This window comes from Macaca mulatta, chromosome 17, assembly GCF_049350105.2.
Source record: "Macaca mulatta isolate MMU2019108-1 chromosome 17, T2T-MMU8v2.0, whole genome shotgun sequence".
Taxonomy (NCBI): Eukaryota; Metazoa; Chordata; class Mammalia; order Primates; family Cercopithecidae; genus Macaca; species Macaca mulatta.
Window position 1 is genome coordinate 10,742,722 of NC_133422.1, and position 138,254 is coordinate 10,880,975.

At 44.2% G+C, this 138,254-nt stretch overlaps 2 protein-coding genes across 11 annotated transcripts; both read left to right on the forward strand.

Annotated features, from left to right (window-relative positions):
* The first annotated feature begins 3,379 nt into the window (after positions 1-3,379).
* Positions 3,380-22,988, forward strand: MEDAG (mesenteric estrogen dependent adipogenesis). 2 transcript variants are annotated; one of them, XM_077974161.1, is made up of 5 exons: positions 3,380-4,213; positions 14,811-14,920; positions 18,436-18,548; positions 18,983-19,293; positions 21,680-22,988. In XM_077974161.1, the coding sequence occupies exons 1-5, from the start codon at positions 3,936-3,938 to the stop codon at positions 21,834-21,836; spliced, it is 969 nt and encodes a 322-aa protein (XP_077830287.1). In that variant the 5' UTR covers positions 3,380-3,935; the 3' UTR covers positions 21,837-22,988. The 2 variants fall into 2 exon arrangements, with proteins under 2 accessions (XP_077830287.1, XP_014976313.2); XM_015120827.3 differs by having other exon boundaries at positions 18,983-19,268; positions 21,712-22,988.
* Positions 22,989-26,943: 3,955 nt separating this feature from the next.
* TEX26 (testis expressed 26) lies at positions 26,944-71,119 on the forward strand. Of its 9 annotated transcripts, XM_077973664.1 has the most exons (8): positions 26,944-29,664; positions 29,752-30,242; positions 37,088-37,172; positions 48,599-48,764; positions 52,505-52,661; positions 61,838-62,014; positions 64,503-64,664; positions 70,461-71,119. In XM_077973664.1, exons 2-8 carry the CDS (start codon positions 30,182-30,184, stop codon positions 70,520-70,522), a joined length of 870 nt encoding a protein of 289 aa, XP_077829790.1. In that variant the 5' UTR covers positions 26,944-29,664; positions 29,752-30,181; the 3' UTR covers positions 70,523-71,119.
* The last annotated feature ends 67,135 nt before the right edge of the window (positions 71,120-138,254 follow it).

Consider the following 138,254-nt stretch of genomic DNA (forward strand, 5'->3'; position numbering starts at 1 on the left):
ACTCCGTCTCAAAAAAAAAAAAAAAAAAAAAAAGAGAAAAGATCTCTCTAGCTCTCCGCTGATTAGCAATGGCTTACATTACATTGATTACTATTTTTTTCTGTTCACTTTTTCATATCTTTCTCTGGCATTTTGGTAATGCATAAATTACCCATAAAGAAATGCAGGTGTTTTGCTGAAAATGCATCAAATGAAACCTCTAGACAACATACCAAGAAAGCATCTTTAAAATATTTTTATTATGCTCAACATCATTTTTCTGTATAAAACAACACATAATTATTTGGAAAATACAGGAAAATTGTAAAATCACAGAACTGTGGAGAGGTAAAGAAAAATTTCATTTAATTCTTCTACTCAGATCTAAGTGTTGATACCTTATTGAGAAGGAAATGGAATTTTTTTTTTTTTTTTTTTTTTTGAGACGGAGTTTCGCTCTTGTCACCCAGGCTGGAGTGCAATGGTGTGATCTTGGCTCACTGCAACCTCTGCCTCTCAGGTTCAAGCGATTCTCCTTCCTCAGCCTCCCAAGTAGCTGGAATTACAGGCATTCACCACCATGCCCAGCTAATTTTTGTATTTTCAGTAGAGACAGGGTTTCACTATGTTGTCCAGGCTGGTCTGGAACTCCTGACCTCAGGCGATCCACCCACCTCGGCCTCCCAAAATACTGGGATTACAGGCATGAGCCACCTTGTCCGGCCAGGAAACGGATTTTGATGGGAGGGACTGGTATGTTTATCTTAAACAAATGCATATAATTCTGATATAAAACCCTAATGTAACATTTTACTCTTCAAGAAAGCCAAATCATTCATAGACAGTGTGGTGTTGGTTTAAGGGCAATCAAGAGTTGTTGACCTTGATCTATGCGAAGCTCACAGGGTGAGTAGTTGAGTTCGATCTATGTGGAATGGGGAGGGTAGGGGCTGGTGAGGGCTATGTAGTGGACCTGCCCTCATTGACTAACTAATTGAAAGCAACTTTTGCAGCTGTTACTGTTGTTGAGGGTGTATTCCACCAGCAGGTTGGAGACATAGGCAAAATATAACTAGATTTCAGCCACATGTTTGGACATGGTGCCGGAAGACTAGTTCATGCTGATTCCTGCATTTCTCCCTGTTATTTGAGGACAGGGGCCATCCTCTATTCAACTCTGTATCTCCAGCAAAGCACTGAACATAGCAGGTGCTCAATTAACATATGTTGAAGTAAACTAAAGCCTTGGATTCGAATTCCTACCCTATCAAGTATTAGGTAGATGCTCCCATCCACTTCTTTGGCTTCAAACCCATCTTTGATCTAGAGACTTTCAAATCTCAATCATTGACCTTGTCTTTCCAAAACGCCAGACCCAGCTAACTCCTTGCCTCCTGGACTTTTCTACCTTGATGTTCCATAAGTAGCTCAAAATCAGTATGTCCCCCTTGAACTCATCACTATCTCCCCCAAACCCCTACCCTTCCTCCTGTGAACCCTTGCTTTGTTAACAGTGTCACCATCTGTCTGGGTACCCAAGCAAGAGACTAAGTTCTCTTCCTGCTCTCTTTCATTTATTTACTCATGAGATCCTTCCTGCCGACTCTAACTCAAAAATGTTGAAACCTTATCTCCATTCCTACAGCTGCTTTTGTCCAGACTCTCACCATATTTATCTGGATTATTACCTCAATCTCCTAACCAGTTTCTCTGCCTCTGATCTTCCTGTTTCAAAACATCTTCTACATGGTCATAACCAAAGGTGTCTATCTGAACTCAGGCATAATTATGCCACTTCCTTTCTTTAAAACATGCCAAGGCTCCTCATTGCCTTAAGAACCCAAATTCCCAGACAACTCAGAGGGCCTGTCACAATCTGGCTCCAACAACCCTTTCTGGTCTCATCTCATATAGAACTCACCCCTCTCATCCCAAATAGGATGGTCTGCTCTAGCTGTTTTAAAAAATCCCCCCTCCCCCAGATGGAACCTAGCATCTCTCTTTGCATAGAAGGGCACAGAATCTTCTCTCCCATCTCCTTATTGCTGCTGCTCCTTCCCCTTGGAGCTTCCACTCTCTATTCGAAGTCTAGCCATGTGTCACCTCCTTTGAGCACCCTTCTTGGGGCAGAGCCACTTATTTCTCATAGTGCTTAGTCCATACATCTATGGTAGCACTTATTGGGTCCGTGTGTGCGTGTGTGTGTGTGATCTCAGAGCTTAAGATGGTCCCTGGTGCATAGTGATGACACTGTCAATGTTTGGGACAAGAGTGAAGTCCTAAATAGGGCATGACGGATTTAACTGCTGGCACCAAATCCCTCCCCTGTGAAAACAGCCCCAGCTTCTGAGTCCTGTCTATGGTCTCAGCCCACCCCCAGACCCATTCTGTATGCAGGGATCCTCAAACTTCCCTTTGCAAGAAGATCTTCTGGATGCTTTTTTTTTTTTTTTTTTTCCACAGGTAGAGCATCCTTCCTGTGCCACAAAAGATTGAGTCAACAGTGATCAATTCATGCTCAGTGAATTAGATTTGTTCAGAGAGGCCCAGAGAGGGGGTAATGATCCCATGGGTAAAAGATCCATGTCTGAAGAAATGATAGGTATGCACCTAGAAGAAGAGAAGAGAGTGGGGCTCATTTACATTCTGAGATTTAAATGAGATATGGCCAGAGGACTCTTCATTCCATCTGATTAAACCTACACAAGAGTTCATGTGGGGGCACACAAAGACAAACTAAAGATATTCTGTTAAGTTCTACTCAACTTTTAGGATGTACCTTAGAATCCTCAATCACAGTACTATGGAAAGCCTGGAACCTGGGCTAGGTTCACTTCCCATCCCATCCAGGCTTCTCTGCAGCAGAAATAGGTGTTCAATTAAATGGAATAATATAGTCCTCCTTTCACACCTCAGGACATCAATGAGCCCATAGCTAGCACTCACATATTTATAGACTGAACAAATGAACGTATTTTGGGGCTCGAGGAGATCACGACCTACTGGGGAGGCAGGGGAGGTGGGAGGATGCTAGGACCCTGCTATCCCCACTACACCGCGCACTGCAGTCTGGGGTTCACCTTGCAGTAGAAAGGAGAAGCACAGCGATGAAACCCACGTGGGATTCGTGAGGGCTTTGTGGAGAAGTGATGTGATCAGTGAGATTTCTAGGGGGAAGGGATCCAGGGCCAGGAACCAACTGAAGGAAAGGCCGAAAGGAGGGAAATGCAGGGTACGATCTGGATGGAGTTAAAATGGCAGAAAACTGAGGCTGAGTGAGAAGAGGTCTGGTACTGAGGTGGGGACCGGAGTTCTAGCACTGGCCTTTTGACAGCCTCTGGGTCCCAGGTGGAGTGGGTGGGGCGAGAGCCCTCGCATTCTTCTCCAATCAACACCAGGGGTGTGGTGTCTTAGGCAAGGGTGGGTGCTGTGCGCCCTGCCGCCCACCACAGGCAGGGCCTGGGAACCCGGGGAGGACTCTCCCCACCTCCAGCCTCCGGCAGTGTCCGCCAGGCAGGGCGGGGGCCAGCCCTGGTGTTGAGTAGCGGACCCCAGGGGGATGACTAAGCCTTGGCTGCGAACAGACAAGAGCATGCCAAGTTATGAGACGATGATAACTCGCCCGGAGCCTCTGGGGTCGTGGCCGTGGGCCGGCAGGGGCGAGGCGGGCGTCCGGAGGGCGGATAAAAGGGGCCGCGCTGCGCCGGGGCGGCTTTCTCCGCGCGGTGCCTGCAGGGCTCCCAGCGAGTGGCAGCTTGGCAGGGGCCGTCCGGGTGGGCGGATTGGCACCTGAGCGGCCACCGCGTCCCGGCCAGGCGGGCAGACCGACCCCCTCCGCACCCCGCGCGCGGCTGGCGCAGGCAGGGCGCCCTGCCCCTCCTGGGGACCATCAGGTGCTGGCTGGGGGAAGCAGGGACCGGACGGAAGCAGGCGGTGGGAGGACCGACGACGCAGGCATGGCTGGGGCGGCCTGCGAGCCGGTGGCCAGGCCGAGCCTGACCTCCATCTCGTCTGGGGAGCTGCGCAGCCTGTGGACCTGCGACTGCGAGCTGGCCCTGCTGCCACTGGCACAGCTGTTGCGCCTGCAGCCGGGTGCCTTCCAGCTGCGCGGCGACCAGCTAGTGGTGGCCGGGCCCGGGGAGCCGGCGGCGGCGCGGGGGGGCTTCAACGTCTTCGGCGACGGCCTCGTGCGCCTCGACGGGCAGCTCTACCGCCTCAGCAGCTACATCAAGAGGTGGGTGGCCTCGCCGCGCGCCCCAGCCCGTCACCTGGTACCCGCAGAAGCCTCCATCCGGCTGCGGTCTCTGGGAGCCTGGGCTCTCCTCGCCGCCTGCGTCCCCGCGTGGCCCACTACTCCCTGTGCTTCTAGACTTTCCTTCTGCTTCCATCACCGGGAGCCTGCATGTTCGCCCTGGTTCTTCTGCTTCTTGCACTGATATTTTGCAGCTGCTGCTTGAAGCCGCTCAGAAGGGCATCAGGCCCCGGGCGCGAGGGGGAGGGCAGGGGCCCCAAGTCAGAGCTCATGACTGGCGGATGCTTCTCCCATTCTGGCTCCTTAACTGGGTCAGATGAGCTCAAATTGGGGGCACACCCTTTAGGGGCTGTCTGCAGCGCTGCGAGACTCACATCCTGGCTTTGGAGCATGGGTGGCGGTGGGGACAGGGAGCATGCACCATTCTGAGCACGGCCAGCCCTCTCCAGTGAGGAGACCGAGTGGAGAAGCATGCAAAAGCTCAAAGTTTCCCACCTCTGGTCTCCCTTCGTGTTTCAAACATAAACAAAGAAACCGAACTGAGAAGGGAACAAAGGCCCTGGAAGTCCAGACTGGGGCCATGTGGGCTGTGGAAGGCACAGATAAGTTCTGGGGAAGTAAGTGTGAAACCTACGGGCCTTCATTGGAAGGAGGCCCCCAGGATGCTTGACTGTTGTGGCCAAAGTGCCCCCAAGCTCTTCCCGGCAGACATGAAGCTGGCAGGATGTGGTCCAGCCATCTGAAGCAGGCTTTGGTGCCACGGGGTAAAGGAGGGCACTTCAGGCCTGATTCCACATGGCCTCAGGCCTCCAGAGGTCACCCTTGGCAAGGGCCTGGAGTGCAAAGCCCTGTTATATTTGTGCCGAGAGCGCCGAGTGCCTGAAGAGGCAAGCATGGTCTAGAGTTTGACTCAGAAATGAATAGGATAGCCAGTATTGAGACACAGTGCCTTTGCTACTGGGAAAGACAGCGTGCTGTGGCACTCTGTGGGTAGCAGGGAGCCAAGAGAGGCAAGCAAACCAAATGAGATATTGAACGTGCAGTCTCCAAAACTTCTGGGGAAAAAAGCTTGCTTTTCCAGACAAAGATAGTGAGGGCTCTGAATGCCTGAAGAACCATTTCCCAGCAAGAATTTCTCCCTCTCTTAGTGAAATGAAAATTCCAATCCCAAACCATAAGCGGAGGACTGTGGGAGGAACTGAGTCAGAAATCAGATGTGCGCAGATTTACAAAGAAGATACTCATTGTATTTGAGAACAGGGTATGAAAAATAAAAATGTCCGGAATTAACTGAAGCCATAGGTTAGTCTTTTGACAGAACCAGTTCTCCTAATTGTAGCAAACAGTGCTGCAGAATCTGAAATGATTTTGAAGTCTGTCATCTAACTTTTGCTTTGAACACCTCCTACACAAAAGAAAATTAAACAGCGGTGATTCCGTGACAGCTTTGAATCTAGAATAAACAACTGGGTCACAATGACCAGGTAACACAGACCAGGGTGCAAATACAAACCAACAAATAATAGGCTATCGTTGTATAAGCAATACTGTGAGGGCTTTTGTACCTGGGAAATAGCAAGGAGCCTCCAAAAATAATTTGGGTGATGGAAGGAGCTATCTATTGTCCTCAGGCAGGGAAAGAGGCTTTTATAACTGAGTGTGCCGTCCTGAAGGATGGCCAGGAGGGAATCTGGTCTAAATGGAGACAGCCTTCTAGGCAGAGGGAGAGGACTGGGTTGTGGGCAGCAGTGAGAGGTTCTGCCCTTGTGAATCAGGAGGTGGGTGGCATGCTGAAGCCAGAACTGAGATATCTAAAGTTTCACTCCTGTGAGCTGCCAAATTTGCCCAGTTGTCTTGGCTTTAGGGATAGCATACAACCTCCCTCCCTTCCTCCCTCCCTCCCTTCCTTCCTTCTCTCCCTTTTTTTGAAAAATAAGCTCTGGCCAGTTTTATTAAAGATTTGCATGATTTTCTTTCACCAGTCTGTTCTGGCGTGCTTCTAAAGATCTCAGGGCTAGGTGCAGTGCCTTATGCCTGTAATCCCAGCACTTTGGGAGGCTGAGGCAGGTGAATTGCTTGAGTCCAGGACTTCGAGACCAGCTTGGGCAACATAGTGAGACCTCCTATCTACAAAAATTAGCTGGGTGTGGTGACATGCACCTGTGGTCCCAGCTGCTTAGGAGGCTGAGGTGGGAGGAGGATGACTTGAATCTTGGAGGTGGAGGTTGCAATGAGCCAAGATGGTACCACTGCACTCCAGCCTAGGCAACAGAGTGAGACCCTGTCTCAAAAAAAAAAAAAAAAAAAAAAAATCTCAGAATCCCCTGGATCAGTGACATCAGGGTGCCCTTCCTATGGTATTTTCCACCTGTTGTGCCCAATTTAATATTATGACGGCTGGAGTGGTAGATGGCAGCTTTGAGAGTATGTGGCTTAGTGCTGTATTTCAGATTTCCTCAAGACCAGGCAGTTGGTGGGGATGACCAGTTTCACTTTGCCTTGTCTGTCATCTTCAGAGCTGGCTTGCCCCAGCTTGTATTTTCCACCCTTCTTAATGGGTTGGAGCCTAAAGTGGATGGACTCCAGTGACTTTTCATCTTCTTTGTGGCCACCATATTCTGGCCTTGGGTGTGGGATGGCCTCTAAGCAAAGGCAGCCACCAAGATGGCCAGGGATCCCAAAAGGCAGAATGATTCCTGATCATTTTGGACCATAGAACTTTTGAGAATTGTATGTACATTCCCCAGAAATGTAGATATATACCCAATTTTTGGTGACCATCCAGGATGTTCATGAAATACTTGGACCCAGGTTAAGAGTCCTTGCTCTATTAATTATTTGGTTCTTTTTAACTCAACAAATATTTTCAGCATACGGGATAAGCCCCTGGTGTAATTAGAATTTCTTTCTGGGACCTCCTATGTGTGTGCTGTGGCTTTCATGAGGCCCTTTTCCAAGCAACCCCGAAAGGCTAAGAGCCACCAACCTTGACTTTCAGATGATTCACTTGCTAAGAGAGCAAGAGGATGATTTTAGCAGCACCACTTAGGTTCATTTTCTAATACTTGAACATTTTTATAAGTACATACCTACTAAGTAAACTAAGGAAATCTAGCATAGTGGGAAGGTTTAGTGATGGCCACCAGCCCTAAAGCTCCTTCCAGAACCTACTTGAAAATATTTGTCCTACTTTGTAGGATTTACGGCAAGATCTTTATTTTTATTTTTTTCTTTCAAGATCAGGGTTTTCACCCGTGTTGTAAACACAATGTGCTCAGGACACAAGATGTGGGTAATGGTCATTAAGGGAGCTATTCATTCAATACTTAAAAGTCAAAATTACCATTAACTGTGACACACACGCGTGCACACACATACACACACACCTTTTCTTTCTATAAAGCAGCCTCTTGGTGAAGTATAATGGCAAACGTTTGGCAAGGAAGACCTGGAGTCCCTTCTTTTTGGTGCTCCCCTAGCATGAAAGAAGCTGCTTGGGGAATAAAAATAAATACAATAGTAATGGTGGCTACTAACATTTACTTGAATGGTGCAAAGTATTTCTCAGCTATTATCTCATAACAGTTTACAAAGTTCACACTATTGCTCCTTTTTACAGATGTAAGCATTAGGACTCAGAGCTTAAGTCATTTACCTAGGTAAGATGCTGCTAAGTGGGAGGACCGGCAGAACCAGGAGAACCTATGCTTTCAGCAAATTACTTCGAACCTGAAATAATCTTGCTTTATCACTCATTTCCTGAATCTACAAATAAATAACTGGAATTATGTCAGCTAGTGCATATCTTGTACAATCAGCCTACAAAAGGAAGTAAGTGCAGTGATTTTAAAGGAGCCACTAAAAGCAGAGCTGTGACCTGCTCTGGGTGGGTGACAATCACACCTACTCAGGGCAGAGAATGCAGGTGAGGTGGAGCGGCACTCATGGGGTTAAAACGAGGACAGGCAGGCTGGAACACACTGGGAAGTTTACTGGGGGAAGCCTCACCTCCATCCCGCAGTGGGAAGTGCTGGGCTCTGTCTGCCAGCTCAGGCCCAGTTCTCAGAAGAGAGTTCAACTTGAGGCTGGGAGGTTGGAAAATGTGGTCTTAGATGTAGCAACCTGCTTAGGACAGCAGCCCCTTAGCAGGACACATAGTGATGTTGGTGGAATAGTAACCATGCATGCATTGAGCTGTGAGATTTTTAGGAGAGTCAGTCTAGAGGAAGGGCTCTGCTCTTCACTAGCTGAATGACCTTGGGAAATTTACTTCCTGTCCATGGGACTCCATTTCCTCAACTATAAAGTGGTAATAGTAGTAACACTGAAGCAGCACCAGAAGCCAAGAGCTTTACACACATTATTTAATCTCTTAGCCATTCATGGGGTACCTTTTGTTAGCCAGATTCTATAGGTGAGGAAAATGAATGTCTCCAAGGTTAAAACACTAGCTGAGGTCACAGAGACAAAAATCACACTCAGATCTGATGACTCCACAGCGATGTGCCTCCTGGTCTTCTCTCCTTCCTGCCTTCTTCAGAGCCAGGCTCTGGACTTGCAGCCACACTTGGGTCTCCTTTCTACTTTCAGCTCCCCTGGTCCTTGCCACCTACCTGCCTGCCTACCTGCGTGCAGCCATCCTGTAGTCCCCATGGATGAGCTAGACTGTGACTCTTCCTGGGGTGCCCCCTGCCCCTGCTCTTGTCCAACCCTTGTGGGTTGTTTGGCTTGACAGGACAATCTCTCCTACTACCCATCTCACCCCAATACATGGCTCTAACCCCTGCCCCTCCTGACTTGCTCCCTTTGGCTTAACAGACAGGGAGAGAACCCAGTGGAGCCTGGACACGTGAATACAGAGAACTATGCATTTCTTTGGCGTTAGTATGTTTGAATGATTTACCAGTTTGCAAGCCTATGAATAGAAGGGACCATGTCTTAGACCAGTGCTTCTCAAACTTTAAATAAGCATGCAAGTCTCCTGGAAACCTTGTTAAAATACAGATTCTGATTGATTCTCGGGGGAGCCCCAGATTCTTCATCATGGCAGGTGATTCCAGTGCTATTAGTCCAAGGATCACACTTTGAGCTAGAAGGTTATACGTTCATAATTTCATACCAAAATCGTGTGTTTTCTCATCTGTCTCCCTAGGAGATTGTATGCTTCTTAGAAGCAAGGCTATTCCCTTTCTCATCTCTGTGTCCCCAGTGCCCAGCACACAGTAGGTACTCAGTAATCATTCCTTGCATGCATAAATGAATGAATCATCCTCTGCCCCGGTCAGAGTTTCACACACACTAAGTGTCAACAATTCCTTAAGGAATGAATGCATGAACATGTGTACCCTTGAATCATGTCTGTGTGAGCCACAGACATTAGAGTGAGAAGTCTAAAAATTTTGCTTTGTTTCACTAGAACTAAGGCAGAAGGCAGAGGGAAGAAGGGAAAAGAGATTAGGGCGAGACTCTGTGTAAGGAGATCAAGCTAACACTGGAAAGTCATGGCAGGGGCATCCTGCTTCCCCCAAGAGTAAAATGGCTCTGCAAGTTTTTGCTTAGTGTCACAGCAAAGAATTATGAAGGTGACAAGCAGTTCCTGGGCCTCCTACACAGACTATTGCAGTGTGTGTTCCTCTTTGTCTCTGCTCAGCTGTCCATATATTTTTTTAATGAACACACACACACACACACACACACACACACACACACACGCACACTCCACCCTTCGATGGAGTTCATGGAGGATTTGAATTCCTATTTGTCATTGAGCAGAAATTGTTAGAGCCAAGGGAAATTTGGGGCAGCTTTGAAAGGTGGGTGTCTTAGAGGTGGGCCATCTTTCAGTGACTCCTGATTTGCTAGAAGCAAAACACAATGCTCTTTTTCAGTCCTCCTTTTTAGATGTTGCTGTCATTAAGTTGTTCCCTTCAGCCTCCTAAACTGAAAAAATGAGGAAAGAAATTGGAACAAGGAAAGAGCAACTCTTGCTCATTTATCAGATGCTGAAATTTTCCTAATTTCCTGGGAACTTAAATGAACACAGCCCTGGTTGGGAGTCAGAAGTTTACAGAACTTCATCCTATGGGTTTGCCAAGTTGGCCAGGATTAGAGACACTCATGATGTTTATTAAGCATCTACTATGGGTTCAAATTCATATGTCTACATTGCATGTACTGCATTTACTCCTCATGAGGGAAAAAAATACTGTTATGCCCTTTCCACCGATGAGTGAACAGGTGCAGAAGGTTAAGAAGCCCCTGAAGGTCACAGTGAGTTGTGGCTCTGGAATTGAATTCACATAGCCGGCAAATTAGGACATGAATTCAATCTTATTTTGAAATACTGTGCTTCCCATTACATTGTCCTGCTGGGGTTTTTTTTGTTTGTTTTTTGTTGGTTGCTTGCTTTGGGTTGTTTGTTTGTTTGTTGAGATAGGGTCTTGCTCTGTCGCCCAGGCTGGAGTGCAGTGGTGCAGTCATAGCTCACTGCAGCCTGAAATTCCTGGACTCCAGCAATCCTCCCGCCTCAGCCTCCTGAGTTGCTAGGAGTATAGGCATGCACCACCACACCTGGCTAATTTTAAAAATTTGTTGTAGAGGCAAGGTTTTCCTAGGCTGGTCTGGAACTCTGTTGCCCAGGCTGGTCTATAACTCCTTGCCTCAAGCAGTCCTCTGTCTTGACCTCCCAAAGTGCTGGGATTACAGATGTGAGCCACCACGCCCGGACTTGTCCTGCCTTTTAATCTTTGGATTGAAGCCAAGCTTAGAAACTTTCACCCCAGAAGCATTTTGGGGCCAGGATAAAGCAATGAAGAAATGAGAGTTTAAGAGCCTATCTTAAAGTGTTTGCTTTTCATTCCTAATGATAATTTCAGCAACCATCACATATATTCAATATGTAGAAGCAATATTTGCATTAGTAATTCTGAAATATCTATGATTAAAGGCACAGTGTGATGGCTCATGCCTGTAATCCCAGCACTTTGGGAGGCTGAGGCAGGCAGATCATTTGAGGTCAGGAGTTCGAGAGCAGCCTGGCCAATGTGGTGAAACCCTGTCTCTATTAAAAATACAAAAATTAGCTGGGCATGGTGGTGTTCACCTGTAATCCCAGCTACTTGGGAGGCTGAGGCAGGAGAATTGCTTGAACATGGGAGACAGAGGTTTCAGTGAGCCAAGATTGTGCCAGTGCACTCCAGCCTGGACGACAGAGTGAGATTCCATCTCAAAAAACAAACAACACACAAACAAACAAAGAATATCGAATATCTAGTCCCTAATATAATCTAGTAAGGATAGTCTTAAACTAAAACCAGTGATTACATGTCAGAAACTTAAATATCTGTGCCCCTTAACAACTAAATTCTCTGATCTTATTGTATTTTAGTGAATGCTCACATTTATTTATTTCAATGGAATTTCAAGGTGTTTAAAAATTGGACCATAACCGGGAGGCTGGGGATGGATGAATTAATGAGGTATTCCTTATCTGTGGTCTGGTTAGAGATAAGGAGCTTATTAAGTAGGGATCTTGCTACAATCTCTTGTCTGTCGGTTCTGGCATCAGAGATCTTCTATAAGCAGTGTTTTCACACATCTGTGGTATAGTGATAACTGGCATGCGCTGTGATGAGGTTTACAGCCTGTTAAGGAGCTGAAATCCAAGTACCCCTGAATCATCAAAGGCAGATTAAATTATGTTGCATGTAGTTTTATTATCCAAGGTGTTTTATGAAATTCAGGCTCAAAAATGGATAGCTCATGTGTAGGTCACAGATTACACTCAACATGTGGCTATCCAGCAAGTTTCCTTCTATGACCATGCCAAATACCTGCTCTTTGAGCCCAGTAGCATTCGAAAAAACCTTCCACCAAATTCCAGGGAAAACTGATTATTCTCTGAACCAGAGATCATTTGTAAATTGAGATTTTTATCTGTAGAACCACTGACCCATCAGCTATCAATCAATTTTGTATGCAGAGGGAAATATTGTACTGGCGTTTGTGTCATCAGAAAAGGCATCAAAACTGCAGATTTTCTGGATGCATTGTACACAAATGCCATGCGCTTTCCATTAAGAATGACAATTGGACTCCAGATATTGAGAGAATAGAGGAATCACCCTGAGGAATATACTAAAGGAGCTGAAATGACCATGACTGAACTCCATGTAACAGGGTGGTAGGAGAAAGGGGAACCTGCCTCGAGTGGGTCACAGGTGGAGCCTGCCCCTGCCCCTGCATCACCCAGCTATCTTTTTATGTTTATGTAAACCAGACTTGCCCTTTTCTTCCTCTTTTGCTACAGGGGCTTTCTTTCTCTTTTCTCCACCTATATCCTCACCCCACCGTGTAACCACAGACTTCACCTTCTCTTCACCCGCTTCCCAAGCCACTCTTGCCTGCCTGCCTAATGATAACTTCAGCAACTATGATAAATATTCAATATGTAGAAGCAATATTTGCATTAGTAATTCTGAAATATCTATATTTGTGCCGGGCGTTTGGCAGCTGAATAGATGGATGGCAAGAGGGATGGGTGAGCACAGGGGCACCCTGCACTGCCTCCTTCCACTGCCCCCTTCCTGGGCTCTGAGCCCCTCTAGCATGATGAGGCAATGAGACACATGTAAATGCTCACCTGGTGTCCGGCTCATCAGCGGGATTCAATGAAGCTGCTGAGTGAATGAATGAATGAGCCCAGCAAATGGTGGTTTTCTTTTTCCCGCCTTCTCCTTTGCTTTCTTTCTCTAGTAACTTTTGGCAGTTGGTCAACTGGGATAAAAAGGGCAGGAAAATTCTCTCCCAGCTGATGTGCAACACCAGCACCACTCCCCTCAGTCTGCTGAGGTTCCCCCATCTCAGCCCCTTTCTCCTGGTCTGCCCCGGTGAGGATGAGGGCAGGGGAGCGGTGAAGGAAGAACCATTACCAACGCCCTGTGTGGGTCTGCATTCTCTTACCTGGCCGTCCATTCCCTTGAAACACCCCAGCTCCTCCTCCCAGCGCCCCTCCTCCATTCCCATCATCCTCTCCTCTACTCCTGCCATCCTCACCCGCTCTGTGAGCGTCAACTTCCACACCGGTCTTTTTCTTCTCTGGAACACTGCAGCCCCATGTTCCCTCCCCACCCCAGGAACAGCCCCCAAGCAGCCACCACTACAGATGTGGCGGGAGGTGGAGACTGCTTTAAAATCTTGCTGAAATAGAAGGCAGGAAGCATTTTAGAGGCTCCATCAGGGGTCAGGTTTTAAATGCTCTCAAAATCAGGTCTGACAATCCCAGCAGAAAGATAATGACACAGATTTCTAAGAAACCAAGCTGGGAGACAGCCGAGTGGAAGCTGTGTTTTCCTGCCTCAGGGTAGATATTCTCTCGCGTGCTCTTGACACATGCCCTGGTCACTGTCTTGTGTGCTGGCCCCTCCAAGGGGCGTTGGGAAGGGACGCAGGGGAGGGATGCTGCGAGTACTGTGGCCACCACTCCCTGCAGCGGCTGTTTTCTCGCCAAGGCTGTGATTTTCATGTCAGGCACTGGAAAGACAACCAGCCAGAAAGAATTGCTTGGAGCTGTCTCTGCTGATGACTAGATATAAGAAACAAACATGCTGTGGTGTAGCAAAAGGCAGCCCGCGTGCTCAGCTCAGCCAGCCATTCGCTCCGTGCAGATGCTCGCAGCTGTGTCAATGGGGAACCAGCTCCGGGTTTCAGAGAGACTGCGGCAGACGCATCCTTCAGCCCGCTGGGGGCCATTCAGCTTGCCTACATCCACATGGCATCTGAGTTTGGGTTTAGTTAGAAAATCAGCCAGCTTCTTGAAGGAAGCTAATCTGCACTTGGACCTTTTTATCAACAATGCAGATAGGGACGTAGCTAGGCTGCTTGGAAGATGTGAAGGGCAGGGGAGAAAGCTAACATGCTGGATGACAGAGTCGGGATTCAGAAAGATCTTCCTAAATGAGAATAATGAATGAAAACCAAAAAGGCTAAATTTAACAAGGATGTAGTGAAAAGTCCAACATCAGTTGTTTTCGTTTTTTAATTACACAAGCTCAGCATAGGGGAGATGTGAATTCGTAATAGTTCATATGAATATTGGTTGATTCTATAATCTATGGAGGGGGCTGGTTTATCCTGGGATTAGTAGGGGAAGTGGGGAGAAGGAAAGGAAAATTCTAGGCCCACAAGTTAGACAGGATGACTCCCCTGGAGAAAATTCAGCTAATTCTACTTAAGTGGAATTCATTCTCAATTCAGAGGGACTTAGAGCTCTTATTGCTTCAAATGAACCCTTTTAGCCCAAATGACAGATGATACTGATGATGATCTGGTACAGTCTGAGAGCCAAACATCGATGCCAGGACACCCCCAGGATCATGGCTGCCTGTGGGCTGCACTCTGATCCTTCAGCCATTCAGCCACAACCAGAAAGATTCACTTATATAGTGACCTCTGTAAGGACGCATTTCAGGGAACTTCCCTCCAAGGTCTGTGGCTGTGGCAGACACCTGCCCAGTACATCCCCTTCCTAACTTAGATGAAACGGTATGTTACATTTGCAATGATCTCTGCTTTTTCATAGGTATGTGGAACTGACCAACTACTGTGATTATAAAGACTACAGGGAAACTATACTGAGCAAACCAATGTTGTTCTTTATTAATGTACAGACCAAAAAAGACACCTCAAAAGGTAAGTATCTATTTTAGTCCATTCTTACACTACTGTAAAGAAATACCTAAAACTGGGTAATTTATAAAGAAAAGAGGTTTAATTGGCTCACGGTTCTGCAGGCTGTACAGGCTTCTGCTTCTGGGGAGGCCTCAGGAAACTTATAATCATGTTGGAAGGTGAAGGGAAAGCAGGCACGTCTTACATGGAGCAAGAGGAAGAGAGCAGAAGGGCAGGTGTTGCACACTCTTAAATAACCAGATCTAGCAAAATCTCACCCACTATCATGAGAACAGCAAGGGGAAAATTTGCCCCCATGATCCAGTCACCTCTCACTAGGCCCCTCCTCCAACACTGGGAATTACAATTCAATGTGAGATTTGGGCAGGGACACAAATCCAAACCATATCAGTATCTAAATAGTTTTGGTTTGGTCCTTGCTGGGACCAAACTGGGCTGGGGTGTGGACTGAGGCATGCTGATGAGCAGGGCAGAAATCAGCTTGTGACGAGGTGGACAGCAAGGAGCCTGGTGTGTGAGGCCACCTGAAGCACAGCACAGGCCTGCAGAATAAACCCCTCAGTGATCCTAGGGCAGAAGCTACCTGTCTGGGTGGTTTCTTTTCTACTTCCTGCCTAGGCGGGAAGTGATCTGACATTCTGAGACTTTGGAGTTGCAGAAATGACTAGAGTGATGAGGATGATATATAACATGCTCTACCACATATCAAACACTATGTCTAAGAAGTGCTCTAATGTAATGGATCAGCACAACAACTTTGTAGGGCTTATCAACTGAGGACGTTATGAACATGAACATCGTTACTATCAATAATTATTCTGGGATGAAGATATAAACTGACCCGGGCAAACTAGGATGCATAATTATCCCACCTAGGAGGTACTTACACTATTCCCGTTTTATAGATGAGGAAACTAAGAAAATAAATAGCAGTTGTGGATGCTTTTCTGTTTCATGCTATGATGTTGGAATGTCGTGTTTAGACACATCTCTTTATTGTTTCTTCCAAGAAATCAGATTAGCTGGTAACAACTATATTAAACCAAATTTCAGTATGAAAATGTCTCCATTTTGCCTTCCTCCTCCTGCTCAGAATGATATGTGGGGGAAGTCATGGGCATAACGTTCTGTAATAGAAGTAGAATTTCTTAAACTTGCTTCTAACTAACATTCTTAAAATGAGTCCAAGGGACTAAGAAATGATCTACAAATTTCAAATAGATTTTCCCAAACATTCACTCTCATTCAGATTTGTGGAGCTCTCTCTGCTCATTTGACGATAAAAAGTCACGATGCTCTTTCTGCAGAAGAGGCCAGGAACAGAACGCCCAGTAGCAAGAAATGCTCATTAGAACATCTGAAGCCCACGTGTTCCTTGACTTGATTATAACCAGAAAGTCAGATAGTTCTTTAGGAATGTAATTCACAGCTGTATCAAGTACACCTCCTGCATCCATCACTCAGGAGGAATCTAAAAAAGGAGTAAGAGCCCTCTTCATTTTAACATTTTAATGAAAGTATAGGTAGTGGTACAAGGAGGAATTTGTAGGTAGCCTACAAAATGTATGAAGTTGTCGAACAACTATTATGGAAGGAGGCAGGTGTCTGAGGCATGCTATAATGTAATGAATCGCCACAGCAGGAATTCAGAAACCCAGTACTAGTTAATTGTGATAAAAGCTGTAAAATGAAGAGGCTCCATGACACAAAGCTTAAGATGATCAATTTTGAATTGCAAAATTGTGATTAAGGCAATATGTCCAGTCTTGCTGTTATTTTAAACTGCACTTTTGTGCAAATCAGAAAAGGCTACCATTTCCTCAAGATGATTACTAATGCTTCCCACAAGTTTGTCATAATATACAAATAATGTCTTTAAATGTGAATGACAGCCTCTAGAGTTAGGCAGTGTACAACCTCCCCCATCAGCACAACCATGAAGTGTGGTGGCCATGAGTATATAACGAGCCCAGAGGTGCTGGTTTGGTTTACGTGAGATTTAATTCAAGGTATCAAGCAGTTTGCTTACTTTGTCTGTCTATTGTGTTAAAGAGGATATAAGGCAGCTTATATCTAAAGCGCCCAAAAAATAATTTGGGAGAAAGTAAAACATGGGTAAGAAAAACAAGATAAATAAGGTTAGTTTAAAATGCCTTCCTCGAGGACGTAAACACTTGCTGTTGGTGGACCAAAGGTTTGTCTCTGAGATATCTCAAAGCCAGTATAAAACATTGAGTTCTAAAACTCACACAGTGGCTGGTCCCTGGCTGTTAAATGGAGGAGAACACAGATATCTATGTGTCTCCTTAGACCAAGGACTGAGTAATTAAGGCCACGGAGCTTGATGCTGGGGAGTGGAAAAGTTAAGAGGTTGCTGGTTACTAATATTTAATATTTTATATTTCCTAATGAGTAAACAACCTTCTTTTGGCTTAAATCATGTAGAATTGGACAAGAGGGGTTACAAAACCAAACTAATCAATCAACAACAAAAAAAATCTGTCTGCCAGGACAGACACATGGTATTATTTAAACAATGAGAGGGTGATGTTTTCCCACTTGGGATTGTGTTAGAGGTAGCGGCAGGGAGAAGAATCAACCTCCAGTTGTCTTGGTCCATAGAACCCTAGACTAGCCATTTGTCAGAAGCATGTCTGGTCCCTGGAGAGAATGGGGAGAGCAGGGCATGGGGTGGGGGTAGGGGTGGAGGTGGAAAGCATGGAGCAGCCCCATTTCCTGATCTTTGCAAATTTTCTTTTTCAAAGAAGAAAGTTTCTGTAAGAGCCAAGTTGTGATTTGAATACCTAGCAAGTCATGGTGACTCATGCCTATAATCCCAGCACTTTGGGAGGCCATGGCTGGCAGATTGCATGAGTTCAGGAGTTCAAAACCAGCCTGGGCAACATGATGAAACCCTGTCTCTGCAAAAAAATACAAAAATTAGCCAGGCGTGGTGTGAATGCCTGCGGTCCCAGCAACTCGGAAGGCTGAGGCAGGAGGATCACTTGAGCCCAGGAGGTTGAGGCTGCAATGAGCCGTGATTGCATCACTGTACTCCAGCCTGGGTGACAGAGACTCTATCTAAAAAAAAAAAAAAAGAAAAAGAAGAAGAAAAAATCCAGCACGGCAGGAACATGAAAACTGGCTATCTCGATCTTTCACTTTCCTTCCCCACACTGGATACATGCCGTGGAGGCACACTTCTCATCTGTGATAATTACAGAGTGGAATTTTTGATTTCTGAGACTCCAGTGACAAACTGCAGCCTTGTGGGAGCTGATTGTCTAGCCTGCCTTTATAGCGGCCCAGAACCTCCTTCAAATTTGCAAAATTCTCAGAAACACTTCTAGAAATCTGGCGAGGCTTTGTAGTAAGGATGTGAGGGAGCAGAGAGGAAGGTTATAAATGAATAAAATCTCCAAAGGAGGCGGGAACCACTGCTATAGCAAATTCTAAGAAGCATGCTTATGTCACATGGACATACTTGTTTCTGAATTCTGCTTGCTAATTTCTAGAAAGGACATATGCGTTTCTTGTGAACACAAGGCACCCCAAGATAAGAAGACAGATAGAGCAAGGGATGGACATGGTCATCTCCTCAGTGATTGGAGAAAGTTACCGGCTTCAGGTAAGCCTAGCCTGTCTGAATCCAGGAATGTCAACTACTTGGAAGGAGCTCATGCATTTCATGCAGGAACTGAAGCCCTATTGCCCTGACTTAGGCCAAGAGAATGGCCTTTAGAAAACAAAGTGCATCCGGACACTTTGTTCTCGAAGGTAGCATTATTGCTACCAATGAAGTGAGTTTAGTTCTTAGCGACTTATTAGAAATGGGGTAAAAATACATGTAATTTTGGCCAAGCAGTTCAGAATTTTTAGATGGAATACGATGCAAATGCAAAGTTTTGTTAGAAAAAATAAAGACAACAGTTTAAAAATATCTGTGAGAGTGAAAGGGAAATAAGAGGTATGATGTTTGGATATTTGGGCGGTTGTTAGTTCTACAATGTCAACAGGATACTTATGTCCAGGAAGTCAATGCAATGTTCCTCTCTCTTTCAGTTTGATTTTCAAGAGGCAGTGAAGAATTTCTTCCCCCCAGGAAATGAAGTGGTTCATGGAGAAAACTTAAGCTTTGCATATGAATTCAAAGCTGACGCATTATTTGATTTCTTCTATTGGTTTGGGCTCAGTAATTCCGTTGTAAAAGTAAATGGAAAAGTTCTGAATTTGTCAAGTACAAGTCCAGAAAAGAAGGAGACGATTAAGTTATTTCTGGAAAAAATGAGTGAGCCTTTAATCCGAAGGAGCAGTTTCTCTGACCGAAAGTTCAGTGTAACTTCCAGAGGTATGTTAAAAATTCCCAAGGACATGTGGAAAGTAGTTAAATAAAAGGGTAGAATAAAATAATGGAAGAGAGTCAATTGATTCAAAAGGCAAGACCTATTAATAAAAGGGAAACAGATCACAAAATTCAGAAAGTAAGAAGTGGGACATGTTTATTACCAAAAACAAATGTAGTGGCTTTTCCTTTTGGGCCCCTTTAAGTTTTCTGACATCAGGATTATATTATGTGGTATAATCCAAAATAACTTTAAAGATTATTATTAATTTAAATGAGTATTAATGATCATTTAAATATTATTGGCAATTATTTAAATATTAAGAAAGAACACTGCCTTCCAATTGTTCACATTCTGTACAACAGAATGTGAACAAAAATGGTGAGTTGGGAGGGGTCTACGTGGTCAAGATATCAATCTTTTTTTTTGAAACAGAGTTTCACTCTTGTTGCCCAGGCTGGAATTCAGTGGCAAGATCTTGGCTCTCTGCAACCTCCGCCTTCTGGGTTTAAGCCTCAGCTTCTCCTACCTCAGCCTCCCGAGTAGCTGGGATTCCAGGCACCTGCCACCACGCCTGGCTAATTTTTGTATTTTTAGTAGAGATGGGGTTTCACCATGTTGGCCAGGCTGGTCTGGAACTCCTGACCTTGTGATCTGCCCGCCTCAGCCTCCCAAAGTGCTGGGATTACAGGCGTGAGCCACCGTGCCCGGCCAAGATATCAGTCTTTCACTGTATTTGGAAGGGTTCTCCAGATTTGGACAGAGCACAAAAGAATAACTCTTGAGGTTTCATTTAACACACTCTTGATGACATATGGCAAGTTCTTGGTATTGACACCTTTGTGGCTGCAGGTGGCATGAATCACGGCTTGTCTGGATGTGTCTTCTGCAGAGCCCGTTCTGTCTGTCTTTTGCTAGCCTGGACTGTAGAGCAACTTCCCTGAGCCAGGACTCTTGCTGCTAATTGCAGAAAACCAGCAGTCTCTGTGAAGCTGTGGTGTTCTCAGAGTTCACCTGCAAAATACAGAGTCCTCATTCATTGTATTTACAGCCTGTGTTTTTTGCTTTTGTGTGTGTGTGTGTTTCATTTTTTGAGATGGAGTCTCACTCTGTCACCCAGGTTGGAGCGCAGTGGCGCCATCTCGGCTCACTGCAACCTCCTTCTCCTGGGCATAAGCAATTCTCGTGTCTCAGGCTCCCAAGTAGCTGGGACTACAGGTGTGTGCTACCATACCCAGATAATTTTGTGTTTTTAGTAGAGATGGTTTTTCACCTTGTTGGCCAGGCTGGTCTCGAACTCCTGACCTCAAGTGATCCAACTGCCTCAGCCTCCCAAAGTGCTGGAATTACAGGTGTGAGCCACCATGCCTGGCCACAGCTTGTGTTTCTTTCTTCAAATGTTTACAACAAAAATGCTTGCTACTAGCCATTTCTTATCCTAGACGTGGTCTCTCTCTTTCTCTCTTCCTCTCTCCCCTCCTTCCTCCTCTCTCTCTCCATCTCTTTCTCTTTCTCTCTGTGTGTTTTTCTCTCCTGCTCTTTCTCCATCTCTGTCTTCATTTCAGTCTCCATCTCTTCCATCTCCATTTCTGTCTCTGTTTCTCTCTCTTTCCCCTCTCTTTCTCTGTCTCTCTGTCTTTCTATTCTTCCCATGTTGTTTCAGCTTTCTCTGCCTGGGAGTTCCTCACAACGATGCCTTTGTGTTCTGCTCCATTGCAATCATGTGGAGGATTATACTCTGATCCTTTTGGAGGGGATGATTAACTGGCCCTTTTGCTGCAGTGCCATATGTGCCTGGGCCTTTCTCTGACACCCCTCAGTTCACCTATCAGCCCCAGAATTTTCTGGTTTCAACATGGCTCACCCTCTGTCCTGTGGGCTGCCTGGAGTGTCCACCCCATCTTTGGGACACTGAGGAACGTTTGAAGTTAGGCAGAGCTTCCTTAAAAGTTTACTCTAAGCCGGCCCCGGGGCCACTTCAACTTGAGAGGAGTGTGGCAGGGACCTTCCTGGAAGCTGTCATCATGCACTGGAGACAGCACAGCCAAGTCACACCTCCTGCTTGTCACGCAGTCCAAACCTGGCATCACAACAGGCAGAGCACAGGGCCACCAGGGCGCTAACCTGGCTCCATCCCCTGCAAAAACTGGCCTCTGTCCTCAGTAACTGTTCCCAAAATGTAAGCCTTTGGCCCTCAAGTGTGAACGAGTATATTAAGCTCATTGAAAGTTTACTCCAGCCCACAAGAAAGCAAGTGACAATCTTGTCCTACTAATAAAGAAAAAGCAACACATTTCTGTTTAGCCTTTTGAATTTTTCTGAGGAAGCCAGGATTCTCTATTAATTATTGAAATAGTTATGTTGCATGAATTTGAAAGGCACTGTTGGCTTTGGTTTTTTTTTCTTTCAGTGATAGTAATAATGCAAGCCTTGTTTACTGTTTTTTAGGTTCAATAGATGACGTTTTTAACTGCAATCTGTCACCCAGATCGTCTCTGACAGAGCCTCTTTTGGCAGAATTACCATTTCCAAGTGTTCTGGAATCTGAAGAGACACCCGACCAATTTATCTGATTGGACTGAACATTCTAGCAGTTGCTCCTACACTCCAGGCTTGTGCTAGACTATGGGCTTGGGGGAGGGTAGAAGGTGGGAGGCAGGAACTTCCACCTGCGTGTCAATCTCCGGCTCCTCCGTGGCTTCTACGGAGGGCTACTCTCTTCTGCCTCTGTGGATGTGATGCCCTGGCAGGCGATTCCCAGGGCAGCTGGTTCCCCTAAAGATTATGATTACCAGGATGGAAAGGCCTTGGTCCTATGGCATTGGGTGGGGCTGGGGGGTATTCTCTACTTTGAACTCTTCTCCAAAGAGGCAGAAGGGCCACAGAGTTCTGCCACCTTGAGCATTTTTCTCAGTTCCCTGGGAGTTTTCCTGGCGGCCTGTGTGGGAGTGGTCTGCCTGGCTGTTGACCCAGCATGCTTCATAAATCAGGATTTGGCCCTCTGCTTGGGGCATCCAACCCCTTGAACTCAGACCTATTGCGCAAGGGGATAAGAGTTCTGTTCTCTTGCCACCCTGGCTGGGCAAAAGCCTGTGCCATCTTTCACCGGAAGGCAAATGTGTTTTTCATCCTGCCATATGACACCTATGAGAAACGTTCACGGTGAGATTCACTGGAGGAGTAGCCAGGTTGCTAGGACAGTAACCCTGCCACACACTGCCTGAAACTGGAACTCCCTTGGCCTCCCTCTTAACTAGGTGACCCATGTGGAATGAAGCCAGGAGATACAGTACGGAACAATGAGAGGGGAAGGGTATTGGACACGGCAGTGTCCTCCTTATTGAAAACACATTATGTCAGTTGGGAATTTTAAATAAGCTTTTAGCAATCCTAACACTAAAAGCAAAATGGAAGAAAGCTATACCATCACCATAATACATTTTTCATCTCATGGCTACAATGGAATTCTTGAAAAGGAAAAAAATCCTATCTACATATAAAAACCTGCATGAATGAATCACTACATATGCTTATAATGAGGAAGAGTTATGGGTCCTGAGTGTAATTTTTTAATCTTTTCTTAAAAAGTTTCTGTGTTATGCATTTTGATAACACTACTGATGATCCTTCCATTTATATTTTAAATATTATGTACTGCATTTTCACAATTAAAACTTTTCTTAGCATTCAAACTAGAATTGATTAAATTTATGACTGAGGCTTCATGTGAGCTTTCCATTGTGGTTTGTGGGTGGTGTATTTGCCTTGTAACTTAGTGAGTTACAATAAGAATTGTGGGTTTTCATAGCCACTTTCTCAGGAAGAACCTTTTGAAGAACAGGGCTATGAAGTATTTGAAGAAAGGAAATAAAATTCGATACTGATCTTTCAGAAAAGAGAAGGGGAATGCTACTTAGTAACAGAAGAGGTTAAACATTTATTATTACACTCAGTAAAAAAATGAAGAGTATTAACAATAAACTAAGTTAACCAGTGCAAACAAACCTTACGTGAATATCAAATATGAAATGCTTCCCAAAGGAAACAGAAACTCTATTCACAAAATTGACAAAGAAGATTTATTTATTTATTTATTTTTTAAGTAGTGGAATTGAGAAAAACCATCAGTATCACCCCAGGAATGGACTAAAGATCTGGAAGGTTTCTTTCACCATTAAAAACTTCTTTTCAGTCAATTCTGTACCAAATGCATTCACCCATTCAATATTCACTCAGCAAAGTTTTATTGATTGCCTATAAGAAATATACACTGTGCTAGTGTATTTTATTAGTAACTATCACAAAGCAGTTATATTGGGCAATCTTTAAAATTGATGAAAAGTCTAGGAGCAGATCTTCCTGGGTAAAAGAGGCCTCACACTGAGTATAAATGTGGCCCACGCTGATATTTTAACAGTTTAAGGTCAATACAATCTGTGGGACAACAATGACCTAAGCAAGTCATTCATTCATTCAGTTCATCTTCATTCATTCAACATACATGTTTGAGTGCACACACCAGGTAGATGCTGGCATACAAAGGTGCCTAAACATGGCCCTTGCCTTCAAGGAGCTTCCACTCCTGTAAAAGAAGACCCTTATATAAGCTAATAAGACTAATAAAACAAGTGCTCTGAGATAAATTCAAAAAGGAAAACATCTAAGATGCTTATAATCAAGTTCTGGAGATAAAAACCAATTACATGTAATGGAAAATTTAGTTATTTTATTTTATTTTATTTTTGAGACAGAGTTTCGCTTTTGTTGCCCAGGTTGGAGTGCAGTGGCATGATCTCGGCTCACTGCAATCTCCGCCTTCTGGGTTCAAGCAATTCTCCTGCCTCAGCCTCCCAAGAAGCTGGGATTACAGGTGTGTACCATTATGCCCAGCTAATTTTTGTATTTTTGGTAGAAACGGGGTTTCACCGTGTTGGCCAGGCTGGTCTCAAACTCCTGACCTCAGGTGATTCACCCGCCTCGGCCTCCCAAAGTGCTGAGATTGCAGGCATGAGCCACCATGCCTGGCAAAATTTAGTTTTAAAACACATATTTAAGGATTGATTGATCCAAGTGATTGATTTACCCAAGCTCTCAGTGATCTTGGAGGCTAGTCACTTATTCCAACAAGAATGCAAGTCCAGAAATGATTTACAGAAAGAGGGAGGGTTTTTTTGTTTTTGGTTTTTCTCATTGCCTGATGGTACTAGATTGATTTTTGGCTAAAAGATAACGTTGCTCAACTTGACCGCCTACCTTAATTATCAGCTTGAATGCCGTTTTACTGTTTCAAATATCCAATCTATCCTCAAAGAGCAAAGTTATGCCCCCGTTGAAGAAATTCAAAATAATATGTGTGTCAGTTTTCAAAGGGAGTTTCTAAAGAATTTCAAAAATGCTTCAAGCGATAGCAGCAGTAATATGGTTTGGCTATGTCCCCGCCCAAATCTCATCTTGAATTGTAGTTCCCATAATCCCCACATATCATGGGAGGGACCAGGTGGAGATAGTTGAATCATGAGGGTGGTTCCCTCGTCCTGTTCTCATGAGGGTGAGTCAGTTCTCATGAGATCTGATGGTTTTATAAGGCGCTTCCCGCTTCACTGGGCGTTCGTTCTCTCTCCTGCTGCCCTGTGAAAGAGGTGCTTTTCTCCATGATTGTAAGTTTCCTGAGGCCTCCCCAGCCATGCGGAACTGTGAGTCAATTAAACCTCTTTTCTTTATGAATTACCCAGTCTTGGGTATTTCTTCATAGCAGTGTGAGAACAAACTAATATAAGCAGCATTCAAATAAATGATTACTTTGGAAAAGAGAACATTCATTTGGATGGATAAGTGCTGGTATAACAGATTTAAAATGACTGTTCACTTTTGCTGTTTGCTACTTGCATAAACCTGAGAGAAGAACTAACAATGGAAGGCGTTGATAATTACCCAATGGCCGCCACAGCCTGTGCGTTTCTTAAGTGTTCCAAGAAGCAGCTGGGCGCTGTGGCTCACACCTGTAATCCCAACACTTTGGTAGGCTGAGGTGGGTGGATTGCTTGAGCCCAGAAGTTTGAGATCAGCCTGGGCAAAATGGTGAAACCCCATCTCTACAAAAAATACAAAAAAAAAAAAAAAAAAAAGAGTTCAGAGAAGAATTAGGGAGAGAAGGGCTGGCCGAGGAGGGAGGTCACACATAAAAGGGATTGATGAGGTTTTGATAGAATCAATAGTCTAAACTTGCTGTTATGGTTTTATTTAGATGAAATATAAGTAAATTTGGCAAGTAGCAAGTTAGAAGCAGAGCTTAGAATTTACCCCATTAAATTAGACTATCCTAATAGAAAGTAACTATATAATTGTTTTTTCTGGAATTTCCAATAAGAGGACTGAAATTATTCTTGGACTACTTACCTACAACCCCTCTTAGTGGCAACTATGACCTAGACGACTCAACAAGATCTGAGTCTGTGATGGCTAATTTTACGTGTCAACTTGACTGGGTCACAGTGCCCAGATCTTTGGTCAACAGTCATTCTGAATATTTCTGTGGGGGTGTTTTTGGATGGGGTTAACATTTAGATCATGGATTTTGAATAAAGCAGATTGCCATCTCTGATGTGGGTGGGCCTCATCTAATCAGTCGAAGGATGAACTAGAATAACACATTGGCTTCCCCCAGCAAGAGTGAATTCTGCCAACAGCCTTCAGACTCAAGCTGCAACATCAATTCTTCCCTGTGTCTCCAGCCTGCTGTCTTACCCCACAGATTTTGGACTTGTCACAACTGTGTGAGACAATTCCTTAAAAGAAATCTCTATTTAAGGATACTCGAATCAAAGCATTGCATACTGCATCATAATAGAAAGTCTTTTGTCCAGATATAAGAGCAAAGGCAGAGATGCTTCACTTTGTATCTTTGTATCCAAAGCAGTTGACGAGGTGGCAGATTGTCTGTGACCTCTTCTGGGCTTTTGGCAGTGGCCACCTGTCAATTCTTTTACCTGTTCTTTATTAGCTTGCTCTTTGAATTTTTGCCTTCAACTCTTTCCTCTCTCCCTCTCACTCGGGAGATGACCTTGCCTCTCGTATGACCTGGAGCAGTGCTTCTCAAACTGGAATGTTCCTAGTAATCCTCTAGATCTTGATAGACTGCAGACCCTGATTTAGCAGCTCTGGGCTGGGCCTGAACGTCTGCGTTTCTAACCAGGTGCTGCTGAGGTTACTGGAGCACAGCAAGGTTCTAGAGCCGTCCATCTCAAACTCTGTGAATCACCTGGGATCTTGTTAGAAATGCAGCAGCTCAGGCTCCGCCTGACTTCCTGAATCTGAATCCGTGTGCTCACACACGCCCAGGGGCAGGTAGGCACACTCAGATTGGGGAGTGGCTCTCCAGCACACCTGTCTTCTCCAGGCCTGGGCCCCATCTGCTCTCTCCTGTAGCTTCAAGCTCTTTCTTTCTGCTCCTGACCCTTGGCCTAGGAATTTGGTTACTCCTTCCCTGTTTTAAGTAGTAACTCTCTCTACCTGAGCCCCTCCTCCACCCCTGGTTAAAGGTTTTCTTCTCTGTTACAGTTTAAACTTGAGTGTTCTGTATTTGCTGTCTCTTCACCCTTACCACCCATCCCAGTCTTTACTACTTCATATCACGTTCTCTATGTGTGTGTGTGTGTGTGTGTGCACACGTGTGCATGGACATGCACACACAGGTGCATGTGTGCATACAGAAAGAAATTGATTGTCACAAATTTTTCCTTTTTTGTTTTTGCAGATGGGGTTTTTCTCTGTCACCCAGGCTGGAGTGCAGTGGCACCACCACAGCTCACTGCAGCCTCGAACTCCTGGGCTTACTCTATCCTCCCACCTCATGGGACGACACATGTGCATCACCATGCCTGGCTAATTTTTTCATTTTTTGTAGAAACAGGGTCTCCCTATGTTGTCCGCACTAGTCTCGAACTTCTAGGCTCAAAGGATCCTCTTGCCTTGGACTCCCAAAGTATTGGGACTACCAGCCTGAGCCACCACGCCCAGCTGTAATCATTTCAACTGAAAATAACCAATTAACATTTCACCCATTCAATACAACTATTCTCAATTGTTTTGGATCGATTTGAAACTCTGCTAAACACATACCAGTAACCTAAATTAGTAACGTAGATGCTTTAATTTCTGAATGATTCACTTACTCTGGCAGAACGATGTGGAATTTTGCCTCTCCTCCTTCTGGAATGAGAGGCCAGGATTTACTTAAACTTCCAACCTGACCCTTCACTACACTATTTAACCCAAGCATGCTCAGGTGAAGTCCAAGCTTCTCAGGGTGGCCTGCAGGGCATTCCACCCCAGCCGGCTCTCAGTTTCCCCTGACACACTTTATAACATGGCAGTATTAAACTACTAAAGGTCTTGGGACTACACACACTGTTCCATGCCTCTGGCCCTTGAGCTAGTTTGCGTCACCTCCCCCTGTTCACCTGGCTGACTCCCAGCACCATTGAGGACCCAACTCAGGCACCTCCTCTTCTAGGAAGTTCGTTCACTATAATAATAAGGGCATTGCCCCAATGCCATCGTACAGCTCATATTCAGTGCACGGTCAGTATTTGTTGAGGGACAGAAGAAAGCAGGGGAAATATTCTACTTAATCATTTAGAGGAGTTGCCTCAGGCAACCAGAATTCAAAGGCAGGAATAGCGCTATACCGCTTGCCATAAAATGGATCCACGCAAAAATACACTTTGAAGCAGAAATGAAAGACTGTAAAAGGAATGAAGATCAGAATAGCAACAAGAGCAATACCTTAGATTTGTGTGATTTTACAATTTATAAATTATTGTTGGATCTCATCATGTTTACGGCAGAACGAGGTGGGTGCTGGTATTCTCATTGACAGATAAGGAGACCAGGGCTCAGGGGAAGGGTCTGCTCACCCTAAGGGGCTGCAGTGACAGATCTTTTGGCTCTCTATTTGGTTCCTACCCCACCATTTCACAGCTTGCCTAAAATGAGACAAATCGTAAGATATTAATAAGAATTCACTTTCAAAATTCTATATACTTGCTGCTCTATTTTAAAAATATATTTCTCTTAAATTATGCTATGCTAATTAGCTCTACCATTTCCAGACAGTAATCTGTTATTGGGTGCTACTTTTTAAATTTAGATGCCACTACTAAATCCTAATTTAGACTCATTCCTTTTAATAACATCTATGCCTTCTAATGTGTTCCACCCTCCATTGCTTCAAAATATGAGAGTTTATAATGTGTTGTATTCATTCCATTATATGGATAGAACTCTACCTTCAGAAAATTCTAGTTTAGCTCTTCATTTTAAAGACATTCCTTGCATATATATTTGGGATCCTTACCTTGATGCTTTTTCTGTGTCTTTTGATAAATTCCTCCTTTGTTACACTGCACTGTTTCTCTGAGGTCTACATTAGAATAACCCCTTAAGAATAAGGAACTGTTGTGAATTGCTTGGTAAACAGGTTGCCAGCTGACTCCAATATGTATTTCCTGTCTTCTCTTTTCACCCAGGTGGGTAATAACTGTGTTGTCACCTGGAGGCAGTCAGTAGTTACTAACCACCCAGTATGTCAAATTACCAGGTAGTGTTACCCAGCAAAAGGGGCTCACTGCACTAGAAATCAACAGTATGACACCAAGTTTTTGAGAAAAGAAAAGTTTCATATTGCAAGTCAACTTCTGAGGAAACAGGAGTCCAGTTCAAATCTGTCTGCTTGTACTGGCTTTAAAGCAGTGATTTTATTACAAAAGGTTTAGGGGTGGATCCTGGTGTTAGCAGGTAATTGGTGGAAGCAAAGGGGACATCTGGGAGGTCTTCAGGCATGCATGGTTCTGTCTTCAAGCTTCCTCGTAGGTCCCATGTGCAAATTCGGAGGGAGTTGGTATGAAACATGTGGTAAAAATTCAGGCTGTGACATCAGCAAGCTTGCTGTGTGCAAACTCCATTTGGCCGTATTGATTCCAGCTGATTTCAGTCAGTTTTGTTGTAAGCAGAGGGAGTTTCAGCAAATTGTTTCTTTTCTAATCTGCCCCTGAAAACAAGAATCTCTGTTATTGGTGTCTTTGACTCTTTGAAACAGTTTCAGTAGTTCCCAGGATATGAAGATAAAAGACCCCCTTCATCAGTGAAAACTCTCACAAGAGGATGAAAGACATAGCTTCCTCTATGAGAGTAGAAGAACAATTAATCTGACACTCACAAACACTATGGTTGGTGCCAGGAACGTGGCCTGGTGAGGAGGAGAGTGTCACATCCTCCTTGCCCACTCCTGTTTCCATGCCTGCGTTTCCCCTTCTGCCCCTCTCCTAAGCCAGGATGACCCTTCTGACTGCATGGAACTATCACAGAAACTGCTTCTATTTACACCAGACAACTTGGGATTCAGTCTTCTTGCTTGGTTCGTTCTTTTTGTTTGTTTGTTTTGTTTTTTTGTTTTTTTGTTTTTTGAGACGGAGTCTCGCTCTGTCTCAGTCTTCTTGCTTGGTTCGTTCTTACTGCAAAGATCCGTGACCACTTTGCCCACATTTGCTTAAGCTGAAAGCTAATGGATGAAAGTTTGCAGTTGAAAATCAGACACTACTACTTTCTCTTCAATCTCTTCCCTTTTTGCTTTTCTTAGGAAACATAGGAGACCGTGGTCGGGAAAGCTCACTGCCAGAACTATACAAATAATGTAAAAAGTAAGGCGTCCATAGGATCAAAGCCACATTTCTTTGCTCTCTGCACCCCATTCCCACGCTGGCCAGGTTAAGCCTCCTTCGTGGCCAGCACCCGTTGGCAGGGCAGAACTCCCTGGAACCCGACCCTTGTCTCCATAGCGACGAGTCACAAAGCGGCCGGGGGCTCCCGCAGCGCTGAGTTCAGCCGGAGCCAGGGTCCCGTGGCCGCCTCCTCGGGCAGAATGGAACAGCCCGGGCCCAGGGCTCCGGATCCCTCTCTCTGCCACCACAACCTCCGGCCAAGTAAGACAGCAGACTCTGCCGGTCTGCGGGGTGGGGAGGGGGCTTTCCCGGGGAAAGGGTCCTGTTGAGAAAAAGGGGCCTTAGGTCTTTAAGGGTGTGGCATCGCCCTTAGGAGTACACTCAACTGAGGAAAAGAAGGGGAGTCAGGGAGAATTACAGGGTATTCATGACGTTGCCCCTTTTCAGTCCTTCGCGTACCCTTTGCCAAGTCCCCGCTCCCGAAAAGGCGCAGGGTTAAGTTTTAAACACTCAAGGAAACGCCTGGCTAAGGGGACAGGAAAAAAGGAAGAGCTGGTGATTTTCCAAGGAAAACAGGGTCAAAGGCAAAGAAGAAAAAGTCCGGGAAGATCAGAAGAGAACAAGTCCTGCATGAGTCCCGATCCCCATACAGGGTCTAGGAAACAGCAAGGAAAGTGGGGGAGGGAGTGGCTGCTGGCTGCAGTCCCAGCGGTGTCTGCAGAGGCGGGGCCCTCCCTGGGCTGTCACATAGGCTGGGAGCCATGGCCTTCAGCTGCCGCCTCTAACCCCAACTGATTTTTCTTCCACAGAGATTTTGTATCTCACAGAGGTAGTGCTTTTCATCCTAATTCTACCCGCAGATGCAGCAGGTTCACCAGTTCAGGCTTTTGGGTCGGTGGAGGGAGAGCCACTCTGGCTGTGATGCTAGTGGCATGATTACCGAGTAGTCAGCTCCATCATGGTCTCTTGTGGCAATAATTGCCCACTGCTGCTGTATAGCTGGGTAATTGTAATTCCACAGTGGCTGCGGAGCACTGAGGGATTGTTCAAGTACAAATTTCCTAGAATGGTGCTCCCACAAGACTGAGTGAAGTTCGTATTTTCATTCCAATTCATTCCATTGTGAATTGAGTGGAAAATGAAAATACTTAATTAGTGCAGAAAATAGCTAATGTACTCAGTTTGTATATGATGACAAGGCAAACAGGAGACACAAAGGAGGGAGGATCCCCTCCTAGCATCCCGACGGCACCCCTTTGGATGCTTCTCTTCCCTTTCTAACCACCCTGTTCTCCCGCTGTCTCCCCATTGCATCGCCTTCTTGTCTGGGAACTCTTAGAGTCTTCCAAGATTGATCCTTCTAGGCTTACCTTCTCTTTGTGACCACATCCTGCCACCGGGCTTCAGGTGCTACATAAAGGTGCCAACAACTCTCTACCTTTATCCCTGACTTGGACTTTCCTCCTAATTTTTCAGACCAGAATATCTAACTGTCTACCAGACAGTTCCATGTGGGTGTCGCAGCAGGGCCTCCAACTTGACGTGTGCAAAACCACACTCCTTGTCCTCCTCAAACCTTCCAGACTTTGAGAGTTCAGTTAAGAGGGTCCTAGCTCCTCAGCTTAGAAGGGAAAGCAGCCTCCTTGAGACTGCAGTTCGATCACCAGGTCTCTTTGATTCTGCCTCCAAAGCTCTTTTTCCCCTGGGTGAATTTGCCCCTTTACCTCCAGGCTCGGGCCTCTAATGGCTAGTCTGTGCCACTTCATCCCCCACTGCTGGGTGAGTCACCCTCCAAAAGGTGGGCTTGATGTGTCACCACTGCCCAGCTTTGGTCCAAAATAGGATGAGGTTGATGGTGACTGATGACTAACTGCTATTGAATAATTACTACAGATGGGCCTCTCAGGTGCTGTATTAGCTTCCTGTGGCTGCTGTATGTTCCCACAGACTGGTGGATTCAAACAACAAAAATGTATTTGCTCACAGCTCTGAAGGTCAAGAGCCTGAAATCAAGGTCTGGAAAAGTCTGCACTCCCTCCACAGGCCCTGGGGGAGAAGTGGTCCTTACCTCTTCCAGCTTCAGGTGGCCATGGGCACTTCCAGCTTCAGGTGGCCATGGGCACTGCTAGTGGTGGCAGTGGCTGCTGCCATCATGCTGGCTGCAGTAGGGAAGCACAGCTGGGGCTGCAACGCTCCATGGAGCCCGTGGGAGTTGCCCCTTCTGAGTCGGGATGGGAGCTCCCTGTGCCGCTACAGCTGCCCAAACCACAGCTGCAGACCCAGGCCTCCTGCTCTATGGAGCAGGCAGGAGCCCCGTCGTCCTGGGCAAGGCTACAGCCACTCAAACTGCCGCTGTGGGTCTGGGCCTCCCTGTGCCTCTGAGCCTCCCTGTGGAACCCACGGCTGCAGACCTGGGCCTTCCACTCCATGAAGCAGACAGGAGCCAGGGACAAGCGGGAGCTTTGCCTCTTCCAAGTTGGTCAGGCGGGAGCTCCCTGGTGCAGCTGTGGCTGCCCTCCCAGGCACAGGACCTGGGCATCTCTGCAGCCTGCACCCTTGAACCCCCCAGGAAGGACACCCTCACCCACCCATCCCTGCAGGCTCAGGGGTATCTCCTCCCACTGCCAGGCCACACCCCACCCTCATCCCTGCAGGCTCAGGGGTATCTGCTCGCACTCCCTGGCCTCTCTCCACTGGCTCTGATCTCAGAGTGGGGTTGGGGCCAAGCCCCAGGGCTATGAATGGCAGCTGGAGGCAGGCAGAGTCCTGGGTGGAAGGGGCTGGGTTGCCCAATAAGGCCCCACCTTCTGACCAGGGAGGGCCTGAAGACTGGGGATCAGGTTGCCAGTCAGGAACCTGAGTGGGGACTCATGCTGCCTCCTCCGGCCTGCCCATGGCCACCCATGGACCAATCAGCATGCACATTCTTCCCTCTGAAGTCCATAAAAACCCTGGGCTCAGCCAGAGCAGGGAAGAGGATGGCCAGAGAATGAAGAGGGCAGGGAGAGACAAGGGAACCACCGTCTGCAGAGGAGTATGCTCTCTGCTGATAGCTGGAGATGATGGGGCAACTAGCTGCAGAAAGGAAGGAGTACCCTTTCCACTGCTGACAGAGGGGAGCTACCCTCTCTGCTGAGAGCTTCAGAGACCTGCAGAGACCTCCAAATGACTTGCCTATGGAGAGGACTATGCTCTGCAGGGCCTCCTCTCTGCTGACAGCTGAACACCTGACTGGATGACCTGCCTACAGAGAGAAGCTACTCCTTCCTCCGAGCTGTTCTAACACTAAAACTCTTCTTCACTCTTCACTTGTCTGTGTACCTCAATGCGGGAGAAAAACTCTGGCAAAGGCTGGCAAAGGCACTGCAGGCACAGAGGTTTCCAGCCAGAAAAATCAACACGCCAGAGATTCTGTAACACTAGCTTGTGGCCTCATTACTCCAGGTCTCTGCCTCTGTCTTATAAGCACACTTTTAATTGCATTTAGGGTACACGAGGATAATCCAGGATGATTTCCTAATCTCAAGATCTTTAATTGCTAGCACAAAAACCCCTTTTCCCAATAAGATCAGAGTCACAGGTTTTGGGGATTAGGACATGGACTTATCTTTTTTGTAGTGTCACCATGTGGCACATTACAAACAACTTGTATTTATCAATAGCTTGAATCCCTAAAACAAAATGAGGGAATAAAACAACGTATGTGAAAATATTTTTTAAAGTATGATAGAATATACGTATTAGTTACTATTTTATAATATTTTTATAGCTTTATATTTTCCTAATGGTGAACACATCCAGTGGGTGGTCAAGGTTAGCAGAATGAGGCTTTAGGATGCTTTGCCGACCTGTCATTAGCCATCTTTCCCTTTGCTCCATTCACATGGGGCTATTTGTTCTGTCTCATCTCAGACTCTCATATCTCCTGCTACTTCCTCTGTAAATTGCTTTACTTCATGTCCTGTGTTTCTCTTTCAAACATCTACTAAATTAAATCACAGCTCAGGTGCCAGCTATGCTATGATGACCCCGGGGCCTGCCCTTGCTGCACTATCTTCTCATCCAAGCAAAAAGAATTGCACTCTCTTCATGTTCCCTGTGACACATAGGCCATCAGCACCACATTAAACTTGTGCTCATAGGATACATAGCCCATCTCTTGGCTTGTGATTTCTCCAAGGCCAGGTCAAGACTCTATGTCCCAGTGCCCCACAGGGCTTGGTCCATGGGAGGGCTTGGGGACTTGTTTGCAGGAGGAACAGAAAATGAGAGAAGAAAGAATGAGGAAGACATAATCACAGGAAGGATGGATATGAGCTACAGAAAAAGACATTGAGACACTGAGAAGAAAGTAGTGACATGCAGAGAACATACTAGAAACAGATTTTCAGAATATTGTGATTACAGATTTCTCAATGAACATTTCTGTTAATGAAGAAGATCAGTTCCAATAGCATACTGTACTTTCAGAAGCTTTGCCAATGGAGGTAAAAAGCATGGAAATACAGCCCTGACAAAAAGGGTTGTAGTAAGGGAAATCATTAACATGAAATTAAAGGAAGATGTACCAAAGATAAAGTGTGCATCCAAGCAGGTAAGGATTAGGGAGAGGAGGGAGTGCCTGATCTGTACAAATGTAACACAGGAAGAGGGAGGCTTGCGTGGCCTCGGTTCCTGGAAACAGTGAGGCATTCTGCTCTTGTCCATCAGGCTCCTGATACAGGCACCTGGCAATTGGTGACCCCAGTTGCCAAACTATCTTCAGAAGGGATAGGACCCTAGTTGGGAACACAGAGAGGTACGTCGTGCTTGCCCACATGATTGCTTGGGAGGTGCTGCCTGGAGTGCTGTTCTGCCAGGCTTTTTGAGGCATATCTGAGCCTAGTAGAAATGTGATCTGGACTGTTAGAGTTGTTTGCCTTAGAAAAAAGAGGGAGAAGTTATGTGTGGCTTTTGTGCAGGATATCCTTCCCAATCCCTCCAGAAGTCCAATGCAGAAGTTCAAATCAGGTTAGGGAAGGCTTCTTTTACGAGTGGCATGCCTCACAATTTCTTCCCTTTTACTTGTTCACACTTGTAATTCTTTTAACAAAGAACATTGAATTCTGCTATTGGGATAAAATGCTTTCAAGCATAAAGTGATGCCCACTAAAGCAGGAATATTGGAGAATGACGTCATTTCTTGTAGAGCAGGATTAGAGAGCAGACACTAGGCGTGCATAGAAGCACAGGTACAGAGTGTGGAATACAAGGGACTAAGACTTGGGTTCTCTAAGGGGCTTTTAAGTGGAGGTAGAACTTCAGCCAGGGTTAAGAGGACAGGTAATAGTTGCAGATGATCAGATCCTGATTGGAAATGAGAGTCTGTTAGGTTATAAACAAGACTTGATTGGGATAGATGAGGATATGAACATTAAGAGGTTCACAGATAACAGGAACCATAAATATTTGGCCAGAGCTCCCTATGCTAAGCATACTGGCTACAGTATTCTAGGGATGAAGTGATAGATCCTAGAGAACACCGTGTTATTCAAAAAGTAGAGGCGTTCAACCCAGGTTCTCATGACATCTAAAAAGCAGCAGGTAACTACCTAGATATGAAGAGTGAGAGAATGACTGAATTTTAAATTTAAAATGTATATTCCTGAGAAATTTGGTGGTACTTCGTTGACAGTGGAGGTTGGGGCAAATAAATAGTGTTGTTGCTGGTATCTACCTTAGTTCACTTTCTGTTGCTATGACAGAATACTACATACTGGGTAATTTATAAGGAAAAGAATACTATTTAGCTAATGGTTCTAGAGGATGGAAAGTCCAAGAGCATGGCACTGGCATTGGGTGAGGGCCTATTAGCTGCATCGTAACATGGTGGAGGGCATTGCATGATGACAGGGCAAGAATGTGCTAGCCCAGGTCTCTCATCCTCTTTGTATAAAGCCACCAGTCTCACCCTGGGGACCCCTCTCTGATTACCTTATCTAATCTTAATTGCCTCTCAAAGGCCCCACCTCCAAATGCTATCAACATATACATTTAGGGATTAAGTTCCCAATATACAAAATTTGGGGAACACATTCAAACAATAGCACTACCAGTGGTAAGTTCTCAGCCAGCATCCTCCTGGAACCATCAGCAGTATTTGACTCCCTTCTCTGGGACACTTTCTTTGACTTTCAGGATGCCACTGGCTCCTGATTTCTTCATCACCTTGCTAACAGTGCTTTTCAGCCCCTTCACTGGTTCCTCCTTCTCTCTCCAAATTCTTGACATTGGAGTGTTCCAGGTCTCAGCCTCGGAACTTCTGCTCCAAGTCTACTCCCTCCCTCATTGATCTCCCCACTCTCATAGCTTTAAATAGCATATACACCACAAGATTTTGCACAACCATTACAAGACATGCATTAGAACCACACCAGATAACTTGGAGGGGTTTTCTATCAGACACTGTTAGTGACAGATATAAGAAAAAGACTTTGTGGCATATGAACCCACTTTTGTGAAACAAAAGGTTGATAACTGAAACCCAATATGTCTATGTATAAATCAGCATGTGATACCTCCATAGGTATGCAAAGAAACCGGCACAATTGTTAACATGTGCTGCCTGGGAGGAGGGATAGGAAGGAGAGTGGCAATGGCAGGGAAAGAAAGAAGTAAGGAGGTGTCCATTATAAAACTTGATGTATGTCATATGATCCCCTGTGTGTAAAATCATATCTAGTATAATGCAAATATAGGTACATCTAAGATGATGCATGTAAAGTTGGTGACCAAAGCATAATAGTGGGTCTTTTAAGATGATAGAATTTCAGATGAACTGCTTTCCTCTTTATATTTTTATGTCTGTCTTTAATTCTTTCAAATAGCATGCATGAATGCTCAGGAGAAACAGTAGAACTATCTTTTATTTTGGGGTGAAACACAAATAAGTCAAGCTTTCCCTCATTCCTATTAGAGGCTGTATTTTGGCCTTTATTCCTTAGACTCTAAAGATAAATTATCCAAAATGTTTTTTTTCTCTTGCAAAATTATCTTAATTGTTAAAACAACGTTTCATCAAAACATTCAGGTTTGCCATATTTAAAACTGCTTTGTTGTACTTTTAGCAGGTGGCCCCAACTGGGATTCCTATGCTACCACTATGAGGACTGCATTCACGCCTAAGACAGGAGCAGTGCCTGCCTTCATTCGGTAGATCACTATTTGAGTTAGATTGATATACATGTTTTAATTTGTTGGCTTGTCTTTTATGACTCAGAATCCAAACACATAGACAGTAATTAGAGAAGCCTCATAAAAATGCTCTTGGGTAGGGGCTACTGTGTGCACAGCTCTCCTCCAAGTATCAGTGATAGCCCCTCCCCTCAAACAGTATCCAGACCTCCTATAGGGAAACCAAGAAAATGGCTACTAATTGTTCATAAAGTTGCTGTGTATCGTGGTTTACAGCAGACCTAATGTACAGGTTAATAAGGTTGTGCTACCTAAACATTCATGTGACTTGAATCCATTCCCTTATATATAGTAGGCAGGCAATGACAATTGAGTGAATAGGTGAATGGATGAACAAATACTTGTTATCACAGCATCACCAAGACTAGTCTTGGAAGCTGGAAGAAGGCCACTGTCCCCCTATTCTTACCTCCACTCCTCCAGATACTACAATATTGGCTTCAACTTCTCCAATTCAACCTGAGCTGAGGGTAGTGGGAGTTTCTAAACATCAGCTGCCTTTCTGAGCTTCTAAGCTCATCAATAGGTGAGTGAGAGCAGGATTAGGGGAGCCCCATTATCTTTCTTTTTTTTTTCTTTTTTTTTTTTTGAGACGGAGTCTCGCTCTGTCACCCAGGCTGGAGCGCAGTGGCGCAATCTCAGCTCACTGCAAGCTCTGCCTCCCAGGTTTACACCATTCTCCTGCCTCAGCCTCCCAAGTAGCTGAGACTACAGGCGCCCGCCACCTCGCCTGGCTAGTTTTTTGTATTTTTAGTAGAGACAGGATTTCATGTTAGCCAGGATGGTCTCGATCTCCTGACCTTGTGATCTGCCCCCCTCGGCCTCCCAAAGTGCTGGGGTTACAGGTGTGAGCCCTTGCGCCCAGCCGCCCCATCATCTTTTACTGTGTCACTGGTAGGTGTGAAATCAGCATAGAGAGCCTTCAATTATCATCTTCATTCTGTGAATTGTGTCCAATAAGAATCTTTTCACCTTAAGCACGGCCAACGTGGTGAAACCCCGTCTCTACCTAAAATACAAAAATTAGCCGGGTGTAGTGGCGGGCACTTGTAATCCCAGCTACTCAGGAGGCAGAGGCACGAGAATTGCTTGAACCCGGGAGGCGGAGGTTACAGTGAGCCGAGATCACACCACTGCACTCCAGCCCGTGCGACAGAGCGAGACTCTGTCTCAAAAAAAGGAAAATCTTTTTGCCTTAAAAGTTCAAGATATTGAGGAGTGGAATGGAGTATTGGTAAGACCATGGCTATGGAGTTAGGCAGAAATGCCATCTATCCTCTGCTCTTACCCGTATTATCTCTGCTACCTTGCACAAGTTAACAAGCCATCTGGGGCTCAGTTTTGTCATTGGTGAAATGGGGATAATGATACCTGCCTAAAGTGGCTGTTCTGAGGACACAAAGCACTAGGATAGTGACTAACACAAAGAAGTTAGTCATTTTCATTCGTTTTTCCCACCATAGTATATGATAAATTTCCAAAAAGTACAAGGCTACAAGATTCCAGATTTCTGAGTTACTAGCTATCCCACTGAGTCCCGTTCTAACTGGGAAATTTTATCATCTGATTGTAATGAAAGTGCCAGGTATATGACTGTAAGAGTTGCCTGAAGAAGAAACGTTTAGGGGATGAAAACCAAAAACAAATAGATAACTTAGGGAGTCTAGGTCAGTGATGTTTGAATTTATATATTTATAAAGTTCTCACAAAAATTTTCAGTGTAAAAATTTTAACTTTTTTTATTTCAATAGCTTTTGCGGTACAAGTGGTTTTTGGTTACATGGATGCATTGCATAATGGTGAAGTCTGAGATTTTGGGGTACCCATCACCCAAGTAGTGTACATTGCACCCAATATGTAATTTTTTATTCCTCACTCGCTTCCCTCTCCCTCCCTGCTTCTGAGTCTCCATAGTCCATTATATCACTCTATAGGCCTTTGGGTACCTGTAGCTTAGCTCCCACTTCTCAGTGAGAATGTACGGTATTTGGTTTTTCATTCCAGAGTTACTTCACTTAGAATAATGGCCTCCAGCTCCATCCAAGTTGCTGCAAAAGACATTAGTTCATTCTTTTTTTATGGCTGTGTAATATTCCATGTTGTATATATATACCAAATTTTTTTTGATCCACTCACTAATCAATGGACACTTAGGTTGGTTTTATATCTTTAAAATTGTGAATTGTGCTGTGATAAACATACACGTACAGTTGTCTTTTTAATAAAATGACTTCTTTTCCTTTGGGTAGATACCTAGTAGTGGGATTGCTGGACCAAACGATAGATCTACTGTTAGTTCCTCAAGAAATCTTCATACTGTTTTCCATAGAAGCATATACACCATCAGTGTTTAAGTGTTTCCTTTTCACCACATCGTTGCCAACATCTATTGTTTTTTTTTTTCTTTTTAATAATTAAATTCAACAATACTTTTTGCAGGAGTAGGTTGGTATCTCATTGCAGTTTTCATTTGTATTTCCCTGATGACCAGTGATGTTGAGCATTTTTTTTCATATGTTTTTGGCCATTTGTATACCTTCTTTTGAGACATGTCTGTTCATGTCATTTACCAACATTTTGATAGGATTTGTTTTCTTGGTGATTTCTTTGAGTTCCTTGTAGATTTGGGATGTTAGTCCTTTGTTAGCTGCGCAGTTTGCAAATATTTTTCTCCCATTCTGTGGGTTGTCTGATTAATCTAATTATTCTTTTTGCTGTACAGAAGCATTTCAGTTAAATTAGGTTCTATTTATTTATTTATTTATTTATTTATTTATTTATTTATTTTGCATTTGCTTTTGGGGTCTTAGTCATGAATTATTTGCCTAGGCCAGTGTCCAGAAGAGTTTTTCCTAGGTTATCTCCTGGAATTTTTATGGTTTCCCGTCTCTTATGTTTAAGTCTTTTGTCCATCTTGAGTTGATTTTTGTACAAGCTGAGAGATGCTAGCCAATTTTCCCAGCACCATTTATTAAATATGGTGTCCTTTCCCAAATTTATGTTTTTGTATGCTTTGTCAAAGATCACTAGGTTGTAAGTATTTGGCTTTAGTTCTAAGTTCTCTATTCTGTTCCATTGGTCAATGTGCCTACCTTTTTTTTTTTTTTTAACCAGTACCATGCTCTTTTGGTAACTATAGCCTCGTAGTATAATTTGAAGTCTGGTAATGTGATGCCTTCAGATTTATTCTTTCTACTCAGGATTGTTTTGGCTATTTATGCTCTCTTTTGGTTCCATATGAATTTCAGGATTGTTTTTCCTAATTCTGTGAAAATGATGTTGGTATTTTAATAAGAATTGCATTGACTCTGCAGATTGCTTTGGGCAGTATAGTCATTTTCATAATATTGATCTTCCGATCCGTGAAACACATCCATGGGGTGTGTTTCCATTTGTTTGTATCACCTGTGATTTCTTTCAGCAGTGTTTTGTAGTTCTCCTTGTAGAGATATTTCACCTCCTCCCTGGTTAAGTATATTCCTGGTATTTTATTTTTGGCAGCTGTTGTACAAGGGATCGAGTTATTGATTTGATTCTCAGTTTGGTCATTGTTGTATATAGCAGTGCTACTGATTTGTGTACGTTGATTTTGTAACTTGAGACTTTACTGAATTCTTTTATCCAAACTCTAGGTATACGATCATATCATCAGCAGACAGCAATATTTTGACTTTCTCTTTTGAAACGTAGATACACTTTATTTCTTTCTCTTGCTTGATTGGTCTGGCTAGGGTTTCCAGTACTATGTTGAATAGAAGTGGTGAAAGTGGGTATCCTTTTCTTGTTCTAGGCCTCAAAGGAAATGCTTTCGACTTTTCCCCATTTGGTGTAATGAAAATTGTGGTTTTGTCACAGATGGCTCTCATTATTTTCAGGTATATTCCTTAGATGCCTAGTTTGTTGAAGGTTTTTATCATAAAGGGATGCTGGATTTTATTGAATGCTTTTTCTGCATCTATTGAAATGCTCATGTGATTTTTGTTTTTTGATTCCATTTATATGATATATCATATTTATTGACTTGCATATATTAAAGCATGCCTGTGTCCCTGGGATGAAACCCAATTGATTATTGCATATTATCTTTTTGATGTGCTATTGAATTCAGTCAGTATTTTGTTGAGAATTTTTGCATCAATGTTCATCAGGGATATTGGTCTGTAGTTTTCTACAGACCAGTATTCCTGGTTTTGGGTATCAGAGTGAGACTGACTTCATAAAATGAGTCGGAGAGGATTCCCTCTTTCTCAATCTTTTGGAATAGTTTCAGTAGGATTGGCACCAATTCTTCTTTGAACGTCTGGTAGAATTCAGCTGTGAATCCATCTGGCTCTGGCTTTTTTTGAAGTCAACAGCTTTTTTTATTACTGATTCAATCTCACTGTGTGTTATTGGTCTGCTCAGGGTTTCTATTTCTTCCTGATTTAATCTAGGAGGCTTGTATGTTTCCAAGAATTTATTCATTTCCTCTGGATTTTCTAGTTTGAGTGCATTGAGGTGCTCATAGTAGTCTTGAATTATCTTTCATAATTCTGTGGTGTCAGTTGAAATGTCTCTAGTTCCATTTCAAATTGAGTTTATTTGAATATTCTCTCTTCTTTTCCTGGTTAATCTAGTTTATGGTCTATCAATTTTACCTTTTCAAAGAACAAGCTTTTTGTTTCATTGATCTTTTTTTGTTGTTGTTTGTTTAATTTCATTTTGTTCTGCTCTGATCTTATTTTCTTGTACTAGCTTTGGGTTTAGTTTGTTTTTGTTTCTCTCGTTCCTTGAAGTATGAAATTAGGTTGTCAATTTGTGATCTTTCAGACTTTTTGCTGTAGGCATTTAGTGCTATAAACTTTCCTCTTAGCACTGCTTTTACTGTATCCCAGAAGTTTTGATAACTTGTGTCACTATTATCATTTATTTAAAAGGGTTTTAAAAATTTCCATCTTGATTTCATTGTTAACCCAAAAATCATGCAGGAGCAGATTGTTTAATTTCCATGTATTTGTATAGTTTTGAGAGTTCCTTTTGGAGTTGATTTTTAGTTTCATTCCACTGTGATCTGAGAAGATACCTGATATGACTTTGTTTAAAATTTATTGAGACTTGTTTTGTGGCCTATTGTATGGTCTATATTGGAGAATGCCCCATGTGCTGATGAGAAAAAACGTGTATTCTGCAATTCTTGGGTAGAATTTTTTGTAAATATTTGTTAGGTCCATTTGCTCTAGAGTGTAGTTTAAGTCCATTGTTTCTTTGTTGACTTTCTGTCTCAATGATCTGTCTAGTGCTGTCAATGGAGTGTTGGAGTCCCCCACTCCTATTGTGTTGCTGTCTATCTCATTTCTTGGATCTAGCAGCAAATATTTTATGAATCTGGGAGCTCCAATGTTAGATGCATACAAATTTAGGATTGTAATATCTTCTTGTTGGATTAATCCTTTTATCATTATTTAGCGACCTTCTTTGTCTTTTCTTACTGTTGTTGCTTTAAAGTCTGTTTTATCTGATATAAGAATAGCTACTCCAGCTCGCTTTTGGTTTCCACTTGCATGGAATATCTTTTTCCACCCTTTTTCCTTGGGTTCATATGAATCCTTATGTTTTAGGTCAGTCTCTTGAAGACAGCAGATATTTTGTGGTTTGTGGATATTTTTAAATTCATTCTGCCAATCTATTAAGTGGAGAATGTAGGCCATTTATGTTCAATGTTCATAGAGAGATGTGAGGGACTGTTCTAGTCATCATGTTAATTTCTTCCTAGATGCTTTGTTTTCTTCATTGTGTTATTTTATAGGCCTTTTCAAAAAGTTCTATTCTGGTATATATTGACCTTTTGTTTCAGGATTTAGAACTCCTTTTAGCATTTCTCGTAGGGCTGGCCTGGTAGTGACAAATTCCCTCAGCATTTGTTTGTCTGAAAATGACTTTATTTCTTCTTTGTTTATAAAACTTAGTTTTTCTGGATAAAAAATTCTAGGTTGACAGTTACTCTCTTTAAGGAGGCTAAAAATAGGACCCCAATCCCTTCTGGTTTGTAAGGTTTCTGCTGAAAAATTTGCTGTTAGTCTGATAGGTTTTTTTGTTTTGTTTTATTTTTTAATAGGTTACCTGATCCTTTTGTCTCACTTCTCTCAGAATTATTTCCTTCACATTGACTTTGGATAGCCTGATGACTATGGGTGTTGGTGAAGCCCTTTTTGTGATGAATCTCTAAGGAGTTCTTTGAGCTCCTTGTATTTGGATATCTAAATCTCTAGCAAGCCCAGGAAAGTTTTCCTCATTTATTCCCTCATATAAGTTTTCCAAACTTTTTACTTACTCTTCTCCCTCAGAACACCAGTTACTCTTAGATTTGGCCATTCTACATAATCCCATATTTCTTGAAGACTTTGCTCATTTCTTTCTATTCTTTTTTCTTTATTTTTGTCTGGGTTAATTCAAAAGCCTTGTTTTCTAGCTCTTAAATTCTTTCTTCTACTTGTTCTAGTCTGTTAAAACTTTCCACTGCATTTTGTCATTCTCTAAATGTGTCTTTCATTTCCAGTTCTGATTTTTAAAAATCTATTTCTTTAGAAAATTTTTTATTCATATCCTGAGTTGTTTCTTAGTTTCTTTATGTTGGTTTTCACCTTCTTCTGGTATCTCCTTGAGTAGCTTAATAATCAGCCTTTTGAATTCTTAATCTGGTATTTCAAAAATTTCATTTTAGTTTAGATCTGTTGCTGGAAAGCTAGTGTGATCTTTCAGGGATGTTATAGAACCTTGTTTTGTCATATTGCCAGAATTATTTTTCTGGTTCCTTCTCATTTGGGTAGACTATTTATTCTAATTATTCTTGAATTTATTTTTTATTTGATTTTTTAAAATTTCTTTTTCCCCCCTTAAGGATGTGACCTTAATGTTTACAGTTTGTTGTAGCCTAATTTGGCTCTTGGTGCTTTCAGGCGTGAAGACTCTGTATAAGTTCCCTGGTTATAGAGAGTCTTTGTATGATGGCTTTGTCAAATGTCAACATAAATTTAAATAACTGCAAAAGATTAAACTTCTTCCCCATCCTACATATTGACATTTTAAAATAAAACTTTTCAATAAAACCAATGAATACTCTGAATGCTTTAGCAAATTAATACCTGCCATGATCTTTTAAATAAACACACAAATAAGCTCTTCTTTGATCACTTATTTCATTTCTTTCTCTTCTTGAACTCTCATTCCCACTCCACTTCCTCCATAGAATTTTTCCCTGCTGTAATATATTTTATGTTTGAAAGCAATTTATTGATCACTCTATTATACTTCTTTGCAACTATTTTAGTATATTAATTGAAATTAATTTTTAAACATGTTATATGACCCTAAGTATAGAGTTATCACAATTATTTTAGTACACAATTGCTCAAAGCAATAAATACATTATAAATGCTCATAATTATGAAATACAAAAAGTAAATTTTTTTGCAACTGCATCTTAATGAGATAAATGTGGCTGTTTAGTTTTCAATTAGTTCATATATCTAGTTTTGAGTGTTGTTATTTTTAGAATGCAACTGCACTCAGCATCACTTTTTTCTGCTTCTAATGTTAAGAAACCTTGTTTTATATATATATATATATATATATATATTTAAATAAGTAGGTGCAAATTAAAGGAGTTTTAGTATAGCAGTGTCACTCAGTACTCTGAACTCTTTCTGAATTATGTCCCAGAAATCACAATGTGATTTTTAATGACTGATCAGCTGACAGCTTGGTTTGAGTACTCCTTCAATTTTGCTGAAAGCAATTAATAAGATGATTTATCATCCAGTCATTGAGTTATTCCCTATCTCAGTTTCTGAGAATATGCTGAAAAGACACGTCTTAACACATGACTATTAAATTGCACCTGTTACTATTTCACTTGGCGGCAACTTGTTTAATTTTCTATATTCAAAAAGGATTTGGAAAATGGAAACACAAATTTTAATAACTTTTTATCATACAAACTTTTTTTCATAAAAGGCTTTTATCATACTTTGAATATATTTTTATCAAAATCTTGGAGTTGAACATTTAGCTTATACAGTTTATACCATCTTTACCTAGTTGGTAAAATCAGTCCTTGTTGTTCAAATCCATAAGTAAAATCAGGTTTATTTCCTGTCCAAATAAAATCTAGTTACACTTTCAATTCAAATAAATGTTAATATATGTTTTGAGAATATTATAAAAACCACTGAAAAATAAATTATGGAATGCATATTGTAGAGAAGACAATTAAAAGTACACAAGAGAAGTGTTAAAAGATTTGAGTCTGATATGATGAATTATATCCAGGTAACTTATACAGTTAGCTATACATTTCATTGCAACATATCCAAAAATAATGCAATAAAATGTGTAGATAAATGTATAAGTTGTTTGTGAAGAGTATAATAAAAAGCATGATGTTTCCTAAATATATTCTCATGTATATAGAATTCTGCTGCTTTCCTTTTGGGAATGATTAAATACTTATGTGTAAAAACAGAAACAATTTTATTAATTTCATCAGACATCAAATCAAATATTTACTAGTATTCAATGAAAGAAAGTTATATATAGTGAAAATTAAAATTGTTCTGGCAGGTCAGCCTATACTTTCATTTATTGTTAAATATTTTACAACATAAAATAAAATGAAACTTGGCTGTATTGTAGTATTTTGTAACATGATTGGATTCAGAATAAAATTTAAATACTTTATTGAATGATTAATATAAAACCTGAAAAAAAATACAAGATTCCTAGTTGTCAGTTTTATCTAGTGTATCTTTAAAAATTTGCTGTCTCGTAAAGGATTCTGGGCTGGGCATGGTGGCTCATTCCTGTAATCCCAACACTTTGGGAGGCCAAGGCAGGTGGGTCACCTGAGGTCAGGAGTTCGAGACCAGCCTGACCAATATGGTGAAACCCCGTCTCTACTAAAAATACAAAAATTAGCCCAGAGTGGTGGCATGTGCCTGTTGTCCCAGCTACTCGGGAGACTGAGACAGGAGAATTGCTTGAACCCGGGAAGTGGAGGTTGCTCCAGCCTGGGTGACAGAGTGAGACTCTGTCTTAAAAAAAAAAAAAAAAAAAAGGCAAGATTCTGGTTATATTTAAAGTAATCAGTGTGACCAACCTGTGCTGCTTCACCACCTCAAAGCTGCTTTTCTTTCCAGCTAATGGCATGTCCTAGAGATAAGCTGATAAATGCCTATCTTTAAATGTGGGAGGAAAGGAGTCATTTTAAGCATTCTGCATCCTCTGCTCTTCTCTCAGAGGCCTCTCCCTAAAAGGATGTGAACGTTTTATAATTGTTAGGAGATAGAAAACCAGACATTCCTCTCAGCCATGCTCTATGACATACCTAAATTCAGAGCCACCCACAAAGAACTAGTACCCTGGGTATAGCACAGCCCTTCACTCTCTAGAAATACACATGACATTGAGAACCACAAGCCCAGGCAAGTGGTTCCAAATGGAGCTTGGATTACAAGGAGGTGTCTCTGAAATCACTCCGACCATGTTTCCCTTCACTGGAGGCCCCCCTCATGGTTGGAGGCTTATTCCTCGAGGCAATGCACCATAGAAAGAGCCTGTGGTGAAATGGGGAAGAGAGAATCAGGCAAGGGGTGTAGGAAGAAAGAACCCACATACATTTGCGGGTTTGTTCTCAGGCGGATATGTTCTAGGAAAGAGTATATTGAGAAATTGAGATCTGAAAATTGATTCTTTTAAAGCTTTTTGTGGCTAAGTGTGGTGGCTCACGGCTGTAATCCCAGCCTGTAGCATGCACCTGTAGTTCCAGCTACTTGAGGCGGGTGGATCGCTTGAGGCTAGAAGTTCAAGACCAGCCTGGGCAACATAATGAGACGTCATCTCAAAAAACAAAAATAAAAAATAAATCAGCTGGGCATGGTGGCACATGCCTGTAAGTCCTAGCTACTTGGGAGGCTGAGGTGGGAGGATAGATAGAGCCCAGCAGTTTGAGGCTGCAGTGAGCTATGATGGTACCAGTGCGCTGCAGCCTAGGCAACAGAGCAAGACTCTGTCTCAAAAAAAACCAAAAACCAAAAAACAAACAGAAAACAACAACAACAACAACAACAAAACAGTTGTTTGTGCTGTATCCTCTCCCTTTGGAAACTCTCCATTTTATATCTGAATGACAATAAATGATCATCTGGATGTTTGTTTCCAACATCCCAGATATTTGTTTCTTACAGAGATAATCTGAATCTATCTAGCCCTCTTTTAAAGATAAGTCAAAATGAAATATTTTGAACATACACAAAGGAACATACAAGGAATCCCCCACTACGAGCCAGCAACAGCAATCATCGCTCGTTAGCTACTGTTATCTGCACCCTCCACTCATCCTTCCCACTGGAGTATGCGGAAGCAAATCCCAGGCGTTGTATCATTTCAATTCTAAAGATTTTGTATGTATCTCTAAAAGATAAAAAATGTTTTAAAAATTGTAACAATACTATTATCTCACCTTTAAGAAAACCAATTCCTTAATATCAAATGGCCAATCAGCAATCAAATCTCTCCAATTGTCTCATAACTTTTTTTTTTATAAAGGCAGTGGTTTGAAATTGAATCCAGGAAAGGTCCATACATTTCATTTGGTTATTATGTCTCTTATTTCATTTAATCTTAAAAAAAAGAGAGAGAGAAAGAGAGAGAACCTTTTTTTTTTTTTCTGACAAATTCACTGTTGAACAAACAGAATCATTGTTCTGGGACTTTTTTTTTTTTTTTAATCTCCATGATGCCATTTAAATGATTTCTCTTTTCATGTATTTCCTGTAATCCAACATTGTAAAGACTTCATCTGATTCAAGTTCTGCATTTTGGCAAAGATATTTAATATGTGGCAATGCATGTATTCACTCAGAAGCTGATAGTGTCTGGTGGTCCTCTTTTGGAGCTGCGAGTGGACACTGCTGGTCATTGCCTAGATTCATTATTTCATTAGGTGCTTGAAACTAGTGATATTTCAATTCTTATATTTCTTCCCTTTATCAGATAGAAGATTTCTATAGAGAGAAGCTTTTCTTCACCAGCTATTTGGTTACACTGAAGTGCCATTTGTACTGGAGAGTGTTCAGCTCTTTAAAAAATTAATGAAATAAATTTCACATTGTTATGTTTTTAAATTTTATTTTAGGCCTCTGTACTTTTGTTAAAAGCCATCCTAAAATACAGCATTGTTTTCCTTCAAGGAAAACCTGAAATTAAATTAGTTCTGGCATCAACTCTTATGTCAATCTATCTTTTTAAAAAATGTAAGGGGTAAAATGATTTGACATGGGTACTTTTGTGAGATTTGGTATTTAACCTCTGACTCTAATTTCTGCTGGGGTTTTTTTTTTTTTTTGTAGCCAAAATGGTATCAGAAGATTAGGATACACATATTCACTTAGTGATCCTATTCTCAATCAGACACAATACAATGATGAGTACACTTGGAAATCATACTCCAAAGAAGATTTGATCAAAACTGAGCCTTCGAGAGGAATCAAGAGCCACAAATCTCATCTCAATGAAGTAAGATAATATCTACATATGTGTTGAATTTAATACTGTATCAACAACCCATAAGAATGAGAGTTTAAATATGTCACAAAGATCTTTCAGCTTCTACAGTTACAGGATACATGGTTCTTTTCAGACTATTTCCTGTCTACCATCTCACATTTATTTCTAACCACTTACGTTCTATCCCCTGGAGTTTTTTTTTTTAAAAAGGACTTTTAAAAGTTGAAGTGAAATTTACATAATATAGAATTAACCTTTTAAAGTGAACAATTCAGTGGCATTTAGTACATACATGTTGTTGGACAGCCGTCACTTCTTTTTTTGTTCCAAACCATTTTCATCATCCTAGAAGGAGACCTCATACCCATTAAGCAATTACCCCCAACTCCACTCCCCACCGTCTGCTTTCTACCTCTGTGGATTACCTTTTGTGGATATTTTAGGTGGACTAGGTGTGGAATTCCACCTATTTTATGTGGAATGGGTGACCTTTTGTGTCTGGCTTCTTTTCACTTAGCATAACGTTTTCAAGGTTCATCAGCTAAGAAATTATCTGACTAGAAAGATGACAGGAAAAGCACTATTATGAAGACTACCCATGTAGCATCCATGTAGCAAATATCAGTAGTTCCAATTCTTCATCACAGTTGAATAATATTCTCTCCCATGGATAAACCACAATTTGTCTGTCTGTGCATCCATTAATGCATCTTTGGATTGTTTCCACTTTTTGGCTATTGTGAATTGTGCTGCTGTGAACAGCCACGTACAAGTATTTGTGCTTAGCCTTATGTTTCATGCACTTTCAAACCTCCATTTTTAAAATCATTCTGTTTCCTCTACCTAGAATGCCCTTATCCTGTGCACTAAGGGAATCCCTATATTTATTTGAGACTCGGATTAAAGAAAGCCCTTCTCCCCTGGATGGAAATAACTGATTCTCCCTGTGTGTTTTCTTGGCTTTCTGTTCCCTTCTCCCATCACAAAAGGCAATGCTTGGTTGTAGTAAAGGGTATCATTTACTTGACTGCCACGTGGGATGGGACCACCTAGGATGGAGCCACCTTGATGCATTCAATAGATGATAAGACATAGAATGAACAGGATTTGATGACTAAAAGGATGCAAAGGATAAGGAAGAGGAAAGTATAATGTTCAACTTCTGACTTGGACAGCTGAGCATATGCAGACGCTGTTTACTCAGCTGGAACATGGTGGAGGACTAGGTTGGGTGGAGAAGGGCATTGGGGGAACATGTAGTTTTAGTTGAAGACCTGTTGGTTGAAGATATGTCAAACTGGCAGTTTAATAGACAGGTCTGGAGCTCATGGGGGAGAGATGAGCTGGACATATGGACTTGGAAGTCATTAGAATGTACACATATAGCCAATTCAATTTGGTGGTTCCTTGTGTTATCCATTCATTGTAATCTATTCAACCCTGGAAAAAAAATATGTATAGATTTATACATATATATACACACACACATATATATATATCTCCTGGAGATATATACATAAAACTCATCTCTAAAAATTATATATATAAATTATATTTATTATATATTATATATAAAAATTCTATATATTTTATATATAATTTATATATATTATAATATATATTTATTATATAATATATAATAAATAAATTATATATTTAGTATATAATTTATATATAATATATAAATATGTCTCTAACATATGTATTATTGCATATAATCATATATATTAGAGACAAGATCTTGCTTTGTGGCCCAGGGTGAAGTGCAGTGGCACAATCAATCAGAGTTCACTACAGCCCTGAACTCTTGAACTCAAGTGATCCTCCCACCTCAGCCTCCAGAGTAGCTTGAAGTACAGGTGCGTGCCACCATGCCCAGCTAATTTTTTACTTTTTGCAGAGATGGAATCTCACTCTGTTTCCCAGGCAGTTCTCAAACTCCTGGGTTCAACCAATCTTTCCACCTTGGCCTTCCAAAGCCCTGGGATTGCAGCCATGAGACACTATGCTTGGTCATCCTTTATATTTTACAACTAATGTAAAAGAGTTGGTTACAATATTATACTGTATGTATACAATACTATACAGTATTTATACACCCACAAACACACGACCATATACTTTTCCCTTCCTCTAAGTACTATTGAAGGCTCTCAACCAATGAGAGCTAGTGTGGCAGACTATCTTGTCCTCAGCCAATGAGAGCTAGTGTGGCAGACCGTCCTGTGTGTTCTCAGTCAATGAGTGTTCAAATGCCAGACGGCGGCTCCTGTTAATCGAGGCATTGAATGTCAACAACGGCTAACATTACACAAGAAAAACAATCATATATTATCCGCCTCCTACAGCCTTGTGAAACGCCATTTATTCAGGGATGTCTAATCTTTTGGTTTCCCTGGGCCACATTGGAAGAAGAATTGCTTTGGGCCACACATAAAATACACTAACACTAATGATAGCTGATGAGCTTTAAAAAACGAAATCGCGAAAATATCTCATAATGTTTTAAGAAAGTTTATGAATTTGTGTTGGGCCACATTCAAAGCCGTCCTGGATGGGGCCGTGGATTGGACACACTTGACTTCTAGTTTGGTGAATTTGAGTCTCTGGATCCACCTGCCAATTTGCAGGAAATATAGGGGACAGAGGAACTTGTTAAACAACAAATGCATACGCAATCAACAAAATCCAGACTGTGGGGACCCCTGCACATCAAATGACTTCTTCAGTAGATAAATTATAATTTTATATATTGGTTTTTCCAGTTGATAAATTGTGAGGGAAAGAAGGGGATCAAGAGAGAACTTGAAAATTAAAAGAGATTTAAGAGGCAAATTTGGGACAGTGAGTATACCTAACTATTTTGAAGAATTTTGGTGCAAAGGGAAACTAGGAATAGCTTAGTAACTAGAAGGGGAAGTAGAGTGAAGAGAGTGCTTTCTTTTTAAGATAGGAGGAATAAACGCATGCTTGGATACTGACGGCAATGACCCAGCAGAAAGGAAGAGATTCAAGTTGCAAGAGACAAGTGAGGATTGTTGGAGCGATTTGCTGGAGTAGACTCAGTAGAGAGGGATCTGGTGCTGCAGGCAGGGCTGGGCCTTGCTGAGAGCACCTGCAGCTCCCCTCCCATCACAGCATGTGTGAGTGCAGGTGCAGTGGCTGGGACACGGTTCGTGGCCTGTGGAAGTTCTTTTCTGGTGGCTTCAGTTTTCTCAGGGAAATAGGAAGCAAGATCATGGGAAAGAGGGACGATGGCAAGAGGAGGTGGAGGTTTCAAGTTTTATCATCCTGAAATCTCTTTGGAGGTGAGAAGAGAGTGCTGGCCTTTCCCTGTCCTCCAGGAAGTTGCTGAGGCCTCTGCATGTGAGGCAGGGTTTTCCTCAGGGGCTCCCAAGGGGAAAGCAGTCACTGCCTGTGCTCCTTGGGAATGGCCAGAACTAGAATTCACATGGCTTATTTCTTCCCCTGGTCTTATCTGTAGGAGACTTCTGGTTGGAAGCACACTCTTTGAAGTTTTCAATCTTATTTTCTCATTTTCAATGTGAAAAGTCAAAGAAATGTACGGAGACTGCGTTTCGGCTAGGTCAACCAATGGCTCCTGTTCACCAGCTCCCTGCATCCACGCACCTGCAGTGGCAGCTGGTTGTAAAGGATTCTGAAGAATATGTGCATACAGACACTCAGATTATTGATCCTATTAGGTGAGCCCATATAGATTTTCCTGAAAATTGTGTTTGCTTTGATAGGGCGTTTTCCCGTGGACGCTACCTCACTGTCAACAAACGAGGACACTAAAGAACAGCCTCCCTTGGAAAATCCCTGCTTCAATGAAAGAAGTTAACAAGGCACTATCAAATCAGTTTATTTCCATTACTAAGAGAGATTTTGTGGACAGATCGAAAGGTAAACACATTTGTTTTCCTTTTTTTTGCCGGGTCATGTAGTAGGCCCTGGAGTTGCAGTGTTCGGCAGCATGTGTGTGTTCTTCTCCCTCAAGGAACTCAAAGTCCAGGCATGGAAACAGGCAATTTTGCAAATAAAAACCATCAAGTATCAAAAGGTGCACCTTGTGGGAAATGAGGGTTGCTATGGGCATACAGGAGGACATCCAGCCTAGTGTGGGGTCGGGGGTCAGGAAAGGCTTCCCTGCCTGGCCCAAAGGATGAAGAGGAATGAGCCAACCAAAGAGGGAGGGGAGAGTGGTGTTGCAGGATTGAAAGCCCTGGAGGAACATTTCAGGAACTAAAAGAACTTCAGCAAGAGCAGAGCATCAAGGGCAAAGGGAGGGTTGAGGGAGGAGATCAGCGTGCGCAGAGAGCACCCAGTCTGGAAGGGCCTTACAGGGCACACTAAAGAGTTTGGAGTTCATCCCAGAAGCAATTAAGAGGTTTTTATTAAGGTAGTGACACAATTCAGATGTCGACTTTCAGAAGCCTCACGCTGGCTGCAGAGTGAAGAACGGAGATGGCCTTCAGGAGGAAGATGGACAGGAGGAGCCTGTTAGAGGAGTGCAGAAAGGAGTGAGGTCGCTTGACACATGGCTGTGGCAGTGTGGGGGGAAGCAGGATCTGCAAGGTGGTGGCATGGGCACTTCAGTCAGCAATAAGCCCCTTCCAGGGTAGAGGCTGTGGCTCTTTGGCTCACATTGTCTCACCAGCACCCACCCCAGTGCCTGGCTTATCACAGGTGATGAAAATAAATATGGGCTGAACAAATGAATGAATAATAGGGATGAGTGACTGACAGATGTCAGGGATAAGGGAGTAACAGGAGTCTGCCTTGGAGTTCCATGTGGATGGAATGCTGGTGTCTTCCGTAGATAAGTAGGAAACCACGAGAGGATGAAGTGAGGGCCATTTTATTCTCTCCCTTGTTAGAGATGAAAAGTCCAGCATGCTGTTCATCCTGCTTCCTGGAACAGCACATGTGTCCTGGGATGGGAGCTCTGCTGTGCAGATTCCCCTGTGAGAATCTAGATTCTCTTACGCTTCACCTGGCTCTGCCCTTAGGGCTCTGGGGCTGGGAACACCTTTGACTGGTTTTTTGCAGGGTAAGTAGAGATGACATCATAGCTTCCATGTCTCAGGGGGTCAAAACTGAGTTCCATCTAGACCGACACATTTTCCAGAAATGACATATTTGGTGATTCAATGCAATTTTGTTCTTGCTTATCAGCAGGAAATTTACTTTATTGAGAATTCATGAAAATTGATTGTATTTTTAAACTCAAAGATGGAAACCTTTTCGTAAGTTACTGACAAAGCAACACACCTTGGTGCACGACTCTAAGCCCTGTGACAAAATGGCAGTTGGAGTACTGGTGTTCTGCCTTTTGGTGACAAAATAATGACACCCAGTGACAGCTGAGGAAGGCTGGCTGTCCTGTGGGCTCTGAACACAAGCCAGGGACTGCTGAGGCCCCTGTTCACCTGAGGAGAGGAGAATGACACATCTCGCAAGGCCTGGGTGTCTCTACTTTCATCCTATGTCCCCCTTCCTGCCCCAACAGTGCCATCGATCCCTGTGAGCTGCGGATCTGTCTCCCTGTCCCCTAAACAAGAATTTTATCTTTCCAGTTCACTGGCCTTTTCTCCAACGTCATCCCTCTATCTCTAAAGTATTAATCCCACCCCACCGGCATGCACATTGACTGTAGTGTATCCCATCTAGCATGTTCCAGATGAAAACAAAAACAGAGCTTTCCCTCAGCCCCATCTCTTCTTTTAGCTACTGTTCATTTCTCTGCTTCCCTTCATAAACAGCCAGCGTTTACTAAGACCTTAGCTTTTCATAAATTAACGCAGTTAATTTTCACAACCTTTGAAGTTATTACCTCCAATCAAAGAGGGGGATCTCAAACTCAGTGTGGTTAAGCAACATGCCCAGGGTTGCCTGGCTCAGGACTGGTGGAGTCTAGGATTTGAACCCAGGCAGTCTGGCTTCTCTTGTTAGAACTACCTCCTTCCCAGCTAAAATTTCTTCAAGTGTCAGTTTATACATGGTGTTCTGAATTCCTAACTTCTTGTTTATAGTTTTTAAAAATTAAAATTTACTTTTATTAAACGAATGTATGCGTATACTTAAATGATTACTTAGAGGCTTATAAAGAAACAACAGTAGTTCCTTGACCTACCTTGCTCCATCCCTACTCCTATTTCTCATTGGCAGTCAATTTCAATCTGGTTAACTATTTCTTCTTACGTGATTTTTAAATAATATGCTTCTACTGCTCTTCCTTCATTCATAAATTTTAGACATTATTGACTTCTGTTTTGGAAGTCAAGGATTTGGCTGTCCTATAACTCTGTCTCACTGGTCCTCCATCTATCATGTCAATATAATTATATTACAGATTTCTTCTTAAATTCAATTGCTAGTGTATATATTATGATATGACATACTGTGATTACACGAGTATGTAAATGTTTGCTGCTGAGCCAAGTTGTATTTCATTATTTCCTTTACTTGTTGTTTTCTCTTATTTTTACCAGAATTAATTGTTTTTCTCTACGTATTTAGTTTTCTACATGCCCATCACTATTTTTTTCTATACTTTGTTGTACACTTACCAAATTTTTTCCCAAACACAATGACAGAATAGAACAGAGAAAAGAGAGGAGAGAAAAATATTAAAGGAGTAATGCAGGAAAAAATTCTCAGAGTTTCTAGATTGAAAGGGCCCCTGAATGCCTGACATAATGAATGACAAAAGACTGTCACTAATGCATGTAAGTGTGGAATTTCAGAATGTCAGGAATAAAGAGATCTTAAGAGTTTCCAGGGGGATAACATAAAAAAAGGATGAGAAATTAAAATGGCATCTGTCTTCTACACAGAAATCCTGGATGCTAGAAGACATTTGGAAAAATGTGTTGAAGGGAAGTGATTTCCAACCTAAAATTCTATATCCAGCCAAACTATCAAGCAAGTGTAATGAAGAAAAATAGACATTTCCAGATTGACAAGAATATACTTTCGAAAGTTCCTCCAATACACCCTTTCTTAGGAAGCTACTGGATAGTTGGATTGAGCCTTGAATTATCTTACCTTTTCTCTCCTAGCTTCTTTCTGTTTGTATTTTTGTTCTGTTTATTTGAAAACTTCTTTACCTTTTATGTTTTGTTTGTTTGTTTGTTTTTCATGGAGACAGAGTCTCCACCAGGTTGGAGTGCAGTTGTGTGATCTTGGCTCACTGCAGCCTCTGCCTCCTGGATTCAAGCAATTCTCATGCCTTAGCCTCCTGAGTAGCTGGGACTGCAGGCACATATCACCACATCTGGCTAATTTGTTTGTATTTTTAGTAGAGTCGGGGTTTCACCATGTTGCCCAGGCTGGTCTTAAACTCCTGAGGTCAGGCAATCCACCCGCCTTGGCCTCCCAAAGTGCTAGGATTACAGATGTAAGCTACCACGCCCAGCTGAAAGCGTCTTTATTTTTTAATCTAGCTCTTCTAATAAATTTTATTACATGTCTCACATTTTTAATTTCTAAGCTCTCTTTCTTCCTCTCTCCAATTATTTTTTAAAAACAGCATTCTGTTCTTATTTTATAGATGCAATAATTCTCATGAGTTTTAAGATATTTATGATATACTTTCAGCATTTTCATCTGTTTCTTGCATTGTATCTATTTTTCTCTGAATGTCTTAATGGTCTAATGAAAATTGATTGTCCATATTTGTAAGGGACCACAGGCAGATTTATTATAAAGCTCAACTCAAGTTTCACTTTTGTGAACTCTTGTTTTTCTTAAAGTGGGTGCACACAAAATATTAAACTCCAGGGCTCAAAAACCTAGAAAGGAAGTACTCAAATATAATTAAAAACTATGTACAGAGAAGGGACTTGTTAGCTGGTACTTGACTTAGGTGATTAGAGGATGAGCTATCTTTTTTGGGGAAATCCCTAAATGTCATTATTTGTGGATCAGTCTCTCCAGAGAGGTAATTCTGACTGCTGGCATTCTGAGAGCAGGATCAGCGAAGCAAGGGGTTGGGATCTTCCTGGCTGGTGTGCAGACGTTCACTGAACCCTCTTTTTTCAATCAAGCATCTCACTCCACTCACCTTTTACTGTGCCTGGTGTCCCTCAGTCCAGAGCTTCTTTGGTTCAGTTTTGCAGAGAATAAACTTCTGGTTAGGAAGGAATAGTCACATAATGAAGCGGGGTTATGAAGTTGTTCCGGGAAGCCATTTGGTATTCAAGTTTATAGCCAAGCCTCTGTGTTCAGCCCTGAGCCTCATTCACTGCCTTCCACTGTACCTGTTACCTTTGAGCCTGTAAGTTCTCTGTAGTGTGGGTTACCTAGTTCACGTCTTTGCTATTCCCCTCTGCAGTCATCTACGCTTCAGCTTCCTCTACTTTGCTCAATCTGTTACTATATCTACATTTGTTTTCCATTTTCTAAAAATGTATGAACATTTCTAATCTACGATCATTCCAATGGAGTTTGGGGACAGAGGAGTCCTAAATACAGGTATACAATCCACTGAGTTTAATGGGAAGCTTACCCTTTGACTTTTCAACCCCTTCTAGCCTGGTGTCTGCCCCGACCATTCACTGAACTGCTCCTTTCAAGGTCTGCAATGACCTTCAACGGAGATTTTTCCATTTGCATCTTACCCAGCCTTTGAGCATCATTAACTGTGGTTTCTGCTGTCTCTCTTGGACCACTGTTCTCCTTGCACTCCTGTGTTTCCACACACTTCCAGCTCCCCCCTACTTTTTTGACTCCTCTGTCTGGTCATTTTTCTGTTTGGCCTCTATTAGAGTTTCTGATTCCTTCAAAGAGCAACTATCCTGAGAACCTCCACATTTGTATCTCTTCCCAAACCTCTCCTCAGACCCTCAGTTTCCTATATTGGGTGCTAAGTAAAAGCCTCATGAGCATTCCAACTCATCTCCTTCCCCCGGCAGCCAATCTTCCTGCATTATCCATAGGTTCCCTCCAATTCTTTCACCACCTGGCAGCTAGAGGAGCTTTCCCAGTTTTGTCCCCTCTAACCCACTGTCCATAAGACAGCCACAGTGAGTCTCCAGATGTGCAAACTGATGTCACTTTATGGCTTAAAACCCTTCAGTGAATTTTCATTGTCCTCAGGATAAAAGCTAAATGCCTTACATGAGTCCTGTACAATATGGTCCTGGCTGCCACGTCGCCTCCTCCCTTGTCAGCCCCCACCCTCATGACCTTGCCAGCCGTCCCGACTCACACCCTCCACATACCTCCATGCCTCGTGGCCTTGGGCTGGCTGCACGCATTGCTTCCTCCCTGTGGAGCACGTCTCGCTTCCTTCTCAGCCTATGTCTACCCATAATTTAAGTCTAGTTATAGGCCTCACCTCTCTTCTGGAAGCCTTCTTTGATCCTCTACCTTTGGATTGTTGGCCCTCCCATGTGTTTTAACAGCCCTGGTTCTTAACTTCTTTTGTAGGACTCATGATATTGTAATAATCTAAGCTTCTGAAGCACAAGGGCCATGTCTTAGCTTTTTATCCTCATTATGGAATTAAGGTAAATGACTGAGGAGCACTGAAAGGTGCTGCTTTTCACATTCAGGCTTAGAGAGCGTGGCTTCGATGAATCAGAACTGATAGACAGCGGAGCTAGTTCCCACTTGGCTATAGGTTATGTGTCAACGGTCTTAAAGCGTTTTTGTTTGTTTTGTTTGTTTGTTTGTTTTTGAGACAGAGTCTCACTCTGTCACCCAGGCTGGAGTGCAGTGGCCTGATATTGGCTCACTGCAAGCTCTGCCTCCCAGGTTCACACCGTTCTCCTGCCTCAGCCTCCCAAGTAGCTGGGACTACAGGCACCCGCCACCACACCCAGGTAATTTTTTTTTTAATTTTTTATTTTTTGTAGAGGCGGGGTTTCACCGTGTTAGCCAGGATGGTCTCGATCTCCTGACCTCGTGATCCACCCGTCTCAGCCTCCCAAAATGCTGGATTACAGGCATGAGCCACCACGCCCGGCTGGTCCTAATAGTTTTGAATGGTCCTTGCTGAAAACTGACTTTTGGTTTGGGCCTTTCTGCAGATGCCACACCTAATCTTAAATGGGCCAGTTTCTTTCCTTGGGCTAAACCATTCCAGTTTTACTCCAGTGGAAAAGAAACCCAGGGGAGCTGAGCTCCTGAGAACAGGACCCCTGCGGGGAGGCGTCACCGGGTCAGGTCAGCTCTAACTCATGGTTATTATTTCTGTCCATACTTCAGCACAACTATGGGGGTTTTAGATGTTGCTTAGGTCCCTTTTTATCAAGAATCTCTCTTCCAAATAACGCGTGAAGCTCATTAACACAACATTTTATAAAGACAACAAAAGCATCAGTTTAAAAGAACTAAGCCCATGCTATGGAATGAACAATATATAGTTTAGTAGGAGTTACCTTAAGCATAGATTGATCATATAGGCAGTCACTAGAGTGTATTTCAGAAATTAATTGCTAATCCATAGCAATTATGTTTCCAGGTTTTTTGGTGTGTACGTTCACTCACTAACTTAGTAAATACTTAATGAGTTCTATTACTGTGATAGGTACAGATGGATCAATGAAGAGTGAGACTCTTTGTATTCTGCAAAACTCTTCCCAGGTGATTCTGATGTCTTATCTGCATGTGAGATCTACAGTTCCAAGGGTTTTGGTTGTAAGACTCACCACATTCTCTGTTCGTTCTATAGATATCTAAGTCTAGGTCCTGGCTTTTGCCTTTTCTGGGTCTTCATCTCCAATGATTCCACATCTATGCCGGTCCATCATTGTTCATGTGGAATGGACGTTCCAGACCCTTCACAGCCTGGCCCCAGCTTGCCTCTCCTGTTTTACCCTCAGCTCCTCCTCCCTGCCCTGCATGCCCCACCCTTCTGCAAGCAAGGCCAAGTTTCACAAACACACTAGGCACTCTTTGCTTCTGTGTCGACCCGTTGTCAAATCTCCTTACTGTGACTGCCTTGTAGTTCCTGTCGTCCTCCTCTTCCTCCAACACAGCCCCTGCTCATACTCTCTCTGGGCTCCTGTAGCACCCTATTCAAAGCCCTGAGTCAGTAATTCTTCAGCACACGGGTGGTTTGTTTTCACAGTGTAAGTGCCTGGAGCTCACTTCTGGAGGTTCTCAATGTCTGGGATAAGGGTCAGCAGAGGTATTCTGAGAGACCCTTCCCAGGTTATTCTGATGTCATATTTCCATGTGAAATCCACAGTTCCAAATGTTATGGTTGCAAGAATTACCACATTCCCTACCTGTTTGTTCTGTAGATATCTTTGTATTCACACTCATTGTCTTAAGGTAGGACGATGATTTAATTATGTGTAACCTTGGCAAATAGCACAGAACTGATATAGGAACTGCAAACATTTACTATGGAATGGTAGCTCTAGGGAAGAGATATAGGTGAAAGCATCAAGTGTTTCAATGGAAATTTGGTTTTGCTTATAAAGCTCCTAGTGAAAAAACCAAGTGCCTCAGTCTGTTTTGTGCAGCTTTGACAGAGTATGTGAGACTGGGTAATCTATAAGGAAATAAATTTATTTGTTTCATGGTTCTGGAGGCTGGGAAACCGAGAGCATAATGCTGGCGGCTTGCAAGAGCCCTCTTGCGGCATCATCCCATGGTAGAAAATGGAAGGACAAGAGCGTGAAAGTGGGAGAAAGGAAGCCAAACTCACCCTTTTATCAGGAACCCACTCTTGCAATAACTAGCCCACTCCCACGATAACAGCATTAATCCACTCATGAGGGCAGAGTGCCCAAGACCCAAACACCTCTCATTAGGCCCCGCCTCCCAACACTGTTGCGTTAGGGATTAAGTTTTCTTTTGCGGGGACACATTCGAATCATGGCACTGAGTTATAGATGGAAGTTACAGGAACAGTGCCAGATGGTTTTTCAAAATATCTTAAGAGGTGCCCTGATTTTGAGCCCCACAAGTTCCTCCCCTCTATAGCCTGCCTTCTGTCTGGGCAGTTTATGAGGTCATTACAGGGGCTATTAAATACCTATGCCCTCTCCTCCTGAGTTATCTGAAGTAAGAGGCAACATGTACTGGAATCCTCTCTTCCTCTGCTGGTCTAGACAGAAATCATTTTTTAAAAATCAATATAAAAATGCTCTCAGGTGCCAGCAGATGCAATTATGTATCCTTTGATATAAAACGTATACCAGTAGGTACTGTTGTAAATCGTTTGATATACAATATATATTAGGATTTATTTTGAAAAGATCTATTGGAAAACTAATTTGGAAGAGAATTGAGTTCAGTGTCAATAGTAATTTGCACTGTTTGGACATTGCTCATGAAATCCATGTTTTTGACATCTTCGTCTTTCTGAATAAAGATGGTGTTATATGATACGCCTCTGAACTAAGTCTTTGTAGCAAGAATCAGGAATGAACTCATTCTAAGTGAGATGGATTGTAACTCTTGCCTCTGTAATCTGATAATGTTTGTAACACTGGCTTCAGTGCTTCACAGATATTTAATGAATATGTTTTAGCAGAGATATTTCAAAGAAATAATAGTAGTGCTATCCACTAATGCCAGTGATGTTACCTAACCCTCCATCAGTAAGGGATAAGCTTCGAATGTTTTTTTTTTTTTTTTCCAGATAATGGAGATGATATACACCACCCCATCTAGGCCTGCCAGATTAAGCAAATAAAACTATGGGATGCCCAGTTAAATTCGAATAATGACATGCAGTAGATAGCAAGTATTTACACTAAAAAGTCATTATTTATCTGAAATTCAAATTTAACTGCGCATCCCACATTTTATATGGCAACCTGGCCCTATCCAAAATCTCTCTGACACCCACCTCTGCCCCAGGGACCAGACAGACCCCGTGGAGTGATCAGCATCTTCTGTGCCCACTGAGCAGACTCGTGACATAAAAATACATTCACTAGAGACCACTTCTGATCATTTGAGCATATACTTCCTGTGACTGATAAAGCAGAAAATTATTTCTTCATTGAAGTGTTCATACAGAGCACCTTGACCGGACCTCTAAATACAGCAAGAGTGGGTTTAGCTACTTTGTTCACAAGGAGTAAGTATTGCCTTCCATTTCCATTCCACCCCAGCTCAAAAGATTAAGAAAAGTTCTCACGTGTCTCTGGAATGTGACAAGTTACTTCCTCGACCTCCAGACACCGAATTCCGAAGGAATTACCAAATTCCAGCTAAAATTCCTGAGCTTCAGGATTTCAGTTTCAAATACGGATGCTACTCAAGCTTGCCCGTTGCTTCTCAGGGTCTAGGTGAGTAGAGCTGCGGTTTCTTTTTCTTTTTTTTTCTTTTTTTTTTTTTTTTTTTTTTTGAGATGGAGTTTCACTCTTGTCGCCCAGGCTGGAGTGCAGTGGCACGATCTCGGCTCACTGCAATCTCCACCTCCCAGGTTCAAGCGATTCTCCTGCCTCAGCCTCCCAAGTAGCTGGGATTACAGGTGCCCACCACTACACCCAGCTAATTTTTTTGTATTTTCAATAGAGACAGGGTTTTGCCATGTTGGCCAGACTGGTCTAAAACTCCTGATGTCAGGTGATCTGCCTGCCTCAGCCTCCCAAAGTGCTGGGATTACAGGCGTGAGCCACTGTGCCCAGCCCAGCTGCGGTTTCTAAAACAATCTCATAGATCCTAATCCCTGGCCCCAAAACTTCTCAACACAGAGGGCGCTGGCAGCCCGTTTTCATAATAGTCAAGAAGAAAGCCAGGGATTCTGGCATGAAGTCAGAACCTCATCGCTGCGGCTCCCAACCTGGAACCCGGGGAGCCAGTACATTTCAGAAGATGACTGACTGCTTAGGCCAAGAAATGAGTGTCATCCCTGCTGGGGAGGGGCAGTGGTTGGGATTAGGGGATACTTCCTCCTTTTAAAAAATGAGAGGAAGGATGCAGTTACTGTAAAGTGACAGAAAGCGATGAGGCGGGAATCCAATTTAGTCTCAATTTTCTACTGGAAGTGTATCCACACGTGCATCCCTTGAAAGTTTTTCAAAATTCCGTGACCAAGCCACCTCCAAGCTACTAGTTAAGCAGAAAACGTGGTGTCAGTCTAAGACATGATTCATTCCGGGCATGGAGTTGGGATCAAGTAGTACCTGAGACGATAATCACAGAATTGACGCTTAGCACCTCGGGGTTAGAAGGTGGCCTAGAAATTACCTCGTCCAGAGCCTCATGTAGTGTGTGAATCTTCCTGACTCCATCCTTGCCAAGGGGTGTCAGTGACCCTGTGTATCCACTTCAGGTAGCCCCATGCCCCCTCGTTGTCCGATGCTCCAACTGGGTAGAAGGTGTGGCAGCTGCAATATTCCTTGCTAAACTTCTAGCCCCTGGTTCCACTGCTTCCCATGGATGTTAATTAGTATAAATCTATTATTCTATGAAAACCTTGCCATATGCCTTCTAAGCCTAAGTCTTCTCTTTTCCAGTTAGAGCATTTCCAGGCCCTACAAACACTCTTCTCAGGGTAGCAGCGTCAAATCCCCTCACCAGTCTGGGCCCTCCATTTGCTCAATGACCCCTTAAAGGGGATCCCTGGAGCTGGAAGCTGCTCTTAAGGTTTAAAAAGATTGGGCAAATTGGTTTTTACATCGTGACTTTATTACTTTTTTCATTGTAGTTTCTTGAATATCAGAACTCACATTAAATGAGCAATATTCATAATCAAATATAAGTGATTTGGGTGTTGCCTGCACCTCATACCCCCATTAGTCCAAATGGACAATGAGCCATGACTGTAAACATCATCGTTCTTCCACAATGCTCATCCGAAGATGCCTAGGTCTCTGGGGGGAGGTCCCTTACTGTGCCATCCCAAATGTGCACAGGAGATGTCCTGAAAGAAAAAGAAGCTTCTATGAGGACCTTTGTTTATTAAGCAGGCAGTGAATGTCACCATCATAGCGGCCAAAGGCAAACTTCCTCTTTACCCTCTGAAAGTTTGCTGAAAAATCAGCTGACAAAAGGCAGATTAAATGGAGAAAAAGCATATAAATTTATTAACATGCACGGGAGTCAAGCAAAATATAAGAACTCAAAGAAATGATGGGAGGGTTGATGATTTTATACTATCCTGAGGTTATAGAAAGAGCTGGTTAAACAGGTTATGGGAGGGGGAGAAGAGGAGGCCTGGCTAGCAAAGGTGGTCTTGTTCAGTGGTAGCAGCCCTCAGAGAGAATGATGGTAAAGGTTTCTTTTAGACCTCTAAAGTCTGATCTTAGTTAATCTTTCTTAGATCCAGACAAGGGAAGGCCTTGGAAAGCCAGGCTGCATCAGTGCAGATTCCCTACGGATGCAGGTCACCCCACTCTCAAAGACAACTTTGCAGGGCTACCTCTGTCTGCAGACCTTCTCAACAGCCATCTCAAAGTATATCAAAGACGTGTAATTTGGGGTGAAATATTTCAGTTTCCTTCACCATCATAACACACTGACCTGCATAAGAGTCAAGTTTAGGGAAAACTTCTCTTCTGAAAGTGACGGTCAAACTCACCCTTCTGGTCATTGTCTCCCATCACTGCCCCTTCCAGCAGCAACAGGCTGGAAGTCCCTGTAGCTCTGCTTAGCCCTGGTCAATGGAAGAACTGGTTTAATACAGAGCCTTAGTGACCAGCATCATGAAGGATACTGCCTAAGCTCAAAGCTGGGCTGGGGGCTGTCAGGGTCATTTTCAAACAATAAGGGTAAGACTGCTGTGCTTGGGTGCCAGCCTCCCAGCTTGTCCTCCCCTGTGTATTTCTGTAGTGCCTTCTGTGCTGCACAGCTTCCTGAGGAACCAAGAGCACACAAAGAAACAGACCACGTACCAAAGTGACTACGACAAAACCTACCCAGATTTCTTAATGCTTTTAAACTCATTTACTTCCTCTCAAGTCAAAGAGTACCTCCAGAGTGTTTCTTACAAAGGTAAGATGAGGTTTTATTTCATGCACTTACAGATCATAATACGTTGCTTTTGCCAAATAGAAACTGTTCCAAGTTCTAGCCACTGGAATTGAATGCCCACAAAAATGAAAACATTGCCTCAAAAAATAAAAAAAATCTCATGGTGTTGTGCAAACCTCAATCCACTGAAAAGACATTTTCCTTTAAGGAGGCCCCAGTGACTTATCCCTACTTATTAAAAAAAGAGACACACTGTTTTCACTCATTTCTGATCTCATTTTGCCTGTAGTTGAATTGCTGCAGGATGATTCCTCTTTTTCTTAGAGCTAATTGATTTCTCCTCTGGGTGTTTGTACAGTCACATTGTTTTGCTGTACTTTGTCTAATCTTTATTTTCTCTTGCTGGTACATTTTTGTGACAGGCTTTTTAATGTACAGGAAAATCTCTATATGTCACTCTCTCAAGGAGAGCGAATGCCATTGATGTGGCTTCACTCCACATGACAAAGACTTATCCTAGTTTGCAGCCAAGTGACTGGAATTATTTGGGAGCATCTTAGGGGCAACTGGTCAGTCTAACTGAGAGTGTGTAGAATGTCAACTCAGAGAATAAGAGAGCTTGAGGAGAGGAGACTGAGCTCTTCCTATAACCTGCCTCTCAGCATCCTACGTGAGGGATCACACATTCCCCGCTCCTCCTCATTTGTGGGCACAACACCCAATGCAGATGTAAAAATTTATATAAAATGTATTCATATGCCAACTAAACTAATGTATCACATACATTTATAAAATATACAAACTGTTAGAGAAGGAAGTAAAAATCGAATATCAATAAAGGTCTAATATTTATTCCTGTACCCAGCTGACCATTTTCTGTACCCCATTTTGTGCTCTAGGCTATATGGGGGCTACTAATTTATTGTGTGCCCTGTGATGAGGTTGAGACTTCCACTGGCCATGTGGGATCCCTCCAAGTGCTCTCTGTTTCTCGTCTGAATCTCTTGGGCCTCCAGGTGCTGTCCCCAGCCACAATCAGAAGAGCTTGCACCTCTGAAATCCTCACTGAAAACCTTGTTTATGGGATCTCCTGCCCTAAGAAACACTGAAAACCTACTGTAGGCAAGGCTGACAGGGAGGGGTGTGTGTGGGTGTGGGTGTGTGTGTGTGTGTGTGTGTGTGTGTGTGTGTGTGTGTGTTTTGGGAGAAAGGAGGTATTTTCCACTCTCACACATTAGGGCTGAGAGCCTAAAGACCCTTCTAAGAACTTGAACGTTGCGTTTCAGGGAGGTACAAGAAGCAGGTGTTTCCCTCCTATTGAGACAGGAGTATGCATTTTCTGTTGAGAGAAAGGAACATGGAAGGAGTATGATGCCTCCCTGCTCTCCAGAGATGCCTCTGGGCCAGTCTGGCACTTCAGAAGAAAACCAAGAGGCTCCTAAGGGTCCACTGGCTCAATCTTCCCAGAGGGCCCAGGCAAGGCTCTGCAGCAAGCTCAAGTCAGCCCGCCTGTTCTTGCTCTCAATTTTGTATATAAAATTATCCTCTGCATTTTACAAGAAGATCTTTTTACCTTTAGGATCCACATCTGTTGGGCCCTGTAGAAAGAGGATTTTTGTCTTTGCTGAGCAGATGCTCCCATCTGCCCAGGGACTTGCAACGCAGATGCAGCTGTCATTTCTCTGCCCCCATGGAAACCATGGTGGCTGCAGGCACTGCTGTCTCTGTGTCAGGTGCAATCCAAGCCTTAGTGGCGCCCCCTGAGGGTGAACTAGGGACTCCTCAAAGTGCTCTGACAGCCTTGGATCTACATTCTCCAAGATACCAAGATACCATAAGCTGATCTTTCAGGTAAACACTCTGTCCACCTAATGGGGCTTTCCTCCCCAGACAGGTGAGGTATGACCTGTTAGCTAACAAGGTAACTTAGAATAAGCTAAGGTTTTGTTTCTTCTTAGCTCTTCTGCTCTCCTGGTTCCCTCGGGGCAGCACCAGGGGCAGGTGCCTAAAGGCTCATGCCCCAGAGCTTTGCTCTTGGGTGCTGCCTTGGGCTGATGCAAGATCTGCTTCCCATGGATTTTCACTCCTCTTTCCAAGCTCTGCTGTAGAATGGCCCACTCCTCAATGCCAGCTTTGTTAGAAGCTGAAAAACAAATGGAAGATTCCCTCTGAATTCTTACGCCCAAAACCTCTTGTCATTTTCTAGTGTCAGGGGTGGCACTGATGCTTTTCAGCTGGTGAATATCACAGCAGAGCTTTTGTAGCTGAGTACATATGCAGATAATTTAAGAACCTGGCAGATGTGTTAGGCAGAATTATTATTAACTCAGCTTAAATTATTTTACAGAATTATCTCTTATAGGTGGTAGGCTTTGATGGAATAGGAGCCTAGAACAGGTACATTTTGAGAGAGAGAGAGAGGAGAGAGAGAGAGAGAGAGAGAGAGAGAGAGAGAAAGGGAAAAGACCAGGCTAGTTCTTAAGTAATGGACAAAGTTGGATAGGAGGTGAGGGTGTGGGAGAGAGATGGTGTGTGTGTAGGGGGTGAAACACAGAGAAGAGAAAACTCCAATATGACAAAAAATAAAGCTGTGAAAGCATAAAGGAAAGAGAGCTGAAGGCAAACCTTTCATTTCCACTAACTCTGTGTCACCACTATTTGGTATTCAGTTTATTTATAACTTGAGGAGGTTGAACTAGTTATCTTTGGTGGCTATTCTACTTTCAAAATCATTTTAATCCCCAAGTCCGCTTCAGACCACTCAAAAGCTTACTCGTTGGGCAACTGTTTCCTATTGGTAAAGACTGTGTCATCAGTCCACTTTTCCCCCAGTTGAAAGGTAAAATGATCTGAAACCCAGTTTTCTGTGAATTTGTTCAGCTATGGCTCCCTCCCCATCTCTTCCTCCAACTGAAACTCCCACAAATGGCCATGCAAAAGGTATTTCTTCCTAGCCTGTGATTCAATATTAAGAATCAACGTATTTACTCAATAAATGCTCAGTTGATACAAAGATAAATAAGGAACGCTTCTTCTCGGGGAGCTCATTATCTGGTATGGGAGATAAACACATAATTAAAATGTCACCAGTTCTGTAATCAAAGTAATCTTTGGGTATGGTCGCAGCCTGTGAGGGGTACTCCCAACCCTGTGGATGGACAGGAGATGAGGAAAGGCTGCCTGGAGGAGGGATCCTTTAAGTCTTAAAGATGAATCTGCATGGTAAAGAGAAGCAGGACCATTCCTGGCAGAAGCAACAGCATAAACAAAATCATGAGGAAATGAATTTGCATTCATACATAATAAAGATTGGTATCATTTGACTTACAACAGGTAGCCTTTTTGAACAGTTAAATTGACATTAAATTTTACACACTCTCATCCTTTTTTACTAATTCATGCAAAACTTGATGAACCATGTATGTCTATCTCTGGTATTAGAAGAAAGAATCTTTTCTTATATTAATATAAATTCTTTGCTATAAATTCTTTGGTAATAGATACAATGCTTAAAATGTTTAAAACTAGAAAGACTGACAATAGCAAATATCAGTGAGAGGAAGCAGTCAGAACCCCATATAGCATTGGTGGGAATATTAAAGAGTAATGAATACAATCACTTTGTTGTTGTTTTGTTTTTGTTTTTGAGACAGAATCTCCCTCTGTCACCCAGGCTGGAGTGCAGTGGCGCGATCTCAGCTCACTGCAATGTCTGCCTTGAGGATTCAAGCAATTCTCATGCCTCAGCTTCCCAAGCAGCTGGGATTACAGGTGTGTACCACCATGCCCAGCTAACTGTTTTTTGATTTTTTAGTAGAGACAGAGTTTTGCCATGTTGGCCAGGCTGGTCTCAAACTCCTGGGCTCAAGTGATCCACCTGCCTTGGCCTTCCAAAGTGCTGGGATTACAGGCATATGAGGCACTGTGCCCAGCCATCAAAGAGGACAATCGCTGTGGAAAGAGGTCTGGCAGCTTCTCCTAAAGATAAATATATACCTACTCCATGACCCAGAAATTCCACTTCTGGGTATTTGCCCGAGAGTAAGGAAACCATATGTCCACAAAAGGACATGTGCAAGAATGTTTATAACCACTTTATTCTTAATAGTCTCAAACTGGATGCAACCCAAATCTCCAACAGTAGGAAAATAGATAAACTGTGACATATTCACATAATGAAATACCACTCAATAAAAAGAAATTAGTTATTGATATATACAACAAAATGTATGAACCTCAAAAACATGCTGAATGAAAGAAGCCAGACACAAAAGAATACCTTCTGTATGATTTCATTTATTTGAAGGTCTGCAACTGGGAAAACTTACCTTTGATGAAAGAAACCAAAACAGTGGCTGTCTTGAAGTAGGGAGTGTTGACTGGGAAGGGGCATGAAGGGTCTTCTGAGATGGAAGGAATGATCTATATCATCCTGTGGTCATGGGTTACAGTAATGCATGTGTCACTTCATCTAACTGTACACAAAAGATTAGTGAATTTCACTTTATGAAAAGAATACCCAACTAAAAAAATACTGGAGACAAGGTATGGAGTACGGTAAGGATGCTTCAAAATTAAACATGAAATCACAAAAACAAATAAAGACAAAATTGGAGAGAAAACAGGAACAAACACACACAGGCACACACATGCACACACACACGCACACACAGACATCCCTGATCTACCGGCCTCCACTGGCATTCATGACATCGAGCAGGATAACATGAACATTGAATATGAGCATGACATCATTTGCATTTTCACTCCTTTTTGGTTTTGGCTGCACGGGTGATAACTGCTGGGAGTGAATAAAGTTTTACAGCTCCACTCTGTACTATTAAAAATATATATGATTAGGGGCTGGGCGCAGTGGCTCCTGCCTATAATCCCAGAACTTTGGGAGGCCGAGGCAGGTAGATCACTTGAGCTCAGGAGTCTGGGATTATACTAAAAGTACAAAAATTAGCTGGGTGTGGTGGTGCATGCCTGTAATCCCAGCTACTCGGGAGGCTGAGGCAGGAGGATTGCTTGAACTTGGGAGGCAGAGGTTGCAGTGAGCTGAGATCGCACCACTGCACTCCAGCCTGGGCAATAGAGTGAGACTCCATCTAAAAAAAAATTATATATATGTATATATGATTAGGAGTAGGGAATCATAGATGTTCAGAACCAGACAAGACTCCTTAATGTTACAGATCAGGAAATGGAGGCCAGGGAAGGGAGTTGAAGGGCCTTCCCAAGGTCAAACAGTTACCATTCAAGGACAGCAAAGCTTACCAATGTTGGTGGGTACAAAAACAGCCCTGGCTTCTATGAAAATTTTGGAACAATAATCTGTATTGTTTATCATCACTGTTTATTACTATGCACCCAGTAATAAAAGGATAAGATGACCATTTATTGTTTTTGATAGGCCAGGCACCGTCTGGGTGCTTCACACACAGTATCCCTAATCTATTCCAACGTCTGTGCATTGCAAGTACTGCTGACTGTATTCAAAGATGAGCAACCGAAGAAGTGGAGAGGTTAAATCATTTGCTAACACTTGCCAGCACAGAACTGAAGCTTAAGCCTGTTTCATTCTGAAATTCGTGTTCTGTCCCTTGAATATTAAGTTTACTCTTCTTAATCAATAATTACACAACTGTGCCTGTTTAGGTATTAGGTATAATAGCCTGCTATTATTTTGATCTCTTATCCAATTTGTGTATTTAGTAATATTATCAGATATTTTCTTCCTTCCTAGAATTTCTCAATTTAGCATTTAAATACTTACATGGAAATGTTCATCCTGTTTTTCTTCATACTTTTCAGATAGACAAATTATTGATCGCTTTATTCGTACTCACTGTGACACTAACAAAGAGAAGAAATGAAAAGAGAAAATAGTACAAGTGAAGAAAATCTGAAAATCAATGGAAGCACAAGGACATTCTTAGTCATTTTCTCAATTATCAAGGAAAAATAAGATGCAAACAGCTTCAATTATGTTGGGATAGTCAAGAATTTATGTCTTTTGCTTTGCTTTATTTTTAAATAATACAATTATTTAAGGCTACAAAATTTCCCCTGAACATAGCTTTTGCTGTATCCAATAGGTTTTGATACAGTGTTTTTTTCTTTTCCCTTTTGGATACTTAATTTGTGATTTCAATTTTGATTTCTCCTGTGAACTAGGAATTACGTGGAAGAGATTTTTTAATGTCCCAGTAATTAGAGACTTAAAAAATCATTTTATTGCTTATCTCTTCTTTGAATGAGTGAAAGTTTAAAAATCTGCTTTTGGGAAATCAATTACAGTTTTATTTAATGCCATTAATCAAGTATATGATTGTGTGTTACGTGAATATGAGAAAAAAATTATAGTTTATTGTAGTTTTTAAATCCTTTATATCTTTAATTGTATACTTGAATTGTCCAATTCTGAAAGAATATTGGAACCTCCCACAATAAATATATTTTTATTAATCTTCTCTTGTATTTCTGGGTTTTTTGCTTTATGTATGTGACTGCTGTATTTTGTATTCTATTAGGGTTTATGAATTTTATACAGAGCTTCTTCATTGATTAACATTGCCCATTATATGTTATTCATCTTTGGCTGGTTAATGCTTTTTGGCTTTAAATTGCATTTTAATTGATATTAATGTTGCTATTGGTGCTGGTTTGATTTTGGTTTTACCTTTGCATTTGCTCAGTATGTCCTTGCTTTCATTTCCAATCTGTCTTTATAACTTTGTTTCTAGAAATAAATTATGCCTGGCTTTTATTTTGTAACTAACATGACAGTCTTTGTCTTCAGAGAATTTAGTCAGTACAGAGCAACTGTGATGCTTCACATACTGGGTTATGTTTTCTATATCATTTTTTTTGCTTGCCATTTGCTGTTTGTTCTTTTTAGTTTTACTTTTCCTAATTTTCTTCATTTTCCCCTCTAATATTAGTTGTGGAAATATACTGTTTTTCATGATACTAGTAGTTTTTATTACACATGGTCATTACTAGATTTGGGTTTCTCCCCCAATATATAAAAATTCCATCATCTCTATGCTCTCAGGACCTTGTACTTCCCCGTTCCTCCCATGGCTACTGACTGAGAAGATATCCTTTATTTCCTCATTTCACACTGTACTTTTCACTACATCCCCTGCACGTGCGTAAGACACACACACACACAGCCGCCAGCAGGGCTCGTGTGGAAAAGAAGCTTGCCCTCTAGGTTTCCCACCAGCAGCAAGAGTTTGTTGTTGTTGTTGTTGTTGTTGTTGTTGCTTTGGGGTTTGTTTTTTTTCCTTTTTTGAGCCCTTGTTTGGGCCTGTCCTATTTCCTGCTCCCATTTTGTACCAAGGCAGTCATATCCCAACCATCCCTGCTTTAGACAGGGGTAGCTTTCTATTTATCAGCTAAGCGTCTCCCCACCCCAACGTCCTTTGCAGATCTGGGTCAATACTTGAGCACGAAGCTGCTTTGATGCCTTTCTTAGAGTGCTTAAGACTGTCAGAGTGACCACCCAGGAGCTTTACATGGACTCTCTCTTGGTTCAGTGTGTGTAGTGTGGGGCTTCCTGACTGTCCTCACAGCAACCGTTCCAAAGCAGAGGCCATACTCCATCAGGGCCCTGATATTAATAAATATTAATAAATGAGTAGCCCCTTTGGTCCACAAATATTTATTGAGCACCTACTACATGCCAAGCAGGGCTTTAGGGGATGGGGATAATGCACTAGTGAAAGACAGTAATGGAGCTTCCATTCTAGAGGGAGGCACCAAGAGGCTCCTATTTGAGATGAAACTTCAAGAGAAGAAGGAGCCAGCCTTGGAAAGATGGAGCAAGACCTTTCCAGGCATAGATAACAGCAAGGCAAGGGCCTTAAGATAGTAACGATTTTGGTGTTCTAGGAACTGGAAGAAGGTGGACTGGTTGACATATGCATAGTGAGTTGGCCGGGGACAGGGAAAAGTCATACAAAAAGAGATCAAGGAGGCAAGAGTCGGATCATGGTGTGAGTGCCATTGTATTTCTGATAGCATAGACTCTTGTATTCTATGTAACTTTATTTCACAACAGTCAATAAATTTCTATAAATTTATTGAAATATAATTTCAATAAATTTCTATTGATTCAAGTTGCAGATCACCCATGAATGTTGATTTTATACTATTTGTCTTCTTCTTCAAATTTTGGTAGCAAAGTTTTGTGTAGGACTTGAGTTTTTCACCACTGCAGATGTGTCTGTGCATGCATCTTAAGTTTTTAACCTATCTCTACACCTTGGGGGTCCCAAATGGGATCCCTGACCTCCCAAATGATTTTATAAAAATTTACATACATTAAGGTTCACTCTTTGTGCTATAAAGTTCTATGGGTTATGACAAAAGTATAGTGCCAGGTATCCACTATTACAGTATCACACAGGATAGTTTCACTGCCCCAGAAATTCTCCATGCACCACCTGTTCAATGCTCTCCTCCTCCCCTCAAACCCTGATTACTTCTTTGGAGATCATTTTGGTATTCTGGGGGTAGGGCAGCCAAGAAAAGCCAGCATCACCTACCTTGCCCTGGGGCAGAGAGCCTATAGATGAGTACTGCCATCTGTCTGGACACAAAAAGTCATCTTACCTGCCCTACAGGGTTCTAGAACTTGTCAGTGATATCACTCTAGAGCAAGATGTTCTACTTGTAAATACAGTATTGAGAGTCATCTTCGACAGACTTTGCTTTAGGGCTGGTGGTAAAGTGAATTATTGGTCCCAATTATTCATCTCTCCCTGTATCCACACCCTTGGCCATGTAACCTTGCAGTGCCTCCCACTAAAGATGGAATGTATTTCCCCTGCCCTTGTATGTGAGCATAGCCATGAGGCTTTCTTTGGCTAATGGGTTGTTAGAAGAAATAAACCTGGGCTGTTCACTGGTCCCAGGAGAAAAACAAGTTCCCCCAGCTGACCTGCCCCAGTGACTCACAAACTGTGAATGAGAAATAAATGCTGTTTGCTGCATGCCAGAGGCTAATGTAGCAATAACTGACTGGTACAGGCACAGCGTTTATTTAGCTGCAACATTCCTGGGACCCTCGAAATGAGGAAAAGCTTTGTAGAATCAGTTCTTTCTCACAAATATTAAATTCTATCACCATCAACAAATGTGTGTTTAAAAAGCAATTGCATTTTAAAGAGTATGGTCAAGGTTCTCTTGTATCTTAAAATCTGCCAAATGGCAAGGGTGTTTTAAACATTGAACATTTTAAAGTTTCTCACTGCTTTTTTCAATGTGCTAGAAGCTGTGAGTGCTTTAATCTGGTTCATTCTCAGAGAAGATCAGCAAACCCAGATCAGCCATGGACCTGGCATGAGTTAATTATGTGGCACTAGAATCTCTATTATTATATTTGTAAGATAGTAGTTTTTCAACAGTTACTAATCCTGCAATTTTTTTTTCTTGTGGCATCCCCCAATGGCTCTTTGATTCTCTTTTTTCCTTCCTGAAAAACTTACCCTTGTTAGGGGATTTCTGGGGTGTTGTTGATTTTTTTCTGGTTGGGAACCTCTGTGGCCACAGCACCTTTGCCCAAATTGTTGTCCTGCATCCAGGAAGAATGAGGCACACAAGTGAAGGGTGAAGAGTTTCATTTAATGTTAGAACAGCTCAGAGGAGTGGGTAGCCCCTTTCTGATGGCAGGTCATCTCTGAAGCTGTCAGTGGAGAGGGTGCTCTTCTCTGCAGCTGGTCCTCTGGTCCCATGATCTCTCTGCCCTCTTTGTCCTCTGGCCAGTCTCTGCCCTGCTCTGGCTGAGCCCGGGGCTTTTATGGACCTCAGAAGGGAGGAAATGCATGCCGATTGGTCCATGGGTGGCCATGGGAGGGCCAGGAAGAGGCACCAGGAGTCCCCACTCCAGACCATGAGACTGGCAGCCTAGCACCTAGTCTTCAGGCTCTCCCTGGCCTGAGGGTGGGCCCTTACTGAAGATCCACTTCCTTCCACTGAGGACTCTGTCAGCCTCCTACTGGGACTTGGTCTCAACCCTGCTGGGAGATTGGAGTGGGTGCTGGGAGCAGAGAGAGGCCAGGCACTGGGAGCAGACACCCCTGAGCCTGCAGGGACAGGGGTCCTTTCTGGAGCACTCGAGGGTGTAGGCTGCAGAGATGCCCAGGTCCTGTGCCTGGAAGGTCAGTGCAGCTGCACCCGGGAGCTCCCGCCCCACCAACTCAGAAGAGGCAGGGCTCCCACTAGTCCCCAGCTCCTGCCTGCTTCCTGGGGCAAGAGGCCCAGGTCTGCAGCCGCGAATGAGGCGGCTGCAGCAGCACCTGGGAAGGCAGATCCTGTCTGTTCCCGGTTCTCCCAAGAGCACAGGAAGGCTCTGATCCACAGCTGCATTTTGGGCGGCTGTAGCCTCACCCAGTAGGATGGGGCTCCTTCCTGCTCCCTAGAGCAGGAGGCCTGGGTCTGCAGCTGTGGTTTGGGTGGCTGTAGCCACATGGGGAGCTCCTGTCCCAACTCAAAATGGGCAGGGTCCCCATGGGCTCCAGGACAGCCCCAGCTGCGCTTCCCTGCTGCAGCTCCATGATGACAGCAGCCACTGCCATCACCCTTGCACACACCCTATTCAAAATACAAGTACATATAGTGGATTTCTATGCTTTCTAGAAATATCTGTTCTTTGTTTTGAACCTCTTGAAGAAACAGTTATGTAAATGCATTTAAAATTGTTCCACTTTGTTTAAAAATGCTTTTGTGAATAAGTAGAAAACAACATCCCTTTAGAAGGAAGGCTTCAATAATTTGTAAGAAAGTAAGAAATAAAACGCAGGTTATGGGAAGTTGTTTTCACTACGTGTTAGAATTCTCCCTTCTGTACAGGAGGTGTGTGAGGCTGGAGCAGTGCTTATCAGCCTTGGCTACCCAATCAAACGAGCTGGAGAGATTTTTTAAATCCTGATGCCGAGGCCACTTTCCAGACCAATTACGTCAGAACTTCTCGAGACAGATCACAGGTGCCAAAGCTCCCCAGGTGATCCCTGTGCACAGCAAAGAGTGAGAACCACTGAAGTAGAGAGGGGATCTAATTGGTAAATTGCACCTGCGAAGCTTAAGTTGGTAGTTTAGTCAAGGTCTAAGCAGGAAGCAGAATCCACCCCATTTGTTTCAGATGATGAGGCTTAAATAAAGGGACTACTTACTGAGGACATCAACCTGGGGTAAGGCTCCCAGAGACTTGAGAGAGAAGAAAGCTGTTACCACCTCTCCCTGTGACAACCTGGGCTATTGGGGAGCTGCCGTGCCCTGGAAGGGACAGAGTCATTTTGGGGGACATGTCACAGGGAACAAGAAGGGAAAAATTCCTCTAGCCTTGCTTCTCCTTCTCTCTCACATAATCTCATCTCCTGGCAATGGCTCTCACTGACAAGCCCAAAGGATGCTTACCAGCAAGGTATTGACGGAGATGCAGTCCAAAGGGTTAACCTCCTGTGGCACCAACCAGGCCAGAAAAAGCAATTAAAGGGAATTCGAAAGTCAAATAAGATATAACCAAAAGAGTTGGCCAGACTTGCTAAATGAAAACCACAGAGGGTATGGCCAAGTACTGAATAAATTTTTGAATGTAATTTTATAAAAAGTTTTATAAAATAGGGAAATTATTCATTTAAAGAATAATCTTAAAAAGATATCATAGACATATCACAAAATTGGGACTATTCCAGAAAATTCAAGGCATATGACTATGACAATTTAAACTTTATCCTTCATTTAACATTTATTTTTAAATATTTTTAAAGTCTTTCATACCAGACACCCTGCTGTACTAGATACAGAAATGAAAGACACAGTAATCTATTCTTCTATTCTTAAAGATCTAAGAGTCTAGCAAAGAATACAGACAAGTTGGCAAACGTAATGAAATTTACAATTTTGCCAGCCCAGAGCAGTATGCCTCACTTTGGGGGATACTCTCCCACCCCCATTCAGCCATGTGGTTCTGATGTCAGTTGAAGGCTCTCTGTGCCCTGCCTGGGCCAGGTACCATCTGAATGTGGTACCTTTCCTCTCTGGCCATGGTTGGGGTTTGGCCCAGGATTTTCTTCCATGGGGACTGTTGCTATGAGGCTGTAAGAAGATGTGTCCAGAGCTGCCCGTGGTCTTCCTCCCAGTCCCACAACGGCAACCAGCCCCAGAGAATGGCGACCTGAGAGAGGATGTATGAGGAACGAAAGAATCTGATGAGACTGGAGTGTCTATCCTTGAAACCATCTCCACCCATGCCACACGAACAGTTCATTTCTTGATTTGACTACAGCTGGATTGAGCTGGATTTTTGCCACTTGTAATCAACAGGGTTCTAACCTTGTTGATTGCTGGGCATAGGCTGAACTAACTTTGGGAGGAACTTAGTTTACAGTTTAACTTTGAAACAAAGGTGGTAGCAGCCCTTTCTCAAAACAAACCCCTTCTTGCCTGGGGACTTGACTACCTTTGTAGGACTAACAAATTAGCCACAAGAAATGCAACTTCCCCGTTAGTCCTGCAGATAACATCGCTATTATAGAGCCTAAGATTTGGGCTGTCTTTTCAGGTGTTTGGATTTCTGATGACCGATGGCTCTACCCAGACTCACCGTCTGGTCCTGTGGCCCCCACCCAGGAACTAACTCATCGCAAGGAGACAGCGTCAATTCCCTATGATTTCATCTTCAACCCAACCAATCAGCACTCCCCGCTCCCTGGCCCCCTACCCACCAAACTATCCTTGAAAAATCCTAGTCTTAGAATTGTTGGATAGACTAATCTGTGTAACAATAAACCTATGGTCTCCCATTCAGCTGGTTCTGTGATAATTAAACTTTCTCTATTGCAGTTTTCTTGTCTTGATAAATTGGGTCAATCTAGGCAGCAGGCAAAATGAACCCGCTGGACGATTCCACTCAGTCCCACAAGACTGCCCCCCATTGCAGATGCCAACAGGAAGTAGGAAGTCCCCAAGTTACTCACAGCTTCTGTCTGACTTGGCTACAAATTGAAAGTTCCCATGACTGCCTTCTTGAGTTTGATCATTTGCTAGAACAGTTCACAGAACTCAGAGAAACACTTCACTCACACATGCCAGTTTATTATAAAGGATATTACAAACGATGCACATGAAAGAGCCAGATGAAGGACTACATAGGGCACAGTATGGGGGAAGATGCAAGGAGCTGCCAGGCCTTCTTCAGGCACACCCTCCTCCAGGCATCTCCAATGTCCAGCAACCTGAAACCTCTTCAAAGCTCTCCTTTTGAGTTTTATGGAAACTTCATTACATGTGCATAATTGGTTACATCATTTGCCATTGGTGATTAATTCAAACTTCAGTTCTTCTCGCTGATTGGGGGATGGAGCTGAAAGTCTCAATTCTCTAATGAGGATTGGTTCCCCTGGCAACCAGCCTGCATGTGGAGTCTATCCTGAACCCTCCCTCCTTCCCCAGCAGTCATCTCAGACATCTCATTCACGTACAAAAAGACACATCACTTATCACTTCAAAGCATTCCAGGAGTTGCGTGCCAGCAAACTGGACAAAGACCAAAATAGGTATTTCTTATTGTAAGTCACAGTATCACAGGGGGCCTGGCAGGTAACCTAAATGAGGGAAGGGGGGCCAGGAGTGAGACCACAGGGAGAGTGACTGGTGAAATGAAGAGTACCCGCTATGTTTAAAAGGGCTGCTGAGTTATCGTAATAGCAACAACAACAACAACAAAACTATTTTACTCCATTTTTGTTTAAGAGGCCTTTACCCATTCCTGCTCATAGGCTAAGATAATTTTAGAGCACTAATATGCAAAAACAACAATCATGTAGTTTACAAAACACTTTGGGATTGAAGGAGACATATTTAAACAGCTATGTTTTGTTAAAGATTTATAGGACCATTCAGACCTGACCAAGGACAAAGACATTCCCAACCTCCCCAGACCCTTGCTGGCACCCAGTTGTCTGCGGTTACTGGTTAGCTCTTCATCTCAATTCCCTCCTCTTTCCCCTGCCCTTAACATGAAAAGTACCTACAATGGGTACTGGCTTAAGATGGTGCTTTAGGACAATAGTCCAGCATCTTCTCGGTTTTCTGGCTCTCCAATAAACCTACTTTTCCTCCCATCAATTTTTGTCCCTCTTTCTGTTTGGCAGGGCCATGCCCCTCTGAAGCTTGTAAGGAAAGATCCTTGCCTGTTTCTTCCAGCTTCTGGTAGCCTAGGCATTGCTTGGTTTGTAGATTTATCATGCTAATCTCTGCCTCTGTTGTCACATGGCATTCTCTACCTTCCTTCTGTGTCTGTGTCCAAAGTCTCCTCTTCCTATAAGAATTCCACTCATATTGGATTATGGCCCACTCTAATCCCTCATGACTTTATCTTAACTTAATTACATCTGCAAAGACCCTAGGTCCAAATAAAGTGGCATTCACAGGTTCTGAAGGTTGGAAATGCAACATATCTTTTTGAGGGACACGATTCAACTCATAACAGAGTGTAAGTTGGGTACAATCTTTCTAAGGGACAGTTTGGCAATATGTTTCAGAGTTCCATTTTCAAATTATGCTAATGACATCTTTGCACAAATGGGAAAGTTACATACCGGTTTCTGTAGTGATGGTTCATCAAAAAGTCATGGTCAGTGATTGTCTGAGGCTGCCAGGTGGGAGTAAAATAATTTACCAAGACAGGAATGAGTTTAGAAAGGCAGGTTTATTACAGAAAGGGGAGTTATGTTGCAAGGATACAACAGGCAAGACAGCAGAAGGAAGGCTGTCTGCCAAGGGGCAGGGCCTGGCGGGGGAGTTGTATAAGGAGGCTGAATGCTCGTGGACAGGACGCTGGGGCATAGATGGGCTATGAGCTGAGCACATGTCACAGGATGCCTGAGTGCTACTGCGCCTTTTGCAGTTGACCCCATTTCTAGGAATATTTGTTCCTTTTTACCCCGGCTAAGCCCGTTCTCTAATTTTTTCTCTTAACTTTTTAGGGCCCCACGCACAGCACTATATAAAACTCCGAAAAAATGTCAACAACCGTTATGCTCATCAATACGGAACCGTTCAGGAAATTCAGAATGAAGCATTATGTACACATTTAAGTCTATTTTTATTGATATGGAAACACAGTCTAGTTATCTTGCTAAGTGAAAAAAGCAGGTTACAAAAGGGTGTGGTCTCATTTATATAAAATTGTACATCTTTACATAAATGTAGAGCCTGAAGAAGTGTTCAGCAAATTAACCAATTAATAGTGGTGATAGTAACTTAGGAAAGAAGTGAGGCAGAGAGAAGTCAGCTCCACCTAACTGAATGGAATGGGCTTGTGATAGGAGAGAGTTCCTGTGAGCCAAACAGAGGTAATAAAGCTATCGGGGCAGAATAAACCAACCAACCCAAACAAAGCTACACAGATGTCCACCCCAGGGAACTTCATCTGGAGGAATTGATATCAAAGTTCTGTACTAGATGATATCTTACATGTAGTATTTAAAATTAGAGCATCTCCACACTTAAAAAAAAAAAAAAAAAAAAGGCTGGGAGAGGTCATTTTTGTAAAGTTTAAAGAACCCTGCACTTGAGGACAGAGAGCTGGGCTGGCCTATCTCCAAACAGAAATGGCTGTATTGCTTACTGATTATGAAATCTCACATGCATCACATCTTATCTGGACTTTTTTCTTCCTATGTAGGTGAGGATTGCAACCCTGCAGCAGTTATTACAGGGATTAAGTAGATGAACTATTTGGGGGCCATGGGCAAACTGGGAAGTGCCAATTCATTCTTCAACTGTGTTAGGCAGAGTTCTAGGTTCTGGGAATTCCTCAGGAAAGGGGATACATGTACATTCATGGAGCTAATATGCTGAAGGGAGAAAAGTGATAAACTAACAAACAAATATATGCTATAATAACAAGTAAGGAAGTATGAGAAAAAACATAAAATGCATGTAATACAAACATGTACTTCATATAAATCTGCCATGTAAATATGTATCACCATGTCGAGTTCAGAAGTATAAAGAAAAATACAATAGGCTAAGGGCATAAAGAGGCCTGAGAGGTTGCTATTTTAGGTAGGGTGGTGGGAGAAGCCCTCCCCATAATGTGGCACTGACCTCATTTCTGGTGGACGTGTGGGAGGAGGGGAGAATCTTGGGACCATCTTGGGGAAGAGGCTTCCAGGCAGAGGGAACAGCACAGGAGCCCTGCATGTCCTAAGAGCAGGTCAATGTGGCTCCAGAGAAATGAGGGAGACTGGTGGCAGGTGAGGTCCAACAGGTCGAAGTACAGACCAGGGTATGCCTCTGAGTTTGGACTTCAAATGAGAAAAGAAATATGGCAGCGTTTTAAGTAGAGACTTGACACTGCCCAACTTCTGTTTTAAAAAGATCACTCCCTGCATAGACTATATTGCTAGGAGGCGGAAATGGAAAGAGGGAGACCAATTAGGAGGCTGTTGCAAAGCCCAGGTGAAAGTCATGGGTGGCTTGTGCTGGGAGGTATTGGGAAAGAAAACGAGGAGTGGTGGATTCGGATGGAATCTACCTCTATGGACGTAGAGCCAAAGGGACTTGCTGACAGACTCACTGTGTGTTTGGGAGAGAAGCGGGAGGGAGATGACTCCAAACTTTTGCCCTAAGCAGTTGGAAAAATGGAGTTCGCATCTGAGATAAGGAAAGTTGGGGAGGAGTGGAATTGGATAATAAGGATTCAGTCTTGGATGGCAGGTGGCACCCAAATGTAAGTCAGAATTATTATTGATTTCACCCTGGCTGGGCAAGATGATAAGACAGTATGTTCAATAGCAAAGTTATTTTCCTCTTTGTTGACTCCCTGACATTTCCTCCCCTAACCTCAACTCCACAGGAGTACCAATTACTTTCACATGTGATGGGATTCACTTACCCGGGGAGGAGTGGAGAGAGGAGGAATCTACCCAGGTCCTCCAGTAACAAACCCTAGCAGGGACAGTGGAAGCTGAACCTCCACTGCGAGTAGATCTCACTAGCATCAGCTGCTCCCAGCATAAAAACAGCACAATTTTCTTCCCAAGGCATCTCTCTGATCATTAGTGATAGCTCCACGGGACTGAGTGTACATGATTCTAACCAGTAAAGGAGAACTTGGGAAGTGTTGCTGTCTGATACCATCAACTGCAGAGGAAGAAGTTCTGCTTTGGGAATGTTAGAAACCTCTCCTGTTAACAGGTAAGAAAAAGCTATTTTCAGTCCTTGCTTTTTAAAAACTCATAGAATTTTCAAAAATTCCATTAGCTTGGATTATAGGTAGAGAGTTGTTTGCTGTAAAAATGGGTAGTATAAGGTAACAGTTTATGTTGTCAAAGCAGTATTTTGCTCCTCAGGAGGAAGGTAGAGGGAGGTCGGTTCCATTCACTGGGAAGCCTGACCACTTTGCCCACAGCCTGGCATGAACTGGGGTGTACAGCAATGCATCAGGCTCAGTGTGTTTAATGGGCTGTTGCTATGAAATTTTTGTCCCTGTAATCAGAGCCTCTGCCTTGATAACTTAATTGCACTTAAAAAAACTCTTGAATTTGAGTACATCCTGAGAATATCACGAGGGCTTTTGATTAATGTAAAATTAAAGCTCTTTCAGAAGCATTAATTGAATAAAGAGAACACTATTCAAAGAGCTGTAAGGACATCCCAAACCATTTGAAGATACAGACTCTACAGTCATTATCTTAAAATCTGGTTAATTAAGGCGCTAAGTGTCATTTCAAACATTTTGACTTCCGGGTACTTTATATTTAACTTTCTATCTAATTTTCTTGTTCTCTTGACCATTAGGAATCTATTTTTTCTTCTCACATTGAATCCTTTTGTTTCCATGTTAGCAGGAAAATAACTCTAGAATATTTCCGATGCAGTCTTTCAACCCATCTTTCTTACTTGCCAAGTGTTGATGAAATGTCATAATTAGAAGTGATCTGTTTCTTCTGTGGTGACTAAGCTAAAGCATGCTCCGTGCTTGGCAGAATAATTTGTTTTTTTGACTGTTGAAAGAAACAAATTGTAAACATAATATTAAGTTAGTGTTAAGATTGACAAACCATATACTTAACAGATTGGGTAATTGCTATTTCCCCGAATAAGGTAAAAGAAACCATTAAGTTATGGGTTAACGGTCAAGTTAACAGGTTGACTTGAAACCGCAAGTACCATTTCAGATGTTTTTGGCTTAAAGTCATAGAAGACCCATAATGCCTAACATTTACAAAATTAATTACCTTACAACATAAAATAGGTGGTAGCGAATTCTCCTAAGTTGGCTAATTCAACATGTAATTTAAATGAAATATTCCTCACTGTGTGAGCTTTAGTCCTCACATTCGTCCTGGTTGCAAGATTCTGCAGCACCTCCATGCAGAAGCTCCCTCTGAGGCAGGACTGGAACTCTGTTTTCTCCTTTTTTATCACTTTTTAAGAGCAGAGAAACCTTTCCCCAAAAGTCACCCAGTAGACTTCCACCTACGTCTGATTGGCCAAAGTTGTGTCAAACGCTTATGACTAAACCCAAATCAGAGAGGAAAGTGGGTTGCCATGCTTGTCTCAGGCTCCTTGATTCACCCACTGAGATGAGGGAGAAACTCCTCCTTTCATGAAGGGCATGACCCCCAACACCTACTCGAAGGCAGAGTTCTGTCAGCCAGGGAAAGATGGGCAGAATGGTTGCTGGGTGGAAAAGCATGTGCTATGGTTTGATGTTTGTCCCCTCCAAACTCATGTTGAAATGTGATCCCCAGTGTTGGTGGTTGGGCCTAGTGGGAGGTGTCTGGGTCATGGGGGTGGATCCCTCATGAGTGGCTTGCTGCAGTCGCCATGGTAATGAGTAAGTTCTTACTCTGCTAGTTCCTATGGGAGCTGGTTGTTTAAAGGAGGCTTGGCACCTCTTCTTCCTCTCTGTCTTGCTCCCTCTTTCACCATGTGACATGCCTGCTCCCCCTTTGCCTTCTGCTATGATTGTAAGCTTCCTGAGTCCTCACCAGATGCAGATGCCAGCACCACACTTCTCGTACAGGCTGCAGAACTGTAAACCAAACAAACCTTTCTCTATAAATTACCCAGTCTCAGATATTTCTTTATACCAACACAAAGTGAACTAACACAGCATGGCAGGCACTAGTGTCTGCCTGTACAGTCTCCTGGTATTCCTCCTGTGTCTCCAGCCGCTGCTTGGCTGGAGTGGCTTGTCTAGGCTGGAGTAGGTCTTAGAGCCGTTGATCTGGCTGGATTTGCAGGGGGTGACTTCTCCCCATGTGTATTCATTTGGGTCCCAGCTAAAGTGATAGCAGCTACCAGAGGCAGACTCTTCTCATAGTGATGACAGGAGGGCAAGTGGAAACTCCTGAAACCTTTTAAAGCCTAGGCTCGCGACTGGCACCCTGCCACTTCTACCAGTTAGTCAAAGCAAGCTGCAAGACCAAGCCCAGAGTCAAGGGCAATGCATGATGCCTTTTGTAGGAGGATCCACAGAGTTATAGGGCAAAGAGTATGGATACAAGGAGCAGGAGAAATTGGGGCAATAATTCAGTCCACCTGAGTATATACCACACCGGGAGAAGACAAAAGAGAAAGCCTGGGCTCAGGTTGAAGTGATGGAGTCCAGGGTGGAGCTGCCTGTCTCTCTATTCCTGGCTGCATCTCACTGTAATTCAGACTACACCGTATGTTCTCTTTGGAATAGACTACCCGATAGAGGCTCCATCTCTCCCAAATCCGTTTGTTATTTATTCAGTAATGCCTGGACTACTTTCCAGGCTGGTGCCCTGGATGTTGATTCCTCTAGTATGGTTGTTATGGGAAACATTTCATTTCACATCTGCTGACACAATTTGCTGTCTCTCTAAAAAAAAAAAAAAAGAAGAAGAAGAAAAGGAGAAAGAGAGAGAGGTTCATACTCCAATGGCTGTAAAGGATAAGGAGTAATTTATTCAGAGCTATATACAAATCAGACTATCATCTTCCAGACAGAATCAATAATATAATTTTAAGCCCACACACATTTACAAACGCTAGCACTCCCGTGCAGCTGGGTTGCCATGGGCAACCAGGGCATGCCAGCTCCTGATCTGAAGCAGGCCGATGTCTCCCAGCCTTGTAAGCACATTCTGCAGACAGAATTCACAGAATTCAAGGGAGCTGAGGATGTTAGTGTTGGCTCTGATCTGACCGCCACACAAATGCACCCCTGTGATGGTTTGGATTAGCTCTTGTCTGAACTGCTTAGCTTTATTTAAACTTCTGTTTGCACAGGACATCTTCAGTCTCCCTTCTGTGTCTGTGTTTCAGCAGGCTGGAGATGGAGGGGGAGGTGTGTGAAGGACCTGTGGGCAAGGAGGAGAGCAGGTAATGAGAGCTCCACCCACAGCCACTGGTGATCACAGCAGCCAAGGGTGGGGCTCAGGCCCACTGGGGATAGGCTGGGTGCTAAACCAATGGATCTTCCCAGTAAGAACTGGGCCCAGTGGATCTTCCCAATAAGAGAGCCTAATGGGGTGTTGGGAGTGGATGTGTGTTGGATGTGAAAACAAGAGCCAGAAATAGGAAGGCAGGAAGGAGAGAAGAGGGTGGTCTGGCAAACGCAAACATTGGGAGCAGGTGGGGACAGGCAGGTCCTGGTAAAAGGACTGAGGAATGGGGAGAGTGCACAGGAATGACCCATGATGGTTGCATTTGGATATGTCAGTACAAACCTAAATACACTGTCAAAGGAAGCCTGAATTAGAAATTTCCTGGTGAGGAAGCCTCTGACCTTCACAAAAACATGAAAACATTTAATGAAGAATGCAGAGATTTTTTTTTTAATTAGGTAGTATGATAAAATCATGTGACCTGTCCCTACCCAACTGGACCTAGTCTTGGTCAGACACAAAGAGGTACAGATGGATAGAGAGGCCTGGGCTGTATCCCACACCCACCACTGAACCAGCATAGCCTTGACCTGTAACAGAGGCTTCGACCTCCATGTCCACATCTGCTGCAGTGGAGAGGTGCCTTGGGTGGGAAAACCGAGCAGAAGGTCTTAGGGGAGACTGGGCGGGCGAGGGGACCTGGAAGCCTGGGGTTTGTGTGAGTTGGGGTGGGGGAGACTCATCCGAAAAGTCTTTAAAGTGCAGCAGAAAAATTGTAGGAAGCTCTTGGAGATCACCTGGTCCAACCACCTCATTTCACAGACAAGAAAGTTCAGATCACAGAAGTTAAGTAATTTGCCCAAGGTCAGAAAACCTGAGAGAGGCAGGTGGAAGGCAGTGGAGGCCGTACTGACCACGGGGCGAGGGAAGCCCCAGGCTCCAAGCAGGAGGTGGCATGAGGAAAGGAAGGGTCAGGAAAGTGGATCTGGGATCCAGAAGGATCGTGGAGAAAGGCAAAAATTAGGGGGCCCCAGAAACCACTGCTGTCGGGGGTCACAGTGACAGCAGACAACAGGAGGACAGTAGCTAATGACATGGTCCTGGGCAGATAAAGGGGATGAGGGTGAGAAAGAAGAAAATCATGGCTGGACTTCTGAGTGTCGGTGGCGGGTCAGATGGTGCTTCCGTTTCTGGGAGAGTAAAAGATGACTCTGGTTGGGAGGCTGGGCGGCTCGTTGGATGGTGGGACCATTCCTAGGGAATGAGGCTGCAGAAGCTCCCAGCATGCTGAAGATGGAGGAGCCAGTCAGACAACCCGTGGAGAAATCCTGCCTCCAGGGAAGGCTGCCCTGCACCTTTAGGATCAGTGGGACCCCCACCCACCATGCGTCACTCATGCTAGGGCAAGCTGCAATGTCTGGCTCCAAGGCTTGTCTCTGACTCTTATCTCCCTTGTTCCTAAATCCTCTGGCTTCATATTTTCCAGTATAGACCCCAAATTCTGATCTTCTGTTAATCTGCGTGCACAATCGCCTCTGAAATACTAATCTCGACCATTGCCATCAGATGCCTGATTCCTCGTGCACACAGACATCAATGACACCAACATTTCTGCAGGAGGACAAGACACCCTTTCCCACTGTCTGTCCTGAGGGACCCCTTTTCTGAGTAACCTCACCCTGCTGTGATGGTGCCTCCCATAGCTCTCCCGAGCTCCAGACCTTTATTGCTAATTTCCTGGTAAGCCTCTCCACCCAGATATCTCAAAAGGGGCTTTGATGACTCCAGGGGAATCAATGATCTTAAACTGCACTTCTTTTCTCCTTTTCTCACAGCCTCTTCCCCTGTGTCAGTCAGAGCCCTGGAGCCATCCTTCCTCTCCCCAAGCCCTGCAGTCACTGCTGCTGCTGGTCTCCAGCCCCCCTGCCCTGCCTTGGTGCAGGTCCCCTGCAGTTCCATCCTGGGCTGCTGCAAAGGGTCTCCTTCCCTTCCAATCTCTCCTTCATGCCGCAGGGAAAATGGTCTTTCTCCGAAGCCTTGCTGAGACGGCTCTTCATTTACTTAGGGATGATGAAATCCAACCTCCTTAATATGACCTGCACTTTCCTTCAGGATCCCACCCCTACACATTTTTTGGTCTTATCTCTTTCTCTTTCCTGGCTGGCGCCAGAATTTCCTCATGCTTAACCACTAGCAGCTCCATGATTACATAGAGCATCCAGCTTATTGTTGCTTCTGCACTGTTGTACTTGTTCTGTCTGTTCCTGGAAGAACAGCCCCTCTTGTCTGCCTGAAAAGCTAATACTTACCCTTCCAATGACTTCTCCTTTGGGAAGCACCTCCCCACCCGACCTTGGCAGCCAGAGGTAAGGGCTTCCTCTCTGTGTTGTTGAAGAGCTCCAAGGACAGCCTCTGACATGGCACTTACTGCACCGTAATATTGTTGGCTCCCCTCTCTGTCCTGGGTTTTGTCTTCATTGTCTCGGCAGCTAGCACATTGTCTGGTGTAGGGTATATTTTTAATAAATGCTGGTCAAAGTAAGATGATGGAGGAAGACATGAGTGAAGAGTTCCAGCAGTGCTCCCTCACTGTGCCCACTCCCATTCTGAAGGAGCTGCTTTCAATGTTGAACAGAGGCTGACTCCCAAGTAAACCATCCCCCGCAGACTAGCTGCAGCTTTGTGGGTACAGATTCTGCTAAGCTGGGTAACGGTTGGGATAGTAACAGTATTTAGAACCAGAACAAAACCTAGGGATTCCTTAGCACACCTTCTCATTTTAGGAGCAAGGCTCAGAGGGTGAGGCAGCATGGCCAAGGTCACATGACTGGATAGTTAGAAAGTCACTTCAACCAGGCACAGTGACTCACACCTGTAATCCTAGCACTTTGGGAGGCCAAAGCCAAGTGGATCGCTGGAGCCCAGGAGTTCAAGGCCAGCCTGAGCAATATAGTGAGACCTTATCTCTACAGAAGATTTAAAAACTAGCCAGGCATGGTGGTGCATGCCTGTGGCCCTAGCCACTTGGGGGAGCTGAGCTTGAGCCCGGGAGGTCAAGGCTGCAGGGCGCTGGGATCACATCACTCCACTCCAGTCTGGGAACACAGTGAGATCCTATCTCAAAAAAAAAAAAAAAAAAAAAAGAAAGAAAGAAAGTCACTTGAACACATATCAGACCTAAAGTTCCTTGGTCTTTTTCTTGCAAACCTTCTGCTTGCTACAAATGGAGGGGCTAATTCTTTCATTTAAACAATACTTTTTTTTTCTGGCTACAAAATAAGTGTTCATTATAGAAAATTATAAACTGATTGTTTAGACTCACTGTAGAAAATAAAGAGAAAAGCAAAGATAAGAAGATAGGAATCATGTGTGAACATTCTACCAGAAAGACAATTAGTTCCTTCTATTTTGGCTTTTTGAATTGCAAGGAACAGAATCCCCTGGAGTTGACTCAAGCCAAAGGGTTTTGTGGTGGGGACACAGGTGGAATAACAAAGAATCTCACAGAAATCTTAGAGCAAGAAGCTGTTTCAGGGCTGGTCCTTATTAAGCTGGAGGGAGAGTGGCTTTGGATTCAAAGGATATTCAGGGATCCAAGAATAAATAGCTCAGAATTTTTACCCTGAAGCCCCACTGTTTATACAACCCAGCTTACTCCACATACCTGCTTCTTTCGGTCCCGCCAGGATACTTTGCAAATGTGCTAGTTTAGACACTGAGAGAGACTTGCATTGGTCCAGCCCATCTTTTCAATAGTCCTTGGATTGATGGACATCCTTTATACTGTGCCCAATCAGCTGTGAGCTAGAGCGTCAAGGGCTCGTGACCAGCCTCTTGTAGGATAGTAGGAGGCTGTCCTGGCTTCAATGATAATAATGATAATAGTCAACATGCATGGAGCACCTGCTACATGCCTTGCACTACTCTAAACACTGCACGCATGTTATAACATTTGCTTTACTCTTCGCTCTATGAGGCAGGCACCGTGATGATCACCACTTGACAGTTGGGGAAATTAAATATCGTAACCCATAGAGCTGTAGCTCTATACTCGACTGCCCCAGCTAAAACTGTGATGCACCCATAACGCTCCCATCTCCTATCCTTCTTTCCCCCGTCAGTCCCCTTCCTGCCAAGTCTCAGTGCTCTCACTTTGGTTGCCCCAAGTACCTCATTTAAGTGCTCCATGCTCCAGAATCATCTCTACTCCCTCACCTCTCTCCCATCTGCCCAAATCCTGCTTCATTCAATTCACCCCATCTCTCCATCCTCCCTGTACCTGACCCCAGAGAAGCCTGGTCTGGCCTTTTGGAGTGTAGGGCCTGCCATTAGTAGAGGATTCTTTCCTCTAGGTAGACTCTGTATTCTTTGGACGTGGTGAAATAAAATATCAGGGCACTGGACTGGGTGCGGTGGCTCACCCCTATATAATCCCAGCACTTTGGGAGGCCAAGGCAGGTGGATCATGAGGTCAAGAGCTCGACACCATCCTGGCCAACATGGTGAAACCCCATCTCTACTAAAAATACAAAAATTAGCTGGGCATGGTGACACTTGCCTGTAGCCCCAGCTACTTGGGAGGCTGAAGCAGGAGAATTGCTTGAACCCAGGAGGTGGAGGTTGCAGTGAGCTGAGATGGCACTACTGTACTCCAGCCTGGTGACAGAGAGAGACTCCGTTTCAAAAAAAAAAAAATCAGGGTACCAAGAGTAAGTGAGTCCTTAAAGGGTTTCTGGGCCCTGTAGAATGGATCCTACATGCAGAATCCAAGCCACATCCGGGTTTTACCACGATGCTCCCAGCCTCCTGCCTAAAGGGGGCACTGTTAATCACCCACAAATCCTGCACCCTGAAGATGGCAGTCCTCTGATGACAGGGGACAGAAGCCCTGCAGTCCAGCTTATAACCTATAGCTGGGCCCTAAAGGAGACAACTTCCTTTCCTCTGAGCCAAGTTATGGGCAAGATGAAATGAGCTTGCAAACTTCTGCGGCCCTATTTGGCAACCAGAGAGATGAGTATTCTCCTAATCTCTCTATTTCAAGAAGATCCAGCAAGCAAGATCTTTAAACGAAGAAAGTTTAAGCAAGGGACTAGTAGGCATTATGCTCTCCTAAGCACAGATCTGCAAGGGCACAGTGCTGGGGCATAGAAGATGAGAATCTATTGTTGCCTCTGTTTCCTCAAGACAGAAACAGTCACATGGAAGAACTGCAATCTCAGGCACCTTTGGGAATTTTCCTGAGCAGCTCCCAAAGTGCTGTTGTAAAATTAACTGTAATTAGGATTATTGCTTAAACAAACTGTCACATATCTAATTACCATGTAATACAATCAAACTTATTATGAAATACATGTCAGATTCACTTTGATGTAGACTTTATGTGATTACAATCTTTACCTACTGTGGATTTTTTTCTTAGTAGTTTACTACTTACTTGTTATATTACATGTGCAGAATTAAAAGTGTTTAAGAAATGAGTGGCTGGGATAGAGAACTCTTTCTTGTCCTGTTTTTCATTCATTATTTATGAATAAATAAGAAAAAAGTATTATTTTTATGATTATCTTTTGAGACAGAGTCTTGCTATGTTGTCCAGGCTGGTCTCGATCTCTCCTGGGTTCAAGTGATCCTCCTGCCTCGGCCTCCTGAGTAGCTGGGAATACAGGCAGGTGCCACCGTGCCAGGCTCCTGCTTTTCTTTCTTTTCTTCCTAAAGTGGGTGAAAAAGGGCTTTCAGCCTGATGTCTTCCATCTTGTTCAGTAAAGGCAGAGAGCCTATCCCCCTACCCTCCAGAGTCATTTTCGTGGTTGGAACCACCTCTGGGAAGATGGCTGTTGTGCTGCACAGAAGGGAGTCGCATGCGGGCTGGGTGGGCCCAGTCTCACCGAGACCCTGATGGGCCTGTGTCTCGGGTGGGGTCTGCGCAGCACCCTGAACACAGCGGCGATCCTGAGGGACCCGTGATGCATCTAGCCCAAACCTGCCCCGCTGAGTCTCCGCCGGTGGACGAGCAGGGGCCGCCGAGTGCCGACCCCCGGGTTGGCTGCTGTGGGCCTGCCTCACCCGGCGGAGAACGCACAGCCACTCCATGGGAACCGAGGAGCTCCCGCACCGCACAGTCCTGGCTCGGAGCCCAAGCGCAGAAAAGGTAGGGGCGCAGCCACATCGGTGGGCCAGGGCAGTCTGCCAGGCGGGGCCTTGGGACCGGGCTGGAATCCCCTAGGCAAGGCCAGGAAGTTAGCCTTCTGCCAATGACCCCGTTTAAAGCCCAGGTCCAGAACAGGTGCTTGGCGGCCTTCTGCAGAAGGTGGCATCCCGCCTTTGCTGCCTGTAACGCCCCTCCCCAAACTCGCACACCTCCCAGCCACCCCCGTACCCACGTGGTGTGCTTCTGCCAGCTTCTTCCTCTGGCTTTCCCATGCCCACCAATACTTCCCTTCCTATGCCCACTTCCTTTCCAGTCCAATCCCATTCTTTACTTTCCAGAGTGACAGTCACCTCTTTGGATAAATCAGATTCATGCTAACAATGTTAGTGTGTAAATAATTTCCAGTAATCCACTGCACTTGATTTCAATTCAGCAAACATTTGTGGAGCAATTCCATAGACTGAGCCCTAGAGAAAAATCAAACTTAAACGAAATCCAGCCCCTCAAGGCTTTACACAGCTAGCACAATTTTTCCTCAAAAGAGATGTTTTTAGGTGGTACCATAATGAGATTTTTAAAATTTTAATAATGTCATTTACATGTTAACATGCTGTAAGAGTATAACAAGTCCATGAAATCCATTATTTCAAGATTACTTTTGTTTAGAATGAGGCTAAAGACGGTAGTATAGAAAATAAGTGAGGCTACTTAAAGAAAAATATTCAGTAAATAACACCGAAATGGCAAAGTCTGTGCAGATGGTGGCCTCATGGCTAATTTTTAGGAAGCAGGAACTCAATGGGAGAGGAAGACTGTATCCAAAAGACACGTAATCCTAACAGGGAAACTGAGAGGGGGAAATTACTTGTGGTTTTGGGAACAAGGAAGGCTTCTTGGAGGAGGTAGCATTTGAGATGGGCCTTGATGGACAGCAGAAATAAAACTAATGTTGAACAGTAAGGTGGAAATGGATTATAAGGAGTTAAGAATTGGGTTTTGTTCCTTATGCCTTAGTTACCTGTGCAAATAATATTTCAAAAGAGGCTTTCCTGAAGGCAAGGATCTTCCTACTGTGGGTGAGATCACTGGAATATGATTGGCATCTAAAATACTGACCAACAGTTACTGTCGGAGTGCAGCTTCCAGGATAAGCACAAGCAGTGTGAAACTTTTGCTTCCAAGTGAAGATGGAGTCATTTGAGTCCTGTGAAATGGTCACAGTCAAGAAAGTCTGAAACCTGTTGCCTGTGTGATGCACTTTCAAGCATGGTGAAGCCTCACGAGGAATCTATCGCTGGTCCCCTCTCAAGTTGGGGCACACAGAAGTCATCTGTGTTGGCTCCACTTCAACCTTCCCTTTCCCAGCAAGTCTTTTTTCAGTCTGCTGGGATAAAGTAGGAAGGTTTGGTAGCTGTCAGAGGATGAGGGAGCTCTGTGGGACATACTTCATGGTTGAGAGTGAGTTTTTAACTGTGGTCAAGCTGGGTTTTTTGTTTTTTGGGGTGTTTTTTTAGCTTTATTTATCAACTAGATATACAACATCGAGCTTTTTTATTGATCTTTATCAATTCGCTTTATTTATCAACTAGATATATAATAAACTGTGCATATTGAATGTATACAATTTGATGAATTTGGACAAATGCATACACCCATGAAACCATCATCACAAAAAAGGTAATAAACATATCCATGACCTCCAAAACTTTCCCCATGCCGTGTGTGTGTGTGTGTGTGTGTGTTAAAAGCACTTACTATGAGATCTACCCTATTAACAAAATTGTAAGTGCATTCAGTATTGTTGACTTTGGTAGTATCGTTGGCTATAGGTGAAATGCTATACAGCAGATCCCTAGAACTAATTCATCTTGCATAACTGAAACTTTATAGAGGTTCCTCAAAGAATTAAAAATAGAACTACCATATGATCCAGCAATCCGACTTCTGAACGTATACCCAAAAGAACTGAAATCAGGATCTCAAAGAGATGTCTGCACACCCATGTTCGTAGCAGCACTGTTGACAATAGCCAAGACATGGAAATAACTCCACCTGGTTTCCATCCTTTGCTAATTGGGTTAGCCAGTTCGGGGACTGCACTTACCCAAGCCATATTGCTTGTGACTGGACTGTGTTTGGTGGGGTGCCTCTGAGGCCCGAGGCTCCTCATTGCCAGCTTGGAATAGTGACAGGATCTGAAGCTCCCAGCGTGAGGTGTGTGTGGGCTGGTGCAGGATCCAGGCTGTGTGGGAGGACGTGGGATGATGCCACTTCAAAGTAAAAAGGGATGGCCTCAGTGGCACACGTTTAAATTCACTGCAGAAAAATAAGCACACAGCAGCTATTTTTAATTTGCCTTAGAACATACGAGAGCCAGCATTGCTCATGGAGCAGAATATTGGCTTTGGATAGAGGAGATGAAGAGGTTCTGAGCTTCACCGCTCACTTCTTTGCTGAGAGACACTGGGAAAGAGCCCAGGGGAGACAGCAAGCAGCTGAACTGGGCCATTTGTGAGCTGGTACGAGTTCACCTTCAGTGTCGCCATACTCCTTCCATCTCTGAGGACCCCAAGCTTGTTCCCCTACCTGCAGGTCAACTCCTTCGTATAGTACTCCTCGCTCTCTCAGGGTCTGCTCCCAGGCAAAGTTCTGGAAGTTGCTTTCTCAGTCTGGTGTAAAAGACTGATAATAGCTTGCATGTACCTTTGCAGACGTTTTTGTATTTTGGCAAGACTGAACACCTTAATGCCAAGCTGTGCCGCTCCAGTTGGCCTGCCCGGCACATCAGCGGGGAGCATGTCTGTAAGGGGAGGGGCCTTTCCTTACACAGCTGGAACACAGCATGTAGTAGCTGTTTATTCCACCTCTGCAGAGAGTCAGATCTAGTTGACGCTACTTAGAATTAGATTTTTAAAGCTGGAAAGAACCTGGTCGAATTTCCTTCCATTAACGATAAAGAAACAGACCTGGAGGCCTGATGTCACTTCGGTTCAATTTGACAGGTGTTTTCTGAGCACCTACTGTGTGCCAGACACCAGCCTGACATAAGAGAAGCAATGAGTGATATGATATGGCACCTGCCCTCCATCTTCTCACCCTCACGCAGCCAGGCAGGGCAGACGCAGGACCGCATCCTTGCTTCTACGGGCAGGTCCACTAAGAGTGGGCAGACAGACCACCAGTAGGGCCAGCATTGGAAATGATTCTTCAGTTTGCTAGAACTATGAAGAATGACTCATACAGCACTCCCAGAAGGGTACCGTCTTTGTCATGTCTCTGAAATCTTGGGAAATAAAGTTAGATCTCGAATGCAGGGATTAGGGACACAAAACCAGGAAGTTCATAACTGTAAGCTTCCCTCAATCCAGTTGAATTCAACAAATATTTGTTGAGTGCTTGTTTGTGCCCATTACTGAGAAGGGTACCAAGAGCACAGAAAATACCTGTCGAATGGCTAACATAAAGTCTTGTGGCAAAGTGTGATGTGATTTTCAAACTGCAGCTCTCTGCCCACTAGTGAGTTATGACATCGGCTTAGTGTATAGTAGACACAGCTTAGGGGTAGAGAAAAGGAAATAGAATAGAATAGAAAAAAATAAGAGCATATTACACAAATTAAAGGTCTATAGTGTTTCACAAAATATGGTGTATGTGTGTGTGTATATATATAATCGATAACATGTGTGCATATATATGTTTAACAGATTCTTACGGAGGGTTGTGATATAAGAGAAAATTTGAAAGTCATGATTTACAACACATACCAAAGGAAGGGGTGATGCTTCAGACTATGTGCCTGTGGTAGAACCAACTAGAATGTAAGTTAACAGACAGTGTATCAGTTATGGATTGCCAGAGTCATGCTGCATAATACATAACCACAAAACCTCAGTGGCACACAACAGTACTCACTGGTTTTCTCAGGTGCCTGCTCATCAGCTGGAGAATTCTGTTGGCTGTAGCTGGCTGGCTCACACATCTGAAACCCAGCAGGCCATTGGCTGGCCTAAGATGAACTTGGCTGGGAACGGGAGCCCCTTGGCTTGCTCCATGTATCTCTCCTCTTCCAGCAGACGAGCGTGGGCATGTTCTCACGGAGTTCAAATGAGCTAGAGGACACACCCGTTGTGCATACCTTTTAAAGCCTCTTTGGCATCATGTTTTCTAATTTTCCACTCACCAAAGTCACAAGCCAAGCCCCAAATTATATGGCAGACTGTGGGCCATTTTTACAGTTTACAACAATGAGCAGGAAGGTTGGATTTGGTCTGATTCATCCTGTCCCCAAACTCTTGGCCTTCCCTTTTTTTTATCTTTATTTGAACATCTGGTGCCTAGAACTCCAGAGGGTATGGCTAGAGCCTTTGTTCTCGTTGCAACTAACAGGTGGAAAAGTTACAGGTGGACAGCAAGGAGGTGCCCTCAGGAGACCCACTAGAAAGAAGATACAATACAGGACCTGGCAGGGACCTGGCATCTCCTGGCAGGGCAGGGCTGGGTGGAGGACAGTCAGGAGAGAGGATATGAGGGAATCTACAGGAGGGAAGTTGACAACTTGGAATATCCCTGTTCTTCCCAATTTTGTGTTCAATTCAAGGAGGGAGTTTCAATCAACTTGTTCCAGGAAGAGGATAAATTAATCCCATTTCTAGTGTAGACAAAAACAAGCCTTCTATTCCTGCCACTAATCCGTGATGTGACCTTAGACAAGATACTTCCCTGGGTCTCAGTTTCCCCTCTGTAAGGAAAGGGAGATGACTCTATGGGTTGGATGGTGCTTTCCAGCTTCGTCTTCTCTGCCTTCCTCCAATGCCTTGCTCATGGTACAGATGCATTGCTTAAGGCCCGCTCCAATATCCAGTGCTCAGGACACAGAGCTAATCCACCTTAACCTTCCCTACTAGGGTGGCCATTGCCTCAATAGCCTTCTCAACATCCCCCTCCACCAGCTGACTGGTGTACACAGGCAAGATGAGCTCTGCCATGCTTGTTTGGTAAGGCTGGAGGAAGCAACACTCTTTATTTCTAAGCCACTAAGAGGCCATGGAATATACCTGAGCAGCTGGAAAAGTAGCAATATATTCATTTCAGATTAATTTAGAGAAGTGAGCTGGAAAACGCTTGGGCCGTGCCTTGCAACAAATTTGGATCCTCTTAAAAGCTTACATAAGCTGTGATATCCTGATGGTGGGAAGTCTTTCATACTCACTGGGGGAAGGGGAAGGATCTGACTCTTTAACCGTCACCGTTACTTTTAACTATTTTAAAAGAAGAATAAAGGAAGAACACCTTCAAGTAAAGGCATTTAAGGTTCATTTCTAAGGGACCAGGAACTTGGGTTAGAACAATTTACACTAATTTTTACACTAGATGAGAAGAGAGGTGATAGTGGGCACTAGAGGCCGGCAAGTCCACGCTGCTCCCCCTCTGCTCATGCATCTGTGTTCTCCCTGGAGGTAGCTGGGGAACCTCACGCAGAGGCTGGAGAGCTGGGCTTGAGTGACCGGTGAGCAGCGTCGCTCTCCTCTACTGGGATCCTGGTTCCAGCACTTACTAGCTGTGGGAAGCCAGGCAAGTCCATCAACCTTTCTGTGCCTCAGTTTCCTGATCTATAAAATGGAGACGATAACTGTATCTCTCTTGCAGAGTTGTTGAGAGGATTAATAGAAACGTGCACGTAAAAGACTCAGTGCTTGGCACATAATAACCTCAACAGAGGCTAGACGTTAGTGACAGTGCTGTCCAAGCCTGCATTCATTATTGTAAAATTAAAGTACTTTTCTAATTTTTGGCACCTAACATGGCTAAAGAGACAACTCTCTTTCAAGTTTCAGCTTGGGGTGGGTTTGAAAGGTCCCAGCACAATCGCCCCCGCCAGTTTTGCTCGCCTTCCCTTGTTTAAGCAATATCTGGTCTCCATTTTTACACAAGTGGTTTAACAATCTAGATTCACTGACGAGCTCCCTTTAGCCTTCCCTCCTTTCCTCTTCATCAGGACAAGCTGCTGGAGAATCCTCTGAATTTCAACCCCGGGGAAGCCCCAAATCTTCTGGAGTCACTTTCTCTTTTAGAATCTTAAGACCATTGATTCTATCTGTCTATTTTCTAAAGCTGTAGAGACAGCCACTCAAGAAACAGAATTTCAAAACGATACTATATTCGATGAATTAGTCAATTCCCTTGTGGTAGACGTGAAATTATCCCTAAACCACCCCAACAGAGGAGACTCTTACAGTGACAGGCAAGGAGATGCTGGATTGTAACAATAGGAGAGCTCATTTGCAATGCAAATGAGCAACCAGCAGGCAAATGAACCCTTATGGGAAAACCACTCTAATCATAAAACCCACTTGCTTTGGGGAAACTGCAATGTAAGGACAAGCAGAATCATAGCTCCGTGAATTCCCTCTAATATAGGATATTAGGGAATTATCCGGGTAGTTTTCTATGAAATTGTATTTGAATGAAACAAAAGGCATTGCTGGGCAGTAGATAATACCTTTAAAAATTGAATCCACAACTGCAGACTAAATTATTTATGGTTGTCACTATAGCTGTGATAGTTTGGATATGAAATAGTCAGGCTTTTCCCTCTGTTTTTATTTGTAGGAAAACAAGTCATTCAAGCTTTTTAGTGATACAATGTGACTTGCTGTCGATGGCAGTTAGGAATTTCCAAGCCCTGCCAAGCACAGGAGTACCCAGAAGGGACATATGTTTTCTCTGCTTTGTGTTCCAAATTTGCCTTAAAAACATGCAATTATGTGAAGGCCTGATTTATATTTTCAAGGAAAAGCACAATAATGGCCCTGTTTTCTAGCTGTGTTTCTCCAAAACGTATTTATATTGCTGCCTTTAAAAAAGAAGTTGGCTAATGATCACCGGATTTTTGCTTTCCTTCGTGACATATGAAAATTTGATGGGGTCTGTGAGATTTAAGAACTGTTTTCTTAAGTGCAAAGGAAATTTAGTTAACATAGTATTGTGCCGAGAGCCTGACAAATCTTCTGTAGTTACCTTTCATCCATTTCCTTATTTTTGTGGAGAGTGGGAGAAGGGAGGCAGGAAGTGAGAGAAGATGTGGCCAGGAGGCAGTGATGGTAGCATGACCCCAGAGGACAGACAGCAAACCTCAGCCGGCTCCAAAGGCATGACAGGTGTAGGTGTGTCATGATTGTTTGGTGGTGGAGGTGGGGTGAGGTGGGATATTTGTTGGGGATGGCTCTGAGGAGAATTTGTGAAGGGAAAAAGGCTTTTCGGTTGCATTTTATGCTTAAATGAAAATTACTGCAAAGCCCTTTATAAATTATATAATCACACTCCCTTTAGATTTCATGCCCTTCATTGCTATTATTAATGATGGCTTTCACTCCACTCTCTCAGCAGCATTTCCAGGAAATGTATTGAGAGAAGATGAGTTAGTCTCTTTCTGGATTGGGGAGCCCCCTCCTGGGAGGTAGGGCAATTTTTGTTGTTGTTTTTTCTTTTTCAGTGATGAAGGTAGAGAAAGGCAAAAGGGCAATTCCACATAAAATGGTAGTTAGTGGACAGGCAATCCATCACAGTAAAAAATTTCAGGAAGTATTGAAGCTAAGACAAAAAAATATTCAGGTACAGTGGAAAAAATGAAAGTTTGTGGTAGGGCAATACATTTTGATTCCTTTGTACAAATCTACAAAACAAATGTGTTTTACATAACTTATGGGCTAATAAAGTATTTATATCTGATATTTAGAATTATAAGGGCTCAGAAAAATACAATGTGAAAAACTGTGACAGGAGCATATCTTTCCTATAATTTTCTAACCTTAAGAGAAATAATTTTCAAATCCTTAAAAAGTTGTTTCACCTTCTGGATTTCACCTCTAGAACTCAGGAGGAGAAGTCATCTAGGTGTTCTTAGAGACAGGATCTTTTTATTAAAGTTCAGACCCAAGTATGTTTTTCTCACGTGTTGTGTGTGAGCCTGGCAAACTCTTATCTGCTGTTTTGGATCCTAGAGGAGGCTTTGGCCAAAGAACACTTTGTTAAATTAACTCAGTGGTAATGCCTTTTGTCTGATAAGGGAAATGGCTCTCAGTTTGATGAAATATCTTTTGCATGTGTTTAAATACTGGTAAGATCTTTCTCCCAGTTAACTTTTGAAATTACCTCCTGGGTTTGGATCTTGCCAGAAGAGCCCTACAAAGAATTTTCAAGTAGAAACTTCAGGCTACATGTGTCTCCTCCACTCTAGAGCTGGGTCCTTGGTTTTGTTCCTCGATGAAAAGTAATTGTGAGATCATTCAAGTCACAATTTGAAAGATGCTTTAATTTTATAAAATGGCGAATCTCTCAATAGCCTTGGTGTCAGTCTGTGTTTTACAGGAAGGGCCACCACCTTGGAGACTGGTACCCAGAGATTTCAGGAGATGATCCTATTGGGAGAAAAGACAATTTCCTCCTTTGCTATTTGCATCAGGCCTCATGAGACAGTGTAACAACATCAGAGCCTGACTCGGCTGTACTCACTCGTGATAGTTTATTCATTCTAAGCCAGATGTTTGGGGATTTTCATTTATAAAAGGCAAATTGGTGAGACAGTAGCTAAGAGACTGAAGGTGAGGAGGAGATATTCTCTGGTGATGTTTATTGACTAAAAGAGATCCAGTTTCACTAACACCAGAGTACCTCCGTCCAATGGCCGCAGCTTCAGAAAATTTACCCCAGAAAGAGAGATGGCAGGTCAATTCCCCCAAGGCCTCCTCCTGGCTCAGCATGGGTGAGAGACGGGCTGGGGAGCATGGGATGTGGCAGAGGCAGCTCTAACACACAGGACCCCTGACGGGGGACAGTCTTTCAAATCTGACACAGTAAAATATTTGGAGACTCCCTTTTCTCATTCAGTCTAGTTCCTGATCCTTTTTTTGAGGGGGTGTGGAGGCTTCCTCTTTTCTTTCTCAAGTCAAAGCCTATCCAACCTCCTTCTCCTCCCACTACCTCTCCACCTCCTCCTTCCACCCACCCAGTAAAGCCAACCCTACCCTAGAATTTGGGGTTGTGGAATTAATTAAATTGGCATAGAGACTTACAACAGTGAGGGCTGGAATATCCAAAGTTACCTGGAGGCTCAGCTTATCTCACTGGCCTCATAAAGAGAGAAATTATGGGTTTCCAGAAATTGTATTTTATAGATATTACTATTAGCATTATACATTTTTAATTTATTTTCTTTTTGTTTTGATAAGATAATATCAAATGACCCTTGAAGAGTTACAAAACTTAAATGCACCCTTTCAGGTAGGAATGGGCCAGGTGAACTTTCAAAATATTCATCTGGGTAATTTGATTTTCTTTTTGAAGATTGATTTTTCAGTGAAAATTCTTTTAATTCTATAAAATAGCAATGAAGATTAAATTATTTTTAAATTGTCACTTCTTAATGGAATTAGAAACAAATTGTGACTGCATCAGAGAAATGAACAAAAGAGATACATGTTAGAAACTGACAGAGTTTAGGTAAGTCTAATTAGACATTCAATTCTTTGGACTTTGGCTCCTAGACTAAAGAAAATGCAGCTTATGTTCATAGCTAATGTTGCTTTCAGGAGTATGAAAAGAGAGGAAGACAGCTGCTGGATCTGGAAACTTTCAAATGCATAATGAAACAGAGTATGAGGTCACAGAATAAAGTAAATGGGTTTTATAAACGTTGGATCATTGAAACCACAGTTAAAACTTTAACCACATGAACCAATTAGGCCAGATCATCTATCTGTAAGATCACTCTCAGCTCTGAACTGTAATTTCTACTTAAAACCCGTCTGATTTACTGAACAGTTTACATGGGAAAATATATTTAAATTACTTAGTACACTAGACCAACAAGATATTTAAAGACTTTTCTTAAAAAGGACAGAAGGCCGGGCGCGGTGCCTCATGCCTGTAATCCCAGCACTTTTGGGAGGCTGAGGCGGGCAGATCATGTGAGGTCAGGAATTCGAGACCAGCCTGACCAACATAGAGAAACCCTGTCTCTACTAAAAATACAAAATTAGCTGGGAGTGGTGGCCCATGCCTGTAATTCCAGCTACTCGGGAGGCTGAGGCAGGAGAATCGCTTGAACCCAGGAGGCGGAGGTTGCAGTGAGCCGAGATCGAGCCATTGCACTCCAGCCTGGACAACAAAAGTGAAACTCCGTCTCAAAAACAACAACAACAAAAAAGGAGACAAGACTTTTATTACATCACTGGTTTTATATGTATTTTTGTCCAGAGAGTTTGGGCATTTCCCTTACCCCAATCTGCTGGAATGAGGTATTTTAAACTTTTTCTCTGCCACCTTGGTTAACCTAGAATATGAAATCTTAATGAATAAGGTTGTACTCATATCATAAAATAAAATACATATCATAAAGGAACAAGCTGTTTAAGCTCTATTTGTTAAGGTTTCATGATTATGTCTTAAATTATAGGAAAAAAGTATTCAAGGTAAAGCTCTATGATCTTGTTCCTGGAGTTTGAACAAAAACACACTCTTGTCAGACTGTAGGCTGGTGAAGTCCCCAGGTGCCCTTTTCAAGGGCAGAGCCCCAGATTCCATGGCTACAGTGGGAGTTTAGGTGTGCTTAGCATTTCACCTGCCGTGGGAAGGGAATGTTAAATAACACATATTTTTAAAAAGTGCCCCTTCCTGTCTTAATCTATTCGGGCTGCTATAACAAAACACCTTAGACTTGGTGGCTTATAAACAATAAACATTTGTTTTTTTAACAGTTCTGGAGGCTGGAAAGTCCGAGATGAAGGCAGATTCACTGTCTGGTGAGGGTCTGCTTCCTCGTTTCTGGGCAGCACTGTCTCACAGTGTGCTCACGTGGTGAGGGGTGAGGGGTCTCTCTGGGTCCTCTTTTTATAAGGCCACTAATCGCATTCATGAGGGATCTGCCCTCATGACCTAATCACCTCCCAAAGGCCCCACCTCCCAGTACCATCATATTGGGAGGTAGGATTCCAACATATGAATTTTGGGAGAACACAAACATTCAGACCACAGCACCTTCATTTGTGTGAAATGAAACAAACTTCCTGATAGGAAGAGAGAGGAGCATTTTATTTAAATGGATAAATTATTCAGTGTTTTAGCAATATCCCAGATATTTTAAACCAAAGTAGTGTCATTACCTATACTTTTAGAATGCCTGCCTGCCTAGTCATCCACCCATTCCTTTATTCCTTCTGTTCTCCCCTCCCTCCCTCCCTCCCTCCCTCCCTCCCTTCCTCCCTCCCTTCCTTCCTTCCTTCCTTCACTCGTTCCTTCCTTCCCTCCTTCTTTCAATACATATTTACTGTGGGAGGCTTTGTCTTAGCCCCCATGGTGCAGTCAGTCAAGTTATGGTCTGTGTCCTGGGGAAGATCAGAACTGCAGTAGAATTAAGCCTGGGTGCAGTGGGAGCACCCAACCCAGACCAAGGAGTCAGGGAGCCTCCTGCAAGGTGAACCTTGGGCTGAGTTTTGAGGGATGAAGGGAATCGCTCCATAAAGGAGGGAGAGAGAAGCAAGGCCTCCTAGGCAGAGGGAACAGCATGTGCAAAAGCCCAGAGGCACGAGTCCGCATGCTGCCTGTTACACACATCCAGTGGAGCGTGTGCGAGGAGAGGCGGTGTGGGACCAGGACAGACAATACATTATCTGGGGCCATTTTTGCTCAGTGAAATGTTACCCAGTACATCACTGAGGAGCCATGAGACCATTTCTCTCTTCACTTATGTATCAAACAGTCATTGACTTCCAACTGTGTGTCCACATTGCTTGCTTTAGGATCTTTATATATTTTATTTCATCAGTCTCCAGAATATCAAAAGAGCCCCCGTCAAAAGGATTCTTATCCCTATTTCATAGCTAAAAAGAATGAGGTTTAAATAATCTGAGTAACTTGCTTGAAACCCCTCAGCTACTAAGGAATAGATTTGGGATTGGAACTCTAGTCTGTCTCTAAAGCTCATTATATCAGTTAGGACTGGCTTTAACTACAGGTGACAGAATATACATAACCTCAAAGGCCTAAGTGAGGCAGAAGCTTTTTCCTCTCTCATGTAGGAAGTCGGGGGTCAAGTGGCTTCGTGAAATTTTCAGGGACCAGACCCCTTCTACTCTGTGGTTCTGCCATCCTCAGCCTGTGCGTCCCTCCTCATGGCCCAATGTGACTGCTCAGACTCCAGACAACATGCTCTCATTCCAGCCAACAGGAAGGGAGGCGTGTCAAGGAAAGACTCACCTCTTCCCTTAACAGACAATTCCCAGAAGCTGCCCATGACACTTGCATTTGCAACTTTTTAGTCAGAAATTAATCATGTGTCATATCTAGCTGCAAAGGAAGCAGGCAAATGTGGTCTTTGTTCATTTCTTTTCCACTATTCTAGGGTTTTGTATTCTAGTACCTGCTAAGAACCAGAAAGTATCTCCTTTGCTCTTTCTATGCAATGCTGACTTACTTCATCAAAATTCAGCGCCAAGAAGGGGAAGGAGTGCTAAAGCACACATTCAGGCAGGGCACGATGTGTAGGATGTTTCAGATGTAGGTGGCATCTAGAGGAACAGTGGTCGCAGCCCAGAAGCATACCAAGCCCTGTGGCTTCCTTGCGAAGCCAAGAGGGTGTCCTAACTTTCCTAGAAATACTGTACTTAGATGCTCCTCCTTTTAAACTGATAGTGGTCTGCAGTTACCCATATAGAACTTATCATTTTCTATTACATGGTTGGTTTGCTTGTCTGTGACCATACTAGATAGTGAATGCCACAAAAGCGCATCTTTCAGCTCTGAAGCCTTAGCATCTGGCACAGTGTTCGACCTACCATTGGTGCTCAATCTGAGTATCTCCAGTGACTGAATCACTGTGTGGAGGCAGAGTTCAGTGTCCCTGGGTGTCCCACTGAGAATCATACCCTTTCATGCAGAAGCACGTGCTCCTCCTCAGCTCTGGGCTGGAAGGAGGAGGCTGGGTCTCTCTGGGCACAGCCCACAGTGCTGCAGGGCCAACAAGAGCCCATCTGATGGCCCATAGCCTCACCATGCAGCTCACAACACCGCATGGCCCTTCCCTGCTACCATCCTGTCTGGAACCTCAGAGTGCCCAGGGGTACACACAGCTCTCCCAGGCTTGGCTCCACGGTCACAGAGGTGATCTTGGGGGCAGCCTGAGCCCAGTGTGTAAATGCTACTCCTTTTCTGCTTTCTGTTCCATCTCTGACCCTAGGCACTTGTTGAAGCCATACCTCTGGGTGTTTTGGTTTGTACATTTATTCCAAAAATATGTGTTAAATATTGTGTGCATGGTATTGTCTAGTGGTCATGGTGAAGTTTGGCACCGTCAGCCCACCCCGGGAATGTGACATGTCTCCACTGGAGCATGACTCAGAAGGAACTGGTGCTGAGCTTGGTTGCACAGCCAGCGTCTTTCTTCATGGCCCCTACACTGGCCCCGGGTGTTGACTTACCACCACGCAATGCCCTGGTGTGTTGGACACTAGGCATCACCTCATATTCTCCATTTCACTGTCATTACTGCTCAAAGGCAGACACCCTGGGATATATGAGAAAACCAACACCTTACTTCCCAACACAGACACGTAACACAACCAGCTCTGTTGAAGCTGCCTTCTACATACGTTCATGAAATTATAGATCTTGGGGCTTGAAAGGACCTTAGAGTTTTCTTAATGTTTAACCCCTTCGGTTCTCAAATTCTCTTCTCTGCTAAACCATGAGCCAGCATGTGCTTGAATGCATTCAGGTAAAAAGAACTCAATACCTTATAGAGCAGCCCATTTCAAGGTTGGAAAGCTCTGACCTTAGATATTTCTTTCTCCCCTATGAGCTGAAATTAGTCTTATTGACGTTCTACCCTCTAGCCCAATTTCTATACTTTTCAGCCACTGTATTAGTTATTCGTTGCTCCATAATAAATTATCAAAAACTTAGTAGCTTAAAACAATACACTTTTTCTTTTTCTTTCTTTCTTTTTTTTTTTTTTTTGAGACAGTCTTTCGCTCTTGTTGCCCAGGCTAGAGTATAATGGTGCAATCTCAGCTCACTGTAACCTCCACCTCCCGGGTTCAAGCAATTCTCCTGCCTTAGCCTCCCAAGTAGCTGGGATTACAGGCATGCGCTACCACGCCCAGCTAATTTTTTGTATTTAGTAGAGATGAGATTTCACCATGTTGGTCAGGCTGGTCTTGAACTCCTGACCTCAAGTGATCCAACTGCCTCGTGTCTCACTGTGTTTGCAAATGAGGAATCCAGGCATGGCCTAGCTGGGTCCTCAGAGGGGAGACCCTCAGCTGGGTCTCACCAGGTTGGGGGCCTCATTTGAAAGCTTGCCTGGGGAAGGATCTGCTTCCAAGCTCACGTGACTGTTGCCAGGATTCGGTTCCTTGCAGGTTGTTGGACTAACGGTCTCAATTCCTTGCTGGCTGTTGGCCATAGGCTGCCCTTAGTTCCTTGCCATGTAGGCTTCATTATAGGGCAACTAACAGTATGGCAGCCAGCTTCATCAGAGCCAGCAAGGGAGCGAGTCTGCTGGCAAGACAAACTATGATCTCATGTAATGTCATCACAGAAGTGACATCTTCTCAACGTTGAGGTATTCTATTGGCTCCAAGAAAGTTACTCAGAGCATGAGAATAATACAGGCCATGAACACCAGGAGGCAGGGATCACTGGGTTCATCTAATGGTGTGCCTGTATAGCCACCCAGAAAAAAGTCTCTCTTTCCTACAGAATGATCCTGCTAATATTTGAAAATAATTCTCATGATTCACACGTCTTTTTGTCTCAGTTTACACCCAAGTGAGTATCCTCACCATCTTTGTCCTTTGAACTTGGTTTGCTGTTTAACTCAAAATGAGATCCCTAAACAGAGACTAGTGTTTCGTCAGGAACTGACCAGGGCGGAGGGGGACTTCCTGGAAGCATGAACACTGAGGAACCCACAGCTGCTTCTGCTAATTAGGGCTTGATTTAAAAAATAAAAGGTCCAGGAGCCCAGGTCTCTCACTGGAGAAGGGCTTTGGTGTCTGCACTGAATTTCAATTAACCATCCTATTAACGTTTTGGAGTTCCAGAGATCTTTGAGTATTATGCATTTTTGAATGTGAAATTTATATGAAGATTTCCTCCTCCTTCTATACCCCTTTCCCCAGCAATCTAGTAATTTCTATAAACAGATTTGGGTTTTTTTCTCTCTAGAGTATTAACAAATAGAATAACTTTTCATGAAAACAGACTATGAAGCAGTGAGCAGAATTCAGTGGGATAAGCTGGGTTTTTTGTGAATCAGATTTGGAGTTCCAGGGAATTTGCACAATGTATTTATTTCCAAGCCCACTCCTTTCTGGAGTACCCTTTGCCCCTCAGTACCTTTGGCCAACCTGAAGTTGAACCAAGGGGACGTGCTTGCTCACAATCTTCAAATGCTTGCCATGTCTGGCTATACTTGGAGTAGTTCAACTAGGAATTTCGGTAACTAAGGCAAGTTCCTAGAAGGGTATCCTAAAACTAAGGATTGAAGGGTGCATCCACGACTTCACCCCAAAGCAAGAGCACACCAGTGAGCAAGAAACGCCACGGGCAGCGGCACCTGGTGATAATCAGATGAGTGTTTGGAACAGGGATGCCACAGAATAAATTCTCAGCAAATATGATCATCATCATGATTAATATTTCCAAATTTGGGATGTATAATAACAAGAGGCCAAGAAGGCTGCTTTTAACATTCTTCATCGTCATGTCCGTCAGTGCACTTCCATTGTCCTAGAATGAATTAAGTTTTAAAATGACAAGTTGAGCAGTAAGACACCTCTCTATTCAGGCCGGGCATCCTGGCTCACGCCCGTAATCCCAGCACTTTGGGAGGCCGAGGTGGGCAGATCACTTGAGGTCAGGAGTTCAAGACCAGCCTGGCCAATGTGGTGAAACCACATCTCTACTAAAAATACAAAAATTAGCCGGGCATTTTGGCATGCGCCTGCAGTCCCAGCTACTCCGGAGGCCGAGGCAGGAGAATTGGTTGAATCCGGGAGGCAGAGGCTGCAGGGAGCAGAGATCGCGCCATTGCACTCCAGCCTGGGCAATGGAGCAAGACTCCGTCCAAAAACAACAACAAAAACACCTCTCTGTTCAGACTTTCGGCCAATTTCCCCGCCAAATTAAATACAAGTTGTCTCATTGTCGTTTGATTTGAAAAGGAATATTCAGGATTCCAGGGAAAAGAAGGAAAGCTTCTGATGAAGTAGGGCTTTTGGGGAACATGGAGAGAAAACGTAGATTTCACAAGCCCCAAGTATCCCCGACCCCTTCACTCGGACCACAGAGTTTTTTCTGCAGGTGTACTGCTAAGATTCAAAATGGGGCACACTTCCTGGTGGGTAGGACTGCAGAGTGTCACACCAATGGGGACTCATGTCTCTGGCCAGCCACTTACTAGTTATGATTGTAGGCGAGTTATTTAACCTTTATAAGCTTAAGTTTCCCAGTTTGTAAAATGGGGTGAACAGTAAAACCAATCTCCCACAGTTATCTTGAGAATTGAGAGGAAGGTCTGTGTTGCATGGAACATGGTACACTCTCAATAACAACCATCATCATCATCATCCTCTTTAGAGAAAGAAACTGGCAGCAGAAGCAAGCCCAGCAGCTGGGTAACAGACTTCTGGGCTCAGCTCAACAGGCACACCCCAGTTATTACCCCCCAAGATTTTGGCAGCCGCGCTTATGTGCTAATAATGATGTTACGTCCAAGAAAGGAATTATCCATGCCCAGATGGTAAGGAGAATTTTTGAAAGCCAGAAAGACAGTGGACGTTTCATGAATTGTCCTTTATCCTCCAGGGTGGCTTCTGCATGTATCTGCAGCTAGAGTATTTGGAGCGAGCTAATGCTTTGGCCCGACAGAAAGAGGTTTCCTCCGTGCTGCCTGCTGGGCTGCGGAGGCTGTCATATGGGGGTCCCGTGCTGCGCATTCTGTCTATGCCTGACGACACCTTAATCATGATCAGAGAAGATGGAGCTATTTATTTCTGGTCCCTGCAGCTGAAGTTGAAAAGAAGAAAGCGGGTCTTTGTATGTGATTTTCATTTGATAAGGATGCTGAGTGCTACAGTTTGATTTTATTTGCTATTTTAAACTGCTTCTTAAGTGGTGTGATTACATAAATTGTGTCCTTGAATATAATATATTCATGCTGGATTTTGCTAGTCTGTAGAATGCAAATAATATATGATCTCTCTATGTAGTGCAAGATAAAGCTTCATTTTGCTTCTAAAATCAGATGGAATGATGAATTACATGTGATTCCATCATGTGATTTATTGTATGTCTTAATGAATGACAAATAGAAAAGAATCTTCCCTTCCTCCCCCCATTAACGGTTGTATCAGTTTAGGTAGCTATGTTAGGGCCTCTCTTCAGAGAACTTACTGAATGACAGAATCAGAAATTCAAAAGACAAAAAGCACAGGGGACATATGCTTAGGAATGACAATGCATGACCCATTCCAGGATATGTTCTATTTTTAAAGCCATTCTTTTATTATCTTAACAAATATTTGAGCCTCTGTCACAGACCAGGCATTGTGCTGGCTGCTGGGAATACAGAAACCCAGTCTCTGCCCTCAGGAAATGTATAATCTATCCCAGATATTATAGCTGCCCCAAAGCCCTTGGGATGCAGAATATGCCCTCGCTAGAGAGAGAGAGAATAAAGTTGAATCTCCAAATCTATGAAACAATTTTTTTCCACTTGAAGGAGAAAATAAAGAAAATTATATTATGTTAAACAGGCATCCTACAGGCAAGAATGGCTTGAGACAACTGAAAATGTCTGATCATTTAAAAGGCATATGCTCGTTCATTTCCACCCTTCAACCCTTTAGGACAAGGCCAGCAGCCAGAACCCCAGGTGGATGACAGATGTCATCAGCATGCTATACTGCAATAAACTGATCACTGGGACCAGATGAATGACGCTGCTCTTCAACCCAGAAATGAACAATTGGCCAAGAGTGGTGGCTCACGCCTGTAATCCCAGCACTTTGGGAAGCCGAGGTAGGCAAATCGTTTGAGCTCAGGAGTTTGAGACCAGCCTGGGCAACATAGTGAAACCCCGTACCTACCAAAAATACAAAAAAATTACGCAACATGGTGGTGCACACCTGTGGTCCCAGCTACCTGGAGGTTGGGGGCTGAGGCAGGAGAATTGCTTGAACCCAGGAGGCAGAGGTTGCAGTGAGGCGAGACTGCGCCACTGCATTCCAGCCTGGGAGACACAGCGAGACTCCTCAAATAAAAAGTAAAATAAAAAAAAGAGAAGTGAACAATCACTGTGTTATGGAATCCATTTTCATGTATGAATTCACATAAACAGATACATGTTTGTGGTATGAAGATAAAGTTAGGAGACCCTTTTCAGAAAACACTAAAACTCATGTGTCAGTCGAAGCTACCATGCCAGGTTATCACTTCGGCCTAGTGCAGTGACGTTGCCATTGCCCCCAACACAGACCGAGGTTTTCTTTTGGGGAATACTTCTGGGGCCAAGGTATGGGCCAGATTAGAAAAACATTAGCCTTGGTACTTTTTAATACACCTTATTTTACATTCAACATAGTTTTCCTATTTTATTAGCCACAAAATTTTGTCTGTAGTGCTCTGAACTGATCCAAAACATAAAATCCTCAGTAGAAAGATGATCACACTCACGGCTGAAGCACCTCAGAAGAGCGAGTCTCAGGCTGGGAATGGAGGCCCCGAGGTTTTAATCAATGGCAACATGGAAACGTATAGGCAGGGTCCTGGGCGCTGCTTGACTCTTCTCAGTAACAGGCCAGGTCAAAGACGGTGTGGCTTGGTGGGAAGAAAATTTGGAAAATGTCAAATCAACGTTGAAGCAAAAGCAATTTCTAGGCCATTGATCACTGCCCACAAAAAAATAATAATAATCTTTTTTAAAGAGCAATTTCAACACCGTAGGAGGATGAATTATGAGTGAGTGGGTCCAGGCTGAAAAAATGAGGCCGTTTAGTGCTAGAGTCTGGGGGGGCGTGGCTACGAGAAGGGAGAGTGATTGAGGTTCTCACAGCACTGCCCACCAGGACACCCCTGGGACTCCTTGGAAGCTCAACTTCTTGCAAGGGTTTTCTCCTCTCCACCTTGTCTCTTCCAGAAGTCACCAGTTACCTAGGATTTAACCACTTGAATGAAAAGTTAAATACAACCTCAAACCATCTAGGCTATTAAATATAATTAATGTTAGTGTTACATATCATATGTATACATTTATTAATATATTTAAATCATTAACATGTATTTATCAAAATATAAATATCATTAACATAATAAATATTAACTATTCTAAAAGCAACAAATTTAGATTTAGACATTCAGTCCAGTTTGATTTTTTAAAGTACATTCAATGACTTTATCATGTGTTTTAAGCATACAGAAGTTCGGAGATTGGAGCAGGAGCTTATAGAGGCTCTCTGAACTGACAAACCAGAAGTTGAGGCAGGGCATATGCCATTGGGAGGAAGGGAACCACTTTTGAACTGCAGGACAGGTAGAAAGAAAGTGAAAAAAGCCATTTAGCACTGAGACAAAGGCAAGGCCTGTGGACTTGAGAGTGCCTGTGTGAACAAGTCAAAGCAGTGAGTTGTTTTTCTCACACCCACAAAATTATTCTTTTCATCAGCTCCAAGATAGACAAGTTATCATAGGAGGGAAGGGGTCTGTGCTGCAGCTTAGGAAGAGGGGAATTAGGGAGGCACCAAGTGAACCTTTAGTGTAGAGAAAGAGGCCTTCCACCCTCCGCTTTGCAGAGCTAAACCTTTTCATATTATCAACATCAAACAGCAGCTCACATCCTGAGCACACCGCAAACCCCAGATACTGGACTGATCCCTTTCTCCCACATCATCTCATTTAATCCTCACCTCTCTCCTATAAGGCAGGGACTGTTATGATCCCATTTCACAGATGAGGGCACTGAGTGCTTAGCTGGGATCTGAATATCCCTCTGCTGGAAGCCAGAGCTCAGGTGGTTGAAATTTGTGTTAGCCTCCTGGTGGAAAAGGACCCGCCCTGTGGGCAGATTTAGAACCAGGCCAAAGAAATATTCCCAAATGGGGAGAGCTGGGAAGGAGGCCTCAAGCTCCACCCTGCTAGGCCATTGTTGGGTGCCTCTGTTTTGTGGGATTTGTGGAATATAAAGTATTTCTACAGAGGTGAAGTGGGAAGCTTGAAGTCTACTCCAAGTGTGCTTGATTTGTAAACAGGCACCGTGAAACCCAGCTGTAGGAGCGCTCTAATGTCAGCTTGGTGGCCTGGAAGCTGTGCCTATGGTGCCGGACTGCTGGCAAGGAAAGGTGTCTGCAGGGCTAGCAGGCTTGGCTGTAGACGGCTGCCCCTGGACATTAGAACCTGGCCTCCGCTCTCCTGAGGCAGCTGTGTTCAATCAGTAAATGTCAGGGTTCCAGGCAGCCTGTCACAACCACGGCACAGCTCCCTCTTTGTCCCCAGCAAAGAGGGAGCTTCCTGCGTCCAGCAAGGACACGGAAACCAGGGAGGTGAAATTATTTTTAGAGTCATGCGGTTACAAATTAATTTCTGTTTTAAATGAGACTGGATTCATTTCCTGAAATTCAACCGTGATCACATTACTCTGCTTCTTAACAGTTACCAGTTCCTTCTCCAACACAGCAACGTCCAAACCCTTCTGAGGCACCCACATCCCTTCTGCCTTCCCAGCCTTTGCCTTGCTGTGCCTTGAGGCTGGGGAAGCATTAACCTAACTGAACAGGGAACCCTCAATGCGTCAAACACTGGCGCCTCCATACTGTTCCCTGTGCTGCCCCTTACCCCAGCCATCCGTCCAACGACATTTGTTGAGCACTCACTATGCCCTGATGTTGTTGAACACGGACATGCACAAGTGAATAAGACCTGGTTCCTAACGAGCTATAAGTCTCATAGAGCAGGTGGTCCTGCTACAATCCTACCACTCTTTCCAGCTCACACGTCATTGTGAAGATTGCCTAGAATGTCCATCATAAGCAGAAGTGAGTGTCGTCGGGAGATTCCTCAGCCTTGAGCTGCGGCCACCAGTGTGCAGGTCCTTAGTCATTTGTGGGTGACACCAGGTCCTTAAGATTTGCTGTCTACTCTCTGGTACCTACATATCAACTGGTGCCTGGTAGGTGCTCAGGGAACGTTTGTGGATTCACCAAGTCAGAAATTCTTCTTTAACTGGACGAAGAGAAGGTCCAGGCTCATTTTGCCTTTCCTTTCCCCCTCCTCCTCCTCCTTCTCCGGATGAGATAGAAATCTCTTTCAGCTGCTCAACAATTGCAGCGAAATAGGTCTCTCATTCATCTCTCTCCTATCAATCATTTCTTATATTGAGAAATATAGAAAAAAGTTAATGGATTTAGAAGGAAATGATTGAAAAGCAAAACTGTCACTGAGTGGGTTCTTGCAGAGCCCAGGAGACACAAGCCGGGTTCAGCTGCCCTGCCCTGCCCTGCCCTGCCCTGGAGCACCTTTCACATAAGACAAGGAGGCCCTCTCCCCTCTGGCATGCAGCTCCTGCCCTATGGGACCCCGCGTTCCTCCCCAGCCCATCCAAAACCCCGATTCCTATCCAGAGGGCAGTGCCCACTCGCACCCCATGACAAAGGTTGGAGGTGGTGCTGCAGCTTCCCCATACCCTGACGGGGCCCAGGCTCCCAGCCCCTCTGCACTTTGCATCTACCCCATAACCACCCTCATACGACCCCAGCATCCAGCATCAGGGCATCTGGGCTCCTCCTAGTGCAGCCCCGGGCTCTGGGAAGGGCAGGACAGAGTGGTGGACTCATGCAGCCTCCAAAGCCTGAGGGGTCTGGCTCCCTTCTCAGCCTTCTTACTCATCTCTGGGGACCTGAGCAAGTCATGTCTTCATTCTCAACCTCAGGTGTCTCACTTGCAAAATAGAGCTTATACAACTGGCCTCCCCGAGCTGTGGTTGAGATGAAATGCATGCTGTAGATAAGGCCCCTAACACAGCACCCAATAGCAGGAACTCCACATGCGGGACACCCTTTCCTTTTCTAATCCTAGTGTGCTGCAAATGGCAGGAACCATGCTTGATGGCCTCCAGGGCTTCTGTCCGCACATCTGGCCCTCAAAGCCAGCGAGACCCATCGCCTTCCAATCTTCTCCTGACTTGGGAGTGCCAGCTGCTCCAGGCTCACTCAGATCCTGTCTCACTCAGCTTTTTCCAGTCTCAGGGCCTTGGCACATGCTGTGCCTCTGTCTGAGACATTACGCCAGCCTTTCCTTTCAGATCTTGATTGAAACCTCCCCTCCTCTGACCATCCTTTCCTAAATGCCTCATCTAACTATATCCCCATGACCCTGTTCCTTTCCTTATTGTGTGTAGCATAGGCCATGAGTATAGATGGAGAATTGTCTATTGGAGGTCCTGTTCACTACACAATGGGGGCAGGAACCACATCTGCTTTCTTTCCCACTATAAGCCTAGACAGTGCATGGCACATAATAGCTGTTCAGTATTTTCTTAAATAACTGAACAAGCAAAGGCTTAGACTATGAAGTCAAAGCTCACTTGGAGTCCCAGGAAGTTGTCCGAATGCTTTGTGCCTCAGCTTCCTTGTCTGTGAAACTGGTAGAATAAAAACAGCACTCACCTCCTGCATTGTTGGGAGGCGTTCTTGTGATAGTCGCTCCCTGGCATGCAAAAGGGGCTTTACACATGCTGGCTTTCATTATCATCACGATTACATGGACTCCTGACCAGGCGGGGCTGGATGGACAGCATTCCAAATTCATACGGGTCTAGGGATGCCGTGGACCCAAGCAGTCATGAGGACCCTATTCTGCCCCCTCGACTCCTGGGGCTTGGAGCTCTGTGTGTGCCCTTTGCTGTGGATTGAGCACACAGGATGCCTAACCTGGAGGTGTGCACAATTTGGTGAATGTATTTGTCTGCTGGAGCTACAGGGCACCACAGACTGGGCGGCTTAAACAACAGACACTTGTTTTCCCGCAGTTCTGGAGGCTGGGCATTCGAGACCAAGGTGCCCACCCATTCTGTTTCCAGCAAGGGCACTCTTCCCGGCTCGTCGATGGCCGCTTTCTCACTGCATGCTCATGTGGCCCTTCCTCAGCTAGTGAGGGCAGAGAGAGAAGAGGAGGAAAGAGAGGGAGGAGAAAGAAAGAGTGCTCCTTGGTGTCTCCTGTAAGAACGCAAATCCTACATGAGGGCCACTTCCTCATGACCTCATCAACTCCAAGGCAATGTCTTCAAAGACCGTCGCACAGGGCCTTAGGCCTTCAACACGTGGATTTGTTGGGGGAGGCCAAGGCATTCAGGCCCAACCCTGCATGTTTACCGACTTAGGTGGTGCATTCCAACCACACCACCCTCCCTTTCCGACGGCCTCATCTGGATTGGAGCCAATAGTACTGTCTACACACTGGTCTCCTCAGCCAATGGCACTGTCTACTGATGATGCCATTCTCTGACAGCCCCTCATCTGCGGCCTGGCGTCTGTCAGAGGGCTGTCCCGGGAAGCTAGGAGTGAGGCTCAGGGTGCTTCTCTGCTCCTGTGAAGTGGAGACTAAATCTGTCACTCTCTCTCTCTTTCTTTCCTTCCTTCCTTTCTCTTTCTTTCTTTTTGCTCTTTCTTTTTCTTTCTTTCTTGTTAAGCTTGTAGACACACCCAATAGAATATCAGTTTGAAACAGCACTTACAACCCATTATAACTCCCACAGACTGGGCACATATATGTGCAGGAAGGGGCTGGGGGGGGGTTGTCCCTATGTCACCCTAAAACCTCACTGAAGGGTGACTGGCTCATTCCTTACCGATTTCTGGCTAAGCAACCAAAGCATAAGCTTTGTGTTTTATCTCCATTTCATCGCGCCATCCCCTCTCACACCCAGGTCTAAACACTTAGAGCAATATTAGAACCAACATGGTATTTATCATAATACCCTGGGAGAGTTGAGTTCTGGTGAGAACCATGATCACTAGTTTCAGGGGCTGAAGGCTCCAGGGAGCACTAATCATGGTGTCTGAGTGCATTTGTGGGAGCACATTGTAAGCTAATTACCACGTGTGGAGCTCACTCTATCATTACCTTTAATATATGATTTCAGATACAATACAACTCCTATTTTGTTGCTTTCACAGCACTGCAGACTCCAAGGCATGCCTCAGCCTTAAAAATTTTAGATAAAAAATAAAGCAAAAAGGCAAGAACTGTTTTTGATAAGTGATAAATGTACCTACCTAATAGAGCTCTTGGATCATAAGAAGGCATTCAACAACTATGTTTTGACTAAACAAATAAATACGTTAATAAATAAGTAATTTTTTATCCCAGCCTGACCTACTGCTAATTTGTCTGCTAACCAGGGCAAGACATTGCCCTCGTTGAATATAAAATAAACTAACAACAACAGAAAAAAAGTTTACTTTCCTAGGGGACATGACATCAACCTAATCCAGGGCATTTGTTGCAATAAAAACTTAAAATTTTAGAGCATTTTCTTAAAAAATATGTCAGTGAGAGACCAAATAGACACTGGCTTCACTTCTTCTTCTTTTTTTTTTTTTTTGAGACGGAGTCTCGCTCTGTCGCCCAGGCTGGAGTGCGGTGGCGCGATCTCGGCTCACTGCAAGCTCCGCCTCCCGGGTTCACACCATTCTTCTGCCTCAGCCTTCTGAGTAGCTGGGACTACAGGCGCCCGCCACCTCGCCCGGCTAATTTTTTTGTATTTTTTTAGTAGAGACGAGGTTTCACCATGTTCACTAGGATGGTCTCGATCTCCTGACCTCGTGATCCACCCATCTTGGCCTCCCAAAGTGCTGGGATTACAGGCTTGAGCCACCGCGCCCGGCCGGCTTCACTTCTAAATTAGAGATATTCCTCTTCTGTTCTGTGTCGAAAGAATGCTTGTATCTTGAGTCCTACTTGGCTATGAAATGAGCTCTAAAATAGATTTTAAAACACTGCTTCCTCAGGATGTCCACCTCAGGGAGACAGACAAGCCAACCCACCTTGGCATGTGGGGACTGGGAGCTGGGTAGAGATTTGCAGTGGGTGTGAGGGGACCCAGAGAGGGGGAACATCCTTTCAGACTGGGAGAACGATGGGGGCTGTCAGCAAAGCCCTCCCAGGGCAGTCACGGTGGGGTTGGAGGACAACAGGGAGGCAGGCTGAGGGACAGAAAGGACATTTCAATCCATAGGAGCCAAATGAGCATGGTGGGTAGCAGTGGGCATAGGGTTGGAAGGGGGCTGGGAGGCATTGAATTATTTGGAAAAGCTGACTTATTTTGGAGTGAAGGGCCCCTTTGAATGAAAGAAGCAGGAGAGGATCAGGAAAGACAGTCAGGATTTGCTAATGAAAGGTCATTTATGCCCCTGCCAAGGACTTTGTTCTGCAACCTAAACACTGTGCACATTCTAAGTAGATGTCTAAGGACACTCACGCTGGTGGGGATGGGAGGATGGATCAGACAGCAGACAGACAGACTGATGGGGAGAGTACTGCAGACATTCAGGGACCTGAGCTTCCTCATCTGCAAAATGAGGGGTTTCTTTTGAGGACTCAATGAACGGACAAACGTAAAAGCCAGTTAGCTAGTGACTGGCATATAGTAAGTGCTCAGTAAATAGTAACAATTGTTATTATTGTTATGATCCACATAAGAAATGCTGAAGGAGCCAAAAAAAAGGCTGAAACAGCAGCTGGGGTAGGGAAGGAAACAATTCCGGAACTTTTCAGGAGGTCCAGTCAGATGGATTTGTTACTGGCTAGAGGTGCAGGGCTGAGGGCCGAGGGGCCAGAGGTCACTCCAGATCTGGGTGGCCAATGAGGCCATTCAGTTTTGTTCAGTTTAAGTGAGATGAGCATCAAGATCCCTTCCATTTGCTCTTCTACCCCTCATCCTCTCTCCAACACCATACCCACCACAGTAGCAGAGAAAGGGCCAGGAGAGAGGACAGGACCCCGAAAACCGCCCTACTCCCCACCCCTTACCCCTTAGCCTACCTGGGGATGTCCTCAGCTGTCTGCGTTTGCCTTTTCGTTGGCCCTTCCTGAAGTGTTGTAGACCTCAGTTCCACTTAGCAAACATTCATTAAGCACGCCATGCGCACTAGACCTCACCGAGGTCAAAGGCTGAGTGAGGAGTGGAGATTAGAGCAGTGAAGAGAGGGCATGGGTACAGCTGGGGACACATGCAAGCCCGCGATGGGGCTGCTTTAAACTCCGGTGGGCCCTTGAGACCCCCAGGCAGTCAGCGACCACTCCTGAGTGTGCTCATGCCAAGTCTGTAATTCCGCTCTTCCTCCTCTCTTCCCAAATCCCCAGCAGTCCGGCTTGCATCTTCCTCCCAGCTGTTGGCCTTGTTTCCCACCTCACTGGGAACATCAAAACCATCCAGCAGGAACTTCCACTGGCTTCCACTCCCCCACCCCTCTCTGTACCTACCAACACCCAGACCACGGACTCCGGTTGGCTACACCAGATGGCCTTTCCACGTTGCATTCACAGCAAATCTCTCCACTCCATCTCAGATCCCAGCGTCTCCCGCCCACTCAAGGAGAGCCCTCTTGCAAATCTCCCTTCACTTTCCATCCTTTCCATCCTTTCCACTCTCCACTGCCTCATTCCCATTAGCTAATTAAAATACTGTTGTTTCTTCCTTATAGAACGAACAAACAAAATTCTTCTCTATCTCCCTTTTATCGGCCAGCCAATGTCCCATTTCCTTGCAGCACAACTTCTTAAAAGGAACAGAATCATCCACACGCCATCTCCCCTGTCTACTCCCACCAAGCTCCCCTGCCCGCTCTTTCCGGGGCCACCAACGACACCACGTTGAAGGTCTGCTGTCAGTTATCTGAGCTCCTCTGATGAAAGCCATCATTTGATCTAACTGATCCTTGCTGTTTCCTCTCCTTCTCCCTGACCTCTTATCCTTTGAGTGTCTTGGCTTCTATCCTGGTTCTCTTCTCCATCTACACTCATTCCCTCTGGTAATCTCCAGATACCACCGGTATGCAGGTGGTTCCCAAGGCTGTATCTCTAGCGCAGATCTTTCTCCCAGCTTCCAGCCTCATATCCAACTCTCTTCTCACGGTCTCTGCTTTGAAGTCTGCCAGACATGTCCAAGCCCGCAGCAGGGACTGTGGATGGAGATCCCTTCCGGCCTGCACTCTGCCCCCGACCATGCTCCTCAAGGAGCTCCTGTTCCAGCCCACTGGGCCGCTCACCTCTCCCCGCACAGGCGAGCAGCTCCCCAGTCAGGAGCGCGGTCACAGCCCATGCAGCATCCACTTCTGACCATGAAAATCCTACCGGTCCCCAAGATCTGACTCAGATGTCACAGTCTTCATGGAGCCTTTGCCGGTCCTCCAATCTGGAATTAATTCCTTCCTCTTCTCGGCCTCCAGAGTGCTTTCTTTCTATCTCTATTCTAGACATTAGCGCATCTAGCGTCAGCAACGTTCATTCACTCAACAAATACTGTATGGGGACCACTGAGAGCAGACGCTCTTCTGGGTGCAGGGAAACCTTCGATGTACAAAAGAAATAAGATGTTCTGCTCTCAAGGAGGGATCATTTGAGTAGAGGGAGAGCGACAATAAATATGATATATATATAAAGATATTATTATATAATGTTATATATTATCATAAAGATATAAATTATATAGTAGGTTATAAATATTTTGAAAATTATATTAGGTTGGTGCAAAAGTAATTGCAGTTTTACTTTTGCACCAACCTAATAGATATAAATTATATAGTATGTTATAAAAATATTATCAAGATGTAAATTAAATTACTATAAAGATATACATTATATAGTATGTTAGAAAGTGATAAAAGCAAACAAAAAGGAAAAGTAAGCCCAAGGATGCACTTGTGTGACCATCGGTGGGAAGGGCTGGGCTGTCGGGGGCAGTATTAAGGGAGGTGGCTAGGTCAATGAGAATGTGTGATTCGAACTGAGACCGTAAGGAAGCAAGAGGGTGAGCCAGGGGACCACGGGGATACCTGGGGAGAGCAGCCCGGAGAGAGGAACAGCTGGAGCAAAGGCTGGAATGGGAGCTGCCCTCACCTTGCACACAGGGCCTCCTGACATTCATGCCCTGGTCCTTTCCCACGTGCCACAACACCACCCCTGCCCTGCCTTACTACCCCCTGCCTCTCACAGTGACTCCTAAGAGGCAAGTCCTTCCCCCTCTTTTGAGCCGTCTTTATATCAAAGGCGGTAGATGCCACTTGTCTCGCCTTGCCTTTTGAAACAGTGTCTTGCAGTGGTTCCGCTTGAACTGCCCCTCCTCTGCCTCAGGTGCCATCCTTGGCCTTCCTGTGAACCACATTCTCCCAGTATTAAGTATGGCCTTTCATGTTCATGGCTTCGGCCATGACTTAAGCCCACTTCTTGATGCCACTGGAGTCTACCTCTTTTAGAGAAGTCCATGGTTCCACCCTGAGTCAGGCTGGGGGATCCCCCCCTTGCTGTGTGAGCAATCGCAGAGCAGAGATCTCCACTGAAGGCCCCTGCCTGCCTTCTGCCCTCTAAACACCAGGGGCATGTCCACAAGGATGTCCCACAGGCCTTTCCAACGTGGAATGCCAAAACATAACTGTGCTCCCTGCAAATCCTTCAGTCTTTCCAGCATTTTCTAGCTCCATGAGTTGGATCAGCTTCCATTTCATCATTCAAGTTGGGAACCTTGGAATTCTCTGTGGGTGCCTCCTCTCCCGAACTTCCACTTCCAATCACTGACCTCCTCTTGTGGCTTTTGTCCCCTCATTTCTGTACTCCCAGCCCCAGTGTGCATTCCCATCATTTTACACACATCCTGGCTGATTAGTTCACTGCCCCCTGTCTCTCCTCTTTGCAACTAAGCCCACATACTCTGGGCAGATCTGATTATGCTTTCCTCAACAACCCTCAACAGATCATGATGGAATCCTGCTCTTATCCCAGTGCATTAAGGCCTTTCTGGACACGGATGACCTGCACTTCCTCCCAACTTCCTTGAGTTGCAAAAGGGATGGTGTCACCGTTGTTTTCTGGTTTTCATCCAAGTTGATATGAAGACATTGGCTGGCTCTCTCAAGATGTGGCAATCACCATGATGCCCCAAATGAGCTTTCTAACAAACGAGAGAATCTCAGCTGCCCTTCACTGACTTAGCACAATCAATTGAGTTCAAGTCAAGCACACACTAAGTAAAAATGGCCTACGTTCTTTCCTTAGCTGGGTTATGAGTTGAGAGCATTGAGGGGCCATTTACTTTATTTGGAAGGCTGATGTCTGGAAGAGAAGAATCTAACATCAATAACTAGAGACCCTTCAGGGTTATCTATAACCTGACTGATCCTTCCCTTTTTCATACCTAAAAAGAAATACCAATTTGCCCCTTGTAGACAGTGTTCATCCATCCCTATGTCTGCCACCTTACATAACTGGGAGTCAATGATTCTCTCCATTTTGAAGGGAAAACCGAGAGATTTGTTCTGTGCTTTATCCTACTGCATTCCAGAGAGAGAGAGAGAAAAAAAAATGGTTCTTTTAAAAAAAATCAAAAGCAGTTCCAATACGGAGATGGTAAGATCATTAGAATTTGGAATACCAAGATCTGTCAGAAATGGACTCACTTATCATAAATGCTTTGAAATTGAGGAAAGTTCAAAGAAACAAAATCTGGAGCCAATCCAAACATCGCTGGGCCTCTCCAATTCCCTGGCTCCCTGGTTCTTTCCAGTGTCCATATGCGAACATGCCCCGCGTCTGGAGCTCTGTCCTAAGCTCTGTGGAAAATGTCAGGTTATTAGATGTGACAAAATGCTCTTGTGGATCACCCAGCTGCAGCTAGTTCGGTAAAACTTCCTTTTGCTTCCCCTGACTTCCAAATGAGATGGTGTCCTTTGCTCCCTTCATCCATATTCCGACACATAGATTAGCTAGAGATGAGAAATTCCTGAAGAAAGAAGGAAATAATAAGTTTTAAACTGGGCCTCTTTGCATCTTAAAAAGAAATCAAAGATAGCCTCTTTGCAAAGTTCCGTCTTTTTAGACTGCGACCCCCAAGTGTATTGCTGTTGCTGCAGCACACTGGAACGTTTCCGATGCCGCTAATTCCCAGGATCTGGTCTCCTGCCAGAGCTGCAGAGTGATATGAATAATTTCTGGGCTCCCTTCCTCAGGGTGGATGCGTTTCTGGGATTTTTTCTTGGCAGACGTGCCATCGGAGTCTATCTTAGAGAAGTCAGCGGTTTTGCGCTTTGAAGCCGGATCGGAGACTCCTTTCGGGGTGAGCAGCAGCGGGGCAGAGATCTCCACTGAAGGGCAACTCTTTCCATTTTCAGCAGACTTGTTGTGAGAAAAATATGCCAGTATCCAGGGGCAAAGATTCCTAAAAGATACACCAGGGATGCAACCGCTGTGCGTTGTGCCTGATTTCAATGTAACGTAGCAAGCGTGAATCTCAGTCTCTAACTTCAGATATGCAAAAAATAGAACTTGCTTTACTTTCCTAAACTCAAGTTCACTTTTATTTTGAGCTCCCACCACCTACCGTAATATCAGTCATTTCGGGGGTTCCCTCACTGATGTTGTGCAATGGTTCTGGGATCCCATGATGGAAGGAATCTCATCTTCGTTCCGAGCCGCACAGGGACTTCGGGCCCTATGGCTGTCTCTGACCCGGGACTCTGCACAAGGCTGCCCCTGGCACTGTCTGCCTCAAGCCCACACAGCCACTCCTCCTTGGGGACTCACTGCCCCCAGCAGCCCTTTTGGGAAGCTGAGACTGGACACCCACTGCCCTCTCTTCCTCCCTGTTTCTTGTGGCTCCTCTCCTAGTGGTTACCTTTCCCCAACCTAGGGGGGCTTTGTTTTAGTTCTGGGGAAAATCTTCCTCCCTTGTGCTTTTTTCACACCATTCTGTCCCTGCCCTGTGGCTCACTGGAGTGTCACCTTCTCAAAGAGACCTTTTCTCACGACCTCTACAGATACACTCTCCACACTACCCAACCCGGGCCCAGAGCTCCTTATAGCCCATACCCTGCTTTATTTATCTCTATGGCACTCTCCATCACCCGACACACAATCTATTTATTTGGTAATTTATTTATGATGTGCCTCCTCTCATCAGAATATAAGTGACGTGATAATAAGGGCTTTATCTCCTATATCCCAAGGGCCTTCAACAATGCTGGGCACATAGTGTCGATTCAGTAAATATTTGCAGAATGAAGGAACAAATGGATTTGGGGGTGTGTCTGGCTGTGCCAGGCACTGTGCTAGGCACCAACATTCATCCAACTGGGAGTGAGTGAGTGAGGCTGCAGCCCTGAGCTTGGCTGCGTGGTGACTGGGACTCAGAAGTCCAGGAGGCCACAGAAGTGAGTGCATGTAGTTGATGTATTAGTCTGTTCTCACGCTGCTAATAAAGACATACATGATACCAGGTAATTTATTTTTAAAAATGGGATTTAATGAACTCACAGTTCCACGTGACTGGGGAGGCCTCACCATCATGGTGGAAAGCCAAAGGCACATCTTACATGGCGGCAGATGAGAGAGAATGAAAACCAAGCAAAAGGGGAAACCACTTATGAAATCGTCAGATCTGCTGAGACTTATTCACTTCCATGAGAACAGTATGGGGAAAACTGCCCCCTGTGATTAAATTATCTCCCACAACTCCCTCCCACAATACGTGCGAATTATGGGAGCTACAATTCAAGATGAGACTTGGATGGAGACACAGCCAAACCGTATCAGTTGGGGAGGGAGTAGTGGGAGTACTGGGTCCAAGAGAGGGAGCCCTGTGGCCTCCAGGACCAGCTGTGATAGTGGCTGAGGCTGATCATGGCATGTGGCTTGAATGTTGAGCAGCCAAAGGTGAACGACTGTTACCCTGAGGAATCCGGGCCTTGGGTTTCATGGTGACTTAGGAAGCAAGGTCTCATCTGAGAATGGGAACTGGGGAACAGGTGTTGGAGACTTGCAGAGAAAGGAGGAAGCAAAATGGTCTTGGAAAGTGGGAGAGGACAGACGGCTGCCAGGAAACATTGAGAACCTATTTGTGGTTTGTGGTCATGAATTTGAAGTCAGACCACTCAGCACAGTTCTGAGGTTTGTCTCCAGCCACATTTTCACGTGAATTCGGGCCTGAGGTAGGTGGAAAGTCAGAATTAAGCAGGGGTGATGTTTTGCCAAACGAGAGCAAAAAAAGAGAGAAAGCAAGGGAGTTGAGGGTGGACACGAGGAAGTGGCTATAATCAGTCATGGGGTTTCAGCCAAGTAAGAAGGAAAATGAGGCAGGAGAGGGCCAGGGATAGCGAGCATGTGTGAGGACCAGGGGGCTGAAAGTTCCAGTGCTGGAGCCGGAGTGTGGAGGATATTAGAGGTAGAATTATTGGAGGAAATATTGGAGGTAGAATGTTCGAAATGGAGATTCTGGAGGGGTTCCCGTTACACTATTGACAAAAACTACAAGTGTGACCATGGCTGTGAGCGGCAGGAGTTGGGTGGGAGACAAGACCACTGGGAGATGTAAAGGGAAAGACATGAGAAACCAGTAAACTGGAAGGATTATCTACAATGGCTTTTAAAATCACCAAGAGTTATGAACAGAGTAGCGTTGAGGAGAAGGATGGTGTGCAAGAAGCTCAACTCTCTGTTTAAAATCTGTAAAAATGTGAAATATAGAGAAAAAATTTTGGTCCTAACAGGTCTTTTTGATAGCTCATCAGAGAGCCTCAAATATTTGTCTTCCTGAAGAACACATATTTGTTTTTTTTGTAACCTACTCAACTGTCCAGACCTTCTTAGCTAATAATGTCGATATCCCACATGGACTGAATTGGTCTTTGCTGGGAAAAAGTTGTCAATCTTTGCAGATGAATATGGCTTCATGATGAAACTTCTTGGCCTCAGGGAACTTGACTTTTTACGATCTTTCCCACTTCCTCTCTGTTTGAAGAAGAAATTGACTGGCAGATTATTAAATACACTCAGAAATAACCTTAATAACAACCTTTCTAAAAACATGAAAGGAAGTCCAAATACATGGAAAGTATCTATGTTCCTGGATGAGTACATTGGATATTGGGAAGATATCCCAAAATTAAATGCCAAATTCAATGAAATTTTCATCAAAATCTCTATGAGATTGCTTTGGAGCTTAATAAGTTGAGTCTAAAGTTCATCTGGAAAGGTAAATATGCAATAACGGCCAAGAAAATGTTGAAAAAGAATGAGAGAGAGGTGGAGTGCAGTGGCTCACACCTGTAATCCCAGCATCTTGGGAAGCTGGGGTGGGAGAATCCTTTGAGCCCAGGAGTTCAAGACCAGCGTGGGCAACATAGAGAGACCCCATCTCCACTAAAAAAATTTTTTAAAAAATAGCCGTGTGTGATGGCATGCACCTGTGGTCCCAGCTACTATGGAGAGTGAGATGGGAGGATCGCTCAAGACCAGGAGTGCAAGGGTGCAGTGAGCTGTGATGGCATCACTGCACTCCAGCCTGGACAACAGAGGAGTGTCTAAAAAAAATTGCTTTAAATTGAAGAACGACTTGAACTGTAGATAGTAAACCATGCTGTTAAGTTACAGTCAACAAAAGCAGTGAAATACTGGGGCAAAGAAGAGACAAGCAGGTCAGTGACAGACCTGTTTACATGGAAAAAAATATTTGACAAAACTGACATTTCAAATTAGGGACGGAACAGTCTAACGAATAACTGCTGGTTATTTATTTAGGGAACAGTTAAGTCCCTATACAATAGTATATATCAAAATAAATTCCAGCTAGATTAAAGATCTCAATATTTTACAACTATATAGAGGAGAAAATATAGGAGAATATCTTCATAACAACATGGGTGATGAAAGTCCTTTGCAAAAGCAGAACTCTAAAGCCAGAAGTCAGGGCAGAATTGACTACAACAAAACTTGAGGAATATTTCTGTACAGCAAAAGATTAAAGTGTCAGAACTTCTAGGACAGGTAAAACATATTTATTTATGTTTTTGCTTATTAATAACAACACTGTCTAAAAAAGGATTTGGGAATACTTCCAGAAATTTATATAGAATAGAATAAAAGATTATATTTATACACACATTTATGAATGGAGGTATGGAGAGAGATATATATACACACACACACACACATATATGAAAATAAAGTCAATGAAGAAAATATATTTCATAATACCCTAAACAATTTTTAGAGATGAAAAACACATTTCCTTTTGAGCTCCCATAACCCCAGAAAAAAGAAGGAAACAACATCCAATGTAGGCCTCAGAGTGTCTGTGAGAGAATAATAACTCATGTGTTTAAAAGACATGCAGATTTCTCATACTGACACAAGAAAGAAATATTTCTAGAGGATTCCTCTGTCTTTGGAAATAAAAATACAACAAATAAGTCCCATATAAACTGACGGATTAAGCGTTAAATTTAATGTAGCTACACAACATCACACAACGTCAAAGCCTTACCATGGCAATGTTAATTTCCAGAAGTTGGCACCGCCTCCACCTCTTGCATCCGTTCAGCCCCTTCCCTGGTTTTTGACAAGAGGTTCAACCGTACCGTCACAAATCATTCTGTGATTTTCATAGACATCAATGAAGGTTTGTGGGGTCACTGGAAAAGGTCACACCACTTGTTTCTGGCCATCTCATTCTCCACTCCTCCCGCTCCTTCTTCTCTTTCCTGGCCTCCTTCTCGCCTCCGCCTGCCATCGTCTCCACCCTCCTGCCAGACCCACCCATACTTCAGACTTCTTCCACTGAGGGGAGCTGCTTGCCTACCCTGGTCCTGGCACCAGCCGGTGGCACCCAAACTCAAAGTGCCTACCCAAAGCAAAGGGTCACAACAATTCCTCATGCAAACCAGCCTCTCTCTGAGAGAAATGTCCTCACTCTCCACCTCATATGCTGGGTTTAGGGTACCAACAGCCCTGTCCCTCCTCTCCGATGTGAGAGATCTGTGGCCATGTCTGGGAGGTCCCTGCAACTCCTTCCAGGCCTCCCAGTGTAACTTAGAGCCTCCTGCACAGAGGCCTCAACAGCAGAAGCAGCTCCTTGCAGCCATCTCTCAGCTCCCACTCTGGTTTTATAAATAAGTTTCTTATTTTAATTATAAATCTGCACAGTGGAAGTAGACGATTAAATGAAGAGAATCTGAAATCACTCCTGATCCGGGCAAAGTAAACAAGTGTCTATTTCCAAGACTGTTCTACAAATAGAACACGGGCCTGACACAGAGGACATGTGTCGGATTCCCCACCACACACACACACACCACACTCACACACACACACACATACACACACACACGAGTCTGTCATTCTTAATGTCTGAAGATGGGTTTTGTTTTTGCATTCCTTGCTTTAGTTCCGTGGATCCTGACAAGTACCTGATTCTCTATGGCGATGGCCAGGTAGGCGTGGAGGGTGGAAGGAGAGTGGAAGGCGCTGAGTCAGGGGCCAGAAGACCATCTGCCATCCTTTCAGGGAGAAGTGAGGGGGAGGGACAAGGACAGGAGCATCTGTGTCTCAAGCGGAGGCAGAACGAAGAGAGAAGCGGAAAAGGAAATGCGGCGTTGGTGAGCAAGCCATGCCGAGGGAGCAGGTGTGAGTGCTGGTTTGTCTGCCCTTGTGCTCTTTTTAGTGCTTTCCGTTCAGTCCTCACGACATCCCCACGAGGTGGTTATGACCATGCCATTTGTGACAATGGGGAAACGGAGGCTCATAGCAGCTATGCAATTTGCCCAAGGTTATGCCCCTAGGAGGTGGCAGAGCTGGGATTTGAACCCAAGCAGGTCTACATAGCCTGTGCACCTGCCACAAGTCTTCACTGACCCTCAAGGAAATGAAAGAGATGTTCCAGGTGACTATGCGAAGAAATGGGTCTAGGAACACAGAGTCACTCTAAAATCACTGAAGTCAGAGTGCCGGGGGAAATGGCACATCTGATTTCCTTCCCATTTGCAGGGGAGATTCTTGTTAATCAGGGCCAGGAGGAAGAAACCTTTTCTCTGTATTTTGCTTCAGAATTAAAAATAAGTCTTGCCAATCAAGGTGGCTCATGCCTGTAAACACAGAGTTTTGGGAGTCTGAGGCAGGAGGATTGCGTGAGGCCAGGAGTTCAAGACCAGCCTGGGCAACCTAGCAAGACTCTGCCTCCACAAAAAATAAAAAATAGAAAATTAGCTAGGCATGGTGGCATGCACCTGTAATACTAGCTACTCAGAAGACTGAGGTGGGAGGATCGCTTAAGCTCAGGAGTTTGAGGCTGTGGTGAGCTATGATTGCTCTGTTGCACTCTAGCCTGGGTGCCAGAGGGAGACCTTGTCTCAAAAAATAAATAAATAGGCTTAAATGCAAATTCCCTTGGGAGGTAGTGATACAAACACGGTGGAAGGTGAATGACGGATATCCTAGAAGAACAGGTTTGTACTGGACAAAGACAGGAGGGCACCAGATTCTTGAATCAAGGCGGGGATAGAAGAAGAATGAGAAAGGAACACACAGACATTGAAATCCAGCTGGTCCCAGTTCCTAATTTTGCTCAGGTGTTGCCTTTCTCTCTACAGCTCCCACGTGGTGGGAGCGGGGATGATCTGGGAACTGCCCAGCTCCAGGGATCATCCACACAGCCTACGGCTCGGATGGTGCCCCTGGATGTGTGCTGCGCCGCTTCCAGGCCTGGGACTCCCCCAAATGGACCCCCTCACAAGGACAGGATGAGCAGGGGAAGCCCGCCTTGGTCACTCGTGCCCGGTAGTTGCCAGCCCCAGCAACTGCGTAAACGGGGCTCCCTGGCTCTACCCCTCTCCCCGGCTGCCCTTCTGGTGCAGCCTATCCTGGTCACTGCCCTCCACCAGGAGCCAGGCAACAGGACGCGGGTATGTACAGCAGCACCACCTGTTCCTTATGCAAATTTATTGGTAGAAATGAACTTTTTTCATTTTTCAGTTTTTCAAATAATCATTTCACTTCATCCTTCTGGCATACTATGTTAGTAGCAATAACTGGCTACTCCCTACACCTGCCTTGGCGGCAGCGCAGCTCGCTTGTGTAAAAGGCCTGCACACTTCAGGTGGATGTAGAACAAGCCCGCCCGCTGGAGGCGCGATCATTCACTGCCCCCTAGTGGACCAGAGGTGCATGAGCCAGGATCCGTGCTTCCGCTTTGATGTGGGTTCTGAGCAAATCAGGGCTGCATTTTATTTCAGGAAGTTTTCGGCCTCTGCTGCTTTAATCTTTGCTGCTAGTGTCTACGGTTCTTAATTAACAGCCCTGAAATGGAATAAAATGTCAATCAAGGGTGACTCTGTGTAAAGCTATATTTAAATGTTAAAAAGTCGTGACATTTTCAAACAATATTTCAGGCCTCATTTGATGCTCATTTTAAAAATCAAATTTTCATTAGATTATAAAAAGGCTTAACGTGAACGTCGCATTAAGGAGCTCATGTTGGCATCTAGCATAACCTCAGGTTTTGTGTAAGAGAAAAAACAAGTTTATTTATAAAGCAGAAGCACTGACTCTGCCTGCCTTGTCACCTAATCGCCTTTTGGTTTTCAAGGTTTTCACAATTTGCACGCTTCTTAATTGCCATGTATCCTGGCAATCAGGAGCCCAGTCATACTCAGCATAAGGAAAGCCACCTCTGCAATAGCTGACAACGGCCAGGGGAACTTGGTTTGTCACCACATGCCACAAAGGTGCGTGACTGTCCTTGGGGCAGCTTTAGATTTGTCATACCTGGCCCTAGATCATGCAGTTGAAGATCTTTCGATAATATTCATCTGCATTACATTCGACATACTAAGAGAACTGTTTCTGTAGAAGGTTAAAACACTGACTTTTCTACCCTTTCTGAGCTGTTTCCTCATTGCCAGGACTTGAATGAATTTGGAACTGTTCCAGTGCTCAGTGACTTCACTGTTCTCACCTTGTGGCATAACTTAGGTAGTTGGGCAACTCCCCTACCCTTGCCTGGACTCTTGCTGTCAAAGCCCTCCACTGATAAAGTCTAGGCCGATCACACCCTAAAGCATTTCTCATATGTATGGATTTGTTTCTTATCTATACCTGAAGAATGGCGCTGGTGAGGTACCACCTTTGGGAGAATTGAGAACATCATCTCTGAGATAATTCTCTGTGCTTTGTGGCTCAAATGAGTAGAACAGTTCCAAAGGGAGTGACATCTGCGTGAGATCAGTGGGGGGACATGCTGTATCCTCCCGGGGACAGCCTTGTTCATTTAATTCGTTCATTTCAGGCTGACTGTGGAGTAGACCCAGCCCTGATGATAGCAGACTTCCAGGAGCTGTTGGTGAGAAGGCTTCGGTGTGTCCACACAGAGCAGAACTGAAATTTTTCCACCCCGTGCAGATCAAACACCGCAGCAAGTGAAGTGTTTCAGAGTCCTTCCTAAGCAAACTGTAGTTTTCCCCAGAATGTCACAGGAAGTGCTGCTGGTGATTCATCAGGTTAAAATGCTCCTCATGAGTCAGAAGTAAAGGGAAGCTGCTGCTCTGTGTGGAGGGCGAAGAATCGTGGCTGGCCCTGAGGGTTCCAGGGGTGGGGCGGGGCAGAGCTGCTTACTAACCGATTAGAACGTTCCAGTAACAACACTCGAATGGCTGCTGGAAAACACAGTGAAACCCTTGCCTATGGAAACCTTTTAATAAAAGAATAAAAATAAAATAGGCTTGGAGATACAACTTGCCAGAGGGAAACCAACCAGTAGAGCTGCCTTTCCCGTAAGTCCCTGTTGCAGCCCAGCCAAACCTCTGGCTGCCTGTTTTATTAGAGTCAGGCCAAAGGCCCATCAGGTGCCTCCAGTTTATGACTTGGTTTAAATCAGTCAGTTGAACTGGGGCTGAGTGGTCATCTGGTCTACCCACTAGCCTCTACAGCCACTAACTTCAGGATATCATCTCTAACAAAGTCCTCAATCCAAGACTGAATTGAATGCTAGGAGTAGGGAAAAGGGAAGGCACAGTAGGGTCATGGCTGAAAGCTAAGCATACATTTGTATCTACTTAGGGAATTTTTAAATCAACTAGAAAAATCAAGATAAAACACATGTGAAATGATTTTAAAGTGCACATTTAAAAAAAGGGACATAAAACACAACCAGTATTGCTGCTTTCTACTCTGATACTGCTCTTAGCCCCCTAAGGTCAGCCACCCATCTCTTCGGGTCGGTGTGTGAAGTGACACAGTAGGAAGATGGGCACAGAGAGAGCCCCTGGTCCAAGCCGGCCGTCATTCAGCTGAGAAGACGGCATTCCTGGAGGCTGCACGCACACCATGCCGCCGCACCCTCTCCAGCTGATCTGTGGCCAAGCTGCCTCACAGGCAATACTGAGCATGTTTTATATAAGGGTTTCAAAGCTGCTGCCGCTGCTGCCACTGCTGCAGTGGCTGTAACCTGGCCTTCAATGTCTCTGTCTAGACAGATGCATGATTGAATAAAGGATTCATCCAAGCCCTATGTCACCCTGGCCATCTGGAAAGTCGCCAACCACTCATTTAGCAAATTGCTATGTTTAAATGCAGCTGCTGTGTCTCAATGTTTATGCTACCAAGACAGATCGCATGATTCCTCTTCTTTCATTTATCTACACCGCTCCTTTTAATCTGCCTAGGAACTTAAAAGGCTGTTAATGCATGACAAGGCACTTGACCCGTGTGATTTCCAAGCCAAGGGGGAGCATCCGTCTTGCACTGGGTCGTGCTTTCCTCAAAAGCAAGGGCACCTTGCCTGTACTCCCGTCTTAATGAAGGCTGCCTTTATTAAGAATCCCATTAAGCTCCACAGTGCCCAGCCATCCGACACTGTAAATATGACCCTTTAGAAATGCATCCAGGGGCCCTGTGCAGGCAGCTGGCCTGGTAGCAAGCACTAGCCCTGGCAGTCGGGAGGGAACCTCAGACCTCAGCTGTCTATAGAAGGGAGGGCATTGTTTGATGGGCTGATGCTTCTCTCCTTTTGGAAAGATGAATTACAATCTTTGGCAGATAATGTCAACAAAACCCCTGAGATGATTTAAATAAGAGTTGGAAGCAAAATGATTTCAGAATAGCAATGAGCTCTTGGGCGTTTTACCTTGGTTTTCTTATTTTTAAGGAGGAAAAGGAAGGAGACAGCCAAGATTAGGCAGTTTGTCACCTGGATATCACTGGTCACTTTGGCGTGGTGCTGACTATTATCTGTTATTTATCAGATTAAATAATTTTGGTGACCACTGCTTACATAAATTGCCTACCTCTTTTGGGGGTCACAATATAATTAAGTCTGGAAGTCAGAAGTCAAAATCAGTGAGTGTTTATCAAATGAATATCGTGTTCTCAGTCCTTAGCTAGGCCCATTGGAAAAGCAACAAAACAGCACAATAAATGATCTGTGCCATTAAATCCTATTGGGAGACAAAAAGAAACAAATACAAGAGAATCTAGCACAGTGAGGAGTGAGGATGTGGTCTTCAGAACCAAATCCCAGACGCAATTCTGAGGTGTTCACCTTGTGAGCCTCAGTTTCCTCACTGGCGAGAACAGGTGGACATATCTCTCTCCAAGTTATTTTCAGGAGTGATTGAAACAGTCTTTACAACGGTAAGAACCCAGCGGATTCTATTAGCGGTAGTCAGAGGGTGTGGGATCTTGACTGTAAACGCTAGAGGAATTCAGAAGAAATAAAGAACATTTTGGACTGAGTGAGCAAGACCATCTTTGTGGGTCAGCTTAATCCTGAAGGAAACAAACTCTGGGGAGGGAAAGTGCATCGGAAAAATGGAACAACTTGAGCAAGACACAGAGACAGCAGGCAGAAAAGAGGTGGGGCCACTGGGTGGACTAAAGGAAAGAGCTCTCGGCCGGGTGTGGTGGCTCAAGCCTATAATCCCAGCACTTTGGGAGGCTGAGACGGGCGGATCACGAGGTCAGGAGATCGAGACCATCCTGGCTAACACGGTGAAACCCCGTCTCTACTAAAAATTACAAAAAAAAACTAGCTGGGCGAGGTGGCGGGTGCCTGTAGTCCCAGCTACTCGGGAGGCTGAGGCAAGAGAATGGCGTGAACCCGGGAGGCGGAGCTTGCAGTGAGCCGAGATCTGGCCACTGCACTCCAGCCTGGGTGACAGAGCAAGACTCCGTCTCAAAAAAAAAGGAAAGAGCTCTCATTTTCGTGTGTGGGGGTGGAAATGTTGAACGAATGACAGGCCCCATGGATGGAAGGCTTTGAAAGTCAAGCTGAAGGGCCCTGATCTAATCTAATTGATAACAGGGCTCCATTGTGATTTGGTTAGCAGGAAAGCTGCAGAGTGATAGCCATGGTATCAGTGAACAGGGTGGTTCCCTGGAGAAATGCGGGCTGGGAGATGGGTTCAAAAGCTTCATACTATTCCAGGCTGACGGATGAGGGGTCAGTGGAGTGGCCGTGGGGTGGATGGAACTGAATAAAGCTGGCATTTCCTTCCATGTTCAACAGACCTGGTGACTCCATAAACACTGGGTAGGAGACAGAAGGAAAAGGAAAGAGAAAATGGTTTTACAGAGCACCTTTTCCACGCCAGACACTAGGCTAGATACATTCCAATCATTCTTATCGAGCTCCAAGCGTAGGATCCCAATCCCAGCATACCAAGAGAATGGAAGGCGCTGCAAGCAAATGGAGCTGCTCAGCTTCCCGGCTGGCCAAGCTAAGGCCCAAGGTTTGATGCTGAGTATGTTGAGAGTGAGGTGGCTTTAGAACAGCCAAGTTCCGGCAAGTGCAAGCATCCTGTTGGAAGCCACAAATCCCGGTTTGGGATTCAGGGAGAGATGTAGTCATGAATATCATTGGCTTAGGGAAGACAGCTCAGCAGTAAGACTCGAAGAGCACTGGAGGGAGGAAGTGTTGGGGTAACAGAGAGGAAAGGAGCCAGCAGAAGCCAAGGGAGAAGGGATGTCTGGAGGGAAGAGGTGATTAGCAGCTGAACATTCAGGGAACTTGAGGAAGAAGAGAGACTGAGAAAACCCATGTGATTTATTTATTAGAAATGGAACCAGTGGTGAGAAAAATGTCAGTGGAGGATCAGGGAGAGAAGCCAGATTGCCGGGCTCTAATGAGGGAGTGTGAAGTGAGAAAATGACACGTTAGCTAAGGAAGAGAGACATGGAGGGAAGGGAACAGTATATGGTGACTTTTTGAAATTAAATGAACTTCTAAATGGTGCTATAATGGCATGAAAAAGTGACAGAACCCAATGATGCTGATGCAATTCCCATTAATAGTTATGCACTGGAAAAATCTTACATAAGACACTTGACACAGAATTTTTGGTATATGTCATACTGAGGTTAAAAAAAATAAAAACCCAGCAGGCTGAGATTTTATTTGTACCCAGACTGAGATAGTTTGGTGGGAAAATGACATGACCTACTGTGAATTCAACTAACACCATAGCTTGTTCCAGCACTGATGGACCTGAGCTCAAAGACCACACGATGTTTAGCAAGCCCAGCTCTGCTACTCATGACTTCTGTTCCCTTGGGCACATCATTCAACCTCTTTCTGCCTCAGTCTCCTCACCTGTAAAATGGAAATAATAAAATTGCCGACTCCATAGGATTATTGTGAGGATTTAAGGAAATAACACATGCAAAGCATTTAGCTAGTTCAGAGCCAGTGCCTGGCACTTATTCAGGGATATAGTCTCCAGTCACATTGATACCAAAAAAATACTAAGCTAGCTCCTACCAACAAATTAGCAGAATTTATTTCACACAGGAGATAGCAAGTTTTGCAAGTATACACACCTTGATATTATACTAGTGTTTCCCTCCATATCAAATGCTGTTCCAAGTGCAGATTGCTGCAAGAAACGTGCCGGAGTGACCAAGATCCTCCAAGAGCACAGCCGCATGCATCAGGGACCTCCCCGGGGCCCTGGGTCCTGGCATTTGGACAGTGCAATCTGGCCAAGCTCACGTCCACTCAAGGTTATGGCAGCTCCAGTGTCTCTTGAATGTGAAAGCCCATCTGTTTGGGGAGAAACAGAGAAGCCTGGAAAACTTTCCACTTCCTTTTACACAGAAAAATATTGCTTGTTGTTTCTACTGAGAGAGGACAAGATTTTAGTGTGTGGGAAGTAAATGGAATATGTTGTGTTTTTACTTCTGCAAGAAATTTATTTTTCTTTTCTTTTTTAAATTGTGTTGCAGGGATGTGTGACCGTTCTGCTTCTGGCACCTGTAAGTGAACTATCAAGGTAAATATTGAAGTTTAAATGTAGTTTCGAAAGAAGAGGAATAGCACTTTTTTAAAGCAAGGACATAATCACTTTATGTAACTGTTGCCATGGGGTAAAGGAATAAACTAGCAAAGGTTCTCAAGATGGTTTAGAATTGGGATTTGCTTTTTCTTCACCTTTCTAATTTTCTCAGATTGTAACATCACATTCGCTCCCCTTGGTGTGTCCATCTCCCAGCTTCGCTCTGCTATTCTTCTGTCATGGTGCAATACCATTGTGGACCTCCAGAGTTGGTGCATTGAGTACAACAGAGCATTCTACCCGGTTCAGGGGATAGAGGAATGAAACCTAAACTAGTCATAGCAAATGTCAGGATGAACATTTCAGCTAAACAGAAAGTGTTGAGAGAATCGGATATACCATATTAGTACTAATCAGTCTGTATTAGGGCAGGCAAGCTGCTATAACAAATAACTCCCAAGTTCAGTGACTTCTCACAGTAGAAATTTACTTTCTGCTCATATAACAGCTCCTTGCATGTGTTTGGTGGGTGATTCGGGGACCCAGGCTCCCCCCTAGGGCTTTGGGTCCTCTGCAGCGGGCAGCATTCTGGGGAAGAGACGGAGTGGGTGGTCCTGCAGGGTGATTTTACGTGCTATGCCTGCAGTGCTGTGCGTCACTTCTGCTCATACTCCAGAAGTCAGTCACATGGCCACCCTAATTGCCACAGAAGCTGGGGAAGCTGAACAGCACAGAAAGGGAGATGGGTTCAGTGAACAATTTACCAGTCTTTGCCACATACCCTAAAAAATAAAATATCAAGGAAACAACACACTGTATGTCCCCTGGGAATTTTTGCTTATGGTGTGAAAGCCGCTTTGTCATCAGAGAATTCTCGTATTCTCTTTTCCTGCTGCCTCTCCCTTTTGTTTTCTTTCTTTCCCTTTTTTTTTTTTTTCTTCAGACAGGGTCTAGTTCTGTCACCCAGACTGGAATGTGGAGTGCAGCAGCACCATCATAGCTCACTACAGCCTTGAACTCCTGGGCTCAGCTTCTTGAGTAGCTGGGACTACAGGTACATGACACTGTGCCTGGTTAATTACTCTTTTTTTTCTTTTTGGTAGAGACAGGGTCTCACTATGTTGCACAGACTGGTCTCAAACTCCTGGCCTCAAACAATCCTCCTGCCTTGGGCTCTCAGAGTGCTGTGATTACAGGCACGAGCCACTGCACCCGGCCCCTACCTTCTTTCCGCTCCTGTCTGCCTCAGCCCAGCCTGCTGAAGCCGCCTCCTCGTGGGCCCTGGAGTGGGCTGTCTTCAGAACCTGCCTGTGCTTACCTTCCTCAGCATCTTGCCTTACAAACTGTGCAACGAGAATGTGTCCTTCTCTCCATGCCAGCTTTTCAAATTCCTCTCCCATCTTTGGTGCTCAGATCGAATCCCCTTGCTTTTGAAAAGCCTCCCGGATCACAGGACACAGTCTCCTTCTGTAATGCTCCTTCTCGGCACCTCCCAAGGCCTTTCTCAGTCACCCCCTCATGGTCAGGTTTTGTAGATGTGTCTTATCTTTCCAACAGATCTTACACTGCTGGAGAGAAGAGCACCTCGTATCTTGGAGACACTCAGCGCTTCGTTGCTGAGGGCAATGGGAGAGAGTGAGAGGACGTGCCTGGGAGCCCGAAGCTCCGCTTCCTGCCCAAAGGCTCCCCACAGCTTGGCTGTCACCACTCCTCACCTCTGCCTCCACGTCCTCCCTCATAATCCGAAGACACTAGTTCCTGCACCACGTTTCCTCCCAGAGAGCCTTGAGATGCGAATGAGGTAATTCAGGTGTATCCAGAAGGAGAAGTGCCCCAGCTCACTCACCAGGAGGAGATGCGCAGGATGTCCTGAGGACAGGACTCAGGAGGCAAACCAGCACCTGCAGGGTGGAGCTGGGGGAGCAAAACCCTGCAGGAGCAAGCGGTAAAGAAGTGGCTCCCTGTGTGCTTCTTGGAAACTAGAGGCGGTTTTCCTGAAATGAATAGGAAACGGTAAGAAATAAACACCCTTGGCTTTTGGCTTTGAAGTTAGCAAAATGATACCCTTTTCAAACAAAAAGGCAAGACTGGCTAAAATCACTTTGTGATGGCAATTCAAGGGCGGCTTAAAATAGCATCTCGCTGCCCTCAAGGCAAGTACAGCTGTACTGCTCAGGATCACGAGAAGCTCACTTGCTGGCCTCCTCACCAGCAGCTACTTTTGCTTGGGACTCTGTGTGCACCCCTGGAACGAGTTAGCTGAGAGAAAATCCCAAGGGCCTTGGAGACCCCCTGAATAGAGGGGCCCGGGAGCACCCCATGCAGATAAGGCTGGTCTGGGATGCAGGACTGTGGCCTCCTTCAGTTTCAGCTTCCCTGGGAGCAATGCAAGCTGCCTCCTGGAGATGCTGAAAGGATCTAATGGTTCATACCAAGCGCCAACGCTGTACATCAAATATAAGTACCGATTAACCCACGATGGTCTGTGGATGCGGAGACCCGGGATTCTTCTAAATGGAACAATCATTGGTTTATTTTAAGTTTCTGGGTAAAATTTAAAGTGCGATCTTTGAAACGTCTCATTTCCCTTCAAGGGAGGGAATGCGTCCCTTTGGAGAACAGCGGATTGAAATTCAAGTGCCTCTTGCTCTTTTACGTCATCTGGAAGATGTCAGGAAAGGGCGTGACGCACTCCCTCCTCAGCCCCAACACATTTGTTCTGGAGGTGACAGGTGCATGGTTTACAGGCTGGGACACCCACGGGGATGTTTGCAGGTGCCCTGGGAATCGGCGTGAGAGCCACATAGCAAGTGACTGTACAGGCTGGGATCAGGAGTGACTCACCTCTGATTTCATCTCGGGAGGGAGCTGACACTCTTGCCAAGCTGTTGGCCAGTGGCCACTAATTTCAGCAGAGGCATCAGCAGGTCGTCTGCGGTGGCTGTGGGCCTTGGCCAGGAATGGGAGGGCCAGACACACGCTAGGACAGTAAAGCGCCAAGGCCAGGTTTGCCCCTGGTGGAATTATCATAGGCTTCTTGCTTTCATGGAGCTAAGTTCACAGACACAGCTACCCACAGGCAGAGCACACAGAAAAGCCACAGAAGTCACTCCCCAGGTACACAGACCACCTTCACAGGCACTTGTCCACAGGGCAGACCCACAGATAGCCAGAAACACCCCACAAAAATCCCCAAACCCAAATGCATAGACCCTCACAGATGCCCTACAGGCATCCCATGAATACCTGTACACTCACTTTATAGGAACTCTATACTCACTCCAGAGACACCCTACAGATACCCCACAATCTCCCTACCAACACAACTCACAAACCACACGCACCACCACATAGACACCCACAAGATCCCCACTGACACCCACACAGACACCTTCACAGGTACCCCCAAACATACCCCAAAACATCTCAAAGTACACTCAACACCCTGGCAGACAGCCCAACACATACTCCACAGATCCCTTTGCATCACTCACCCCAGCTCGTCTCCTCACATCACCCCACAAAACCCACCACAGAACAGATACCCCCTCCAAAGCAACCCACACACCTCCACCATACCCCACATACCCTCACAGTTCCAGGTACACAAACATGCACCTGTACACAAACTCAGACCCCATGTGCGCACATGGAGTCAACTATACAGATCCCCTGCGCGCATACACACACAGCCAACCAAATAGATCCACTGTGCACATGC

Excerpts from the sequence above, each read along its gene's own strand:
- MEDAG (XM_077974161.1), top strand. The coding sequence starts at position 3,936 with ATGGCTGGGGCGGCCTGCGAGCCGGTGGCCAGGCCGAGCCTGACCTCC. Across the intron at positions 18,549-18,982 it reads GAGAAAGTTACCGGCTTCAG|TTTGATTTTCAAGAGGCAGT; the intron begins GTAAGCCTAGCC and ends TCTCTCTTTCAG. Across the intron at positions 19,294-21,679 it reads TTAAAAATTCCCAAGGACAT|TAATAATGCAAGCCTTGTTT; the intron begins GTGGAAAGTAGT and ends TTTCAGTGATAG.
- TEX26 (XM_077973663.1), top strand. The coding sequence starts at position 27,998 with ATGAAAGACTGTAAAAGGAATGAAGATCAGAATAGCAACAAGAGCAAT. Across the intron at positions 37,173-48,598 it reads GCAGTGCCTGCCTTCATTCG|CCAAAATGGTATCAGAAGAT; the intron begins GTAGATCACTAT and ends TTTTTTTTGTAG. Across the intron at positions 52,662-61,837 it reads TTTTGTGGACAGATCGAAAG|CTCAAAAGATTAAGAAAAGT; the intron begins GTAAACACATTT and ends ATTCCACCCCAG.